This window comes from Pelodiscus sinensis, chromosome 10, assembly GCF_052426305.1.
Source record: "Pelodiscus sinensis isolate ZL-2025 chromosome 10, ASM5242630v1, whole genome shotgun sequence".
NCBI classification, from domain to species: Eukaryota; Metazoa; Chordata; order Testudines; family Trionychidae; genus Pelodiscus; species Pelodiscus sinensis.
The window spans coordinates 27163362-27285257 of NC_143061.1; the positions used below are offsets into that span (position 1 = coordinate 27163362).

The window sequence follows — 121896 nt, forward strand, 5'->3', positions numbered from 1 at the left end:
TGGAAGATTTTAATAGATGGTGCTGTTCTTTGTTTACATATTTGTATTGCAAATGTGCTAGCTGCTATATAAACACATTCAAGATCATAAACTCTGCTCTGAACAGCTTTCATATATTGCATAGGAACCTTAAAATTTTCCAAGACAGAGGGTTTGTTTCTTCACTTTTATTTGCAAAATCTGTAGGGGTATGACTACACTGCCAAGGTTTATTGAGGAAACTAATGTTGACACACAAAAGTCACACAAAAAAAGTACCCGAAGTGTGTTCATACCTGCTCCCTCTGTCAACAGATTGTGACCACATCTTTGACTCCACTATAGACAGCAGGAGCAATGCACTGTGGGTATGCATCCCACAGTGCTTGACGACACTATTTGTCACTAAGTGGTGTGGGACCATAATACAGAGCATGGGGTACCTTGGAACTGTGCAAAATGTCCTATCAGGCACCGCTTTATTCAGGTGCTTCCCACTGTAAGTCAATAGGCTTTGATGCTATTGATGATTTTACCCCAAAATCAACATAACTGTAGTTTCAGAGGAGTAGCCATGTTCATCTATAACTTTAAAAACAAGCTGTCCTGTGGCATTTTAGAGGCTATCAAATTTATTAGTGTATGAGCTTTGGGTAGTAAAACCCACTTCATCAGATGAGTTGGAATAGAAATTACAGAATCCAGGGTATATATAACAACAAAAGAAGTTACCTGTCAATTGTAGGACTGGAAGCTAATTAAGGTAGACATGTCTCATTCATAGCATTTGATGTGGAGATGTGAATTTTAAAGACTGGGAAATTTCTTTTGTAGTGAGTTAGCCACTTAAAATTTTTATTCTAGCCTAAGTAGAGTATTGAACTTGTAAATGTACTCCAGTTCAGCTGTCTCCTTCTGTAATTAGGTGATAAAATTCTTCTGTAGAAAAGTGGCTACTTCTTAATCCATTATTAAACATCCAGGGACCTTAAAATGTTATTAACCATGTATTAGGGTAGTGCCTAAGGCCCAGCCCCCTTGTGTCTTAACAGTCCAAATAGGCCAAACACCTGGTAGGGGAAGGTCAAACTACTCAAGCAAAGTGAACTGTGTGCAGCAAACGGCAGATTAGTTTTGTTTGTGGAGTGGGTTTAGTTATATACAGATCAGTTATATGGAAAGCAAGGAGCACAGGGGAACAAGGTGGACAGGGCAGGGAAGGAGAGGTCAGTGTGGAATGAAACTGAGGTGTAGACACCAATGGGCGGGGGGCAGGGATAGAATTAGAGTGAACAGCTAATCAATGCAGGGCAGGGAAAGTGCTCCCCAAACTAGAACATTTCTCTGAATGTCCCAAGGTCCCTGCTTTGGCTGGTTCTAGTCCTACAGTCTAGATTCTCCAACTGTCTGCACTCTGCAGTTCTCTTCCGGATTGTAGTGCTCCCGTAGAGCCACAAGCTGGAATCCAGACACCCACATATGATATTTCTCCATTAAGTAACTTCATGCACTGACTTCTAGCTAGCCAGAATGAAACTCTTGAACAGAACGTAACATTCAACCTGCACAAATTTAAGACTTGTTTTCTGTGAGACTTAAAGCTAAAGAGATAATATGCTAATCTTCCTCCAGAGATTCAAATAGAGAGAGGTTCAGGTGTCTCCATGGCTTTCCCCAGACCTTGCACCACAGCAGATATGGGCAATAGAAATAATAAGCAATTGGGGGTCAGGACATCACCTTTCCCACTGGCCCTCCAACACTCTAGGGAGGAAACCAATATAGCGTGGGGCCTGCATTACTTATCTATGACCCTCCCATCTTTTATAGTGAAATCTCCCTTAAGGGATGGCTTGGGTGTAGTCACAGTAAGATAGGGGTGGGCAAGAGAGCCTCCATGAGTCAGATCCAGCCTGCCAAGCTGGTTGATCAGGCCCACGGTTGCCCTGCCGCTACCCCGATCCTAAGCCAATCAAGACCTGGGAACAGGGGAGTGCACAAAGTCTCCTTCCTTCACCAGGGGTGTGAAGTGCCTAGCCCTAGAGTGAACTGCCTGCCATTAAAAACAGTTGGCAAGTCACTGTAAGCACTGTGAGCCCCTTGCAGGATGGGGGGAGTGTGCAGTCTTGACCTGATTGGCCTGAGGGGCAGGGAAAGCGTGCAAAGTCTCCTCCTGCAGCCGTGGGCATACAGTGGCTAGAGGGAACTGCCAGCTGTTCAAAACAGCTGGTGGTTCTCTCTTGGGCTCTGTCTAGACTACGGGGAAGATGCGAAAGAGGATATGCAAATTCCCAGGGAAATTCTTCTTCTGATCTCACATTAGAAAGCGGAGCTTTTGAAAGTGAAAAGTAGTCTAGACGCATTTTTTTTTCAGCAACACTCCCCTCCCCTTTTTCAAAAAGCTGCTTCTACTCAAAAAAATTAGGTTTATGCAGCTTTTCGAAAAAGGTTACGCTTCGCTTTCGAAAATTAGATCCTTGTGAAGGGGTAGGCCCCTCCCTGTCCTGGGGCCCCATTCTCTTAGTCCTTGTCCCGGACCTTCCGGCCACGTTCTCACCGTTAGCGCAGCCATGAACCCTTTCTCTTTCCACATTCCCCCGCTCGGGGTTTGAGGGGGACCTGGGCCCGCCCTTTCTCCAAGTCCCAACCCAGGGCCCTAAGGTTCAGATGCTCCTTCCAGATGCCTCCCATCTGGCTGACGGGACTAACACCCCATCCTCCTTGGCCTCGGTGGTCCACCTTGGCCCCGATGCCCTTCCCTGGCCCCGGTCTTCCCTTCTTATGCCCGCAGTTCCTCCTCCTGCGCCTGCGTTGGCGTCCCCTGCCCGGCTCCCTGCCCTGTCCCCCATATCTTCACCCGACCTGCCTCTCCTTGCGCCTGCGTCGGTGTTGCCGTGCCTGGCACCTGAGACGCATACGCAGCCTGAGCACGGGCTGCTGCTTGCCAGATCTGCTCTGGCTGTCGGCTTTTCTTGCGCGGCAGCCAAGGGAGGGAACGACTTGCCCCGCTCCCGCTGGAGGTCTAGTGGCGGTGCCATGCTTTGTTCCGCGACTCCGTCACAATCCTCTTTTGAATCTTCCCTGTAGTCTAGACGAGCCCTAGGCATTAGGGGGACTGGAGCAAAATCTTCACGTGCTCTCCCACCCCAAGGCCAATCAGGCTCTGTGGGCAGGGGAGCACATAAGAAAATAAGAACACCCCAATCTGGGACAATTCCTCTGATTTGTCACCTAAAAACAATGGCTCAGGTTTGGGAATCTCCCCAATATCCTCAGCCATGAAGACTGAAGCAAATAATTAATTTAGCTTCTCCACAATGACTTTATCATCTTTGAGTGCTCCTTTAGCATCTCAATTGTCCAAGAGCCCCACTGGTTGTTTAGCAGGCATCCTGCACTCAAAAAAAAATTTTACTATTAGTTTTTGAGTTTTTGGCTAGCTGTTCTTCAAACTCCTTTTTGGCTTTTCTTATTATCTTTTTACACTTAATTTGACAAAGTTTATTCTCCTATTTTCCTCACTAGGATTTGACTTCCGCTTTTTAAAAGATGTCTTTTTATCTTTTCTTTTATCTTTTTATCTTTTCTGCTTCTTTTACTTGGTGTGACAGGGCACCTGCCCTGCACTGGGCCTTTAAGCCCCAGGCTCAGGCCCCGAGCCTGAGGGAAGCTGGAAGACCAGCTGAGATGGTTAGGCTAATGAGCACAGCTGCCAGCTATAAAAGAAGAGGCCCAGTTGCTGGAAGGGGGGAGTGCAGGGCTGACGGCAGAGGCAGCAAGAGCTCCTGGGAGGGAGACAGCTGCAGGAGACGGACTGGAGAGGGGAGCTCTCCCTCAGCAGTTGCCGGGGACTCCAGGAGAGGCTTGGAGGAAGGCAGAGGCGAGTTGGTGTCACCTGGAGACTACCTGCCGAGGGGACGCCGGCTGGGAGATTGCAGCCAGCTGGGCAAGGCCAGGTAGGAAGTGGCACAGGGCAGGAGCGGGAGGCGCCCCTCTTGGCCCGAGAGCCTCGGTGTTTCGGCTAGTTAGCCCCACCGAGGGAGTGACCCTATACCCGGTTGCTCACAGGGCCCTGGGCCGGGACCCGGTGGAGCAGGGTGGGCCCGGGTCCCCCTACCGGGGGGTGCCCAGCTACGACGAGAATCTGTTTGTGGACTCGGCCTGTTTAAAGGGCCAGTATAAACTGCTGTATAGCCGATGATGAGCAACCCATACAGACTGTAACTTGCCCTGAGATGGGCCATGTGAAGACAGTCAGGGGGCACTGAGGCTACTGGGGGGGGGGGGTGTGCCCTGTGACACTTGGGTTGTTAAGCCACAGTGACACTTACTGTGTTTTTTTTTATTTGAGGTATACATTTAAGTTGGGCCTCTATTATGATGTCTTTGTAAAATTTCCATGCAGCTTGCAGGGATTTTACTTTTGTAGCTGTACCTTTTAACATGAAGTGTCCTAGCCCCACTCTTTGCAAAAATTATTACCCACTCCTCCAGTAAGAGGTGTTCTTGAAGCATAGCTGACTTGGAACCATAGCTGCTAAGTAGGTAGAAAGAGTTTTCTCTGGTTTCTCTCCACTTCCCTTTCCAGACCTGGGTAGCTCCCAGGAGACTGCAAATTTCTGGACAGATAGAAAGTGATCATCAGACTCGCCTCTGTGAGTATCAGCAGAAATCAGATGTCAAACAAATCAGTAAGTGATGAGGACAAAGATGTGACCCTACTTCAGAGATAGGATTGCATAAGCATACACTACTTGTGTGTGTTCACAAACCTGGTACTAACAAATGGGCATGACCCATAAATGCCACATGCTTGGTATAGTTTGTATGGGAAGGAGCTTTGTTTGACACAGCAAGAGACCTGTGTTCCTAACTCCTCTTTTCTAGAACCCTGGCAGAGATGCATTTATAAATCAGCAAGATGAGGTTCTACTGCACCCTTTGAAGTCAGGCAATGTACAAACAAACAATTAATTAGTGTGAATGTGATGAAAGAAAACTAAATTTAGACTCTGCACCAGCCAATAAGTCTGACAATAACCTAATTTTCTAGAAATGATGCCTCAGGAAATGTCTGTGTGTAGCTAGGGAAAGAAAAAGTTCAAAAATTTTTAAAAATTCCCTAACCCTGTTTGTCTGCTACTTCCCTCTGACAGATGAAAGACTCCATTGGTTGTTTCATAGAGCTGCACTTTCCTTGCCAGGAAAGAAAAACAATACAATGTGATGTACACGTTTGTTACCAATTACAACTAAGCAACACAATTCGTATTTTGAATATCTTATAAAAAGCTAAGCCAAAAAGTGAAAAGAATGTTAAAGCAAATTCCAGTAGTGAATACACATGAGAAAAGATTGATCTTCTCACAGTCATATGAACCTATCCTAGCTCTGCCACTATCCTGCTTTGTGACCTTAAGCAAGTCACATTATCTCTCCATTCCTATTTCTCTTCCCAGTCTTTTGACCTTTCTCTTCCCAGTCTTTTGACCTATCTATTTAGACCAGGAATGGGCAATCCTTTTTGAACGGATGCCATTTCACAAATCTCTCAAGTGGATCTGGGCTGCCCTGGAAGGGGTGGATCCTTGGGTGAAAGGGGAAGGGCCAAGACACTTCCTGTGCTCCCCACCCACAGACCCTGATTGGCTGGGGGTGGGGGAGCACGTGAAGTTTGCCTCCTGACCCCACCATGCAAGGAGCGCACGGTGTTTTGAACAGCTGGTGGTTCCCTCTAGGCACCATGAGCCTATGGCCACAGAGTAGACTTTGCATGCTCTGCTCGCCCCCAGGCTGAGGGCAGGGGAGTGCACGAAGTCTTTGCCTCTCTTCCCCCACCATGCAAAGGGCCGCCTAGAGAGAACCACCAGCTGTTTTGAACAGCTGGCAGTTCACTCTAGGCACTGCAAGTCCCTGGTGGGGGAGGAGACTTCATGGGCTCCCCTGTCCCCAGGTCTTGATTGGCCTGGAGGTAGGGGAGCAGCAGGGTGGCTGTGAGCCAGATTAACCAGATCTGGCCCATGGAGGCTCTCTTGCCCACCCCGTCTTACTGTGACCACACCCAAGTCATCACTTAAGGGATGTCACTAAAGACATATAAAACTGTATGTAAGTCACATTTGGGGCATTATATTCCTGGTGTATTTTGCCACAGATAAGTGTGTTCTTTGCTGCTTAATTTAATTAAATGCATGTTTAAAACCAACCTTTTTTATTACTCGGCTACTGTGAGAAATGTGTTCATTTATGAGGGTTACAATGTGATATAAGGAGGAGGAAGACAAAACAGCCCTGCATCTGTTTAAAAGAAGAGTGGTTATGACAGTCATAAAAGTCGAAGGGCCAAATTCTGCTTAGCATATGGTCACTTTTGTTAAGGGTCTCAGGCTATTGCATACTTCTGTTTTCTAGGACTTAAATTCAGCTATCAGAATTTGCTGTAAATGGATTTAGATTTTTATATTTAAAGAGGAGGGAATAAATTAAAAAATCCACTTCCCTATTTTTTATTTTTTTTTGTCATGTATGTAGTACACCTCAAGATTTCTGGTGACTGCCAATACTAGCTGTGTAAGATTTCTGGGAGCACCAGCTTATGTGAATTGGAGTGCTCATGTTTTAGATGACTAATAACATACTTGCACTTCTCTGATGCTGCCTGAAAAAAGGGGGGAAGCACTTGTAATCTGGTGTTAATGAGCCGCATAGAGTATATATTGGGCATTTAATGAAAAGTAGAGTATAGCCAGCATAGCTGACATACAATAACTTCCTATGAATAGATGTTTGCATTTTAAAATTAATTTGCTTTAGCCATGCTCTCTGCTGTAACAGGATTGCTCTCCAGAACTATTTTTACTAGAATATAAGACTCTGGATGGCAAATTATATGCTTTTGTGTTCAAATACCTGCAGAGAGTTAATTTAAAATGAACTTTTTGAGAGCATTTGTGGCATTCCTGCAGAATGTGTTCCTTTTGTGACTGGTCCACTCAAAGGTCCTACCAAGAGCTGTTGGCAGATCATTACATCTTGAGCTCATCTGTTAAACATTTGTGTTCTGGTGATGAAGGCAGTTCTAACATGTTCAGCCTTGATCCCCCATTTCTAGCAGTTATAACAAACATACAACCTTGCTTTCAGATTTTAAGTAGCATAAATAACAGCTGTGGAAAATTCCATCGAATAATTTTTATAAATGGTGGAAAAAAATTGAGCAAATCCTGAGCTATTTGTGGACATTTCCCAAACAGGAAGGGAAGTTAATAAGTACTTCTAAACAATTATTCCTATGCTGTGGGACAAATCTCCATTAAGTACTTTTCAAGCACTCTCTTCCCTCTCTCACTGAATATCTATTAATCCCTCTCTGTCCTAAAGGGTACAATATATTCTTCTCTTGGTGTACTGGGATTTACTCATCCAACTGCAATTAACATGAAGCACTATATTATTTTAAACTGACTGAAAGATACATGAATAAAATGTTTATTTTCCCCAACAAATCAATAGGATTAGTTGCATGGACTATGAAGCACAGTGCAAGCAAAAGAGTAAGTAACAGTATTTGACCTTTTCAAAAATATGTTCTGATATTTATAAATATCTTTGCAAAATTGATCACACATTCATATTTGACAGTCTTAAAATGGATGTGATAGAGAAATGCTGGATCCCTCATCAAGCTTTCTGCTGTTATGAGGAACTTGAATGATAGACTCATACAGGGCCTAATACTGTTTTCTGTAATTCCAGTGAAAGTATGGAATAGATCCTGCACAGCTTCAAAAACTCCACCTAGCTTATCTCAGTGCTGGTTTGAGGACATGTTTTGTAGTGATCATTGTGGCCATATGTGGCTCTTCAGTCAAAGAGCTGTTTTATAACTGATCAAAACTGTCATTCAAATGGCAAGTGTAGAGAAGAACATGCCAACATGGAAGATGAAAGTATCAAGATGATGACAAATAATAAAACTAGTAACATTTTGTCATTGACTCAAGGGAAGAGATTTGCTTGAAAAACAAAGAATAGTCTGGAAGTTTTATTCAAAGCCTTTAATAAAGTCTCAAGTGCTCTTATAAAAACAGAAAAGAAAAAGGAAATAAATAAGCTGATATATGTACTACAGTATTATACATTCCCCCATCATAGCATCACATTTCCCCATACAACACAAAGATATGGGCACACAAGGCATCCCTTACTTCCCTTGCTCTGACCCAGACACAGCTAACAGCAGCTCACTTTGTGCATGTCTTCACAGCAGGGCTAAAGCCCATATAAGCTACACAACTTGAGCTATGTCAATTGTGTAGCTTAAGTCAAAATAGCTTATTTTGGCTTTTGGTGCTGTCTACATGGCAGGAAGTCAAAGAAGAGCACTCTTCCTCCAACTTCCCTTACTCCTCGTAAAATGAGGGTTACAGGAGTCAGAGTAAGAAGCCCTCCAGCTTGACATTATTTCAGGCCCATACGCAGGAATTTTGTGGGGGAGGGTGCTTTTTTTTGTAAGTGTGGACCACAAGATTTTAAATATAAGGAGTTCAAAATAGTCATGCAATGAGTGTGCATAAGAGAGGTTATACCATCTCATCGAGGGATCTTGAAAGGTCATCAAGTCCAATCCCCTGCCTTCACATCAGGACCAAGTACCATCCCTGACAGATTTTCCCCAGATCCCTAAATGCCCCCTCTCAAGGACTGAAGTCACAACCATGGATTTAGCAAGCCAATACTCAAACCACTGAGCTACCCCTCCCCGCAATGAAAAATTTGAGTAGAAACAGTGATTGATAAAATGATTTTTTTTATAACATACTAAAAATGTATACAGTAATAAAGATTTTATAGAAATTACCTTCTGGGACCTTGCTATAATATTGTAAGTGGAAAAACAATATTCCAAAATATTCCAGTCTTTGTTACAGTGAAATTATGGCTTGTAGCTATTATATGCATGATTAGCTATTTTATCTTGGTGACTTTCGTTGCCAATTTAAGATAATGTGGCTTATGTCTCCATGGATATGTCTACACTACCACCATAGTTCGAACTAGAGTGGTTAATGTAGGCAACCGAAGTTGCAAATGAAGCCCGGGATTTAAATATCCCGGGCTTCATTTGCATCTTACCGGGCGCCACCATTTTTAAAGCCCCGGTAGTTCGGACTCCGTGCCCGCGGCTACACGTGGCACGGAGTAGGTAGTTCGAATTAGGCTCTCTAATCCAAACTACCGTTACTCCTCATGGAACGAGGTGTACCGGTAGTTCGGATTAGAGAGCCTAATCTGAACTACCGGGGCTTTAAAAATGGCGGCGCCTGGTAAGATGCAAATGAAGCCCGGGATATTTAAATCCCGGGCTTCATTTGCAACTTCGGTTGCCTACATTAACCACCCTAGTTCGAACTAGGGTGGTAGTGTAGACATACCCCATGACAGTGTTTAGAGCTGATTGGAGCTCTGGGGTAGGATAATCAGTGTGGAAGTTCTGTAAGCTCATTGCTATTCATTTCTTTTGTTTGTAAGCAGCCAACTGGAAACTACTAACCCACTTCATCTGTTTTCCCCAAACTGGGACCAATCAGCATTGCCTGACATAGCGTGCAAAGTTCTCTTTGACCTATTAGCTCTATTCAGGAAGAGAATTTTCCTGTACTTGTTTCTTGTGAAAGATAAACCCTTCTTGTGAAAATACAACCCTTAGGGTGTGTCTACACTGCAGGGCCTAATTCTAAATTAGCTATGCAAATTGAGCTACGTCACTTGCGTATCTTATTTTGAAATAAATAGGGAGCATCTACATAGCACTTATTTCAAAATAGAGCACTTTTCCTCCAAATTCCCTTAGTATGTCTACACAGTAAAGTTATTTCGAAATAACAGCCCTTATGTTGAAATAACTTTCCTAGTGTCTACACAGCCAAACCGTTATTTCGAAATAGTAGAGCGCTTATTTCAAATTTGGTAAACCTCATTCTATGAGGAATAACACCAAATCTGAAATAGCTATTTCAAAATAAGTGCTGTATAGACACTTATTTCAAAATAGGGGGCCTCCAGCCTTCTCAGGGAGCCCTGGTGGCCACTCCAGCCTCAACCAAGAACACTCCACTCCCTCTCCCTCTTCCCGGAGCCCTTAAAGGGGTAGACTCTGGCCACTGTGCCTGTGCCAGCTCCAAGCCTGCCAGCCCAGAGCCAGCAGTCACTGCCCCAACCCAGTGGCCTCAAAACATGAGCCAGCAAGCCAGTGCCAGCCAGCCCTCCACCACTCCCCAGGAGCAGTCTTCCAGCTTCCAGGAGCCTGCCAGAATCCAGAAAAGGTGGGCACCTTCCTTGTCCAGGGTGGAGATCATGGGGTGGAGATCATGGACCTTATTCAGATTTGGGAAGGATGCCCCCAACGTCCATGATCTCTGCACTAGACAGAGTAACGCGACCATCTATGGCAGGATAGCTGCCAGCCTGGCTACCAAAGGCCACATGCAAACCCAGGAGCGGGTTTGCATGAAAATCAAGTTGGTCCGGCGAGATCCCCACCCCTGATATTCCCCTCCCCCTTCTTCCCCTTGCTTCCCCCTTCCAGCTCCCTCCTCCCAGGTTTCCTGCTCCCCTCTCCCACCTCCTTTCCCCAGTCTCACCAGAGTTTCATTCCTTCCCCCTCAGTTTTGTTAAATAAAGAGAGTTTGTGTTCATGAAAATACATATATTTTATTTGATATCAGGAAGGGGGGTTTGGGAGGGGTAAATGGAAGGACATGAGGGAGGAATGAGGCATAAGCCCCCAGTGGGACAGACCAGGGAGGCTCTTAGTGCTCCTCAGGGTGGAAGCTCTCCCGCAGGGCCTCCTGGATACTGACAGCTCTCCAATGGACCTCCCGGATGACAGCCTTCAGAAAGTGCAGCCAGGCTCGCAGCAACGTGTCCAAGAGAAGCACCAGAGTGCTCAGGGGCAGCGCTGGCTCCATGTTGCAGGGTGCTGTAGTGTCCCGAGTAAGGACAATCAGAGCACGCAGAGACAAAATGCTTTGCTGTCCCTCATCGATATACGCAAGCAGCGAAACCTGAGAACTGGCTGTCTGGGGGGTTCCTTTAAGCACAGACCTCAGATAGCCTCAGGCAGCAGCCCCATACAGTAAGTCCTGACCTGGTGCCCAGCCAGAACTGGTTCTGGCCAGCCTTAAATGTGATTCAGCATCCACTCAGTGTGGATGTGCTATTTTGAAATAGCAAAATGCTATTTCAAAATGAATTTTGTGTGTAGATGCGTCATTTCGAAATAACTATTTCAAAATAAGCTATTTCAAAATTACACTGTAGTGTAGACATACCCTTATTCATCATACAATGAGGGTTACGGAAGTTGGAGTAAGAAGTCCTCCAGCTTGACAGTATTTTGACACTATTTTGAAAAAAAATGATTTTGGAATAGTGCTAGTTATTTTGAAATAGTGTTTCAGTTTAGACGTACCCTTAGACTCATAAGAGGGAGGTTCATGTGGTGGTTCTAGGGGTGTGTGCAAGATGGAAATATACAGTTGGCATGTTTGATACAGACATTTTCACTAGGAAGTGAATTGAGACCACCGTCTCATTCCACAAAAGTGCATGACTGAACAACCATCAGGTCATAATGACTTTTTTCCATTTGATCTTGCCTCTAGCTAAGTAATTAAACCATGAAACTCCATAGCTCAATGCTGGTTTTATCCCCATCACTATTTTTAAATGAATATTCTGCAGCATTTCATAGTGAGAGGAATTCGAAAAATCATCAAGACATGTAAAAAAAAATATTAGGGAGAAAGTCATAGTTTTCCTCATTAAAATGTCTGCCACTCTGGTTACAAAGCTATTTTTAAATAATTTGCTATAATAAAGTTGGTATCACTTTCAAGTGTGAAAATACTTCTGCTAAGTAAGGGTGGGCCCTGGAAAAGTTTGGAGTGCAGTAGCACTTGTTTTCTTTATTAAAATTTGACCAAATTAAAATACACACTTTCATGTCCGAGTGAAATATACTCAAAATGACTAGAAGAAAATGCAAAACATGAAGAAAATTTAAATTTGGAAAAATTTTGATTCAAATTTTGAAAAAAAAAAAACCTCATAGATTTCTTAGGTTCAAATCAACGTACTCTCCCCTTTCAGGCTTGGGGGCTAAACAGGTTTGGCTGTGAGGGAAAAGCTGGCATGCGGTTCATCTGGGGTAGAGGGGGAAGGGAGCTGGGGTGTGGCTCAGCTGGGCTGTGAGTGGGGCAGGAAACCAGCACGTGTTGGGCAAAGGGGGACAGGAACTGGCACATGGCTCATTTGGGCTGAGGGGGAGGCAGGGAGCCAGCAAGCGGCTCCGTGGGGCTGCTTCAGGGAGTCAGTGTGCGGCTCACCTGAGCTGTGGGGGTAGGGCAGGGAGCCAGTGCACAGCTCAGCCGGGCTACGAGGGATGGAAGGATTAGAGCAGGCATACAGCTTATCTGGGTGGGAGCCAGTGTGTGGCTCAGCTGGGATGGGAAGGGTCCAGAAGCTGGCATGCGACTCAGATGGGCCAGCTTGGGGGACCGTGGAGGGGGTGCATTCGCACCCTTCGCGCACCTCCTCCCCCCGAGTAAAGGCCCATATTTTGACATTATGTCAAAATAACTGCTTGTAGTGTAGACGGGGACTGTGTTATTTTAGCCGTGTCTTTTAGGCAAGTCATTGCCTGTAACAGAGTGTTCAGTCAGTGTCAAAAACAGGGTTTGTTTATAAACTGGTTTTCTCTTGTTTGTCTGCTCGCACTTCATTTGTCTTGGTGAAATTGTCAGATATCTTGATATTTTCTGATTTCCTTAATAAGATTTTGCTTTTGTCTGTGATTCCTGAGTATTAGTGAGGTGCAGAGTTCCCTGTAAGCAGCGTCCATGCAGCAACATAGTAAGCACCATGCAAGTGCTCAGGGACCCGCTCCATGTAGGACTGTGCTTAGGGACCCGCTCCATGTAGGTACTTACGTTGTGTCAAATTCTGCTTGCAAAGAGTGCAGAGGAGGGCTACACAATTGAGGAAAACAGTTTGAAAACCTGATCTATGAGGAAGTTTTAAAAAATGGGCACGTTTAATATGTTGGAAGAAGGAGACTACCGGTACGTGGGAATCTCATACCAGTCTTCAGATAAGTGAATGGCTGTTCCAAAGATGATCCATTGTTATCCATATCCACTGAAAGAAGGACAAGTAATAGGCTTAATCAATATCAAGGGAGATATAGGTTGGATATTAGGACAAATTTTCCAGCTATAAGAGTAGTTAAATTCTGGAATAGGCTTCAAGAGAGGCTGTGGGATTCCAGTCATTGGGTGGTTTTAAGAATAAATGAAACAAACACCTTTCAGAGAAAGTATAGATGTATTTGGCTCTGCCTCCTTGCAGGGGCTTGGATTAAACAACCTCTCAAATCCAACCCTACGTTTCTATGATATCTGTTTGACATCTCTTCATCTAGCCTCTTTTATAAGACTTGTAGAAATTGTTGCCAAACACAAATCACAGGTTCTTCTTCTTCTCTTCACCATGTTTTGTTTGTTATGGGGACACCCTTTTCTAGTGAATACATCTTCATATGATGGTACTAATAGTTTCATATTTGATTCTATGTTGTCTTTCTGTCTCTCTATGGCATTTATCCTCTTAATGAGACCAAACACCTCATGTATGTAAACCCAGGACTGGTTGCTTGCCTGTCAGTACCACCACAAAATCTTGTTTTGTCATTTTTCTCTATTTTAAGTATTAATATGCACTGTCCCAAGAGTGAAATTTTTCCTCCGTTATAGTCTTCACAGACGCTTCTGATTCTGCTGCATTTGTGTTTTTTACTACTCTATTTATTACACTTGCTTGCACCCAAGTGTCAATCTTGTGTGTCACAGAAGTGTCATTTGTTTACATTTTAATTAGCCAATATTTTGATTTTAGACTTTCATTATTGTGCTTAATGACAGCTCTTCTTCACCCGTGGAATCTATTTTTGCACTTCATACATGCACTTTCCAGCTTTCTCTACATATTTTGTTGCATAATGTTTGGGTTTATTACAGGTTGTACATATTTTTCCAAATGCTGGGCATTTTCTACACTCATGCTGCTTGCCACATCCTTGGCATTGTGTCCTGCTTTCTGTTTCTCTTGCCAATTTAATTTCCATGAATTTTTCCCTTGCTGCTTTATGTACTCAGTCAAGTGGGTTTCTCTAAGACTTTTATTTGTTTTTTGGTTGGGTTTGCTGCTTAGCATAAACACATTGCCTTTTCTAGTATCAAAGCCACCTCCTTCAGTAACTGTTCATGATCATTTTTATTGGTATACTCCAGTCTTTAATTAGAGAGTCTTTTATTGTTCCATGTTCACAGGACTGACTTGTCAGTCTTTGACAATCTACTCTGTGGTTTCCCCTTCATTCTGTGTTCTCATCCTGAACATGTGGAGCAGGGGTGGAACTTGGAGAAAGGGTGGAATGGAGCAGGGCAGGGGCAGAGCAGATCTGGGAAGAGGAATGGCAGGGTGGGGATTTGGGAGAAGGGGTAGAGTGGGAGCAGGGCCTGGGGCAGAGAGGGGTCTAGCCGAATCCCCTTTCCCCTGCTAAAAAGGAAGCCTAGGACCTATGGACAATACAGCTTACAGGAGCTTGGACTATTGTGTGTCACAGGCAAAGTATAAGAGGGGTTGAGGTGTACCAGTGCATAAGGCTCTTACATGGCAGGGGATACACCCAGATAATCCTGGCAAGTGACCTTCACCACACACTGCAGAGGAAAGCAAAACAAAAACAAAACCCCGAGGTCACTGCTAATCTGATCTGGGATAAAATTCCTTCCCAGCCTCATATATGGGATTCAGTGAGAACTGTGCATGTGAACAAAAACAGCCAGTAAGCATTTGAGAGAAAAAATGCTTAGTGCCATGGCAAAGACCATCCTACCCAGTGTTCCTTCAAAAGCTGTGACCACCCCATATTGTTTTAGAGGAAGGTGATTTTAAAAATGCCAGAATACACAGGATTGAAGGAATGGCGGTGAGGGGGAAAATCCCTTCTTTACCCGTGTTGGTAGCTGCCTGAACTCCCTGAAGGATGTGCTTTTACAAGCATAAGACATAAACTCCTAGGCTGTTGTGCCCTGGCTACCTACCATCACAAGTTACCTTGTCATGAAATCGCACTCATGAATTTGTCCTTTTCTCCTCAAAACTAGTTAATGTGTTTGCCATCACAGTTGACTATGGACCCTGTGGACATGTACTGTAAGTTCCCTAGTGCATATTAATGTAGTCCTGTTTCAAACAGTATTCCATTAAGGTGCACAATGAGACTTTTAGCACACACCAGCATGGTCCACACTGGTCATGGGCTAGCGTGCACCAGAATTCACATCCCTCTAGTGAGGACTACTCCTGTGTGGACACGTCTTCAGAACATGGAACCAAACTTGTATTGAAAACAACAGTCAAGGAATTGTTTGCATTTATTTATACTGTTAGCTTTTTAGGCCCTTGCAAATAGTTATCTGTCCTTTATTTTGGTAGTCAGCCTTTAAATCCCGACTCACCTGAATATTCCTTACCTGTGCAAAAAAATTCCAATAGGACTACTTATGCGATGAAGGATTTGCAAGATAAGACTCTGTGTGTATTCTTTGTATCATTGATTGGTCTGTCTCTTCCAGTAGTGGAAGTAAACACCAGTTATTACCACTACTGGAGGGGGAGGACACAACACCAGAGGGGGGGACTCGTGACCTCCTTACATGAGCCCCCCCACATGATTCCACTGCACCTCCAGCTGCAAACCCTTGCACACTCTTCTCCTCCCCTTTCTTCCCCATCCCACGTTACTCAGTGGGGGTCGGTTTCTTGGGGTGGTACAACAGCCAGAGAAGCTGCTAGCAATTCTATTCCTTTCTCTGGTGCCCCTCCCAGCAGAGAAAGGAGCAGAACTCCCAGTCCCACCCCTGCCCATCCATGGATCTGTCCTGTTTATGTATATGGTTAGGGGGTGCTTTGGCAGCTCCTCTGGTTGCCATAGCGTTTCTGCCCCTCCAACTCCCGACTTGTATGCAGAGATGTGACAGCTAGTGGAAAGGTTGGGAAAGACTGGCAGGGAGTCTTTCCTGTACCTGCTAAAAATAACTTACTGATATGGTGTACCAGACTCTTACAGGCCCTCTTGTACCACTGATCTCCTACCCTCTTCTCCCTCCTTCATGTTGTGAGTTAAACTGAAGTTGCCTTTTTTGAAAATACAGTCTTCAGTCATGCTTAAGCATCTCTGTGCAAGGGCATCAATGATGACATTAATATTGCTCTAGGAGTAATTCTTGTTAGTTAACTGCTGCCTCAGAATAATAATAAGAGTACCTTGAGCTTATTGGGCAAAAATAGTGGAAATTTTATAATTCATTACATTTCTCCTTTTAGAAAAAGTGGATAATTAAGGCAAGATTTTACCTTTCCCCGCAGGAATAGAGAAATGCCAGCCATGTATCTAACTCCAGAGCTGTATCCTACTGTCTTGGAGCAGATGGCTCAAGGAGACCTCACATAATATGCTGCTACCTGCTTCTCTGAGCAGAACTGTACATGCCTAGCTAGAGCCTGCTGCTATCCATCATGCAGGAGAAGTACAGGGAGGAGAAAGGTTGAAAAGAAAGATAAGGATTTTAGTTTTCATCATGTTAAATTGGAATGGGAGTTAATCAACGAAGAGCTGTTGAAGAAAGAGCCAGAGATTCAGATGGGAACAGACTTAGAATGTCCCATTGAGAAGTACTATATAGAGACGATAGCCACCAATGTGAGAATAGAGGCGGTCACCCAGAAATAGAATGTAGATGGAGAAGAGGAGAAAACTAGAGAGTATTGGTTGAGAGTCGGAAGAGAGAGTGAAGAAGAAAGCACCACAGAGATGCTGAAAGATCACATGGAGTGGTTAGAGGAAAATCACGAGAGCACAGAGTCATCAAAGTAAAGAAGAAGAGGGTCATTAAGTTTGTCAAAAGTAGCATACAAAGTCATAGGGGATGAGGCTAAAGAAGAGGTGTCAGACTGTGGAACTAGTAGTGAGCAATTTTGCTTGCTATTTTTATCTTTTTTCCCCCTTTGTTCGTGACTTACCTGTGAATAGATCATGTTTTTTTTTTACAAACCTGTTAGTTATCTGAAATTGCTCAGTGAATAATTTTTATGAATACCTTTAAGCTGTGACTTGCCTGTGAGTAGTAGTCAATATTCAGTAGATGATGTGATGTTCCAGTTTAGCTATTAGACATTCATGACCAGCAACATGATATCATTGGGATACGATGATCTAACACTAATAAACTGCTTCTGCATGAAACAAAATGTAAGTTTACAGAGAAATTTATTTAGTTCCTTGTTTAATGAGTCTCTGATTTGACTCTTTGCAAGTATTGATACAAACAAAACTTTGTCTGTATGAAAGCAGTTAATAGAGACTAAAACATTATTCAAAGAGGCTAAATTGAAATTCAGTGTCTGATTCAGTGAACTTTTGTGAACCGAGTTTTGCACTCTTCATTCAGCTCTGGTGTTCATGTTGGCAAATGCTGCTTCACTGGAAGTTTGGCAACTAGATTGCATGGGATTCAAAGGAAAGAGCTGAAGTGGTAGAAAACAAGATACCAACATTAAAACAGAGAGGAAATGGAGCTGTAAAGTGTAGTCATGAATTATAGTCACTATACAGACAAGATCTTGGAGTAGTTTAGTGATGACTCACTTTTCGGAAATTATAGCTAAATCTTATTTTCCAGGATTAGAAAATAAATTACTAAAATAATAAAGTAGATGACTTTTTAAAGATGAATTGATCAAGATAAAACTGATCTCTTTGAGCAACATTTATGTGCTTTATGCCTTTATGTACATTATGTCTTTTTTTAAACTGCATCTTAGATAAACCCATATGGTCGACCTATTATAGAAGATACTTCCTAGCTGAACCCATGTAACAACATATTCCTTTTTATTTAACCTGATTAGTCTCTGAACTACTCTCTGGAAAAGCAGCATTTCTTTTTCAGTCTGATTAGATTAATGCAATAGATGCTATCAAACCTAATATTTACTGGCTGCTTTTTATGTTGAGATGTTCCAGTACTCAGTTACTCATGAAGAGCACTTACCAGCAGCCAGCTCTTTTCCACGGGAGAAATAAATATCTGCTCTCTCAGGTTACTATTGGCAGTCATAATTATGCCAAGTATAATAGGAATCAGTGTGTGTTGTTTTAACAAACGTGTATTCTGAACGATCAGTGGTCTAGTTCTTGAGCTGCGCTAACCTTTACAGGGCAGTCTAATGCCCATCTTTGCATTTCCCTGAATCTGCTGCTATTCTATAAGAGCCAGTGCCCCTGTGTTGTATTAGAACAACCTGCTGATGATTCTAATTTATACTGGGCACAGAGGGCTGAAAATGTAGCTTTGGATTGGCATAGTTCTGGAGTGTTGATCTATCTTATCTTGCAAATAGTCTTATCTGAAGATCAGCATGTTTCTGGGGTCATGCCTCCTTTTCTCTGCCATTATCTGACAATCCTGTTGCTAACCTTGCAGGGTTATCCTGGAGTCTTCAGAAATAAAAGATTAATCTTTAATTAAAAATCATGTCATACAATGAAACTGCTAGAAATCCAAAACTGGCAGCCCTATGTATGTATGTATATTCAGTGACAGCAGAGATGGCAATTGGCATGAGAACCCCTGGGTCTGCTTTATGCTACTGGAACATGAGTCTTCCGCTGCAGCGATTCTGCCTATGCCAGTTATTAATGTCACAGCTGGACTATACTAGAGGTGCCAGGCAGAGCAGCTGCCCATGCAAAAACTCTGTCTTCAGTCATGCTTAGAGAACTGAAGAGTTGATTACTTCTGAGAACTGAAGAGATGATTTTTATACATTTAAAATATTCTCTATTTTAAACATTTATTTTTACACATATTAAAAATGTCTCCATAATTTAAGTCTTAGAGGGGTAGTCATGTTAGTCTGTATCAGTAAATATGAAGAGTCCTGTGGCACCTTAGTGACTAACCAATCTGTTAGGGTATAAGCTTTAATGGGTAAAACACACTTCATCAGATAAATTGGAGTGGAGTTTACAGAGGAATGAGTATATATAAGAAAGGGGATACTTGTGTAAATGAGGCTAATCAAATCAAGGTGGAAGTGGCTCATTCACAGCAGTTGATCTGGATATCAAGAGAGAGGAAATTGCCTTTGTAGCGTATTAATCAGTTAAAATCCTTATTCAATCCTAAATTAATAGCATTAGCCTCATTTACATAAGTACCCTCTTTCTTCTGTTTTCCTCATATATACCCATGCCTCTATAAACTCTGCTCCAATTCATCAGATGAAGAGGGATTTATCCATGAAATCTTGTGCCCTGTTAAATCTGTTAATCTTTAAGGTGCCACAGGATTTCTTTGTGTTTCTGTAATTTAAAACACATCACAGTCCTTTGCAAATGACTTAATACAGAATTAACTCTTGATTGTGCTAAAATAAACTTGTTTTCTTTAGTATTCAATATAATCATATTAACTATACATTCCAAACTAATTTTGTTACAATTTAGTGTCAGCTAATTTCCACTTATTATAATGTTTCCTATAACAATAATGTATGAAAAACTTAAAAAACAACAAATAATCTAGTAGCGCCTTAAAGACTAACAAAACATGTACATGAAACAAAAGATAGAACTATGTAGCACTTTAAAGACTAACAAGATGGTTTATTAGATGATGAGCTTTTGTGGGCCAGACCCACTTCCTCAGATCAAGTGGTTCTGGCCTACGAAAGCTCATCACCTAATAAACCATCTTGTTAGTCTTTAAAGTGCTACATAGTTCCGTCTTTTGTTTCAGCTACACCAGACTAACACGGCTGCATCTCTATCACTATGAAACATATACATGGTATCATGAGCTTTTGTGGGCTCAACCCACTTCTTTAGATGACTGAAGTATTAGAAGTCCAGATCCAAGAATAAACAAAGAAAGGCGGGGAGGGGACAGGAGGAAAAAAAGGAGAAAAAAAGGAGGGGGAAAAAAGAGAGACAGTGAGTGGATGGTTCAAGCTGTTACAAGAGGCTGATAAGAACAATTAGCACCTCCATTGTTTGGTTGACTGGATAAATAATTAGGATGTGAAAGGTAGTGTGGGAGCAGTCTCCACATATCCTTATTGATGGAGGAAGGTAATGTTCATCCTCAGTAAAGGGATCAGGATATAACCTTATTAAATAGTCTTCATTCTTTTTCCTCTCTATCAAATTGATTACCGTAAATCTCTAACTAACACTTATGAGCAGTTACTTGCAGGAGAAGTCACACTGACTTCATTGGCAATACTTCTGCAAATAAAATGACCATGTAGTATTAAAAGAAACAGTTTAACATGCCCTTAAATCAGTAGTCTCCAAACTTTTTACATCATGATAGAGATGCAGCTGTGTTAGTCTGGTCTAGACTACAGAGTTTTGTCGACAAAAGTGGACTTTTGTCGACAAAACTATACCTGCGTCTACACTACCACTGAGTTCTGTCGACATAACGTCGACAGAACTCAGCAGTTTTGTCGACGCTGGTAAACCTCATTTTACGAGGCATAACGCCTTCTGTCGACAGAGTTCTGTCGACAGAAGGTGTTATTGCATGTAAACTGTCCTTGCGTCTACACTGCCATGTCGACAAAGCAGCTTGCTTTGTCGACAGAACTGAATGTAGTGTAGACACTCTTTGTCGACAGAAGCTTTGTCGACAGTATCTGTCGACAAAACTCTGTAGTCTAGACGTACCCTTAGTCTTTAAAGTGCTACATAGTTCTGTCTTTTGTTTTTACATCATGTTCCCTCTAACCCTTGTATTCATTCCCACCTCGTAAGAGCCACAGTAAGGAGTGGGACAGAAGCTGGAGCCAGAGCCATGGCCAGGATCCAGAGGCTGAGGCTGGGACCACATCTGGGGGCAGGTCTGGGACCTGGAGCCAGAGCCTGAGGCTGAGTATGGGGACATCAAAAGGGCTGGATGAGGGTGTGGAGATGCAGTCAGAGCCAGCAAAAGCTGCAAGTGGGTAGAGCCAGGGGCCAAAGCTAGGGGTGGGGGTGGGGCTGGGGCTGGGATGAAGCTCCCTCTACACCACCCTTAGGGGCGGGGCTGGCCTGGCCCAGCACTGTCACATCTCCCAAATATTCCTCCATGCACCTTAGGGGTCTGCTCCATATTATGGGGACCTCTGCTGTAAAATGTATCTTTTGCCAGGGAAATTTGCATAAAGGTCATCTGCAACAAAGGCCTGACACTTCCCTTGCTCAGTCTCAGGAGCAAGGCCCAAAGACCATGTGCAAAACATGCTGAGATGCAGGGTGAAAGGAAAGTGGGAGTTATTTTTATTAAAGGGCAAATTCATTTCACAATCATTGAGAGGCTGTATTTAATGTAAATGGAGGTCCTATCAAAGGGTTCGGTATTGATTTTGTTGCAAATCACTTCTTAGGTGTCAGTGATGAAGGCAGAATCTAAGACTGATTATTCTCAGTGCTTCCTGCTGATTCTGACAATGCAACCTGACAGGGCATTTCTCATAAGCCTGTGAGCAATTTTACCTGACCAAGGTGAAAAAGAAACAAAAATTCCTCCACATTTCATCACAATAGTTAATCAGTCTGCTTCAGACAGAAGTTGCTCAGGTGCTGTGATGAAGGGGAGCAGTGTGAGAACTTGAATAAAATAAAACAGAAAAGTCCAGTTGAGCTTAGCCTGTCCTGTAAATAACTGGCAAAGCCTTTGCTGGTCAACATGCTATTCTATATGTGAGCTTCATAATTCAAAGCAATCAAAAGCAGCAGTTCCCAAATACTGTTCTATGGACCACTGACTGTCTGTGACGATGCTCTAGTTCATTATGTTCTTTTTTAAAAAGCATGGTAGCTTGGGGAAGCAGCTGGAAACAATCAGTGGGAGTCAGCCTAGCTCTAATTGCTACAAAGAAGTTGAACAGATAAGAATGTAACCTTAGTTGGAAGGGCATGCAGTTGCGGTAGTCCATGGCATCTCTCCATTATGCTGTGGCCCATGCTGTGAAAGTGTTTGGCAACCTCTGATCAAAATTAGGCTCATGAGATCAGCTTCAGCAAATCTTAATGTGTGCTTCTTGACAATTGATTATGAGGGTTGTGTGAAATGTTCAAATACAAAAGTAGGCAATGCTCTGTTTGTTTTCAAATATAATGTCCCCGCTCCCCCTCAGCTTAGCTATGGCTGGTAAGTCTTTTGAGAGATCTTGAACTGAGTGTCAAGTGAACTCCCCGCTGGTTTCAGTGACTTGTTCTACAAAATTATTACATTCTGAAATGGATTAGAGGAAGAATCAGGCAAAACAGAGTGGGGTTTTGTCTATTTATTTATTTTAAGCTATGTTGTTCAATCAAACATGAAAAACAATGCAAAACAAAGGACGTTTGAACCCAGGAAGAGATGAAAACAACATTTTGACTCACCCGCAGACCAGGACTGCCAGTTTGTCTATGACTTGCTGCAGGCCAGCCCCCACAGAGAGCAGGGAAGCAATACCACTGAGCCCCACTCTGCCCCTAGCCAAGGCCTTGGCTGTGGGTCTTGTCTGTGACTCCAGGCCTGCTCTCAGCTTCAGCCTGGACTCCCCCAACAGAGAATGGGGAGGAAGGGCCAACCAGCCCAACTCTGCCCCTAGCTCCTTTATGGCCTCCAGCTGCAGCTCCTGCCTTCTGATCCTGCTCCTGGCTGCAGCTCCCAGTCCCACTCCCTGCCCTCAATGTGGCTCCACTCCTAGACCTGGCCCTGGCCAGCCTCTGAGGGTGCAGAGGGAGCTCCACTCAGCTCTGGCCCCAGCCCCTACACCAACAGATACCGCCACAACTTCAGCTCCATGGCCTGGCTCCAGGCCATAGCCCAGCCTCAGGCTGTCATGCCAGCTACCAGGGGACATGGACAGATCACATTATGAGTAAGGTGGGAACAGGACATAAAAAGTGTGGGGCCAGCTGCACAACACAGTAAAACCAGATGAGCTAAACAATTTAATTAACTACACCTAATGAAAATCACTAATTCTACAGCTAGGTCTCTCTCTCCCTAACAGAGCCAGAGATGTGGTGCTGTTCATACATGAAGTTAGGAAATTCCATACCTGAGTGGCATGCTATTCACAGAACCTGGAGATGAAGAATCAGGTCAGGATTCTTTGCAGTCCAAAGCAAGGCCCTTCATTTTCAGTTCTAAACAGCCAGCACTGGTTCTTGCTCCAGCAACTAACTGAAAGTTGTGTTTCTTTATACTCTTAGGGTGTGTCTACACTACAAAGTTAATTCAAACTAACAGACGTTAGTTCGAATTAACTTTGATAGGCGCTACACACGCGAACCGCTAGTTCGAACTTAATTCGAACTAGCGGAGCGCTTAATTCGAACTAGGTAAACCTCATTCCACGAGGACTAACGCCTAGTTCGAATTAACTAGTTCGAATTAAGGGCTGTGTAGCCACTTAATTCGAACTAGCGGGAGGTTAGCCCTCCCCAGCTTTCCCTGGTGGCCACTCTGGGCACCACCAGGGAAACTCTATTGCCCCCCTCCCGGCCCCGGAGCCCTTAAAGGGGCACGGGCTGGCTACGGTGCCCGTGCCAGGTGCAAGCCTGCCAGCACCCAGCCAGCAGACCTTGCACCTGGCACAGCTCGAGCCAGCCACTCGCTGCCACCCAGCCCTCTGCCTCTTCCAGGGACCAGGCTGGTGGCTCCCAGGAGCCTGCCAAGGTCCGCAAGAGGCGGGCGCCCGCCTGGTCTAGTGCAGACATCGTGGACCTCATCCACGACCTCCGCACTAGGCACAGGAAGGTGGCCGTCTAGCGCAGGATAGCTGCCAGCTTGGCCACCCAGGAGCAGGTTTGCATGAAAATCAAGGTGGTCCACTGAGACCCCCGACCCTGAGCCCTGAGCTTAGAATGGCTGTACTGGATCAGACCAAATGTCCATCTAGCCCAGTAGCCTGTCTGTCAACAGCGGCCAACACTAGGTACCCTGGAGGGGATGGACGGAGGACAATGACCAAGCCATTTGTCTCGTGCCATCCATCTCCAGCCTTCCACAAACAGAGGCCAGGGACACCATTTCTACCCCCTGGCTAATACCACTCCATGGACCCAACCTTTATGACTTTATCTCACTTCTCTTTAAACTCTGTTCTAGTTCTAGCCTTCACAGCCTCCTGCAGCAAGGAGTTCCACAGGTTGACTATTTGCTTTGTGAAGAAGAACTTTCTGTTGTTAGTTTGAAGCCTGCTACCCATTCATTTCATTTGGTGTCCTTTAGTCCTTCTATTATGGGAACTAATGAAGAACTTTTCTTTATGCACCCTCTCCACACCACTCATGCTTTTATAGACCTCTATCATATCCCCCCTCAGTCTCCTCTTTTCTAAGCTGAAAAGTCCCAGTCTCTTTAGCCTCTCTTCACATGGGACCTGTTCCAAACTCCTAATCATTTTAGTTGCCCTTTTCTGAACCCTTTCCAAGGCCAAAATATCTTTTTTGCGGTGAGGAGACCACATCTGTACACAGTACTGAAGATATGGTGTACCATAGTTTTATACTTCCCCCTCTTCCTTCTTCCCCTGGGTTCCCCCTTCCAGCTCCCTCCTCCCAAGTTTCCCTCTCTCCTCTCCCACCCTCTCTCTTCCCTTCTCCCAACTCCTTTTCTCAGTTTCCCCAGAGGTTAATCCCCCCTCCCCAGTTTTGTTAAATAAAGAGAGTTTCTATTTTTGAACACACATGTCCTTTATATTTTACATCAGGAAGGGGGGCTAGGGAGGGGTAAGTGGAAGGAGGTGAGGGAGGAATGGGGTACGAGCCTCTGATGGGGAGGACTGGGGTGGCTCTGCGGGCTCCTCAGGGTGGAAGCTCTCCTGCAGGGCCTTCTTGATCCTGACACCCTCCCGATTGACCCCCCCCGGATAGCAGCCTGTGGCAAGTGCAGCTGGGCTGATGGCCAAGTGCTGTGATGTGCCAAGTGTGGGCACTCAGGGCACTCCAAGACAGGACTGCTTTTCTGTCCCTCATTGAGTTAGACAAGCAAGCGGGGAACCCTGGGAACTGTCTGTCCAGGGTGGGGGTCGGGTCCCTTTAAGCACAGCCCTTGGCTAGCCTGAGGCAGCAGCTCCACACTCTAAGTCCTAACCTGATGCCCTGCCGGCACTGCTTCCGGCCAGCCTTAACTTCGGTTCAGGGTCCACTGAATGTTGACATGCTATTTCGAATTGGCAAATGCTAATTCAAATTAGTTTTTAGGTCTAGATGCACTAATTTGAATTACCTTATTTCAAATTAACTAATTCAAATTAAGTTAGTTCGAATTAGTGCTGTAGTGTAGACATACCCCATCAGAGCCCTGGGTGGCACACTCCGGGCAGCACTAAGGTCTGGCTGTAGGGGAATGGCGCGGTACAGGCAGGGCTGAGGGCTCGCTGGCCCCAGTACCAGTCACTCCTGCCTGAGGTCCTCCCCCTTCAAGGTTCCTGCCACCACTAACTCCTTTTACTAACCACTAAAGCTTACTAACTCTGTTCCTTGAATCCTGCTGCAGAGTTGACCCACAGCTTCCCTGAGTTAGGAAGTGTGTAGTGCTCTCTAGCAAGTGGGAAAGTGAGTTTAGGAATGACGTCTGGGTCTCTTGTGTGACAAGATATACCACTGTGGTTAGTAAACAGGACCAACCAATCATTTTTGTTTAATTAAGGCCTTTAATAGACAATAGATAATCTTAATAATCTGTTCAAGGCAGGTTCCTTATTTAAGTAAGTGCTGTGATTATATCAGACTTTTTAGGAAAGCTTCCTAGTGCTTAACAAGTACTTCAATCCCTTTGATAAAATAACATCCTAATAACATTCAGACTTGACTCAAGACAGATTTTTCAGTAAGCTTGAAATCCTCAGTCATTAAATGATAAGGCTCGCAATAAGCTTGAATTTTCCCAATTTTGAGCTAAGAGGATCAATATGTTTGGAAGAAACCTAGCTATCCTGATTTGCAAAGCCCCTGGATGGCCTTTAATACTGTTGATCCACATTAGACTATCAGCACTGCCTACACAACTTTTATAGCTCTCCTCGCAGTACTCCTATAAACAAGTGCACTGATCAGGAAATAATAGCTTCACATGTATGGGATGTTTTGTTTTTGATATCTTATATAATGTGCTTTATTACGGGCAAGGAAAAACAGTGTTCCTTATAACTAGAGCATGCCTGCCAATTACAGGGCCCAGCCCTGCAGTCTTCACTCAAATGAGTAATCCCATTTACTTCCCCAGGATTATCACCACGTGTAAAGGTAGCAAGACAGTGCCTTGAATCCAAAGTTGAACAATCAAGTCATGAATTTTTTTTTTACTCTTCCTTTGCTTTCTATAACTATCTATAAGGCATGGTATTGTAATCTGTACTGTACCTTTGTATTGTGTCTGGTTCTGGCATTCATAAATCAGTCCCAACAGAAGTGATGTCCTCTCTGTTACTGACAGCAAGTCACACCTCTGAAAAGAAAGACTCCAGGGAATTGGAAAAAGGTACCTTTGTGGCAGCTGCACACATTTAACCCACTGTGATACTTTTTCGATATGCTCAATGAAATAATTTTTGCTGAGCAGAAATAGGAGATAAAGAATAATGCAATGGGAAAAGGAGAGAATGAAATGTCAAAGAGATGAAGGATAAAGGTAGAGACAAGACAGGAAAAAGGAAGGAAGGGAGATACGTAGAAGAAAAAAATATTAAAGAGAAAAGAGCAAATGGTGTAGAAGAAAATGATGGAGGATCAGTGAAAAGAGAAGAGAAAATGAAGGGGAAGGGTAAAGGTGACTCAGAAGAGGGGTGAAAACAGATAAGGAAGCCATACAGAAGGTGAATGAAAGGTCTACGTCTACACTGTAGCCTTCTCCGGAAAAGCTTATGCAAATGAAGCATGGAGTGGAATATCACCATGCTTCATTTGCATAATTAATTAGCAGCATTTTTGTGCAAGAGGCTTTTGTGCAAAACGGAGCTGTGTAGATGGCTCCTTCTGCGCAAAACCTCCCTCTTGCGCAAGAGCCATTCTTCCTGAAAAAATGAGGTATCAAAGATGATAAATAAAGTTTGCGGATGACACAAAGTTGGGAAGTATTGCCAATTCAGAAAAGGATCGGGATATCATACAGGAAGATCTGGATGATCTTGAAAAATTGGAGTGATAGAAATAGAATGAAATTTAATAGTGAGAAGTGTAAGGTTATGCATTAATAACAGGAATTTTAGTTATAAGCTGGGGACACATCAGTTGGAAGTAACGGAAGAAGAGAACAACCTCGGAGTCCTGGTTGATCACAGGATGACTATGAGCCGCCATTGTGACATGTCCGTGAAAAAGGGTAATACGGTCTTGGGATGCATTAGGCGAGGTATTTCCAGTAGAAATAAGGAGGTGTTAGTGCCGTTATACAAGGCATTGGTGAGACCTCATTTGGAATACAGTGTGCAGTTCTGGTCTCCCAAGTTTAAGAAGGATGAATTCAAACTGGAACAGGTACAAAGAAGGGCCACTAGGATGATACGAGAAATGGAAAACCTGTCTTATGAACGGAGACTCAAGGAGCTTGGCTTGTTTACATTAACCAACAGAAGGCTGAGGGGAGACATGATTGCTCTCTTTAAATATATTAGAGGGATAAATCCCAGAGAGGGAGAGGAATTATTTAAGCTTAATACCAATGTGGACACAAGAACAAATGGATATAAACTGGCTATTAGGAAGTTTAGACTCGAAATTAGATGAAAGTTTCTAACCATTAGAGGAATGAAGTCCTGGAACAGTCTTCCAAAGGAAGTAGTGGGGGCAAAATACCTATCTGGCTTCAAGATTAAGCTAGATGGATTTATGAAGGGGATGGTTTGATGGGATAACATGATTTTGGCAACTAATTGACCTTTCACTATCAGTGGTAAATAGGCCAATAGTGGGATGATAGGAGTTACTATAGAGAACTTTTTCCTGAGTGTCTGGCTGGTGAGTCTTGCCAACATGTTCAGGCTTCAGCTGATCGCCATATTTGGGGTCAGGAAGGAATTTTCCTCCAGGGTAGATTGGAAGAGGCCCTGGAAGTTTTTCGCCTTCCCCTTTAGCATGGGGCATGGATCACTTGCTAGAATATTCTCTGCATCTTGGGGTCCTTAAACCATTTGAGGACTTCAATATCTGAGATATAGGTGAGAGGATTATTCTAGGAGTGGGTGGGTCAGATTCTGTGGTCTGCATTGTGCAGGGGGTCAGACTAGATGATCATAATGGTCCCTTCTGACCTTAAAGTCTATGAGTCTATGATAGGTAAAGGCTCAGATACCTCCTATATCAGCTCTTGAGTATTCTATCTAGTGTGTATTTCATCAGGCCCTGGTGATGTGCAGACATCTAACTTTTATAAGTGATTTTTAATTTGTTCTTGTTTTTATTTTATCTTCTCAACCTATCCCCTTCCCACAATCATTCACTATTGTAGGCATTACTTCATCATCAGACTTCTTGGTGAAGACCAAAACAGAAATCATTAAGCATCTCTGCCATTTCCAAGTTTCCTGTTATTTTTTCTCCCTTCTCACAAATCAATGGGCCTACCCTGTCCTTGGTCTTCCTCTTGCTTCTAATATATTTATAGAAATTCTTCTTGTTTCCCTTTGTCTGTAGCTAGTTTGAGAAAATTTTGTGCCTTTTCCTTTCTAGTCTTGCCCCTGCATACCTGTATTGTTTGCTTATATTCATCATTTGTAATTTGTCTTAGTTTCCACTTTTTATGACTCCTTCTTTATTTGTAGCTCATGCATGGTTTAACCAACTTGAAAATGTTTATATGCAGAGACCAATCTGTTTAGGACAGTCATAAATGAGAAATCATTGAATGGAAAAGCATTTATATCTTCAGTTTTTTGGATCAGGAGTGCTGATAACTCTGCTGAAGTCAAAGGAGAAACCTAAGTGTATAGTCAGAGTTTCTGGGCTAGTCTACACTATATCCACATGGTATCCCCTGCTAGCATAATTATGCCATCTAAATTAGAGGTGGGATCCGTGTTAGTGGGAAAGTATCTCCCATAGACATAGCACAGTGGTGGATGGTTGGTACAACTTATGGTCACTCTGGAGGGTGGCTTTTACACACTCCTGAGGAATGTACATTGACTTAAGTGGCAGTATAGACAAGCTCCCTCAGAAGAGTCAGGTCCCATGTATAGCTCAGGCAGCTGGTAGCCATTTCTCAGTGCACAACAAGGGAGAAACTGTTTGTTTTTTTTAACTTTTCATTTCAGGTTAGAGATTGATTAAATGCGAAATGGATACTGGAAAAGCTGGCATTTTGCCTATCAATAATAATAAACTCATGAAGAAATATAATACTTGTCCTTTTCCTGGCATCCTGGAAAGGACAAAGTGTTAATGCAGGTTTCATTTTTTATGTTACCAATCTAACACTGTAAGAAGTGTTATAATTAAAATGTATTTTATTCTAGACTATAGAAAATTGATCCTTCAGGCAATATAATACTTAAATGTAACAAAGGCTGTAACTGAGCAGGCCTTTTTTTAGAAACCCCTCTGCACACCCCGAATGGGAAGGGGCTAGAAAAGGTGCCCCAACATAAGCTGTCTGACACATTCTGACTGGATGGCGTCTTCCAGTGGGCTCATTCAACTCCATGGTAGAAATAAGAGACATAAGACAATGAATTTCAGCACCTGAAATATCCACACCTTTATGGACTCTCAGCACAGTAAAATCCCAGAAAGAAGAACTGCCATAATTGCCAGAAAACTGACAAGACTCAGCATAGACATTGCAGATCTTAGCAAAATCCACCAAGCCAATGAGGGTCAATTAAAAGAGGATGGAGGTAGCTACGCCTTCTTTTAGAAAGGAAAGCCACCTGAAGAGAGGTGAATTCAAAGGATTCACTTTGCCATAAAAAATAGTCCTGATGTACACTAATGTAAATGAAAAGAGAATCAAGCCCTATAAATGTGATATTACATTTATATGCATTCAGTTATTGAGATTTTAACCATATTTTTACAAATGCTTTTAAGTCTTTACTGAATTGATTCACAACAAGAAGTTGTATCATGAGCTTTCATGGGCAAAACCCACCTCTTCAGATGAGCACTCTGAAATTAGCAAAACTGTGTATTCTAAGGTTAACAAATTGAATCATTTAAATTTAAAATTTAAAATAAAATAATTTCAGACACACATTAGCTCTATAATTCCACAAGTAGATAATTCCACAATCATATTTAACACATCTCCTCACCTCAGCTGTGTCTAGACTGCATCCCTTTTCCGTAAAAGGGATGCAAATTAGACACATCGCAATTGCAAATGAAGCGGGGATTTAAATCCCCCCGCTTCATTTGCATAAAAATGGCTGACGCTTTTTTCCGGCTCGGAGCTTTGCCGAAAAAAGCACCAGTCTAAACGCGGATCTTTCGGAAAATAAAGCCTTTTCCGAAAGATCCCTTAGGGTATGTCTACACTACAAAGTTAGTTCGAACTAACGGACGTTAGTTCGAACTAACTTTAATAGGTGCTACACTAGCGCTCCGCTAGTTCGAATTTGAATCGAACTAGGGGAGCGCTTAGTTCGAACTAGGTAAACCTCATTTTACGAGGACTAACGCCTAGTTCGAACTAGCTAGTTCGAACTAAGGGCTGTGTAGCCCTTTAGTTCGAACTAGTGGGAGGCTAGCCCTTCCCAGGTTCCCCCTGGTGGCCTCTCTGGGCACAACCAGGAAAACTCTTCTCCTCTCCCCCAGCCCCGGGCCCTTAAAGGGGTAGACTCTGGCCAGACGGCACTGGAGTCAGCCAGCCCTGCCAGGAGTCTCTGCCCCGAACCAGTGGCCCCACCATGAGCCAGGCAGCCAGTGGGAGTGACATGTCCCCTGCCCAGTCCCCCAGCACCCAGGGGCCAGCCAGGGGCCGTAGACGGCGCGCGGCCTCCTGGACTAGTGCGGAGGTCATGGACCTCATTGAGGTTTGGGGGCAGGCCCCCAACGTCCATGATCTCCGCACTAGGAGGAGGAATGCGGCCGTCTATGGCCGCATAGCAGCCGCCATGGCCACCAGGGGACACAGGCGCACCCAGGAGCAGGTGCGCATTAAAATTAAAAAGCTGCGCCAGGCGTACGCCAGGGCCACCAGGGGTGGCGCCACAGCAGGGGCTGCCACCTGCCCCTACTTCTCTGCCCTCAACCGACTCTTGGGGGGCAGGGCGGTCCGTGCCAGCCTGGGGGACAGCGAGCCGGGACTGGAGGGCCCTGACCCGGGCACACCGGAGGGGCCACCGCAGGATGTCCCAGCACCGGAGTCGGCAGGGTCGTCCAGGGAGACCGTACCGGGTAAGTAGTTTGAATTAAGTAGTTCGGGGGGGGAGGTGGCAGGGAGACCAGGGACCGCGCGCGTGGGCCATGCCTTCCACGGATCACGCAGACACCTGTACACGTGCGAGCACGTGCCATGCCACCCTTGGGCAGGTGGCTCCAGCTGCGTGACACCCAGGGGCCATTGCCCAATAGGCACATGCTTGTGCAAAGAGACGTGACATGCTCCCGACCCCGGGGCAGGACCCAGCAGGATGATTTCCCTTCACATGTCCCCTCTACACGGAGGCAGGGGACATCTCCCCTTTCCCCCCACCGCCCCGGCCACACTATACATGGCACAGGGACATGGGTGCGGTCTTGGGGCAGCTTCCAGTCCCGGGGAGAGCCAGACATCCTGACCATGGCCTCTGTACAAGCACAGCGGCTGTGACGGTGCAGGACATGGTCACCCTCACGTTGCGGAGTTGGGGAGGGGGCTGGGCATCATCCTCTGCGTCCCCAGGGAGAACTGACCCCTTCTCTTCTTTCTCTACAGCTGCACCAGCTGCTCGTGCAGGGCGCACCACCCCGCCTGGGACATGCTCCCGCACCCGCGGCCTGCTCCGGACTGCCAGCACGGAGCAGGAATACTGGGACCTGCACCTTGGGGCCCTGCAAGCCGTGCACCGCACACTGCGGTCATGGATGCAGGAAGACCTGCAGGTCCGCCACGAGCTGCTGTCTGAGGTCCGAGGGTTGAGCACCAACCTGCAGCTCCTGCTGCAGAGCATGGTGCCCCGTGCTGATCCTGCACCAGCTGTCCCCCCAACTGCTGTCCCTCCTCCCACTCCTGCTCCCCCTCCCACCTCTCCCTCCTCAACCCCCACAACCTCTTCCTCAATGTCCACACCCCCCACCTCAACCTCCGCACCCTCCACCCCATCGCCCCGGGGACGCCGAGGCCCCCTCCCTCGCTGTACTGGGAGGCGGTCGGCCCGGCGAGACCCCCACCCCTGATCCTTCAGTTTCCCCACCCCCTCCTTTCCCTTGCTTCCCCCTTTCAGCTCCCTCCTCCCAGTTTTCCCCCTCCCCTCTCCCAGCCTCTCTCTTCCCCTCTCCCACCTCCTTTTCCCAGTTTCCCCGACTTTTGTTAAATAAACAGAGTTTCTATTTTTGAACACATGTGTCCTTTATTTTGTACATCAATAAGAAGGGGGGCTAGGGAAGGGTAAGTGGAAGGAGGTGAGGGAGGAATGGGGCACGAGCCCCCAATGGGGAGGACTGGGCTGGCTCTGCGGGTTCTGGGGGTGGAAGCTCTCCTGCAGCCCCCCGATTGTCCCCTCTCCCCAGATGGCAGCATGCGGCAAGTGCAGCCGGTCTGATGGCCGAGTGGTGTGATGTGCCCAGTGTGGGTACTTCGGGCACTCCAAGCCAGGACTGGTTTGTAAGCGGGGCACCCCTGAGAACTGTGTGTCCGGGGTGGGGGTCGGGACCCTTTAAGCGCAGCCCTCGGCTAGCCTGAGACAGCATCTCCACGCTCTAAGTCCTCCTCTGATGCCCTGCCAGCACTGCTTCCGGCCATCCTTAAGCCCTGTTCAGAGTCCACTCAATGTGGACTTGCTAGTTCGAATTAGCAAAACGCTAGTTCGAACTAGTTTTTAGTTCTAGATGCGTTAGTTCGAACTAGCTTAGTTCGAATTAACTAATTCGAACTAAGTTAGTTCGAACTAGCGCTGTAGTGTAGACGTACCCTTATTCCTCTTAAAATAAGGAATTACGGGATCTTTCGGAAAAGGCTTTATTTTCCGAAAGATCCGTGTCTAGACTGGAGCTTTTTTCCGGCAAAGATCCAAGATGGAAAAAAGCGGCAGCCATTTTTATGCAAATGAAGCGGGGGGATTTAAATCCCCGCTTCATTTGCAATTGCAATGTGTCTAATTTACATCCCTTTTACGGAAAAGGGATGCAGTCTACACACAGCCCTCCTGTCTTTATGTTGAATGGGAGAGCACAATTTTACAACCCCAGTTAAGGAAGATATAAGGCCAAATTCTGTCTACAATAAATCTCATGTGATTGGATGGGTTATTATACATTTGCATTGGTAAAATAGTGGGCATAATCCTGCAATTTGCTGGGCATGCTGAACCCAATCCAATAAATCCTTAACTTTTCTGAGGCAAAATCCCATAAATTCCAATTGTATACAGGCCCTCAGGATTCTCCTCACTATATTTGGCTTTTTCATCATAGAAAAATTAATGAGGAAGGAGATTTTTCCCACATGTATTTTACCTAAAATTTTCACTGTGGATGGAAAATTTAGTAACATGACTTTTTGGATGTGATGTTAGAGGGCAAGCCTTTGTAAAAACAGTAGGTTAATATAGTGCCTGGCAATGTTCCCTCTAAACTGTGGGGTAGCACAGATTCACAGGTGATTAATCAGCCACCCCCTTTCCACACACACCCCACACCTCAGTCAGAGGCTCAGGGCTCAGAGTTGACTGACTGGGTGAAGATGATTAATCACCTGTGAAACTGTGCTGCTGAACAGTTTAGAGGAAGCACTGGTGGCAATCCAAAATCCCAGATTCCTTATTTTAGCCCTATATTTAGTAACATCAATGCTCTTTTTATACCTCCATTTCAAGCCACCAGAATGTACTCTTAACCTTACTGCTTAGGAAACTAGCTGACCCTCACGTAGGTATCACGTAGGTAGGCCTGGCAAATTCTCATGATTTTTTTTTGGGGGGGGGGGTTACAATAAAGGATGTTGTGGCACAGAGGGGAGGACATATAGGGACTGGCTAATCACTGACAATTCCCATTGATTTCCAATCATCTGTGCTGGGAACTTAGGTCTACCACAGCTCGGTGCAAAAACTGAGTATGATTCAGTTGGTGAGGGTAGAAGTTGGAGTGAGGTAAGGGGAGCCTGAAGCTTACCACCCATTGTGGTAAAACAACTTATTCTAGTGCTCACAGGGCAATGAAATTGTTAAAGATGTGGAAAGGACCAAATGTATACAGGGGAGAAAGCAAGTGAGAACAGTAAATCTCCTCTTGATTCTGAGGGGTAAGGAGAAGATGCTTTAAAACAACCATCTTTGTCTTCAGAACCTCACTCCATTTCCTGCAGATAAGCATTTCATCTGTTGTGTCTTAAGAGTTAAATGAAAGGCACTGAAAACTCAATTGATAATTTAAATTAAAAGTTAATTAAGCAAGAAACAAATGAGGGATCTGGCCTTGAGTCAGTTCTTATGTTAATAATGTTCATTATGTTTTGTTTCTGTTTCAATCAAGAAAGATGTTGTGTGTTACAGAAATGCACTTTGAATAGGGAACTTGCAGTGATTGTTTTTCAACATTATAAATGGATGAATCTACATGGATTAGACAATTGAATTAGATGAATCATTTTAATATCCCTTCAAAACTATTTTAGAAATCCCATATTAACAATAAAACACATACAAGAAAAGAGAGAATTATTAGAGAAATCTCCCAAAAGTCTTTATGCACCCAGGCATTTGAGGCTTAATGTCAACCCTAACACTGGTGCTAGATTATCTTAAACCACCCAAGCTGAGTGCATTATTACATAAATTATTATCACAGTATTGAGCAAACAGAATCTATTTTCTCCTTCTATTACTATTTTTCCATATTTGCATTAGTCTGATATATGTTTTTTTCTGGTAAATAACTTCACCCAATATACTTTGTATAAAATGTTTCTCTTGTGACAAAAACAATAATAATAAAATACTTCTTAGAGTATAATTATGATACCTTGCTAAATCCATGAAGCTGTGTCTTAGAAGCTGAAAAATGCATAGATTAAAATATTTTGCTCTGTAATATATCCCTGCATAGGTAGAGAACCTCACCCTTTGATTTCTTTCATCTGAAGAAAATGATTTACACTCCATCAAATAGACTAACTGCTGCAAAGGCATAGACTACATAGCCATCAAAACTTGACAGCTTTATGCTCATTAAACTAAAATGATGTCAAATTTTCTGCCATATAAAATAAGCTCCCTATGGCATTTTTTAAAAATAATCTTTCTGCTTGCACATTGAAAAGTGCTTAATCAAAATAAGGCTACCGCATAAACAAAAATGGAATACATGAATGATAAAAACATCAGTTTTTATAAAAACACGGCAGAGGCCTGAAACATGTTTTACACTTTAAATCTTCAAAAATCCGTGAAAACTCAGTCCACCAAAAAAGCCTGACATGAAACCAACAATATGAACAAGAAACGAGATGTGGGTGGTGCTTTCAAAAGGAACTGTGAATTCATCAGGGACCTGACACAGAGGAAAGCTATGATTATCAAATAAACATGGTGTGCAGGGGGAGTAGGAGATTGCTACTAAATAGATAGACTAAATAGCTTGGATGCATAAAGAAAAATATCTCTAAAATGTCAATTAACATAATCATTTATGGCATGTTTAACTGAAAATCAGTCTGTGGGAGAATGGATGACTCAAGAGACTAATGGATATGGTGCTTTTTGACCGTCTGTATCACCAAGTCAGAGCTGACCAGATTAATACTGCCTGACCATCACCCTTGTTACCTTGTGATGACCGTTCATTTACATGCATAAAATCAAAGGAGGTGGTAGTCCTAATTTAGTACGTCATGGATTGCTGCCCTATGACAATCAGTATTACAGGTTAGGTTTGATGGCAGAAAAGACAAGGCTCAGCCTTACAGGTTGTTCTGTCAGCAACAGCTTGAATAACATGAAGCTAATACAACCTGCAAACGTGAAGAAGCTAATACAACCATTACAGGTATTGCATTCAAGGACTCCACTCTTCAGTCAGTTACTTGTTTATCTTTGCTTTAACAAGAAGTGACATGGAACATCGGAATCAAGAGGTTCTTGGGCCACTGGCAATGACGGTTGGAGTCCAAGTATCAGTAGTACTTTGACTGCCAGACCCTAAAATCTTGCCTCTTGAAAGCCATCAGGAGAGACATTTTAATCCATATTAATTGACTTTACTCTATGCGCATTTGTTGTAGCAATATTGGTCTCAGGATATTAGAGAGACAAGTTAAGTTAATAATGTCTTTTATTGGACCAACTTCTGTTGGTGTAAGGGAGAGAAACTTTCAAATTTACACAGTGGTCTCTCTCTCCAACAGAAGTTAGACCAATAAAAGTCATGACCCTCACCCACCTTGTCTCTCTAATTGACTCTGCTGTTATTTATGTTGATTGCATGTGTGCCAAGAGCAAAGGATGGACACCTGATCGATAAAATCTCAGCTGCTCTAGTACCCTGGAAGGAGAAATGTGGTCTTCTGTGAGAGGCTGGAGTGGATCCAAAGCATTTAGGGCTTCAAAGTCAAAACAAGCATCTTGAATTGTACATAGAAGTAGTACACATTACAGAGCATGGGTCTAAGTAAGCAAAAATATGAACTTTTAATAAAGCTCGTGTTCATGCGTTTCCAAGCCTTATTATAACTGAAAACTAGATATGAAATGCATGTCTCAAATCAAAAGTAAAAAAGGAAACTGAACTGAAAATCAACAAAACAAAACAACAGGAAAACCAATGTAAGAAGACAGCTTAGTTAAAAAAAATTGCCTGAAATAAGACAATGTCAGCACTTTATAACATACGACTAATTAAAATATTCAGACACTCTGTCAGTATGTTATTGCAGAAAAATATGATCAAATAGAAGTAGAAATATCTAGAGTAAATGCAAGAGTATCAAAAAAATCCTTTCAACTAATCATTTTGGTCTAGTATGCAGATCCTTTTTCTGCTTGCCTTAAAGGTTAAAGAGTCTTCATAACTGAAACCATGGTTGGATGTTCATGTGGGGTAAATTGACTTTAATGGAGCTGCATTGATTTACACCAGCTGAGAATCATGTCTGCATATCCTATCATGTATTTTTCTCAAGCATTCATTTATTCCGAATAAAAATGTAGTTGTGCCAATCCCTTGTGTGCTAACCTATAATGGAGGTGTTAAAATGTAAGTATGAAGCATAGATATGAGTAAGAGGGGAGTGAAATAACTTATTTTTAGGTTACAAATGTTATCACAATATTTTATTTCCAATAAATTTATGCACAGAGATTTTTAAAAATATTTGAAATGCAAGATGATGCAAGGGAAAAGCATAATCTATGCATGTGTTATTAAAAAGTAATGCAGTAGGGAATCTGTGCAATTTATGCTTGATTAATCTCTTATTCACCATGCTTTCTGTGCACTGAGACTAAGGCTGCTTATTTAAACAATCCTATTTTCATTGGAGAGTGGTAGAGCTATATTGAGAGTATACCTAATTTACTCATAAACTAATATCAAATGTCCTTTCACTGGAAACACTACATGGGCCAAATGTAACCTTGGCATAATTCCATTACTCTGCTGAGTTATTCTGTAAATGGAGCATCACCAACAATTTAAGGCCAAACTTTTCAAACATGATAGTGGTAAAATTAAGCTCCAAAATCCATAGTTAGGCATTCTGCAATGTGATTTGTCCTTTTCATATTTGTTCATTTTTTTTAATTGTATCCTTTGGTATATATGGTTGTGACTGCTTTCTTCCACTATTTGATCTGAGGAAGTGGGTCTGGCCCACGAAAGCTCATCATCTAATAAACCATCTTGTTAGTCTTTAAAGTGCTACATTGTCCTGCATTTTGCTTCCTGCCATTGATAGTTTGCAAGAAGACTGCTGCAATTTGTGTAATTTGTGTACTCTCAGTGGCAGAATAAGGACTTTGGGCACACAAAAGGGATGACCTAAACATGGATTTAAGAATCTAACTTGAAGGCCAAATTGTGTGTCTTAGATTTTCAGGATCTGTCTAAGTGTGGCAAAAATACAGGGCCCAATACTGTCCCATGGAAAACACAGCCAAAATGTTCTTTGGGCTAAATTTTGGCATCAGTTATGCCAGTATAGACCTGGAACAACTCTATTGACTTTACATGGTGTAGCTTCAGATGTACACTAGTGTAATTTAGAGCATCTTTTGGTCCAGTCATAATTTCTTTCTTATCTTCCACCTTGCTTGAGCAGGGGATGTTGTTTGCTACTGGCCCATATCAATACCAGATGCTTGCCTGTGCGAACAGCTCAAGTGCAATTTAATTAATGGAATTATAATGGCATAAAATCAGTGCAGTGGAGAATGCTTAATGGTCCCTGTGACGGATGGTAATGTGATAGTGCTGGCCTTGCACCAACAATAACATAAATGATCATACATGAAAAGCAACACTTGGCCCCAGGACATCTAGTAACATTCCTGTCAGATCTCTACTGTAAGATAAGTAGGGGGAATTTTAAAAAAATCTATCTTTGAAGATGTCTGAATTTTTCCACAGACCTTTTGGCCTGCCTTTAGATCTTATTCTCTCTTTCTCTGCCGTCTTCATCTTTCTGAGAGGAGCATTGAGAGGCTTCTATCCAGCCTGATGGAAACAACATATTTATATCAAGGCTCTTAATATATTCTTATTATACTTCTGTCATGAGGTATCCACTTTGTTGGCTTAGAGCCTAGACTCTCCAGTCCATTTATTAATTTGAGTCTCAGAATCTAAAGATCAAATGAGTTGGACTTGTCACCAGGTTTGAAGAATTGTCTCCTGAGTAAGTTAGTCTTGCTAAAAAAGGTCTACAACAGTCTCATTAAATTATCCTCAAAACTTACCAGAAAGTAAAAAAAAAAAAAAACATTTCTGACTACTCCAAATATAGCCAACTACAGTGTATTTCTGAACCTGCCTGTAGATTGGTGGTGGTTTTTTTTTTTTTCAGATGATCCTGTGATAAATATAGTTTTACCTGTCTGATTGTTTTTATTTCAGGAAAGGAAGCATTGCCAATTACCATCACTGGGAAAGCCCCACTTATAGCATCAAAAGAGATAAACAGGATTTCAGGTGCAATAGATACGTTCACAAACGTTGCTATCATGTGACCACTTTTGTTATGAAGTGATGTTGTGTTGTTCATGCAGAGATCCAAGTCACTTGATCCCAGCAGTGAAAGTAACTTAAAATTTCTTACAGGTAATAGGCTTATTACAAACCCGGGTCTCTGCCTGCACTTTAAATAGCTCCCTGCTGGCTTTTGCTGCAGCTCAGCCAGCTCTTACCAGAGCTGCACAACTGAGCACACCTGCTTACTTTCACCTGTGCTTGTTCCTAAGTGTGGGATTTTCAGAACCACTCAGCACCTTCCTCTCTCCGAAATGACACTTCTTCGGGTTGGCCGTCAGGTTTGCCCTCCTGAGCGCCTCCAACACTGCTGTGACATGCTCCAGGTGCTGTTCCCACGATCTACTAAAGATGACGATATCGTCTATGTACGCAGCTGCGTACTCATAGTGCTCCCGTAATATATGGTCCATTAGTCTCTGAAAGGTGGCGGCCGCCCCGTGTAGGCCGAATGGCATATTTATAAATTGGTACAACCTGAAAGGCGTGGCAAACGCCGTTTTCTTTTGCGCCTCGGGGGACAAAGGAATCTGCCAATACCCCTTTGTCAGATCTATCGTTGATAGGTATTGGGCCTTCCCCACTCGGTTGAGTAGCTCGTCTACGCGGGGCATGGGGTATGCGTCGAACCGGGAGATGGCATTTACTTTTCGGAAGTCTATACAGAACCTGGTTGTGCCGTCCGATTTTGGGACTAATACTATCGGGCTCCGCCACTCGCTGCGGGACTCCTGAATTACCCCCCATTCCAGCATAGCTTGCAGCTCCCTCTTTACTGTGTCCCACATCTTTCGGGGTACCGGCCGTAGGTGGTCCCGCACTGTCTTCCCTGCCTCGGTTACGATCTCGTGGTACACTTCCCGCGTCTGCCCTGGGCGACTGGTTAGAGTTTCTTGGAACTGTTGCAGCACTGCTTTCACCTGGTCTCGTTGGATCTGCGACAACCCCTCCCCAATCTGGGCCTGGCTTACGGCTACCTCGGGTTCGCCCCAGGGCCCGAACTCGATATCCTGGGGTCGTGGGTCAATTAAAAGCGCCTCCCGGGGGTTCCACTTTTTTAGTAGGTTTATGTGGTAGATCTGTGTCTCTTTCCGGTTGCTGTTAATTAATATTTCGTAATCCACCGGGCCGACTTGTCTTATTACTTTAAAGGGCCCTTGCCATCTAGCCATCAGTTTAGAGTCGCCCTTCGGGAGCAGAAGGAGGACCGAGTCGCCCGGTGCGAACGCTCTTACCTGGGTCTTCTGGTTATAGTGGGCCTGTTGTCTCTCTTGGGCTTTTTTTAGGTTTTCTTGGGCCCACTCTGCCAGCCCGCGGAGGTTCTTCCTTAATTTGCCCACGTACTGGGCTACTCCCAAGGTTGGCGATCTCTGTTCCTCCCAGCCTTCTTTCACTAGATCTAAGATCCCTCGTGGTCGTCGCCCATACAGTAGCTCGAAGGGCGAGAAGCCTAGCGAGGCCTGGGGGACTTCGCGTACTGCGAACATCAGTGCTGGTAACAACTGGTCCCAGTCCCGCGGGTCCTCCTTGACAAATTTGCGTAACATCTCCTTCAAGGTGCGGTTGAATCTCTCGACGAGACCGTCCGTCTGTGGGTGGTACACAGACGTCCGTAGTTTCCGTACCTGTAGGACTTTACATAGTTCTGTCATTATTTTTGATGTTAGATTTGTCCCTTGGTCGGTCAGCAACTCTTTGGGGAGGCCTACCCGGGAGAACAGCCTCATCAGCTCTTCGGCTATCGTTCCAGCAGTGGCTCGCCTTAGCGGGAGGGCCTCGGGGAATCGGGTTGCGTAGTCTATGATTACTAATATATATATACGTAACCCCTGCTCAATTTCTCCAGGGGTCCCACCAAGTCCAGTGCAATGCGTTCAAAGGGCGTTCCCACGATGGGGAGGGATATCAGGGGGGCCGGGGGTACTCTCGCGGTTGAAGTCTGCTGGCACTGGGGGCACGAGGCGCAGTAATTCTTTATGTCTTGATACACCCCGGGCCAGTAGAACCTCTGGAGCACCCGGTGCTGTGTCTTTTCGGCCCCAAGGTGCCCGGCCCAGGTGTGGTCATGGGCAAGTTCTAGTACCTTCCTGCGATAGGGCTTTGGTACGAGCAGCTGACGTCGTTCCTCCCTCCCCCTCTCAGCTGGCGCGACCCGAAATAGGCGGTCACCTTGGACCTCAAACCGAGGGCCCTGCCCTCCTTGGCCTTCACCCCCGGTCTCCCCTACCTGGGTCCACGCGTGTTGTAAGGTCGGGTCTTCTCTTTGTAGTGCGAGGAAGTCGCCCTCCCTGGGGTCTAGGCGGAGCGTCTCTGACCAAGCCTCGTTCGAGGTCTCCTCTCCCGGCGCCGGATCGCTCACCTCTTCGCCGTGGGCCGCGAACCTAGGACTTCTGTACCTGCTCCTTCCTATGCCCTGGGGTCCCTGCCCCCAGCTGATCAGTAGGTGTCCTAGGCCAGGCCAATCTCGGCCTAATAGCGCTGGACATGCTAGGTGGTGGGCTACCGCGACCGTGCACCAGTCTCTTATCCTCCCGTCATCGATCTCCACTTTGGCTGTCACATAGGGGTGGATATCCCCATGGACGCACTTCATATATACATTGGGCCCGCGGGGTGCTCGCGGCCCCACGAGGCTGGCTCTCACTATCGTCTGCCCGCACCCCGAGTCTAGCACCGCCCTCACCCGGTGTCCATTAACCCTTATTTCATGCATCATTTGTTGCCGCCCCCGTTCGCTCCCTGTTACCTTTCGCGCTGGGCCTTGCCCGAAGGTACAGTCCATAAGAGGGCAGTGCTTAAAGTGCCCTTCCTGCCCACACTGGTAGCAGGCTCCTTTTGCTCCCCCCTCAGGTTGTGGCCCCTTCTCGGGGGTCGGGGTTGGCCCGTCGGGGTCTGCGCCTCGTCCTTCCGGGCGGCTCCATCGGGGCGCCAGTCCGCGCCCTACCGTCTGACCCGTCGTGGCACGGTACCCCTGGCTCCCTGTAGGCTTACTCCCGCCTCTTATGGGGGTGGGGCCTTCTGCGTGGGGGTCTCGCGTTGTGTTCCGGGAGCGGGGGGGTCTCGCTTCCTTCCGCGGCCAGGAAGCGCTCCATCAGGGTGATAGCCTCCTCTAGGGTCTCCGGGAGGTGCCATCTCACCCATCGCTGTCCTTCTGTCGGGAGGATCTTCACATACTGCTCTAGGATCACCATCTCCACTACCTGAGCTCCTGATTTGTTCTCTGTCTCCAACCAGCGCATCCCGGCCTCTCTCACTCTCTGCGCTACTGCTCTCGGGTGTTCCCCTGGGCTGTACCGGGACTCTCGGAACCGCTGGCGATGGGATTCGGGGGATACCCCCATCTGGTCCAGGATTGCCTCTTTTACCTTGTAATAACAGAGGGCGTCCCTTGCCGACATACCCCGGTACGCCAGTTGCGCGGCTCCTGATAGGTACGGTGCTAACAGGGTTGCCCAATGTTCTTGGGGCCATTTTGCGGCTATCGCCACCCGCTCGAAGGTCACTAAGAAGGCTTCTGGGTCATCCTCGGGTCCCAACTTTGTTAGTCTGATGGGGAGCTGACGGCCTACCGCCTCCTCGTCGGCCCCGACTGGCGGTGCCCCGCTGCTGGCCGCGGTGGTCGCCGCCTGTTGCTCCCGAAGTTTATCTAGGAACTGCTGCAACGCTTTCGTCTGCTGCTGTTGCCATTGCTTCTGGTTGTCCACCAGCCAGTCCACCACCTTGTTTAGATCCATTTCTACTGGGGAAATTAGCGGTTTGCCACACAAACAGGCAGAAGCAAAAACGGGATGAGCAAAAAAAAAAAAAAAAAATGGGGGGCTCTGCCCCCTCCCTTTTTTTCCTTTTTTTTTTTGTGTCCCCCCCCCCAACCGGGGTTCAGGTCATGCCCACGTTCTCCACCACGTGTCACCAAGTGTCCCCAAGTCTCGGGCAGCCACCCCAAGTTCAGGGTGCTCCCTAAGTTTCACACTCGACCGCCTGCTAGCGGCCCCTGTCGTACCTGCTGCCGGCCCGCGTTCCGACAGACCGAGGGGGCCGGGAAGGGGGCTCGGGCCCTCCCACACTCCGAGCCCCGACCCAGGGCCCTGAGACAGGGACGGTAGTCCCTGGATAGTGGAGGGGGACGAGTTCCCCCAAACCCTCCACTCGCGGGGACCACGGCCCCGCCCTGGGTCGCTTCTTCCCGGCTCAGCCCCGGGGTTTTCCCCAGCTGGGGAATAAGCTTACCCTGGGTCTCTGCCCCCGCCGAGGATTCGCGCCTCGAAGTCCCTCGGAGTCCTCCCGTCCCGGTGCGGGGTTGTCCTTCGCCTCGTTCCTCCCCCTCCGGCTGAGTCTCTCTTCCTTTTGAATTCCCCGCTGCCCTCGAAAGGAGGCCCCGCCCCCGACGTCTGCGTCCTTTAGCCCCGCCTCCCTGGCGTGCCCAGTGACGTCCTCCGGCCGCGCCAGAACGTCCTGGCGCCCGCTGGGTGGCCCTTCTTCAGCTCGGCCCCCCCGAGCCTCACTCCGCTGGGGCTCCCCTGATCCCTGCGCTCCCGGTGAGCCAAGCCCCGTCCCGGAGCCCGGCCCCGCGTACGGCGCCATGGGGATGGCCTCTGCTTCGCTCCCCCCGGATCTGGGCTCCGTGCGGGGAAGCGCAGAAGCGGCGCCTGCCCCGTCCCAGCGGGGGAGCGCAAAAGCGGTGCCTGCCCCGCTACGGCGGGGAAGCGCATAAGCGGCGCCCGTCCCGCTACAGCGGGGAAGCGCAGCCGCTGCGCCTGCCCCGTCACAGATGTGAGTCCACATAAGAAAGAATTCAACCACTCATATATTGTAGGAGTTTGTGAAGGAGACAGCTGGGCTCCACATTGTTTTGGTTTGTTCCTTGTTTGATCTTGCTTTCTGGTAACATATTTTGATGTGTCAAAGGCAGTACTCCTCTAGGAAGAAAGAAGGAAAACTGAAAGCCTACATGTGAAATTCTGAATATTAAATAAAGATAAGTGTGTCAATCAAAAACATTAGGAGAACATAATTATTTTGGTTTCCATCTTGCTGTTCGTATTTTGGGATTGGTAACTGTATCTTCTAAAAGCTTATAGGCAGTTAAAATAGATGATAGAGGAGATTTTCAAAGCAGATGGGGCGCTTAGAAGCACAAGACTTTCATTTTGTGCTCCCTCTCCCTGTATTTAGGTTAAAATCTTTAAAGGTTTCTTTAAAGACTTTTAAAATGATCTTTTGCCTATTTGAATACAGAACATTACTTAATTGTAACATGCTTCACTCGGAAAGCCCGCTTAATGTGCAATCTCCTAGTGATCTGAAAAAGAAAGTTACACTTACTAGCAATAAATTCTGCCACTTAATAGGGATGCTTTTCAGTGATCCTTGGATCATTTGTGGTTCATTCACTTGATGGCTCAGTTTACTTTTCTAACATGTAATATATTCCTTCCCTAATGGATACATACAAAGGTGTATTAATTGCTTCTGTAATGTGGTACCTGTTCCTTGCTGTTAGTCTTACTTATCATAGAATCATAAAATACTAGAACTGGAAGGGACGTAATCAAATCTAGTCTCCTGCCTTCAGGGCAGGACCAAGTACCATCTAGATTAACCGTGATAGATGTTTGTTTATCCTGTTCTTAAATATCTCCAGTGATGGAGATTCCACAATTTCCCTAGCCAATTTATTCCAGTGCTTAACAACCCTGACAGTTCAGAATTTCCCCCCAATGTCCAATCTAAGCCTCCCATGCTGCAATTTTAGCCCATTGCTTCTTGTCCTATCATTAGAGGTTAAAGAGAATATTTTCCCCTCCTTCCTGTGACACCCTTTTAGATACTTGAAAGCAGCTACCATGTCCCCTCTCAATCATCTCTTTTCGAAACTAAACAAACCCAGTTCTTTCAGTTTTCCCTTGTATGTCGTGTTTGTTGCGCTTCTCTGGACCCCCTCCAATTTCTGCACATCTTTACTGAAATATGATGCCCAGAATTGGACACATACTCCAGTTGAGGCCTAATCAGCACAAAGTTGAATGGAAGAATTACTTCTCAGGTCTTGCCCACAACATTCCTGTTAAGTTAATGCATCCTAGAATGATGTTTGCTTTTTTTGCAACAGTGTTTGTGGTCCAGTATGACCCCTAGATCCCTTTTCTGCACTACTCCTTCTCAGGCAGTCATTTCCCAATCACCATACATTGAGGCTATGTCTACATTATAGACTCTTGCACAAACAATATACAAATGAGGCAAAACGTGGAATCTCACCATGCCTCATTTGCATAATTAATTAGGCTCCGTTTTTGCGCAAGAGGCTTTTGTGCAAGAGCTGTTCTTCCGATTTTTTTCAAGAAGAACGGCTCTTGTGCAAGAGGAGGTTTTTGCGCAAGAGGCCTTTGCCTCTTTAATTATGCAAATGAGGCATGGCAATATTCCATGCTTTGCCTCAATTGCATATGTTTTGAGCAAACTGGGGGCAGTATAGACATATCCCTACTGTATAACCATTGTGAGGCCACTGACACCAAGCAGACAGCAGGAGAAGTCTAGTAATATAATGTCTCTGCAGTTCCCCTTACGAGCAGCACTGTTATTTATGAATACTATGTATTGCTAATTGGAAAGTCTCATAACGGGTCTAAAAGCCACCCACAGAAGTGTCCTGATTAAGAGGATTCTAATGTGTAACTAAAATCACATGTGGTGGGTTTTTGTTTGCAAATACAAACTAGCATCAAGTCAAGTGCATACGTTATGTTGTCTTCTATATATCCCTCATGAACATCCTGTTAAATAAGCTTCCAAACTAAATTGAACAGATTTTGAAGTTCATAAAAGTTTGGTTAACTTTTTTTCTTCCCTCAAGACTTCCATATTATATTGGAATGAAATAGCAGAAGTTCCCAAGTAGCACAAGGAATGTTATCCTTTTGTTACTTCCAAGCCGACATCTCAAAACACTGTTTTCATAATTGTACCATAATTGAACCCTCAGTATGTGAGTATGGTTCACGTAAGTTTCATATAAGAACCTGAACTATTGGGTGTCTTTGTATTCCAGTTCTCTGAAAAAGTTTGAGCTTCACCTCTCATTGCTGTCAATGAGTCAAGTCTGCATGACCTTATTAAAGATTCACTTAATCCTCTCTCAGGCAGACTACTTTTGAAATCTATGGAAATTTATCTAAGTATCTCATGAATTCAAATTATATATACAAATCAGACACCTGGTGCTTTTCCATACATTTTTTCCTCTAGTTACTGGGACCCTAAGCAGTCAAAGGCTGAACATCATTACAGACTTTGCAAAGAAGTAACTTTCAGCTGCGGTATTTTTTAGATCAGAAGTTATTGAATGAGAATCTGCACCTGCACTGGAACTGGTCTCCTCGTTAGAAAACTCATCTAGAAACTGAAAATTCTGTCACCAAAACGCACGTGCATTAAGGAAACACAGTAGATTCATAGATTTTAAAGCCAGAAGGGAATAAAACTAGCAGTAGAATGTCACCAAGTACTTTCTGCATCAACCAATCATTAATTCATTTCATAATAGACTGAAGTGTGCTCTGAGGTGCATCTACATTGGACCTGTAGCTCAAAATAAAGTACGCAATTTAAGCTACACAAATTGTGTAGCTTCTTTCAAGTCAATTTCGAAATAGCTAATTTTCTAATTTGACGCTGTCTGCACAGGGCCAAATTTCAAAATAACCCACTATTCCAAAACATCCCCAACTCCCCATGGAATGAGGTTTACAGGAAAGTCAGAATAACAAGTCCATTATATTTTGAAATAATGGGCTTGCTGTCAAGACATGAGATAGCTTTTTTGGGATACCTCTTGTATCCTGAAATATCATTGCAGTGTAGATGTAGCCCCTGGGAGACTAACATAGGAGAATCTCCTTGTCTCAACTACTTTATACCATTTAAATGTATACCATACTTGGAAATTAAAAAGGTATCATTTGAGCTAGATGTGCTTGAGGAAATTTGTAAGAAATCAGGCTGTATGCAGTACCTGGATCATTTTTTGTGCTTACTTTGTCCTATTTTCTGGCTAGAGAGTTAATAGATTACAGTACTGAACATTGTATAATTCTTTTTAATTTTCAGTGTGTAGGACAATTCTGTGCTGGTATATAGCTATATAGTCTTGAAGAATGAGGTCATGTTTTGGCTCACATAATATGCCTACAGAGAATAACTACTTTTTCCAATTAAGACAATGAATCTTTTTAATAAGAAAAAGGAATTCTCTCTTCTTACATTAAACAAACTATAGCTCTTATTGAATCTGGCTTTAATAGTGACTGTAATAAAATTCATAGACCAAGGTTGGCTGGGAACAGGTGTCAGAAAAATATGTTCTTATTATATGACATTTTTTTCATTTTGCATTAAGATTGAATATCCCTAAAGTCAGGCCTCATTGCCCAAACAAACAGCCTTCTGTCTTGTCTGAGATCTCAAAATCCACTATTATTGAAAAAAGTATTATAGTTACCCTGTGTTTATTCAGATTTATCACTTGTATTTGTGTCATTTCATAAAACTGCTTTACTCAGATTTATGGGGGATTGCTTTTTCTTATCTGAAATGTAATAATTTTCTTATGATTAAACTCTGCAGTCAGAACTTTTTATTTCTGAAAAATGTAACTTTATTGGGCTTTACCAGGTGATTCTATTACACATTCTCTTTGACAATACAAGAAGTTAGTTCCTGGGAAAATGCTTATTGTTAGTTGTGATACATTTGCATTAGAAGCTACATATGTCACCAGTAACAGTGTGTTGTATGTGTCCATCCCACTGTACAGTACTAGGTTCTTAAATCATACAACCATTATAGCTGAGTGCCTGAGTCTCTTTGACTGAAATAATTACTCTAGTGCAGTTACTGCCTACAGGTTATGTACGTAAATAAATACATGGAACTGTAGGAGGTGTGCTGTTTTACTCAAAAAGTACAAAGCTGTCATATTTTTCTATATTTGAATTTAATTTCTGACTATTTCTCTGAATAGGGATGGATCACTGAATCCATGCCTCTCATTGTTTATGTTGAGATGAAATAGCTGCCTTTTTCATCTTGCTCTGCATAAACAGATTGTATTTATTTTTAAAAAATTAAATGAAAAGCCATAGATAAACCAGAGTATATATTATTAGATCAAAAATAAATTACATTTAGAGAATGTGATTTAGATTGCAAAGTCAAGCACTCAAAAGTTAGGATGTATCAGATTTGTGGTTTCTTATGCAATCTTAATTCTGCTCTTTTGTGTGTCTGAGCTGTACACTGAATGAGGCAGGGATACTATGAAAAATAAGTGATCATGTATATAGAAACTATGTCATAATACATAAATACAAAGGGATAGAATTAAGAGTGTACAGTTAGCCATAAACTTCAATGTTTTATTTTTTTTACACAATTTCCTAGGATTTTTAATCAAGGAAAAAGATGTTTTTGTTGTTTATGTTTGGTTTGGTTTGGTTTGATGTGGTTTGGTTGGGTTTTTTTTTTTGCTCTTTGCAAGTGTAAAAATGCCTTCATCATCAGCAGGACTTGGACCCTGAACCTGGACCACAGCTTGTTATCTCTCTCTGCTATAGAACTAACAGTATCAACCAGTAGCAGAAAAAGACTGTTTCCCATATGGGCACGGGACCACAGATACCCGGATTGGTTGTGGAAGTGAGGCCTAAGCCGAAGCCCAGCAGCCAGCCTCCTCACACTCTGCCTGTTCCCTACGTTTATGACTACAATACAGAGTTTTTTTGGAAAAATGGCTATTTTGCCGAAAAAACTTAAAATTACGTCCACACTGCAATCACGTTGTTTTGGGAGGAAAAAAAAAATCAAAAGAACAGAGGGTTTTTTCCGGCAGCGGTAAACCTCTTTCTATGAGGAAGAACACCTCTTCTGAAAGAGCTCTTTGGGAAGAGAGTTTGTTTGTTTGTTGTTTTTTTTAAAGAAGAGGCCTTCAGCCTTCAGGATATAGCACAGGTGCCCTGGTGGCCACCCCATCCAAAGTAATCACAACTCTATAGTTCTTGTCTCCTGGCCCCTCTTAAAGCTGCAGGCACCCTGGGACAAGCCTTGTAGCAGGAAGCCAGCCCTGGAGCAGCACCCTGACCGCACCGCACGACTTTCCCTGCCATAATCTTGCTGACCCATGGCACAGCCACCCGAGACCTCCCTGACCCTCCCAGGAAGCCATAACAGGGCTAATATAATATGGAGATAGGAGATGGAGACAGGGGCAGATGACAGTTTTGCAGGGCCCCCGACAGTGTAATTCCACAGGGCCCCCTCTTTGCCATGGCACATGCGCAGCGGCACCACGTGCATGTGCAGCAGCACCACAGCCCATGCACAGGGCTTTCTGAAGCACAGGGCAGCCGCCCTGTTCGCCCTGCCCTATATCCATCCCTGTATGGAGATACACCTATCTCATAGAGCTGGAAGGCACCTTGAGAGATCATCAAGTCCAGTCCCCTGCCCTCACAGCAGGACCAACTACCATCCCTGACAGATTTGCCAGATTTGCCCCAGGTCCCTAAATGGCCCCCTCAAGGGCTGAACTCACAACCCTGGGTTTAGTAGGCCAATGCTCAAACCACTGAGCTATCCCTCCTCTCAGAGTACTAAGCGGCTGGCACCCTCATGGTCTGGAGTGGAGATCCTGTCCCTCCTCAAGCTGTGGGGCAAAGAGGAGACACTACAGGCTCTCTGCTTCAAACACCGCAATGCGGAAATTTATGGCCAAGTGGAGCGGGGACATCCACCCTGGACCTTAGAACAGGTCCGGAGTAAGGTGAAGAAGCTTTGCCAGGAACCACTTTCTCAATGAGCTTTGGCAGTGTGGATGCTCTCTTTCAGAAGAAGTTTTTTCAGAAGATCTCTTCTGGAAAAGCTTCTTCCAAAAGAAGTCTGCAGTCTAGACACAGCCTAAGAATTGGAGATCTCCTGCTGGATGTGGGGCACTAAGGAGCAAAAGAGATTTATGATAGGAAGCTCAGCTTGTCTTCCTATCACCCAGCAGGAAAGGGGTGGAGAAGGATGTTCTGTCCAATGTAATGTCCCCAAAGCTGGGCATGGCCCTTTATAGTTGTATGCGAGGTCCAGCATTATTAGGAAACTCCCTTCACACTCCCTCCACACACACTGCTATAGCCGCTTGGCAGCTCCCGGGCATTCCCAGTACAGTGTTGCTGCTGCTGCTTTGGGATAACCTCAGCTCAGCCTTAGAACATTCAGGTTTAGCTGTTGTTTTGACAGGCTGAGGAATGAAAGAGAAAGGTTGGTTTCAGCAGTTTGTATCATTGCAAAAGCTGTATGGAGTGTCATGGGGGCAAAGACAAGATACTTCCGTAGCCTGAGGATTTTCCCTCTGCTGAATATCAAAGACCTGTTGCAAACAAAGGATAATGTGAGTGCTTCTCAAAGAAAAGGTCTCTATTAGGAAGTATTGGGCATTCTAAATACTGGACTAGCTACCAGGTTCTCCATCACAAATATGTGTTTTGCACCCAAATATAACTCTGGAATGCAGCCTTGCATTCATTTCACTCTGAATACAACTGAAGGGACTGGATGTTGCTGCTGCCACCCCTCCAGAAAACCCCCTCCAAAACAACCCCCCCCCCCCAAACAAAAAACAAAAAAAACCCCTGGAGTAAGAACTTCTGAGGACCATGGAAATCAGGATGAGACTCTTTGATGAGAGTAATCACTGCCTTGAAGAAGGATGTTTGCAAATACAATAAAGAGAATGTATTGCAAACCTTGAGCAAGTGAGAACCTCTGAGCAAAACATATAGCTGAAAGGTAGTAGGCTGTGAAAAGAGTTTTTTCTAATGCACACAAAGGCGCCGCCTGGTGAGGGATAATAGGAAAGTACACCTGGCTTTTTGCCATTCTTCAGAGCAACTTCTTCCTGTGCTTCAGACTTCATGAATAGCAACCCCTTTGATGAAACACACACTTTAAATAAAATCTTTGGCCCCATTGCTCTTTTTTTTAATTCTAGACGAGGAAAAAAATCATTGGCTCTCTGCTACTCTTTTGTTGCCTTTCTCCCCCTTTCTAGTTCCAGCCTAGTCATGCTTGACATCAGCAGAGTTAACTGACCCTTTTCCTGTCAATCAAAATTAATTAGTAACCCCTTCCTTATAAAACAAGTTCCATGGACTGAAAAATATTCTCTTAATGCATGCACAAAGGTTCTTTCAGGAAGGTGTTGAGGGATTCTGTTATTTGAGGATGCACAGTTTTTAGAGATGTAAAACACAACTATAAAGTATATGTCAGCTGGTTATCTTTTTCAGTCCAAAATAATTTTTAATACCTTTTCAAATTACCAGAGGCAAAAATAAAGCTTAAACTTATTGGATTTTCTTTTAATTTTAGGCTGTTCATTACAGAATCTGTAAAATAAAATCAACCTAACTTACAATGTCACCTAATTTTTCCTGGTTTTTCTTTTGTTTGTTTCCATTTTTACCTTTTATTGTTGGCTCTTTTATTTTATTTTAAAACTTAAAAGTGAGCTTAGCAGAGTAAGTACATTTCAGGGAAAAATTTCCACACACACAAAATTTTGATTTGTCCCCCTTTTTTCCCCAATGACCTCTACTAAAGATTTTTTCAAACAGTACAAATTGAGTTTCGTTTTTAAAATATCAGTGAATCCAGCTAGTGTTGTGTGCAGAAACAGAGGGGGTAAAAGTGCTCACTGGGTAAATGCCTCAACAGGTAGTCACAGCAAAGTGGAGAGTCATTTCTACAAGTCGTGCCAAATAATTGCCAATTAAACCTTTATACCCAGACCCCTAGTCAGGCCCTGATGGTTTTTTCCCTGACAAAGATTGACTTTAATTAGGAGTCCTTATGATGGAACCATGCTGCTAAGGATTCTGCCACCTGGAACTCCCACTGTGTTTTCCTGTTCCAAGGTTGGGCAGGAACCATGGTACAGAAAGCCTCCGTGCCTTCATCTAGTTTATCCCTTCCATGTACACTGAGCCCATATGCAGAAGAGGCTTCCATATGTTTGCAGGGAAGAGACAAATTGCTATAGAACTGGCAGTCATCTTCTCCACGCCTTGAATTTTGGACCAGATCTGCAGGTTGGTGCTACTCTGTTCACATGTCAGTGATTTTGTCCTTGAATACCAAAGCTATCCCTCACTTTTATGAATAGCCCATAGTCAATGTTTTAATTTCTGGAAAAGAAGGCACCTCTCTCCAGGCTTCACTGAAAATATATTCATAATGAATATCAATTTTCCTTCAGGAAATAGGTCACAACGAGAGAGAGTGTTCTCTAAAATGAGGGTGAGCTCATATGAGCCTGACATGAGGGTGAAGAGCTCACATATTGTAGCAAGCAAAGATGCGTGCATCCCAAATTCTTTGTGTACAGAATTTGGTTCCTAGAGTTTTTCATCTTTCACAGTGTCCCTGGATTTTAAACCCACTTGTTGTAAATCCTAGGCTATGTCTACACTGGCGGCTTCTTGCGCAAGAACTCTTGTGCAAGAAAACGTCCACGCTGCCATGTGGGAGATGTGCTTTTGCGCAAGAGCATCCATGACAGTATGGACGCTCTCTTGCGCAAGAAAGCTCTGATGGCCATTTTAGCCATAGGGCTTTCTTGTGCAAGAAATCCCTGCAGAGCGTCCACACTGCCCTCTTGCGCAAGAGCTCCTGCGCAAGAGGGCTTACACCTGTTAAAAAACAGCATAACTCTTGCGCAAGAAGCCCTCTCTTACCACGCCATAGTATAAATTTCCTTGTGCAAGAGCAGGCAGGCAGTGGGGACACTCTGCGGATTCTTGTGCAAGAATGGCTGTACTTGTGCAAGAAGCCACGAGTGTAGACATAGCCCTAGTGTTTAATTCCTATCTGTACTGATTCGGCATTCCTTGGTAGTTAACAGGTCAAAAGATTGTGAGGGGAATAAATTAAAAGAGAAATGAAGTGCCAAAATCTAGAGGTAACAGAGGACAAGTGGCTATATGACAGTGAAATGAACAAAGAGGATTGTATACATGTGGGTTTTTTTTAATTATTATTTTATTACTAGCAAAGACGGTGCTGCCTTACAGTTGCTGGTTTCAAGCAGGGTCACAGCAAGGTCACCAAAGCAGATGACTTTTTCTGTTGTTTTGATTGCTCACAAAAGAAGTAATTGTTCCTTTCAAACAGTTTGGGTCATTCAGTTACCCTCCCACTGCTGCATTCCACTCCATTTTCTATGCTGTGTCAGAATGCAGCACCATACCTGTAAAGTGCTGATGTCCAGACAAGCCTCCTAGATTACTCAGCAGCTGAGGTGATTTTTGTCCTGTATGCCACATATGTTCAGCAGTAGCTAAATTAGGGAAATTTTTAAGACTATAATATTTTAATATAGTAATAATAGTAATATAAGAACAAGATAGTACTGTACTTTATATTATTATTTATTATTTTCACTCCCAAAACACCTACAGATCCCTAAGGATCTTAGTGCGCTTGGTGCTGAACAAACACAGGATAAAAATGGTCCCTCCTCCAAAGTCCTTACAAGATAATTATATAAGACAAAAAACCAAAAAACAAAGATGGATACAAATAAACAAAGGACGTTAAGGAAACAATGAGACAACATGAAAGACCAAAATAGTTCTGTACTGTGTTTAGATATGAACTTTCTAATAGAACTGTATGAAATGCAGTGCAGTAAAATGAAAAATATTCAAAAAATCCTACTTCTTGAGTTAGAGAGTTTGGAGGTTGTTTGTTTATTTGTTTGTTTGTGTTGAAAGATAATGTGTCCAGGAAGGCCGGCAGACGTCATTAGGGTTCTGTCTCTTTAAAGCAGAGGTTTTAGTTAGGTTGCTGTCCGTGAACAATAATAATGCATTATTTTTAAAAGGGTTCAGGCTCTGATCCAAGCAATGTCAGGGTAGATGGGAGTGACGCCCATGTAGTTAATCTGATTTACACTGCTATTATGGATATCAGACTAAAGCTCTTTGTCTCAGTGCAGTTTTTGTAATGTTTCCCTCCCAATGGACCAAATTGCTAATTTATTAACTGTTAGCCTGGAGAATCAAGAAATGGGAGGAAAATTAGGGGTGCAGACTGTTCACAGAAGCGATATTGATGAAGCCACATTTTCAGAGAAGGATTTCTTCCATGTGTCACTTCTTGGGAAATAGATGAGTACGGTGTATCCCCCAAGACCCAAAAGCAGCAACAAGAGGGAGGATCAGAAAGGTACTGAGGAGGAGTTAATGCCCATGAGGTGGATATAATGGGAAGGTGGAAACTGCATTGAAAAGCACAATTTAGGAATGTACCCAATATAAAGGAGGGAAACCATTTCACCTGAATCTCAGGTACCTGGCAAGCAAAGCATTTTCTATAGTTGCACCATGTGTACAAGACTGCTACTGCCATAGCTTTTTCTCTTATTCTTGTTATCTCTGTGTCCCCGTGAGATATCAAATGAGCAGCAGCAGCCAGGACGGATTGCATGTGAGGCGTGCGTGCAGTACCAGGGTAGACTCATCAGAAGATTGGTTGCTTCTCTATAGTAAAGCTGCAACTAACCTGAAGGAGAAGCAGTTATTGTGAGGAGGTATGTGGAAGGCCTCTCCAAAGGTTGCCAGTGCCTCACTTACCAGGCCTCTGAGGGTATGTCTACACTACAGCACTAATTCGAACTAACTTAATTTGAATTAGTTAATTCGAACTAAGCTAATTCGAACTAGTGCATCTAGACCTAAAAACTAGTTTGAATTAGCATTTTGCTAATTCGAACTAGCATGTCCACACTGAGTGGACCCTGAACCGGAGTTAAGGATGGCTGGAAGCAGTGCCGGCAGGGCATCAGATTAGGACTTAGAGCGTGGAGCTGCTGTCTCAGGCTAACTGAGGGCTGTGCTTAAAGGGACCCGACCCCCACCCCGGACAGACAGTTCTCAGGGGTTCCCCGTTCACTTGTCTAACTCAATGAGGGACAGCAAAGCAGTCCTGGCTTGGAGTGCCCTGAATGCCCACACTCGGCACATCACAGCACTCAGCCATCAGCCCGGCTGCACTTGCCACAGGCTGCCATCCGGGAGAGGGGTCAATCGGGGGGCTGCAGGAGAGCTTCCACCCCGAGGAGCCCGCAGAGCCAGCCCAGTCCTCCCCATCGGGGGCTCGTACCCCATTCCTCCCTCATCTCCTTCCACTTTCCCCTCCCTAGCCCCCCTTCCTGATGTACAAAATAAAGAAAACGTGTGTTCAAAAATAGAAACTCTCTTTATTGAACAGAACTCGGAGAGACTGGGAAAAGGAGGTGTGAGAGGGGAGGGCAACTAAAATGATGAGGGGTTTGGAACAGGTCCCATATGAAGAGAGGCTAACGAGACTGGGACTTCTCAGCTTAGAAAAGAGGAGACTGAGGGGGGATATGATAGAGGTCTATAAAAGCATGAGTGGTGTGGAGAGGGTGCATAAAGAAAAGTTCTTCAGTAGTTCCCATAATAGAAGGACTAGAGGACACCAAATGAAATGGATGGGGTAGCAGGCTTCAAACTAATAACAGAAAGTTCTTCTTCACAAAGCAAATAGTCAACCTGTGGAACTCCTTGCTGCAGGAGGCTGTGAAGGCTAGAACTAGAACAGAGTTTAAAAAGAAGTGAGATAAAGTCATTGAGGTTGGGTCCATGGAGTGCTATTATCCAGGGGGTAGAAATGGTGTCCCTGGCCTCTGTTTGTGGAAGGCTGCAGATGGATGGCACGACACAAATGGCTTGGTCATTGTCTTCGGTCCATCCCCTCCAGGGTACCTAACATTGGCTGCTATCGGCAGACAGGCTACTGGGCTAGATGGACCTTTGGTCTGACCCAGTACGGCCATTCTAAGCTCAGGGCTCAGGGTCGGGGGTCCCACCTTGATTTTCATGTAAACCTGCTCCTGGGTGGCCAGGCTGGCAGCTATCCTGCCCTAGACAGCCACTTTCCTGTGCCTAGTGTGGAGGTCGTGGATGAGGTCCACGATGTTTGCACTAGACCAGGCGGATGCCCGCCTCTTGCGGACCTAGGCAGGCTCCCGGGAGCCGCCAGCCTGGTTCCAGGAAGAGGCGGAGGGCTGGGTGGCAGCGGGTGGCTGGCTCGTGCCGTGCCAGGTGCAGGGTCTGCTGGCTGGGTGCTGGCAGGCTTGCACCTGGCACGGGCACAGTAGCCAGCCCATGCCCCTTTAAGGGCTCCGGGGCCGGGAGGGGGGCAGAAGAGTTTCCCTGGTGGTGCCCAGAGTGGCCACCAGGGCAATCTGGGAAGGGCTAGCCTCCCACTAGTTCGAATTAAGTGGCTACACAGCCCTTAATTCGAACTAGTTAATTCGATCTAGGCGTTAGTCCTCGTGGAATGAGGTTTATCTAATTTGAATTAAGTGCTCCACTAGTTCGAATTAAGTTCGAACTAGTGGTTTGCTTGTGTAGCGCCTATCAAAGTTAATTCGAACTAACGTCTGTTAGTTCGAATTAACTTTGTAGTGTAGATATACCCTGAGCTAGTAGGTGCTCAGCGGAAGTGGTGTTGTGAGCTTCCCAACAGTACTGCCCCGACTACTCAACCATTCCACCTTCTAGAATCTTCTGTGCTTCTCTATTGGCTAGAATTCAGGCTAATCTCCCACGCTGAACCACCGACTCTGCTCACTTATTGTGCCTTAGTGTCACTTCTTGGAGGACATGCTTCCCTAAACCCAAAGGACTTTCTCCCTACCATCCACCCAGAGTCAAGTTCCTCTCCTCCCTATTCCTTCCCTTTCCCAATGACTGACCCCAGAATCACCCACATCGCTGCTTCTTCTTGCTGTCATCCCTTCTGTTTATCCTGCTACTGCTGATGTTTCCTAAGCAGCAACACTATTGATCTCTACGCTTACATAGCCTAAATTGAATCATACCTACCTCACAGCCATCTTGTCTGACGTCAAGCTAAAAAACTGCTGGCACTTACTTTATTGGCATTCTCATTTTCTGACTTGTGCAGGTGCCCAGAAAAGAAAATTCACCTCACAACTGTATTCACCATCACAACACACTGGTGGACTATTTGTCAAACCCGCCCTATTTGTGGCATTATGGACCTGGCTCAGAGCTCAAGTCAGTTGCAAATAGAAGTATCTATCCATGGGTGAAATTATGACATTTCTATTCCAATGAGTAGAACTTTACTCCTATTGGTTTCAATAGGCCCATATGTGACGTTATATACTATTCAATGTAAATTAAAGATCCTGCAGTCTAATCCAATGTGAATAAAGGGTTGCTGAATTAAGAGCAATTATTTAACTTAAATAAAGTTACTCCTGAGTTATATTGCTGTCATTTCTTTTGTTCAGTAGCCACGCTTTTTCTAACAGTCACCTCTTTCTTATGCAACAATACTATGCAAACCACAGAGGGAAAATAATTAAATTGAATAAAAGCCACCTTTGTATTAGAAGTCGCCCTTGATTTAAATCTTCAGGGGCAAGTTATTGGATTTAACGGAAGCTGCAGCTTCTAAACATTTTATATATTCTATAAGGATGCCTGTACTCAGCAGACCAAGAATAATCACTTATTATGACAGACATTTTTAAAGAAAGCTTAAATACGTACACTTTTTAAACCTATTAAGCCTACAGCTAAGAATTTGTCTATATGAGCAGTTCTCAAACTGTGGGCCAGAACCCCAAAGTGGGTCACAATCCTGTTTGAATGGGATCACCAGGGCTGGCTTAGACTTGCTAAAGCCCAAACTGAAGTAGAAGCCCTATTGCCTGGGGCCAAAGTCTAAGGGCTTCAGTTCGGTGATGTGGCTTAGGTTATAGGCTCCCCATTTGGGACAGAGCCCATGGGCTGTGCCTTTTCTCTTACCTTCCCCAGCATGGTGGGTGTAAGGGTTTGGCTTGTCCCTCCCTCCTCTCCCCCCCCCACACATAGGGCAGCAGTGCTTGGGTGGACTCAGGCTTTGCTCCACCCTCCTGGGATTGTGTAGTAATTTTTGTTGGCAGAAGTGGGTCAAGGTGCAGTGACATTTGAGGACCCCTGCTCTACCTCCTATTAATGTGCAAACTAGATTGCCATGATGTTTATACATAACATGCAGCTGTATCCATAGATCACCTCCTAAAATGAAATGCATTCACTTTTCATAGCATAATAACCCCAGGAGTCTTGAGAGACAACGAGAAACAGAATGGTAAGTCAGTGACAAGACCCACAGTAATGACTGAAAATAAGATGTGCGTCCCTCCCTAAAAACTCATGCATTTTAATAACTTATTTGTTGACTGTGTTTTATAGATGAATGATTGATGAACATTTGATTTTCTCTACACATGTTCTTGAAATGCTCTGTGGCCAGTAGAAATCCTATGGCGTGTTAAGTGCTGCTGACCCTTTAAAGAGAGGCATTGTTCTGCAGTTTTGTTTGAAATCAGGCCATGGATGAGATTTCCATGTGTAATATATTGCCTCTCTGAGACTGTCTGTTAAAGCCAACAGTTTACACTATTAAAAAAGGGTGTGTATAAATAATGCAGAGACCACAGCCTCCGTAACCTTGGGAGTCTTGTATGTGCTACATTAGGCATTATCGCTCATATTCTGAGTGAAGATGTAATGCTTTTATATTCCAGGTATGTGTTTATATGTATAAATATGAGTTATTGTGATTGTTATAACTGGATTAATCACAATAAGGCTAAGAGCATTGAAAGACAGATGCATGCTATGTTATCTGTGCTATTCTTTCCATCTTTATATTTGTATAATTCAGTGGTTCAGCAAACATGAGAAAACAATTGTAAATTAGCCTGCTGGTATTCTGCATTGTCTAGTCATGGATTCTGCACATATCTGATACTTTATAGGTCTGCACAATCCTGCAGTATCTGTTACCAATGAGCATAGAGGACTTGATTCCTGTTGCAGCACTGATTTTATTACAATCGTGAGCATCCATTGCTGGAAAGCAGAGTTACCTACCCTCACACCTCAGTCACTATGCTGCAGGGTGTAAAGCTGTGGCCTTGATGCAAATGATCTCTGTTCATTCTAAACCAGCATCTAGTGCTTCTTTCAAGAGTCGACATCTCCCCAAACTACAGGGCAGCTGCAACATAAGTAATCTTAATAAGGCAAATTGGAATTTATAAACTACCAAGTAATATCTCACAATGTGGCACATTTATAAGGAAAGGGATAAAGAACTTGCAATTAGGGAGGTTAAGTAATGCAGGCCGTAAATTAAATAAATTCAATTAAATAAACAGTAAATGTCTTAAGAAACCTACAGAAACAGCATTGCTGTTTCAGCTCAGTCTGAATCCACAACACACTAAATGATAGCTTAGTAGCAGGTGAATTTGCCACCTTCTTGCTAGTAGATTTTTGCAGCCCATGGAGACCTTCATCTAGGGTTTCTCTATGCCATACTATGTCACAGAATGTTAGCAGTCCCTTCAGAGGTGAGTGAGGACTGATGGTTCCAACACATAGGCTGTGTCCAGACTCAGGGGTTTTTTCGAAAAAAGTAGCCTTTTTTCGAAAAAATTTCACCTGCGTCTAGACTGCAGCCGCGTTCTTTTGAAATTAAATCGAAAGAATGCGGCTTTTCTTTCGACGGTGGTAAACCTAATTCCACGAGGAAGAACGCCTTCTTTCGAAAGTGCTCTTTCGAAAGAAGGCGTTCTTGAAAGCAAACAGGCTTTTTAGAAAGAGAGCATCCAGACTCACTGGGTGCTTTCTTTCGAAAAAGCGGCTTGCTTTTTCGAAATTCCGCGTGCAGTCTAGATGCTCTCTTTCGAAAGCGGCTCTTTCGAAAGTATCTTTCGAAAGAGCCTCTTTCGAAAGAGGCTTGCAGTCTAGACATAGCCATAGTGTGACTGTCAGTCCAGCTTTTTCTTTTGGGTGTCTCCAATTCAGAGCTTGTCCTCAGATGGATTCCAAAGCTCCTTCTTCAGTGTTAGCAAAAAACATGACTCTTTCTGAGAGTCTTTACCATTGTTCTTTTGCAGGGTGTCAGACTCATGTTGAATTAGCATAAATAAGTGGAAAAGAAAATGCTGTTCTGTTTCAGAAAGCCATGGAATGATCCTGACTGGAGGAAGTGGTTCACTGTATTTCAAATTGCAATAAAGCTGAAATAAGTGTGGCAAGGTGCATATCAGATCTTTTAATTTATTGAGTGAGGTGAGTGAGGCTGAATTTACTTATACATTGTTTGCCTCTGCTGAGGAAGAGGATTAAAAAATACCTTCACTTGGTTCTAAAATGTGTGATGAGCATTTCATTCCAAACAGGAATATAATTCATAAATAGGAGTGCATTTACCATAGGGTCCAATATCTGGAGAGAGTGTGAAGGCCCTATATGAACAAACAAAACCATGTGACTTTGCTTTCAGCAAAGAAATACACATAATACATTGTTTGGTAGGTGAAATTGACATTGATAGCTGAGCAATCCCCTGGAAAAGCCTTCAAATCTACTGTAAATGGACATCGTGGGAGCATGATGCAAGAAGTAGCAAAGAACAATTTTCCAAGAGAAAAAGGGAAGTTCCATCAAGAAGGCTTCTTAAGAACATGGAGGTCTCTTAGCAGAAATGTGAAAAGAAGAACAGTGCAGATGAAATTTGCCCAGCCAGCAGGGGCATGTGCAGAGAATGAAAGCATAGCTCCTATTTCTTATTATTTTATTGTGATCAGCCAAAAACCCTGGCTGTTTTAATTACAGATATTGTTTCTACGTGCTCTCAGACAATATGGCAGTAAAGACCCTTGAATGGCTGCATAGAAATAGTTGCTATTGCAGCATTTTAAGGGAGTGCTGGAAGTTGTTAACCATGCTCAGTAATTGTTTTGAAGCTGATGTAGAAGCTTCATTGAGGGCAAGCTTTCCTCCATGTACACACATATCTCCACTCAGTAGTGAGTGATGTTAGGGGTAAAAACTAGCAGCCCTGCCCTGCAGGGAGAATCTAGAGTTGCCATGGGGTAACCCAGACTGAATCTCAGTGCAGTTGCCTGTAATTTTAAAGAGGTCGCAGTGACTGAGAGAGGGACCACACCATAAAGGAGGAATCCCAGACTGGAGATCAGAAGTCATATACAGGCCCATATGCAGGAATTTCTATGTGGGGTGTGTTTTTTTTTATAAATGTGGACTGCAAGGGCATGAAATGCAGCCTCCATAGTCCCCCAAGTAAGCAGGGAAATCAGCCCCAGCCTTACCCTGGCCAGCCAGAATATGCAGGAGGGAGGCATGGGCAGTGTGCCACTCCTGCCTTCCCCTGGCTGGCTGGAGCATGTTTACTTAGGGGACTACGGGGTGGTGCTTTTGCATCCTTTACACCCCACCTGCATACGGGCCTGCTATATCATTAAACCAAAGACAGCAAGTGAGCTTAACAGCTACAGTCATTGTCAATTTGTTCTCTTTCTTACTTGAAGGTTAATATGTGCCCACTATTGGGAATGCTGAAAAACTGGTTATGTACAGTGTCATACAGAATGTTGTATTTAATTGTCAGTGTAATGTCTCAAGAGCCTATATTAAAGCAGAAGATCTCCATTTTCAGAAGTCCCTGTATTTTTAGTAAAGTACATGTAGACACAAACACACACGCACAGGCTTTGCTTACACTGTAGGGTTTTTGCACAAGAAGCTTTTTGCAGAAGAGATCTTCCACAAAATCTTCTTGTGCAAAAGCACGTCCACACCTAAAAAGCACATTGCAAAAGTGATGTGCTTTTGCACAAGAGAGCGTCCACACAGCATGGACGCTCCTGCTCAAGAAAGCTCGGATTGACATTAATAGAATGGCCATCAGAGTAGCTGTGCTTTTTTGAATAGGCTTTTTTTGTGCAAGAAACCCCTGCGGAACATCCACACCTGCCTTTTTGTGCAAGAGCTGTAGCGTGAAAAGGAGTTATTCTTTGTCGAAAGAGGAATAACTCTGCTGGCAAAAGTCCTCTGTCCTTTCGATGTACTGGTTTTGTTTGTTTGTTTGTATGTTTTCTTTGGTTGGTTGGTTGGTTGGCTTTTGCACAAAAATGCACTTTAGGTGTGGACACTGACGGTTTTTATGCAAAAAAGGTCATTTTTGCGCAAAAACCTTGTAGTGTAGGCATAGCCACAGAGTCTAGTACCTGTGTCACCTTCATCATTTTAAAGGAAAATACATTTCTAATTAGGCTGCATTGTAACTGCTGTGTTTTAACACATTTTGTTTGTTTTGTTTTGTGGGTTTTTTTTAATTATCAACTGTGTGTGCAACCGTCTTAATGTCCTGGAAATACTGACAATGAATCCTATTACAATTTCCACTTTTAGTATTGAGAGGCTTCCTACAGAAAATCCAGCTGTAGTCTCTTTCAAGGATAGAAATTCATGGTCTATGCAAAGACTTTGTCAGAGAAGAGAATGCCGTAGCACAGAATTGATAAGTAAATTGACCTATCTACCCTCTGTGTAGGTTAAAAAAGAATGAAGTACATTGAGAGTAGGTCAGCTGAAATAAAAATGACAGCACATACTGTGATGCCTCTTTCCTGTCTCCTGACAGTAATCACAAACAGGGTTGGCCTGTTAATCTCAAGATTTAGGGAACTGTGGTTGGCTTAAAGTAGATTCCAGATAGAAGCATTGTCATTTGTAAATCAACTTTTAAGGAAAGGAGCCATAGATGTACATTGGAGCAGCCCAGCCGCAACAGTCGACTAACAGTGGAGCTAGGAAAGAGCGGCCGTATTGCACAACGGGGACAAAGGAGAGCAGAGAAAGAGAGAGAGGAAGAACACAACAGAGGAGGCATAGAAAGGAAGGGGGGGGGAAGACACACGTAACTTTTGAAGCACAGGAGAGGAGGCCGAGAGTAAACAAGAGAAGGCTAGATTACCTAACATGCAGTAGGCAGATGGAGAGTGAAATGGTGGGGGTGAGGGAAGAAGAGCAAAAAGTGGCCACCCCAGTTAATAGCCAGCACAGAGCGTAGATACTTCTATACCACAAAACAACACTACAGGTAGACTGAGGAAGCGGGAGGTAACCCACAATGGGGGGGAGAGAAGGGGAACGAAAGCAGTCCAAGTACAACGGGCACGAGGACAACAGGGAGAGAAGGAGGAAAGGGAGAAGAGGGTCAAAAGGCAGGAAAGGCAGATCGAAAGGCTAAGAGGCACAACTCAGGGCAGAAAACAGGGGCACCTATCCTCTATAACCAACCGTCACTAAGGGCAAAAGAGGGAGGGAAGACATGTTATACCTCCCAACGGCCATTAGGGGGCAGCACAGGGGGTGAGGGCCATTGTTCTGACCAGGTAGGTCAGAAAAGTTGCAATCCTCTACTATGAGAAAGGCAAGGTGTATAGGAGCACATCTAGAGTTGAGCTGACAGCTTGGGGGTGTGGACTGTGGTGTTTATTAGCCACTTTTTGCAGCTTTCTGAACCTCGGGGTTCCAGCTCAGATCGAAGGAGCAACTTAGAATATGTCTACACTCCTTATGGTGGTATAACAAGTATATTCTCTGCATTCACCTCCTGGCATGGGTATTAAAAGCAGTATAGATGGAGAAAGCGCTACATGCCCCAAATGTGCCTGACATATTTTTAGCAGTGTAGTGTTCTGCTCTTCACTGCGGTGGATAGCCCACATAACCAATGTTACACTACTAGTGCAGATAAGGCTTTAGAGCAACCTCAAGTTTGTTCTATGTTGTTATAATCCTCAAGGGGTTGTTCAGTATCAGCTCACTGGACAGCAGCAATACTCCTTCCTTCTGGCCCTGCCCTCCTACCACGAGCAGTTCATCAAATGGCCAAGTAATCCATCTTTTCATTTGTTTTGCACTGCTGGAGCAATACAAAGCCTGAGGAAGAGAGGCCAAGATCAAGCCCTCACTGGCATAAATCACAAGTGAAATGACCGTGGGGTGGTTCAGTCACATTTTAGTGCTAATCTATAGCAGCCTTAAACAATCATAGGATTAAGCAAAGACTTTCTGCCGTGCTATGGATACACCCAAAGCCAGCACTTAAATAGCAGCACGGTTGCTGGTAAGAGCGGAGAGGCAGAATTCTGCAAAAAAAGTTGCTTTCTACCTGCCTGCCAGCATAATGCCAGCCTCTTGCCAAAACCGTCAATTTATCAGTGTGATCAGCATCTTATAGTTACTAAATGTAAAATACCTATCAAAAGGTACACAATGTGCTGACTTGCCTGCATATAGTCAAAAGACAGTGTTCATTCAGTACTGGATGCTCTTTGGATCTGAATCTTTTTCTATGGACTAAAAGTTAATGGACCCCCTCCCCAAACTGATGTTGATCCATAACAAAGCTAACGCGCAACTTGCCAGTTTGTGCTGCTGATTGCTATATGTCTGTAACAACCTTTTGTTAGTGTTGTCAGAGTGTGAGTGTGTGTGTGTGTGTGTGTGTGTGTATAGTTACACATACATATATACAGCTGGAGTGAGAATAAAAAAAGGAAAAGAGGACTCACATTTCCATTTCAACCTTTATAAAAGGTTTTTGCAGCTTTTCTCTTTTCCATGCTCACAATGTTGAAAATATAGTAAGAATAAAAGCAGCTCTCCAGCTTGTGATGCACAGCTGTGGAACAGCCCTGGGCTTTCAGGGATGACATTTATGGCTGACATCAGGTCTGAGTATTTGCATTGGATTTTAGTGTCAGCATTGGAGGTGGGGCTTAGAAAGGATTCTGTTTTCTGTTTCTCATCTAGCGAAGAGGCAGCTCTGCCTGGAAAGATACTAATTTCCCCCCATTCTGCTATCCTGCTTGGATCTGACTCCTCCCTCCTGCAGCTCTGTACAGTGAAGGCTGAATCCAAGAGCTTCTCATTCTTTACTATGTTTCTTCCTGAACCAGTAGGTCTTGAGTATACCTGCCTTCATTTCAACTGAACTCTCGAGTAAAGCATATTGTCTGCTATCTGTCAATAGCGATATTTTATTAACTTAATCATCCTCTTGCACTGGGAAGGATTATAAAGAACCAGCTCAAACTCCAAAGTGTTTTAAGGAGGAATTGCTTTTTTGTCATCATCGTCTGCTCTTTGGTACTTGTGTTAATGTTTCCCTTGATGGAGCCTGCTTTGTGCATATGAATTATCCTGGAGGTAGAGGAGACACACAGCTGAATGTATCCCGATCAAGTGTCAAAAAGGACAACAAAGAGGAAACTTGCTATGTGGAGCGGTTATGATTCATCTGATGAAAACTTGCAGAGCCGGTGAGAAGGCAAAATAAAATCCCTAACAACCATGTCAGTAACACCTAGTCTTTTCCCCCTGAATGGGACCAGTCTCTCTACTGAAAATCATGGCATTATGGATATACCCAAAGGACAAAGAACTTTGAATATCTTTCTTTTTTGCTTGACGTTTATAATTATACTCATTACTCTGCTGGGCAGCATTTATTCACTGGTTTCCTTACTGAAAATTCAAAACAAAACCACACTTTCAATGATTGTGACTTCTTTGTCTGTGGATGATTTGATAAGTGTAGTGCCAGTGACTATCTTTATGTTCATGCAGTGGTCAAATGAGACGCTCCCCCAGCCTCTATGCACCACATCAGCCCTGCTTTATCTATTTCAGGGCATTTCTAGCAATCTGAAAGGTACTCTTATAGTTTCTTACAACTTCTACGCGATCAATAAAACTGTGATGTGGACTCAGTGGATCTCCAAGCGGCCAGTGAGCATGATATGGGCCATTCTCACGATCTGGATTGTCAGCTTGCTGGTGTGCATTTTGCCTCTCTGTGGTTGGGGCACCTATGTCCCCACCTCCTGGGGTTGCCTCACTGACTGGACCAGTTCCTATGTCCTGTTTTTATTCATTGTCTACTCACTGTGCTTCTGCCTTCTCACCGTGCTTTCTGTCCCTTTGACTTACCAGCTGCTGTGCTCAGATGAGCAACAGCATCTTTATGTCGATTACCAGGAAATCACCCGAGGCTATTTCACCCCTGGGACGCCCCCAGTCTGTAGCACCACCCCATCCCTTTCTCTCGAGGACCCTGTGGATAAAACCCTGAAGCATTTCCGAAGTGCCTGTCCCAGCTCGGAGATAGTATTCAGGCAAAGCCCAGCTGAGAGCTGTGGGCTGGACCCCCATTGCACAAACAGTGCACAGAGCAGGAGCTGCACTGTGGAGTTTGCTCAGAAACGATTCTCACTGATTCTTGCACTGACAAAAGTCATTCTCTGGCTTCCGATGATGGTAAAAAGTCAGAATTCTTTGTATCTTTTAATGATTTATTTACATACAGAGTGAGTTTGTGTGGCATTAATTGAAACAGAGATGCATGCTAGTCATCCAGCAATTATGAACAGTGTAAACCAGACCCATAGAAGTCATTTCAAACAGAGCTCTGTGTGTGTATGTATTTATCTAGCTTTCATCAGGATTGATACAAAATCAGTGCACTGTAAAAATGAAAAGCCAGATTCATCATTGTTATTCCAGTTTTATATCAGTGTTACTCCAATGAACCCAGCGTAGAGCTAGACTAATGGTATGAGTAAATCAGGTTCAAGGTTTTGTGTTTCAAGCAATCTGGGAAGCATGAGGCTGATTCTCTGATATCTGTGAGTTTACTAAGGCAGTTTTTTTCCCCTCTAGCCTCATGGTTCTGAGTCACGCCCTTTGCCAGTCATTGCTGAATAAGAAACTGAAGCTTGTCTAAGATGTGATGATGAATATTTATGTCTTTGTAATTATTGAAGCATTATTACATTTTGTTGCAATATATGGAAAGGATAAATATAACAAAGGATAACAAGTGAGCTAGGCATATTGACATGTTGGGAATTGTTCAGTATCGTCCTTGACCTATGGATGTGTTTGGACTCAGCCTCTCAGCTTCTTTCCATAAAGAATAAGAATTTATAATGTGTGTGAAGCCCAATCTTGGTTGGTACTGAGTGCTCTCAAACCCCATTGACTTTGAGAGAGGAGCATACTCAGCACCTCACCGGATTGGCTTAGTCATCCCTAAGAATTGCTTGGAATCGGAGCTGCTTCTTTGGCAGATTTCATATATCAATATTTATCATTTCCTTTGCAGCATAAGGTATTCTGAAAAATACAGGAACAGACAGGGAGAGGGACTGTATGAGCACATTTGTCTTCTAGCATCTGTCAAAGCCACAAAGCTAAGCAGGAAATGAATGAAAATCTGTGACCTCTATTTCTGTCACATTAACAACGGGATGTTTTTGTTATTCCTGGAAATACAGTGTGTGACTGAAGTGATTTAATTTCTGCCTTTCAGATACAGATGGCTGTCCAGCACATAGTTGGTTTTCAAAGCCTTTCCTTTGAGACTTTCAGTTTTCTGCTGACTTTACTAGCTACCACGGTCACCCCTGTGTTTGTTTTATCAGAACGCTGGATCCACCTGCCTTGTGGTTGTATCATTAACTGCAGAAGAAATGCATATACCATTTCTTCAGAAGAAAGGAAAAGTAAGTGCAGAAGGTTGAAGGATGGGATATTGTCTCAAGTGATGTTCCATATAGCAACAGACTGTTAGAATAAATTTTATAGTAGATTGCATAGATAGTTGTCTGTAACAGTCACAATACTCCACTCCCATAGCACATTTCATCTGAGGATCTGAAAGATTTTCATAATCATTAATTTAAAAAAGCCTTGCAACATCCCTGTGAAATGGGTAGAGAGCATTATTAGTCCAGTTTACCGCCAGGGAAATTGAGGCACACAGACAGTAATTGACTGCCCAAGGCCACACAGTGAGTCATTGTCAACCCTTTTAAAAGAAACTAGGAGTTCAAACTCTGACACCTTCATTAGTCTCTGGACAACATTCCCTCCCTAAAAATACACCTGCCAAAATATGGCATGCATTAATAAAGTACATTGACTGTGCTAAGTATATTTTAAAGCAAGGCAAAAATACATCTGAATTCTGAGTGACTTCATGTCCCTGAATTACAGGAATTTTGTCAATGAGAGAAAAGGCCATTCAGGTCCTACTACCCACATATCCATCAACCAGCCACTGAGAGGCTGTGGGTGTTGACAGGACAACAAAGGCTGTGATTCTATGGGGAGCCAAGTGCCCTGAACTCCCATTGGCTTCATTTGGAGTTAAGGGTGCTTGTTAAACCTCCCATTTCCCCCATGTTTGTTCACATATTTCAGACACTTCCCTTTTTCCACATGTGAGATTGAAGGTTTTCAATTCCCAAGAATAATCTTCCAGATCTTCCCCCCACCCCTGCCAGTGTTTAACCCTGCTGGGCCTCCATGGAGAGCTCACTGAAAGGATCCAGCTCAGCATTTACCACATGCAACAGAGGCTCTGGCACTGCTCTCAATGAGCCTTCTTTGGCTGTCCCTTCTTTCCAGTCTGTCCATCTTCCCATCTCTGCTGCTCACATATCTTACTCCACTAAAGATGCAGCTGTGCTTGGCAGGCAGCTTCCATCAGCGAGCACGCATGAGAGTGCAGAAGTACGGAGAACATTCCCACTCCCCCTCTGTCTACATCATGGGTATGTCTACACTACCCTGCTAGTTCGAACTAGCGGGGTAATGTAGGCATACCGCACTTGCAAATGAAGCCCGGGATTTGAATTTCCCGGGCTTCATTTGCATAAGCGGGGAGCCGCCATTTTTAAAACGCCGCTGGTTCGAACCCCGTGCAGCGCGGCTACACGGGGCTTGAACTAGGTAGTTCGGAATAGGAATCCTAGTCTGTAGACATACTCCATCATATTCCCCTCCCTGTCCAGAGCCCCAGAAGTTATGCAGAGATAGTGTTCCATGGCTCTTCCAGTCTGCAGTAATTAAATGGTAGGACATGTATACACTATCGGCAGATTTCTCTAATTGTGTTGGCCATTTGATGCCTCAAGCAGTGGGACAAGACATCTCATTGTTTGACCCCATATATTTAAAATATGTACTGCAATATCTCCACAGCCACTGAAAGAAAAAATTGTATTTCCTGACCCTTATACCAGTTGCTAGTGCAAAGGTAACTTGAAGTATTGAAGATTATAGTATGTTAACAAATAAGAACACAGTATAGAAATGAGTTCAAATCAACTTCTGATTAACAAAAGTCTGTGTATGATGACATACCTGTACCCTAGTGATTGGTTCAGAGCTGTTATGGAATCACAGCTGTAAACACACTTAAAAGTTTTTAAATAAATATCATCTTATAAATAGGAATCCTAGTTTTCTGTGATGAATAACCACAGAAATGTAAGGATTTTTATGATCAAGGTGAAACATTGAACTTTAGTTTCCCAAGCCATAAAATGCAATGGAACTCCATTTATCCACTCTGACCAGGGGCAGATCAGTCTATAATTCAGAAAATTCACTGAATGAGCAAAGAACATCAGCCTTAGGCTGTCAACCTTGCGTGGGGCCATCAGCCAGAGTCACCTGGGGTTGTCAGTCCTGATTTGATTAATACTGAGAGCTGGATAATGGAGGCTTGAATAAAGTGTTCTGCTGAGCATGGTTTTTTTTCCCCTCATAATGTAAAAACTAAAAATTCTTTGTGAAAATGCAAATTCTGGGGCAAACAGATTTCTAGGATCCCTAATTATAAAGAATTAAATATGAAGAGAGAAAATTGATATTTTTAATAAAACTTCATTGTTCTTGTGGTGGTCTTCAAATATGTAAGTACAAGATAGGGAAACTGCTGATATGTCTATGAATATATCTCTGAGTTCTTTTAATACTAGGAATCACTCTTCAGGTTTGTGGCTAAAGTCCTTCCATTAGAATTTCCTGATGTTTATATGTAATTTTGTAGCTTTTAGTTCCTTGTGTAGTATCTTTGGGTGTGTCTAGACTACATGCCTCCTTCGACGGAGGCATGTAGATTAGCCAGATCGGAAGAGGGAAATGAAGCCGCGATTAAAATAATCGCGGCTTCATTTAAATTTAAATGGCTGCCCCGATCTGCCGATCAGCTGTTTGTCGGCAGATCGGGGGAGTCTGGACGCGATGCCCCGACAAAGAAGCCTTTCTTCATCGACACAGGTAAGCCTCGTGAAACCAGGCTTACCTGTGTCGATGAAGAAAGGCTTCTTTGTCGGGGCATCGCGTCCAGACTCCCCCGATCTGCCGACAAACAGCTGATCGGCAGATCGGGGCAGCCATTTAAATTTAAATGAAGCCGCGATTATTTTAATCGCGGCTTCATTTCCCTCTTCCGATCTGGCTAATCTACATGCCTCCGTCGAAGGAGGCATGTAGTCTAGACACACCCTTTGATTTCCCCCACACTTATCTGAATAGTAGAAAGAAGTTTTGAATTAATAAGGCTAAAATGAAAATATAATTTCCCACTGTTTTTCTAAGAGAAGTGCTGGTTATTAAAATATGTAATGATGCTTAAATATCTAGTAATATCCACTCAAGGGTCTCTGATTATAGTACACTTGATATAATCATGCACATACATGTGTGTATATGCATATGTGCCTGATTTCATGGGACAGCTTAAAACTGATTAAACATCTTGCAAAAATAATAATTATAGAAAATTAAGGAATAAAAATGTGCTAAAAGAAATTAATTTATCTGTACCTGTTAAATCTCTATAAATCTATACTAAATGTGTTATATTAAGGGAAACTAACACAAAGAAGGGAGTGGAATTTAAGTCTTTGTCAGTATTATCATGGAAAATAACATTAATAGAAAAAATGGTCACTTCCATTATCTTTAATTTAGGATTCATAGTGATGCAATTACATTCACATACAATAATTACAATAGTTTTCTGTAGTAGCCCTTCAGCAGAGATAACTACTTGCACATGTAGGGCCTGATCCATAGAAAATTAAAGTCAGTAGAAAGACACTCATTGACATCAATTTGTTTAGAATTATACTGTTGTTCCCTATACACACCCATTGACGGGTTCACTCCTGATTCTCATCAGAGTAAATGAGAAGAGAACAAGTTCCATGATCTACATAAAAGCACCTTTTGAGTGAACTTTTTGGCTGAAATTCTTTCTGATTTGGAGGCTTCCTTCAAATCCAAACCAACTTTTAACTCCTTTTACAAGCAGAGTGAGTGCAATTCACCAAGAAAAGATTCATTCTAGATACAGCTTTGCTCTGAATCTAATATAATATCAACAGAGCTTAGCTTATGATGATAATAAAGAAACAATTATATAGTTAAATAAATAGAAAATGTTTTGTTTTAGGGTGTTCATGCTAAAGGCTATTCAAGGTTTTTAACAGAGTAATTGAGTTTGTGATTTCACAGTTAATGTCTGTTAAAAATAGAATCTATAGGCTGATTAAGGTACTTCTTTATAAATGGTTCTCTGTATTTTGTTTCTTAAAATATTCTTATGTAGATTTTATAGGAAGATGCTTTCATGATTTGATAACAGACACACCTTTAATTACTGTATCAAGTAGTATGAAAAGGGGAACATCAGGGGGAAGAAATGGAGGGGATTTATGGTAGAGGAGAGAAGTAATTAGGAGGATATGTGAAGGTACAGCACTCTTACCTTATTTCCTAAACTACTATATCAGCTAAAATAAATAGCCAGAGTGCTGATATTAGCATGTAATTCTATATACAGACATATATATATATATATATATATATATATATATATATATATATATCGCTTTATGAAGGTAAGATGATTATAGAATTAATTCACATACATGATTGTTTTCTAATGTCAAAATCTATTTTTCTTATTTGCCTGTTGGCACTGAAGAACAGTTCTGATTGATTCTCAGAAGAACTTAGGGAGGTTGTGGAATTACTGCAGGTTTTTAAGAACAGGTTTGACAAACACCTTCAGGCATTGTCTAGATATTGCTTAGCTCTACCTCAGTGCAGGGGACTCGACTCGATGACCTATTGAGATCCTTTCCAATCCCACTTTTCTTTTATTTAAAGTATATTTTTCTGAAAGCATGCTATGTTATCTTTTTTGATTTTGGAGAATTTTTCATTAGCTGAAACTGAGATATATTGCAAAATGAGCCATAATATGGGTATTTACTTCTAGTATGACTTTGATAAGGCTTTGTAAATTCTGTTATTTCAAAATGATGGGCAAAACTATTCCCATTTTCTGACACAGCCACCTTCAGAACATAGAAATTCTACCATGCTTTGACAAAGGAATGAATAAGCTAATTATCCAAGTGCCTATAATGAATAAGCTAATTACCTGAGTATATAATGCTAGGGTTAGTGTTTAATTTTCCATAATAATTCATACATTATGGGTAGCAAAAATTTTATTGTTAAAAGTAACCAACTTGTACTTTAGTTTTAAATTTACAGGCAAAATTAGGCATTTTACATTTTCTACTTGTCCTTCTTGTATGCAAATTTTTTATATTTTAATCACAGAAGCTTTTCCCTTTCTGTTTAGCAAAAAGGAGGGGGTTTGAATTCAATCTGTCATTTCAACAAGGTTATGGAATCTACAAAATATCCCATGAAAACCAAAACCACCTCCATGATGATGATGATGATGATAACTCTATATCATATCACAACCTGATGAACTATGACTGTGACAACACAAAAGAATCTCAGAAAGATAGCAGCAAAATCCTTAAATCAGCCAAAATTGAGTTCAGCACCATACCCATAGAGGATAGCTCCATGTTTAAAGATTTCAACAAGGGCAAAAGCATGGAGACAGAACAAGAACTTGGCAAGGACAAAAGCATGGAGTATCTTCTTTCTGACAAAATGGGGCCCTTTAAAAGAGAGGAGGTCAGAAACTTTGACAAATCCACATTTTTTGAAGCACAGGAAAGAAGACTGTCTCATGAGGAGAGCCGCAAACCGGAACTCTCAGATTGGGAATGGTGCAGGAGCAAATCTGAAAGGACCCCTCGTCAGGTAAAGTACGGTTTTATTCTTTATTACATTTTTCTTCTTTTGAAGAGTTTTTAAAAATAGTGTCTTGTTTAAAAAGCTTAAAATACATTTATAATTTTGTTGAAAAATTCCCTTCAGCTCAATCATTTGTAATAATAATACGAAATGGGTTCTAATTCTAAACATTTTAAAGACATATTTTGGCAGCTTCTTCTCACCTCCCATCTATTTTCTAACTTTTCTCTGAGAATCGTGTTCCATATACACCAGTAATCCTGGATTTCCCTTATGTAAATTACAGCATGTGTTGAGGTGATACACTATAATGAACTGTTCAGGGTGAAAGGTTTTAAATTATTTTAATCTTTCACAGAGACAAATACTTCTATTAAACAAAGGATCACCTTTTCAAAACCAGTTTTTAAATGTGTCAACATCTTTTTGTGCCTAAATTTTGGATGGGAAAAAAGTGTAAGCATGAAATATGAATATACAGAAATACAGGAGTGAAGAATGTCTGTGCAGAAATTGGTGTGCCTAATTTTAGCTGTTCAGTGAAGGCCTCTAAAAACTGACCCACAAGTTCAAATCTCAGCTGATTCACCTCTGATGTGTTAACTCTCTATAAAGGGAAGCAAAACTAAACATATTTCAAATCTCTAAAATAAGTGTTCATACATTTAATTCACAATTAAACAACATACAGAAGCTTTTTTTAATGGTTTAAGCTTTTGCATGTGTAGCTTTCCCTATGAGACTCTTCTGTGTGTAAGAATGGCTGCATTAAACATATAAGGCAAAATTATGGCCCATGCTATATGCTTGCACTGGTGAGTAAAGGACATAAGGAGCCTACTTCTTCTTCTGACCTTGCTATCCATATTGAGAATAGAAGCACAGAGGAAAAGCAGCTGCCATCAGTCTCCTCCCACTCTGGTGGGCAGGGAGTGGGTGGAGCCTTGAATCCCCCTCCCTCAACACACCAGAGGGCAGCTGTGCTGGCACAGAGAGGGATGTAAGTTGTACTGGGAAAGGGGCTGGCACATATTACTTCCCTTATGCAGCAAGAGAGCAGCAGGATCTAATTGACTCTGACACTAGTTGCTCTTACTTAGAGCAGACTGTCAGATTGGAATCTAGCTCATGATGTGTATTTTATCAGAAAACCCAAATGAAATATGATATATCCTTTGAGCAACATGCCAGGCATTTATTTATTCATACAACTGAGTGAAGTGCAGTTGGTTGTGGATTTCAATATGGGTATTAAGATTACTGTTCTTTCTGACCTGGAAGATTGCAAGTCTTAGTAGGATTATCTCTTTGTGTGCTTTATAATTTGGACAGTTACCAACAACAAGCAGTCATCAGGAACTGGTTAGTATCTAGAGCACTGTGGTTCAAGATAAACTCTTTATATGTGTCATTTTTAGTTTAATTATCTGTTTATGAAAATGTAAACTGGTCTCCTATTGCCCTATAGATATAGGGCCTGATTTTGCTCTCACATTCAGTTTACATTGGTTTAATTTCATTGACTTTAATGCAGTTAATTATGGCTGAGAGTAGAGTAAGAGGAGCATAGGATGTAAAACTGGACTGGTCCTGATCCTGCAAGCTGATCTGACTCATGCCTGCAGAGAGTCCCACTGAAGTCATTCTACTTTCTGCATGGTGGCTGGGATCTGTCCACATGGATCAATTTGCATAACTGAGGCCTACATGCTCCCTCTTCCACATGCCCATCTCCCATTTGTGTACTCTCTGCCATACTGATAACACCAAAAACTGTTACATAAAATGAATACAGAACTCTATAACATGGTGACGTTTTGCTCTGGGAACTTCATTTCCGATGCCACTACACATTCTTGGGTTACTTACAACTCACAGCTGTATCTACAATGCAAACAATAGTGAGCAATTGTTGTGACTCAATCCTGTCTCCCCCCAACTGTCCAGTATACAGTCCAGAGACTCTTCACATGTTGAGCTGTGGAAAACATCCCTGGATAGATTTTAGGAGGCATAAAGCGTAATGCATGTGGTGGTGTTGCACAGCACCATGATCTACCTATAGATACATCTTCTCTTGCTCAGAGTGTAATCTGCACAGTGATTTTGGCCTGCCCTAAATAATGCCAACAATGATATTTTATGCACCCATTTTCAAGTGACCCCGCCCCCAGAGTTTCTTGGAGGGGATCATTGCCTACCTTGTTTTCTGGCTGATAATCATTACTGTAAATTGGTCCCAAGATACCTTTTAAATATCAGTTTTGCCTACTCTCTTTAAGATGTCACCTAGCTCCTTCGGTTAGATTCTGGAGGATGTGATCTAGAGATGAGATGGTCAAGAAAGAGCATATGTAAAGGAAGGTAGTGCAAAAAAAAAATACAGAGCTTTCTTCATTACTGAATGATTGATTAATTTGATCCGTTATTTTATTTGATTGAAACCTCAGAGATCAGATCCCTTGGTTGTGTAAATAACAAAATTTCTGACCTTTATTCTGATTGCATTTGACACTAAGGAGTGCATAATTAGTTCCTTGGCCATAGGAAAAACACCATTTAATAAAGGTAGTCTCCTACTGGCTTTTCTACTGGATTGTAACACTGAAGAAAAACAAGAATCTCGCCCCTTAAATTAACACTCAAACTATTATACATACAATGGAAGATTAGAATGCTGAAGATAGATGGTTAAAATTTAAAAAGCTTTGTACAGTATCGGTGACATTACTGGGCTATGAGAATTATTACAGGACCATTGCCCTCCAGAGGTCACACAAATATAACAATCAGTTGCCTTTCTCAGGGATAAGAACTAGTGGAAGTTCCTGGAACACATTTCCATGGGAGGTGATAGGATTTAATTATCCCACTGCCATAAAGTGGGGGGAAAGGTTAATAAACTTCCTGGGAAGAGGAAAAAAAGTCCCTGCCACACCACAGAGGGAATATCTAAACTGTCTACATGTGGAAGGAGGAGATGACAGCTAGGACTGAATAAGAAAGCAGGCCTTTAAAAAAGACAGGATTAGGTCTTGAGTGTGGTCATAGCTCCCAAAGAAGAATATGCCTTTCCTATGAGACTGCCTATAGGCGCCAGTGCTCAACAGTATGGTAGTTGAGACACTGATCTTGAACTGTTTGGGACTCCTGCTCCCATTTGTGTCCCATTCCCTGCAGAATGGGGGATATGATCTGAGTTTTCCAAAGGGCAGGATCTAACTGAGCACCATATTTGGGATCAAGAAGAAATTCTCCCTCGAGTTAGCTTGGCAGAGACACTGGAGGTTTTCACCTTCCTCTGCAGTGTGGAGCACAAGCTCTCTTACTGGCTTGAACTAGAGGAAATGGTGGATTCTCTATAGCATGGAAGTTTTTAAACCAAGACTTGAGGACTTCATTAACTCAGCCAGAACTTGTGGGCATATTACAAGAGTATGTGGGTAAAGTTCCCTGCTTGTGAGGTGCAAGATGATCATGATAGTCCCTTCTGGCCTTTAATCTAAGACCATGTCTACACTCAAGGGAAAGGTTGAATCAAGATATGCAACTCCAGCTAAGTTAATTACAAAGTTGGAGTCAACGTATCTAGATTTGAGTTTCCTCAGCATCTCCACAGAAGGAGGCCAATGGGCACAAATGTTCCTGTTGGCTTCCCTTATTCCTTGTAGGAGCAGCAGTACTGGCCACAAACAAGGTCACTCTCCGAGTTTGATTTAGCAGGTCTTTACTATACCCACTAAACTGAACTCTGGAAGATCAATCGTGCTACTGTTGATCTTCCCCAGAGTGAAGACATGGCCTAAAGGTCTGAATCAAAGGCTTTCATTACAACCTTGCATAAGACCTACAACTGGGAGGATGTGTCATTGTTTGTTTGAATCCTGAAGTCTCCAAAAACCCTGCTAGAGCTGCCATAGTGGGCTCAAGTTATATTAATGGGGGAACACATTTGGAGTTGGATGACTCCTACCTGTTCATAAAATTTCACAGAAGCCAATGGCAGTCTCCCAGATTAAAGTTAATTAAAAACTCAAGATCTGATCCTGTACCACTGAAGTCAATGGGGATTTTGGCATTGTCAGTGGTGACAGGATGTGGAGGCGGGGGGAAGGAGGAGTAGAGACATTAGAATTTGGTAAATCAGGGTCATTTTATATCCAAATGTAAACATCAGACTTGTTTGTACAAACTACAAATGGAATAAGAACAGGAATCTTGGTTTGAATAAAATGGACCATTTGAATATGTCGGGTTTACACTCCCTTTTGTTGAAATGCAAGTGTCTGATCACTCACAGCCTGCAGTGATGAACAGCTCTGTGCAAAAAGTAAATGAGAGTTCAGCAGTTTTAATGTATTGGCCTTTGCTTTACCCTCACACATCCTGGATAATCTAGCTGACAGTCAGATTGTGTGGTAGGTTTATCACTAACTCTGACTGCCCTTACGGTAGCCTCCAGTCACTCTTTCAACAAGAACTCCTCTGCTGTGTTTTTGGCTGTCCTTTCCAATTGCTCGTCTGATGACTTCTTTATAGCTAAAGCTAGCATTTCTTTGTGAAGCAGTTAGCAGTGACTGTATCTGACTGGCTTCCTTTGCCCTGAAGACTGTTTGTCACTTCTTGGACAGATTTACCACTGGCCATTGCCCAGAATCCCAATTTGTGCTTTTTCTGTCATTTTCCAAATTATACCACAGTATGTGGTTGTTAGGCTATCGTGCTTCTAAGGTCTAAAGTTCAAGATACTAATTACAGGATCTCTTTGTTTCTGACATTCAGCTCTAACTTGCAGATCTCCACAATGCTGACATTTGCCCCGCTAGGGAGATGGGCAAGACACAGAGATTCTCACAAGGATTAAAAGCAGAATCAAACTGCTGGGATCTTGGGCAGACTTGGTAGAATTGTACATGATCATGTTATTAATCATGTAGGGTATGTCTACACTTGCAGTTATTCTGGGCTTGTCAATTTCAAAAATGGCGCCTGGCCGGGAAGATGCAAATCAAGCGCGAGATTTTTAAATCCCAGGCTGGATTTGCAATTCTGAATGCCTACATTTGCAGCCCTATTTTGAATTAGGCTGCAAGTGTAGACATACCCGTAGATTGATTAATGTTTGCAAAGTCTTTGAAAAAGAAAAGTGCAGTATAAGTGCTAAACAATATTGTGCCAGGTCATCAACTAGTGTAAATCTGAACATAACTCCATTGATTTCAGTTGGGTGGGATCAGCTCTCAGATCTGTAAAGAAGGATTTTAATAACTTAGTACAAGGGACTTGTGGTTAAAAGTGAATCTTAAATATTGTTGCAACCAACTAAATGAACATATATTTGTATGTGTTGAATTCCCAAATAGCAAAGGACATGGGATACTCAGCTCAAAAACTAGTTTTGGGCTAACTTTCCAAAAACTAAATATCCAATAGTCTATGGGTTATACCAGCTGGAGCAATGGACCAGACCCATAAGCATTTGGGTAGGGGTTACCTAGTTTTAAATGTTTTATTTTTAAGTATCATTTTCCAAAGGTTCTGAAAACCAATCATTGTAAAATTTTCAAAATTGCTAAATGTTATTTGGCAAAGGGAAAGGAAACAACTTATCTGAGCATCTCCTGACTAGCTTTGTCGTACCAATTAGTTCCTGGTAATCAGGGCCAGATTAAGGTGATGAAGGGCCTAAAGCTAATGGGAGGGAAGGGCCTAAGTATGAATTACATATTGCAAAAAATTATGAAGCCATCTCTCTTTCTCTATCTCTATCTATCTAATCATAAAATTAACAATTATTTTGCTCTCACTACATTCAAACAATTTTTCCCTAGCTTTAGCTGTGGCAAAGTCATGAATGATGGATGCTATGCTTTCCTTCTCTCAGGCCTCCTTCCTCCTACTTAGTGGAGTGTTCATCTGTGAAGATAAACATTGTGACATTCCCCATCCTGCTCACCTTTCAACCTTGTGCTTCTACCTTTAGCTCTCCTCCTGTCCTATAGTGCAAAGCCAAGCCTTGCGGCAGGTGTTTCCCCCACCATATCTCACTCTGACTGAACTAGCTTTCATTATGTAAAAGAGAACAACTCAGGTGCAATATCCACTGAAGTACTAGAGTAATAGTGGGAAAATTACTTTGGGTAGCATTGTATTTCAGGTTTTCTTGCTCTAAAAACTGACTCCCAGTGTTGCACTGGCTGACCACAATGAATTACTATTTTCACATTGAACCTAAATATTATTAGCTGGATGATACCCAGACTGTGTAATAAATCTTCAGTGACTCATCACATTAGCTGAAACAAAATACAGGACTATTTTAATTGTATCCTTTGGTATATATGGTTGTGACTATTTTCTTCCACTATTTGATCTGAGGAAGTGGGTCTGGCCCACGAAAGCTCATCACCTAATAAACCATCTTGTTAGTCTTTAAAGTGCTACATAGTCCTGTATTTTGTTTCAGCTACACCAGACTGACACGGCTACATTTCATCACATTAGGTCATTCTGTCACTAAACTCTTCCACAATTAGAATCATAGTTTAGAATTGTAGGACTGGAAGGGGCCTCAAGAGGTCACTAATCTGATTCCCTGCACTCATGGCATAGGTATGACCCATGTCTGCCCAGTAGGGCCTAAACAGTAGGAGGACCTAAGGCTATATAGCTTATTCGTTGAATGGTTAATCTGACTCTGTTGGTATCAGTGATGTCTGCGTAATGGGATTTTGGAGCATTCTGGAGATCAGGTATTGACAGAAAATCAACAGATCTGGTTGGCTTTATTTTCCTCTTATAGAAGGAAAGTTGCAAATTTAAAATTAGAGTGAACAAAACCAGAAAATGTATCGAAGGGGACCAATAATTTAATGTAAATGTTATGTTTGTTTATTATATAGAATGTTTTAATAATCTGGAAATGTAAGTACAGTACACTTTGATCAGCATAGATCAACACACGTTTAGCTTTATACTGGCTATCTTATGTGCAGGAAGTCCACTGCAACTAGTCAACATGCTTTCATGTTAGCACGGAGCATGGTCTGCCATGTTGCTTCTTGTCTGAGAGTGGAAGGCAACATATTTTCACCATTTATCTAGAGCATGTGCTCCCAGCATAAGTGCCATTATCAGACAAGAATACTGTCAGTTCTGTCATTGTTTTCCTTACTGCCAGGTCAATGCTGCAGTGCTAGTTTCAAGGTCTGGATAAAAGATGAAAGAAAGGCTACATAGGAAAGAGAGGAAAGTGGGTGTATGCTCAGCCACATGCTCATGTTACTTAGAACAAAATAGCTTTAAGTCCACGTTGTTAAATGGCAACTCTCAGGAGCCATTAAAAAGCACTATTTTAATGCAGCATAGAAATCAAGAATGCACTTCTCTCACCCAGCTAACCTCCTTTTCCTAGTCTACTTTTTAAGGAAGCCATTAACTAATTTACTACCTTCCTTCTTCACCCAACTAGTTGCTATGAGCCAGGTCTAGTTGTTACGTAACTGCTCTTTAACAACACAGAAATAAATGGTTACTGCAAAGGAGCAGGGTAAAAGTGTTCTGTTTTCATTCCCAGAAACTAGGGACTTTATCTACAGAATATCCTTCTCCTTCATTTAAAAAAAATGTTTTCCTATAATAAAGGTTCAAAACTCTATTGTAACCTCTTTTGTTTGGGACTCCGTGCTGATCATGTACTTCAGTATATTTTATATGGGCTCCCATCAAAATTAACATAGAGTAGAATAGAGATGAGTGTTCAAATCCCTTCACAGATAGTTGTTTCACTCTACCTTTGAGAGTTGACCCACACACTGCTGTACCAGTTTGGGGTCTCATATATAGTATTTTTGTCAGAAACTAGTCCACATGTAAGACCAAACTCCTCTCTGTTGTAGCTCATTTTCTCTTCAGTGAAATTACCTCTGGTATTAATTTGATGGGTCCATTTTACCAATCCATTGCAACAGCTTAATATTGCTGTAACTCCTATTACTTGTCACACTTATGTTTGCTGCATACTTTGATTGTTTGCATGTTTTCTATGCCACTACAACTATGGGTTGAGCTTCAACAACTCTCTTTACTGCAGGTGCAGGCTACTATCTCTTTAGGCCCTACCCTATGATATTTGTTACAAGTACAGGTTGAACATCTCTAGTACAGGACTCTCTAGTCCAGCAACATCTGTTATCTGGCATCTTTGGGGATCCTGTGGATGCTCCAATGTTGGAGCACTCATAGGGTAAGCGAGTCCAGCAGGACCAGGGATGTTGCCAAGCCAGAGAGAGAGACTGGCAGCTGGGAGCAGAGCCCCAGGGCCAGATGCCAGTGGTCATTGGCTGGGATTGTCCAGCACCTGGGGGCCAGAAGATGGAGCGTGGCCAGGGCTGGAGGCTTACAGCTGGGGCCAGGGCTTGGCAGCCAGGAGTAGTGTCGGAAGGCTTGGGCTGACAGCTGGGAGAGGAGCCCAGCAGCCAGAACTGAAGCCCAGTGGCCAGGAGCAGAGCACATCCAGGGATGGTTGGTAGCCAGTGACCAGAAGTGGTGTCCTGTAGATAAGAGTAAGGCCAGTGACTGGAGCTGGGAACAGGGGACTGCGGGGGAGGGGAAGCAGAGCCCAGCAGCTAGAAATGCAACCAGGAGACCAGAAGCTGGGAGTCAGCAGCAGAGAGGCATTGACCTTCCCTGGTCCAACAAGTTCCCTTGTTTGGGACCAGTTATGTCCTGAGGGTAGCAGGTCCTGGAGGTCCAACAGAAGTTATGACACAAATAGCCTTAGTGAAGTCAAATAGTCCTAGTTTTCATGTGAAATTGCTGGCTTGAGCCCCTACTTGCTGTGTGGAAGTAAGCAAGTCTGAGGGTATGTCTACACTACAAAGTTAATTCAAAATAACAACCGTTATTTCAAATTAACTTAAATAGCGTCTACACATGCAAACCGCTATTTTGAATTAAATTCAAAATAGCGGAGGGCTTATTTCGAACTTGGTAAACCTCATTCTACAAGGAGTAACGCCAAATTTGAAATAGCTAATTCGAATTAAGTGCTGTGTAGACACTTAATTCGAAATAGGGGGCCTCCAGCCTTTCCTAGTTTCCCCTGGTGGCCTCTCTGGGCCAAATGAGGAAAACTCCTCTCCTCTCCCCCAGACCTGGGGCCCTTAAAGAGGTAGAGTCTGGCCACTGGGCACGTGAGAGAGCCAGGCCTGCCAGCAGCTGCAGCCCCTCACCCAGTGGCCGCCCAATGGCAGCCAGTGGCAGCCAGCCGTCCCTCACCCAGTCCCCAGCACCCAGGGGCCAGCCAGGGGCCATAGACGGCGCACACCCGCCTGGACTGGTGTGGAGATCATGGATCTCATTGAGGTGTGGGGGGAGGCCCCCAATGTCCATGATCTCCACACCATTCAGAGGAATGCCGCCTTCTGTGGTTGCTTAGCGGCCACCATGGCCTGCAAGGGGGACAGGCGCACCCAGGAGCTGGTGTGCCTGGAAGTTAAGGAGCTCAGGCAGGTGTATGCCAGGGCCACCAGGGGTACCACCGCAGCAGGGGCTGCCACCTGCCCTTCACCAAATCCTGGGGGGCGGGGCAGTCCGCACCAGCCCGGGGGGCAGCAAGCTGGAAGCTGAGGGCCCTGACTCGGGTACAGCAGAGGGGCCACCACCAGCTGGCCGGGAACCGGAGTCGTCAGGGTCGTCCGGGGAGGCCATACCAGGTAAGTGCCAGCACTGTCCCCTACCTGGGGGGGAGGCAGGGAGGGAGACCAGGGACCATGTGCATGGGCCATGCCTCCCACGGATCACGCAACCACCTGTGCACATGTGGGCACATGCCATGCCACCCTTAGGCACATGCCCGCAGCTGCGTGCCGCACAGGGGTCATGGCCTAATAGCCACACGTGTGTGAAGAGACCCGACACGCTCCCGACCGGGGCAGGACACAGCAGGATGCCCTCCCTTCACACACCCCCTCTACACAAGGGCAGGGGATATCTGCCCCCCCCCCCCACTCCCCATCCCAGCCGCACTATACACAGCACAGGGGAAGGGGCGCGGTCTCGGGGCAGCTCCCACTCCCGGGCAGAGTTGGACATGCTGACCATGGCCTCTGTGCAAGCACATCAGCTCTGAGGGTGCAGGGCACGGTCCCCCCCCATCTCGCGGGAGTAGGGCTGGGCATCATCCACTGTGTCCCCAGGAAGAACTGACCACTTCTCTTCTTTCTCTACAGACGCACCAGCTACTCATGCAGGGCACACCACCCCGCCTGGGACATGCTCCCGCACCCGTGGCCTCAGCAGGACCAGCACCATGCACCAGTGGTACCGATAGCAGCACCTGCGAGCCCAAACCCGAATCATGGAGCAGCGGGCGCAGGACAACCAGGAGTTCCAGCAGGAACTGCTTGCCCAGGGTCGTGCCATCTGTCACCATCTACAGGCCCTGGTGCAGAGCATGCAGCCCAATGCTGGTCCTGCACCTGCTGCCCCCCCAGATACTGTTCCTCCTCCCACTCCTGCCCCCCCACCTCTTTCTCCTCAACTTCCACACCCTCCTCCTCAACCTCCACACCCCCCACCTCAACCTCCGCACCCTCCTCTCCATCCCCCCGGGGACACCAAGGCCCCCTCCCCTGTGGTGCTGGGAGGCAGTTGGTCCAGTGAGACCCCCACCTCTGAGTACTGAGCTTCCCCTCCCCCTTCTTTCCCTTGCTTCCCCCTTCCAGCTCCCTCCTCCAAGTTTTGCCCCTTCTCTCTCCCACCCTTTCTCCTACCCTCTCCCGCTGCCCTTCCCAATTTCCCCAGAGTTTCATCCCCCCCCCCAGTTTTGTTAAATAAACAGTTCGTATTTTTGAGACAAAAGTGTATTTTATTTGACATCAGGAAGGGGGGGCTAGAGAAGGGTAAATGGAAGGACGAGAGGGAGGAATGGGGCACAAGCCCCCAGTGAAGCAGACTGGGGAGACTGTTAGTGCTCCTCAGGGTGGAAGCTCTCACGCAGGGCCCCCTGGATTCTGACAGCCCCTCGATGGTCCTCCCAGATGGCAGCCTGCAGACAGTGCATCCAGGCTGCTGACAATGTGTCCACAAGATGCAGCAGAGTCCCCAGGGGCAGGTCTGGTTCCATGTGGCAGAGTTCTGTCGTGTCCCGAGTGAAGGCAAGCAGAGCACTCCGAGACATAAATGCTTTGCTGTCCTTCAGCAAGGTAGACCAGCAAGCAGAGAAACCTGAGAACTGTCTGTCCGGGATGGGGGATAGGGTACCTTTAAGCACAGACCTTGGATAGCCTGAGGCAGCAGACTCACACACTAAGTCCAACCCTGATGCCCTGCCGGCACTAGTTCTGGCCAGCCTTACCTTCAATTCAGGGTCCACTTAATGTGGACATGCTATTTCGAATTAGAAAAATGCTATTTCGAATTAGTTTTTATGTACAGATGCGTTATTTTGAATTAGCTTATTTCAAATTAACTAATTCGAAATAAGTTAATTCAAAATAGCGCTGTAGTATAGACATACCCTGAGAGAGTAGGGAATGAAAGTGCCTGACAGAATACAAAGATCTTCTTTTTTCATTTCTAAGCCTTCCATTTCTAAGGCTTCCAGAACACACAGATTCAACTAGAAGTAAACTCACTGCTATTTTTTTTTTTAATCAAAAGTGTAATATGCTCCCATTTTTCAGTCAAGGCTACTCTTTCTCTTAATGGTGTCTGACTCGGGTATATTGGGAATTACATTTTGCAGGTTGCCTGACTTACTGTGAATTTTTGTTATACGATCATATAGATGCAGAGTTCCTATTGAAACTGATGGGAGCTGACCATCTAAATCCTTAGGCAGCTTTGAAAATCTCAGTGGAATTGTGTTTTCTCTGATAGATGGATGTTTTAAAGCAATACTTTTTAAGGATATGTCTACACAGCAGTGTTATTTCAGAATAACATCAGTTATTCCGAAATAATGTATTGTGTGTCTACACAGCAAGCCTGTTATTTCAAAATAAATTTGAAATAATGGGCTTTTTACTCTGACTTCTATAAACCTCATTGTATGAGGAGTAAAAAGTCGGAGAAAGAGTGCTCTGTTTCATAATAAGTGCTCTGTAGATGTGCCCAAATTCAAAATAAGCTATTGTGACAAAATAAGCCACACAATCAGCATAGCTCAAGTTGCATTGCTTGTTTCAAGTTTAACCCTGCTGTGTAAACATAGTCCTAAGTGTTTATTTTGACCACATCCATGTTTGTTTGTGCAAACATTTGGGGAATGGCTGTTTTCCCTCCAAACACTTGGATATGTACGTGAAGAAGACTTTTTCACTCTTTGTTACTCATCGCTCATTTTCTTGCTTTGAAATTTTCTCCTAGCCAATCAAGGAGCAAAAACAATATCATATTAAGAGCCTATGTTTACACTAACTTATTCCTGATTAAGAACCGGACCAGATCTAGAACTGTTAGAATTCATGGCACTAAATCACAACAGTTACTTTACAAACTAAATTTAAAAATTAAGGTTAGGAAGCACTTGTCATTTTGTTTAGTAATCACTTGATAGGGTTTGTGAAACCATGGAATGTCAGAGGCTTTGGGAGGCTGAATACAAAGTCCAGTATACACAAGATCAGCTCCTCAGCTGGTATAAATGGAACATTTTAACAAGGCTAACCCACTTGGTCTAAATAGCCTTGATAGCTCTATGCTGAGAATGAAGTAGTTAGCTTTTGCAAGGCAAAATGCAGATGTTGGAATGCAAAGGAAAGCTAATGAAGGATTTCTAGCTTTACCAAAATGTAAGATATGGGGCACAAACACATAGGTCTAGTCTACACTATTCCAGACATGTTGGTTTAATATACACAACTTGAGCCATGCAAAATGCACAGCTGTAGCTGGCTTAGCTTCAGCTGAGCTATGGCTGCATCCACACAGCAGGAAGCTAATGGAAGCATGTGCTCCCATCACCTTCCCTTACTCCTGGCAGAATGAGGAGTACTGGATGCCAGTGGGGGCCCCCTCAAGTCTACATTAGGCCCTCTAAAACTGAATGATAGAAAATCGACCTCTGGAGAGTTGATCTTCTTACTAGTGTAGACATGCCCTTTGAGTGGGAGATCCAGATCCAAGTAGCAGTGATGGGAAGGGATAAAGAGCTGTAGCCTCAACCTGGCTGGGGAGGATTCCTGGTGTTATAGTGGCTATAATGTGTCCTCTCCGCAGAGAGAGGCTGAGAGGAGCTGTGTAGCAGCAGATACTTTGCCATGATCTTACTCTGACCTTTATCCTGCATGCTGGCAAGTAAGGAGCCACTGAAGTTTTTCATTCCATATTGCACAGGAGATGTGAGCCTACTGTATTTCCTTCCTACCCCCCACTTGCACATCAGAACAGGACCACTTTGGGAGCTATGGAAAAGGAGCAGAATTTGCCCCCAAGAGGAACAGTGTCAAAATAATCTTTAAACACCTTCATATTTTTAATAGATTAGGGTAAAATAGACTTAGGGCAGCAAACATCTCTTGCTGTAGAGTGTAGAGCACCTAAACCTGGCAGCAATGCAATCTTTGAACCTGCACCTACACTTTTTCTGTATTATTTGTTTAGCATATGGATATGTGCAACAGGATAGTCTCATCTGTTTGTAAAGGATCCAGCACCGTGTTTGGGCCATATAAATAGCAGTAATGCAATATTCACTGGCTCTTTTTGGACTAATCAGTACCAGGTGGCATAGCCAGTCCCCTGAGAGGCAGGCAGAGGAGGACTCTAAATTAGATCTTCTGCCTGTCTGGGGCTGAGACCTGCAGGCAGTTCTATTCACAGATTTCCCTGTCAGGAGAATTTAGCCACAAATTACCTTTTTAAAAATTAATTTTCTATTCAGTCTCAATAGAGAGAAATAGAAAAATTTCCTTGGACTTTCTTCTATTTTCTGTAAATGCCATATTTATATAGAGCTCCATTTCTGGAAACAACCTGTTCTGAAAGGCCCATTATCTGAGTGGGATGACTTGTGGAGCAAGGAACTATGCAGGATGAGTGAGGAGTCAGAATGCAACACACTGTGAGGAAGAAATGAGTGGAAGCGATCAGCACAGTACCATATTTTAGCAAATATACCCCGCACCTGAATATACCCCATGGTTTTTGCTGTTTCAATAAAAAAAACCATGTATACCCCGTGCACGAGTATAACCCGTGGGGTATGTTTACGGTGTGGGGTAGCCAGCCACTCATGGCCCCAGTTCCTGTGCAGCCTCCAGACAGGGGAGCGATCCAGCCGGGTGCCCTCCCCTGCCTGCAGTCGCTGCCACATGCCAGCCCCGCCGCGCGCTGGCTTGTTGCTCATGGGCCGGGGCATGGCTCAGGGCAGCAGGGCAGGTGCCGGCCCAGAAGCAGCAAGCGAGTGTGAAGCGGGGCCAACATGTGGCAGTGGTGGCTGCAGGCAGGGGAGGGAGCCTGGCTGGATCATGCATGAGCAACAAGCACCATACCCCGGCCCCTGTATGGTACACCGGTGCACTGGTGAACGGGTCCAGGGGGCTGTGAGGAGGTGCGGGGAGGTTGCAAGCGAGATACAAAGGAGGCTGTCGGGAGGTGGGGGGTTGTGGTGATCCACAGCGTGGGCCACCCGCCAACCGGGAGAGGGCTCTGGGCTCCTTCCTGGTACTTTCTGTTAAAAAAAAAAAAAAAAAAAAGTATAACCCGCACACCTGAATACCCCGGGGGGGGAGGTGCGGGGTTTGTAATAAGGAATATAACTCGCAGGTTATATTCGCTAAAAGACGGTAAATTAAATGCTAAACTGATTAATGGGAACATGCATGTCTTTTAATATTAGGTCATATTTTATTTACCTTAGATTGACGTGTCTACTTCTCATCTATTTATATACTCTGACACCTCTCTGTCCCCTTCTCCCTTTCTCCTCAAGTTCCTTCCTTGCTGCTCTATCACCTTCTAATAGATTTGCTTGAGTGTCTTGTTGCCACAAAAGCTATGTTTCTGCTTCTGTTTTAACTATGGTAAAATATTAACACAAAAATAAAGCTTCTGTATGTTTTTCTGCAGAGCAAGCAAGTCTTAGCAGAGAAGATGTAGGAGAGGCAGAATTAACAGGTGCAGTGTGTTACAACTAAATCACAGTGTAGAAGAAACAAAGATATTGAGGGATATTTTGCTTCTCCCATTAATGTTAATAGAAGTCAAGTAGCTAAATCCATACACAGTTCATTGAAAATGACCCCTTTCTGTCCTCTAAAACTGCCTAGTGCATTTTCTTCCAGATGTATTCCAACACCTTGTCTGTTCAAAGCTCACGTTGGTGGTTATATGAAGTATTCCCACAGTATGTCTATACTTGCTCCCTAGTTCAAAATAGGGATGCAAATATAGCTGACCGAAATTGCTAAGGAAGCAGGGATTTAAATATCCCGTGCTTCATTAGCATAATCTCGCCCATGCGCTATTCCGCTTGCCAGCTGATTCGAACCAGGAAGTGTACTCCGGGACGCATTAGTTCGACTCAAACCCCTTGGTTCAAACTAATGTTACTCCTCATTTTTTGTACTCCTAGTACTTCCTAGTCAGTTTTATTCACAGATTTGCCTGTCAGGAGAATTTAACCACAAATTACCTTTTTAATTTTCTATTCAGTCACAAGAGAGAGAAATAGAAAAATGTCCTTGGACTTTCTTCTATTTTCTTTAAATGCCTCATTTTTTGAGTAGTGACATTAATTCGAACCAAGGGGTTCAAACTAGGGAGCAAGTGTAGATGTACCTAAGTCACTAGATATCTCCAGTCTCATACATTTTAAAATCTTCCTTTTTGACAGGAAAATAATTCATTTTCTGAGACATCTTTCCCTCATCAAGATTACAGATATTGGGAAAGGTGTTAATCTGCACTGCCAGATTTGCTGTCTAAAAACACTATAGGGAAAGTGCACTGAGATACGCGCCAGGAAGTCTGATCTAACCTCAGTGACACTACCGGTACAGCTGGGTATAGCACCTCGATCTCTGACGTGATAGAACCAAGCTGGGAGTTGGAATAGATGACCTCCTGAGGTCTCTTCCAACCCCAATCTTCTATGATTATCCATTCAGCTACCCTGCATCTCAGAATGAATGTGCTTAATCTATGAGATTGTATATAATTGTCTATAATCATTGTCCTACTGCTACCCATCAGACACACTCTCTCCCAAAGACTGGAATAAAACCCATGACTCCTGATCACCAGTAAATTCTATTGTCTAGCAAATAGTTTTGTAATCCACTAGTCAAGTTCGTGCTTGAGACCCTCCCTACAAAGTACTCCACCCTAAGGAATGACAATTGCTCCTTTATCTTGGCTAGTAAAGATCTGTGTTGGAGAGCTCCGAGTATGGCATTCAAATCCAGCTGATGACCTGTGTGAGGGAATTCTTATTTCTGTACATAATGGAATTTAGCTTTCTGGGGGTTTTTTTTAGAGCTGGTTTACCTAATTTACACAGTGGGGTGACAACCTTAAAAATTAATTTTATAATTACACGCCATTATCTATCATTACGTATGGTACAGCTGTTAAGAACATTTCAGCCCTTTTGTCACATTTTGTGTCATACTGGTTGGAAGGTTGGGAGTTAGACTGCCTGACCTTGTTCTAAAAACACTGGGGGAAAGAAGAGAGGGGAAGCAAAAATGAAAAATAAATAGTGCTAAAAAGTAAAACTGGCGTAAGAGAATAAATGCATTAATCCAATAGTGGGAACAATATACAGTAGTTGGGGTAGTGGTAGGCATTTGAAGGTCACAGATTTCCAGAGGCTCTGGGGGATACCGAGAGCCATTCAAACTGTAAACCCTGTGTATAATAGAAACCTCTTCAAGCAGGGAGTACGGCAGCACCCATGAAGATTTCTGAACTGCCTAGGTAGCTCTTAGTGCAAACCTTTTCAAAATTAGGGGATGGGAGGGGGAATTTGGAAGATGGTGAATGACAGTCTCTGACCAAAAAACAACCAAAATCCAAATTTTGCCTTTCTTGGTCAAGCACAACTCCCATGCTGTGAATTCTAACTTTGTCTCAGTAAAAGGTTCATCCCAAAGCTCTCACAGTTAGAACTGAAATCACTTACTTTATGCTTGGTCAGAGTTTGGCAAAATTCTAGTAGTACTTCATGTGGACTTAACTTGTAAAGTGACTGAGCATTCTTCAGAGTACTTCACTCCTTCCCAATGCAGCTAATTCAGGCAAAGGAGAGGGGTAGAGTCTCAGACAGTGCATAATGCTCACCTATCTGAAGTAATTCAAGGAACTAGGAAAGGCATGAATAATCCTCTTTTAAAACTGTCTCCTCACTTTATTTCCTGATTCATTCTTCATTATCCAGTAATGCATGTGAAAGGAGACCCATTTGTCCTTTTTTTTTTTTGGTTGCTGTTTTAACACCCATAAAGAAATTTAAAGAGCACTAATCATTTTCATTTAATGTTTTCAGGGAATAGACGCTGACAGACACCTAGGCTGTGTCTAGACTACATGGCTCCATCGACGGAGCAATATAGATTAGGGTTGTAGGAAAAGGGAAATGAAGCAGCGATTTAAATAATTGCTGCTTCATTTCCCTTTGCCCAATAAACAAATCTACATGGCTCCATCGACAGAGAAATGTAGTCTAGACATACCCCTATTGTGGTAGCATGTGGTACTGCTAGAGAATACGTTGGAGCCTTGGATGTAAGAATCTGAATAGTCTGTTGCCTGATTGTCTTTTCACTTTAAAGTGATGAATCGAAAATTACTCCACTAAAGACAATGAGAGTTACTCCAGTATAAAACTGGTGTGAGAGGGTAATGAAGCCCTCTGTCTTACATACTTAAACCTAACTCTTACGTATTGGAAATGAAAAATGATCAAAACAAAAAAGGCTTAGGAAAATTGTATTTGTCACTTGTTCTTTCGCAGCTGCAATTAAAAGAAATATCTTCATGTTATGAAATATTTTCCCACTTCTCCTAGAAAATATGGTAGGTTGAACAGTGGGTGCCAATGTGATCATACATCACTTTTGCGTCCAGCTAGGTGCCTTTAGGTAGCAGAAATCTCTCAGAACCCCTGAGAATCTAATATATTACTTTATAGGCTTTACTGATTTTTCACTTGACTTGATATCTCATCTACTGCCTGCCTCAAGCAAACTCTTTCAAGACGCACTTACATATCTAGGCCTCATTTATATACAATGCAAACAGAAGGAACGAAAGGATTTGTAGTTTATTTTGCTTAGCAGAGCTAACTGTTATTTCAGCTCACCTGTTTATAGCTTAAGATGTTTCAACACTTATTCAAGGTAATAAATACAGAATTAGATAGTGATCTATATATAGAATGATAAAGGAGTACTATAGAACAGGAGAAGAATAATTTTTAGTGCTCAGAGATATTGAACCAACAGTAAACCTTGTGTATACAGTATTGGAAACTACTTCAAACCGGGGTGTGTGGCAGAACCTCTAGTTCCAACACCTTTGGAATCACAGGACTGGAAGGGACCACAAGAGGTCATTAGGTCCGGTCACCTGCTCTCATGGCAGGTCTAAGTATTATCTAGACATTTGCTGACAGGTGTTTATCTAACTTGATCTTAATCTCCAGTGATGGAGATTCTGCAACCTCCCTAAGCAATTTATTCCAGTGCTTAACCACCCTGACAGTTAGGACATTTTTCTTATTATCCAACCTAAATTACTGTTACTGCAACTAAAGCCCATTGATTCTTATCCTGTGCTCAGACTCCCTCCTCCTTATAACAGCCTGTTAAGCACTAGAAAACTATTACCATCATGTCCCCTCTAAATCTTCTCTTCCCCATACTACAAAAAACACAATTTTTTCAATCGTGTCTCATGTTTTCTAGATCTTTATTTGTTCTTCTCTGAACTCTCTCCAATTTGTCTGCATCTTTCATAAATGGGGTGCCCAGAATGGGACACAGTATTCCAGTTGAACTCTCAAGCCTCTCTCTTCCTTTCACTTGCACATTTCATTCGATTGTCAAGAAGGGTACTGACAAATGCAAATCCCAGCAGAGAAGCCAAAGATGTGAATGGAGCTGGAGACAGTACTTAGCATATTCCTAGACAATATTTACACAAAGACGCTCTCTTTCCCCCTCTTAGGCTTCTCTGTGTTGCTACTGTCAGTGCAGTTCAAATGGAAGCCCCGGTGCAGACTGCATATCAGTGTCATAACCAACATGTACTAACTCTGCTCTGAGTAGACTAAGACACGGTCATTAAATCACCAACAGCCACTGGCAGCATTTTTACAGGAAAGTTCCTCCATCAATAGAATTCATGGAATTGCACAAGGCATAGTAACAATGAAAAATTTTAGGGGGCTGGGAAGCTGCATGTAGCCAAGGCTCTAGAGATATTCCATTCAGGTCAGGTCTCAATCCCATTGGCTCAATAAAAAACAGGACTAGGTAGCACTTCAAAGACTAACAAGATCGTTTATTAGGTGATGAGCTTTCATGGGCCAGACCCACTTCCTCAGATCAAATTGTGGAAGAAAATAGGATGACCATATATACCAAAAGGATACAATAAAAAAAGTGAACACATATAGAAAGGACAAATCAAATTTCAGAACAGAGGGAGGATGAGGGTGAGGGGAGGTAAATGTCTGTGAGCTAATGATATTAGAGGTGATAATTGGGGAAGCTATCTTTGTAATGGGTAAGGTAATTAGTGTCTTTATCCAAGAAATTAAGGAACCACCTGATAAGTGTCTTATACAAGAAACAGAAAAACATCAAGAACCTAGAGATTCTCATCTCAAGACAAACATCCACATCGACTAACACCTTACAAGACTTTTGTTCCACCAGACAAGAAATCTACTATACACACTTCTATCCCCTACAACATAGAAAAGACAATAAACTTTCTAAACTGCTCCACAGCACAAGCTACAACAGCAACTACCTCAACCCACCGGATAATATTGTTAACCTCTCCAGCTACAAATTCAACCCAGCAGAAGAGTCTGTCTTATCCCGGGATCTCTCTTTCTGCCCCACCTCCCACACAAACTGAATTCAATTTTGTGGTGACCTTGAGGAGTTCTTTCACCACCTCCGCCTACAAGAATATTTCCAAACTATCAATGAACATCAGTCTGACCAACCAGATCCCCGCTATCAACGCCAAAGGAAAAATAATTCTATATGGACTCCCCCTGATGGTCGGAATTACAATCTGGATTTCTATATACAAAGCTTCCACAACAATGCACAGACTGATATTATTCACAAACGACAACAAGTGACACACAATCTCAGCCGCGCTGAACACTATGCTATCCAGAGTCTCAAAAACAACCCGGACATTATAATCAAACCAGCTGACAAAGGTGGTGCTGTGGTCATCATGAATAAGTCCGACTATAACCAGGAGGCAACCAGACAACTCTCCAACACCACATTTTACAAACCTCTCTCCTCTGATCCTACCTCAGAATACCAAAAGAAACTACACTGTCTCCTTAAAGACCTCCCAACATCTACTCGGGACCAAATCTACACAGAATCACCTTCTGAACCCCGATCAGGATTGTTCTATCTGCTTCCCAAAATCCATAAACCGGGACACCCCGGACGTCCCATCATCTCAGGTATCAGCACGCTCACTACTGGATTATCCAGCTATGTAGACTTTCTTCTCAAACCCTACACAACCAACACTCCCAGCTATCTCTGAGATACTACTGACTTCCTGAGAAAACTAAAAAACACTGATAACCTCCCTGATAACACCATCCTTGCTACCATGGATGTAGAAGCTCTATACATCAACATCCCACGTGAAGATGGATTACAAGCAATTAGAAACACTATGCCAGAGATCACCACTGCCAATCTGGCAGCAGACCTATGTAACTTTGTTCTCACCCACAATTATTTACATTTTGAGGACAACTTATACCTCCAGATCAGTGGCACAGCCATGGGTACCCGCATGGCCCCACAGTATGCTAACATCTTTATGGCTGACTTAGAACAACATTTCCTCAGATCCCGTCCCTTTTTACCCTTTCTCTACTTACGCTACATCGATGACATCTTTATGATCTGGACCCACAGCCAAGAAACACTGGAGACATTGCATAGAGATTTTAACAATCTACACCCCACCATCAATCTCAGCCTGGACCATTCTACACAAGAGATCCACTTCCTGGATATCACAGTACAAATCACCAACGGTAAATTAGACACCGCTCTCTACAGAAAACCCACTGACTCATACAGTTACCTTCATGCCTCCAGCTCCCATCCAGAACACACCATACGATTCATCGTCTATGGCCAAGCCCTTTGATACAACCGCATCTGCTCTAATCCTGCTGACAGAGACCAGAAACTTCAGGATCTCTACCAAGCATTTATAAACCTCAATTACTCACCTGGAGAAATAAAAAACAAATTGAAAGAGCCAGACGAATACCCAGAAACCATCTACTTCAAGACAGACCCAAGAAAACCAACAATAGAACACCACTTGTCATCACCTATAGCCCTCAACTTAAACCTGTCCTACACATTATCAATAAACTACAACCTATACTAGAACAGGATACTACACTCCGAGAGGCTCTGGGAGACAGATCCATAGTCTCCTATAGACAACCACCTAACCTCAGGATGATTCTTACCAACAACCACAGGACATACCACACTAATACCAACCCTGAAAATTTTCCTTGCAACAAACCCCATTGCCAGCTTTGTCCACATATTTACTCTACTGACACCATTATTGGACCTAACCAATTGAGTTATAAGATCAAGAACACATATTTCTGCTCATCCAGAAATATAATTTGTCATCATATGCCAACAGTGTCTATCTGCTATGTACATTGGACAAACGTCTCAGACGCTTCGTCAAAGAATCTATGCACACTGTCTGATATCCATTTTGTATCAGAAAGAAAAAACAGTTTCTTGCCATTTCAACCAGAAAGGGCATTGTCTCAATGACTTGATTACCTGCATCCTGCTTCAAAGGCATTTTAACACCAGACTTGAAAGAGAAACCTCTGAACTGTCATTCATGCTTAAATTTGACACTTTAAGCCGGGGTCTCAACAAAGATGCTAATTACCTTACCCATTTCAAAGATAGCTTCCCCAATTATTACCTCTAATATCATTAGCTCACAGACATTTACCTCCTTCCCCCCTCCATCTCCTCTCTGTTCTGAAATTTGATTTGTCCTTTTTATATGTGTTCACTTTTTTGCATTGTATCCCTTTGGTATATATGGTTGTGCCTATTTTCTTCCACAATTTGATCTGAGGAAGTGGGTCTGGCCCACGAAAGCTCATCACCTAATAAACCATCTTGTTAGTCTTTAAAGTGCTACATAGTCCTGTTTTTTGTTTCAGCTAGACTAGACTAACACAGCTACATCTCTATTACTATTGGCTTAATAGTGTGAGGCAACCTGTCTTGCATTGTTGCTGCTTATTCTGTAGTTCTTTGGTGAGGAAATAAATATTCAGAGTTGTCAGTCAAGAAGCTTCTTTTTTATGAACACTATATTCACACAAAACACAGAAAAAAAGCGTAAACCATCAAGATATGGTAAAATCAAGATAGACCTTATCCTTCCACAGCTATGTTTGAAGAACATCCATGAAAGTCAATTCTATGCCAATTCACTACTGATATTAGAGAGCCTGTTCTGAGTAAACAGACAATTCCATGAACAAGATCACTATCGCTCTGATGAAATGATCTAGGCTCCTCCGACACTATGGGTAAGCCAGCACTTCGAGTCGGGAATGTGATTCTTAGCTCAAGGAGACATACTCAGGCTAGCTCTCATCTAGCTACGGCACTAAAAATAGAGTATTGCCGTGGCAACTAAAGTGCCGGAAAGAGCTAGCCACCCCAAGGACTTGGCTATGATTTTGGATGGGTACACACTCAGAGCAGCTGCACACTCATGATTTTGCACATTTGATTGGGTTGTGATAGTTGGTTTATTATTGGATTTACCAAAAATACCAAATAGCAGATGCCCAAAAGACATGAATAATGATCACATTCTCAATTGCTCATCTGAAAAAAATTATGCACATAGATCAAAATGAACAATCCTGAGCTCCCCATTATTTCCTACAGATGCTGTAGCAGGTAAAAAGGGTTTTCAGAATAAAAGTCTGATGAAAACTAGATATAAAACCAAATCCCACTAGGCAAGTCTATTTCTTTATTAAGTGGATTCTGTAATGATGTCATGAACATGATTTTGTATCCTGAACAATCAGGTATTCAGCCAGCAGAAGACCTATTTAAATGTAATCTATGTGGGCTACAAAGATCCATACTGTAGCACCATATTGGTTGTATATAATAAGTTTAGCATAAGCAGTGTGTAGTGACAGAGAATCTTGTATTCTGCAGGACATCGTCAATTATAAAACGTAAAGAAACTGAGGCCCATGATAAATGGCTCTCATAAAATTTCAGAGCAAGAAAAAAATGTAGTCATTTGAATAATGTGAAGATGGTCAAGTAATTGTATCTTGCTTTTTGTTGAAGAGAATGAAAGAAAACTCAGTTAAAACTTGGTGAATACAAAATTTATCTAAATAAAAGACTGGATAAACATAGTCTTGTATTTGATATAAATCTTTAATTAAAATGTAGATGTGAAGACTGCTGTTGATCAACTGCAAGAGTCATCTGCAAATACCAGGCCTGATTCTCTAATATCTGTTTCACACATAGCTGCTCTAGATTTGGTGTGTACACCTTCTGTATATGGAGATCCAGCTGTGCAGCATCTATTCTGTACTTCTAAATGGTTGATAGTTTGGGCGGGGGGGAGTGCCTATGGCATTCTTGAGCTTGCCTGCTCCCTGGGTAGTAGTGACCATTGGTGGCTAGTTTACATTACTGCAGTGGCTCTCAGTCTTTCCAGATTGTAGTATTCCTGATTTGTTTTCACTTCATTTAAAAACTAATTACTTACAAAATCAGACATAAAAATACAAAAGTGTCATAGCACATTATCACTAAACAATTCTTACTTTTCTCATTTTTATCATATAGATCTAAAATCAATTGAATGTAAATATTGTATTTACATTTCCAGGTATAGAACATAGAGCATTATAAACAAGTCATTGAATGAAATTTTACCTTGTACTGACTTCACTAATGCTTTTAATGTAGCATGTTGCAAAACTAGGCAAATATCTAGGTGGGAGATATTGGAAGACCTCTGCATATCCTTGCTCACTGTTAAGGAGTACTAGCTGCTGAGCTTATTACCGTCTCTTACAAACAACAGAATATAAAAAGTATATGTGTCAATCTTATATTTGTATAGCTTTTATTTTCAATGTTGTCTCTTGCTTCTTTTTATATGAATTTGTTCCAAGTACAGATCTGGACAGATTGTCATTCTCCTGCCCAATCACTGGTTTCGAAGTCACTTGGGGTGACCTCATCTCTTCCTTTCACTGCTAGACTCGAAATTTATCACAGTCAGCCTTCCAAAGGCCAAATTACTGCACTAATAAATGTTATTGCAGTTAATTTTTATTTTTAGAGGATTTGAAAACAGTCTCTTTTAAAGTAAACAGAGAAAACATTGTCCATGAAAAGGAACAAGGAAAGCATCAGTGGAGACATTCTAAAAATATGGTTCAGCTATCCTCTGCATTAGTTTAAAAGTATTAAGCACTCAGACTCCTTAAAGGTTTGCTCAGTTTTAATGCTATTTTGCCATGGATGGGGGAGAGACAGACAGGGCACTGGCCTACAAGATCAGAGTTCTATTCCTGGTTTTGCTTATGGGTGACTTTGGGTATGGTGCATCTTTGTGTGCCTTGGTTTTTCCATCTGTAAAATGGGGATAAGAATAGCTACCTTTGTAACGTATTCTGACATCTTGGGATTAAAAATGATGTATAGCTTTAATTATTGAGGAGCAGATGCTTTGGGTTTCACTATGAACTTAAAGGAGAAGGATTTCACCCTTTGTATTTAAGTTAATAGCTAGGGGTTGTTGTTTTTTTTGTTGTTGTTCCAAATTTATTTTTAGCACTCTGACCAGGTATAGTAGCTGTCTAGATCCCAAATGGGGCAAGAGGAGAGGGTTAGAAAGCCCTGGAGTTCCAGACCAGCAAGATAACAGTTAACCTGCAGGTCTAGGAAACAACTGTATACAAGGAGGTACAGGTCAACAATAGTTGTTGAAAGTGAGGAAGCAATTTGGGATGGCAGGTCAACTGAAGCTCTGCTTCTGACAAGGTCCCAAGGCTTCTAGGGACTTGCCTGCACAAGGTTGCTAAGAACATTAATCTGAATAAATTAGGAGTGTGAATTTAAAGTGGATTACTTATATCACATGAAGTGTCTACGTGGTTGTTTTTATTCAGAATTAAAGTGGCATTAAATTCAATTAAGCCTAATTTACTTCCACAGTTAAAAGATTTTGAGTTTGCTTGTAGCATGCCTAAGGTCTTTCCTTGAAGGACGGAGAAGGAACAGCAAGGGAGTGTTCCTAACAAGTGTGCTTCCAAGCCTAGCTTTATTTTTTGTTCTGAGGAATAAAAGGAGCTCTACGAAGCTGTTTTCTAGCATCTTGCTATTCCCAAATTACTTAATGCTGGTCAAAGGTGAAAATCTTCCAATGTTATTTTGACTGCATCTCTCTGCAGGCTAGCTGCAAACTTTATTCTGTATGGCTGTGAAGAGGGAGAGGAAGTGGTCTTGGGGGAAACAAATCCCAGGGGCTACTTAGATATGGGTATGTCTATACTATAAAGTTAATTCGAACTAACATCCGTTAGTTCGAATTAACTTTGATAGGAGCTACATATACAAACCGCTAGTTCGAACTTAATTTGAACTAGCGGAGCACTTAATTCGAACTAGGTAAACCTCATTCTATGAGGACTAACGCCTAGTTCGAATTAAGTAGTTCGAATTAAGAGCTGTGTGGCCACTTAATTCGAACTAGTGGGAGGCTAGCCCTTCCCAGCTTTCCCTGGTGGCCACTCTGGGCACCACCAGGGAAACTCTTCTGCCCCCCTCCCGGCCCTGGAGCCCTTAAAGGGGCACGGTCTGGCTATGGTGCCCGTGCCAGGTGCAAGCCTGCCAGCACTCAGCAAGAAGACCCTGCACTTGGCAAGGCATGAGCCAGCCACCCGCTGCTACCCAGCCCTCCGCCTCTTCCCTGGACCAGGCTGGCGGCTTCCAGGAGCCTGCCCGGGGCTGCAAGAGGCGGGTGCCCGCCTGGTCTAGTGCGGAGATCGTGGACCTCATCCACAACGTCCGCACTAGGCACAGGAAAGTGGCCGTCTAGGGCAGGATAGCTGCCAGCCTGGCCACCCAGGAGCAGGTTTGCATGAAAATCAGGGTGGTCCAGTGAGACCCCCGACCCTGAGCCCTGAGCTTAGAATGGCCGAACTGGGTCAGACCAAAGGTCCATCTAGCCCAGTAGCCTGTCTGCCAACAGCGGCCAACACTAGGGACCCTGGAGGGAATGGATCGAAACAATGACCATTTGTCTCGTGCCATCCATCTCCAGCCTTCCACAAACAGAGGCCAGGGACACCATTTCTACTCTCTAGCTAATACCACTCCATGGACCCAACCTCCATGACTTTATCTCACTTCTCTTTAAACTCTGTTCCAGTTCTAGCCTTCACAGCCTCCTGCAGCAAGGAGTTCCATAGGTTGACTATTTGCTTTGTCAAGAAGAACTTTCTTTTATTAGTTTGAAGCCTGCTACCCATTCATTTCATTTGGTGTCCTCTAGTCCTTCTATTATGGGAACTAATGAAGAACTTTTCTTTATGCACCCTTTCCACACCACTCATGCTTTTATAGACTTCTATCTTATCCCTCCTCCGTCTCCTCTTTTGTAAGCTGAAAAGTCCCAGTCTTTTTAGCCTCTCTTCATATAGGCCCTGTTCCAAACCCCTGATCATTTTAGTTGCCCTCCCCTCTCCCACCCTCTCTCTTCCGCTCTCCCACCTCCTTTTCCCAGTCTCCCCAGAGGTTAATCCCCCCCCCCCCCCGAGTTTTGTTAAATAAAGAGAGTTTCTATTTTTGAACACACATGTCCTTTATTTTGTACATCAGGAAGGGGCTAGGGAGGGGTAAGTGGAAGGAGGTGAGGGAGGAATGGGGTACGAGCCCCCGATGGGGAGGACTGGGGTGGCTCCTTGGGGTGGAAGCTCTCCTGCAGCCCCCCAATTAACCCCCCCCCCCAGATGGCAGCCTGCGGCAAGCGCAGCCGGGCTGATGGCCGAGTGCTGTGATGTGCCGAGTGTGGGCATTCAGGGCACTTCAAGCCAGGACTGCTCTGCTGTCCCTCATCAAGTTAGACAAGCGAGCGGGGAACCCCTGAGAACTGTCTGTCCGGGGTGGCGGTCGGGTCCCTTTAAGAACAGCCCTCAGCTAGCTTGAGACAGCAACTCCACGCTCTAAGTCCTAACCTGATGCCCTGCCGGCACTGCTTCCGGCCAGCCTTAACCCCGGTTCAGGGTCCACTCAATGTGGACATGCTAGTTCGAATTAGCAAAATGCTAATTCGAACTAGTTTTTAGTTCTAGATGCACTAATTCAAATTAGCTTAATTCGAATTAAGTTAGTTCGAATTAGTGCTGTAGTGTAGACATACCCTATGAGACTAGGGTGTTAAAGATCAGGGGAGATTACAAGAAATGGCTCAAAGGTGGCCTTCTCCAGAGGAGAATGTTGGCTTGTAATGTGATAGAAGAGTTTCTCCTCAATACTCTATTGTAGCTAAAGTCAGTGAAAAAAATCTTTAGAAAACAATTGGTCCTGTAGCACCTGAAAGACTAACAAATATATATATATGGTATCTTAAGCTTTAGTGGGCATAATCCACTTCTTCAGATGAAGTCGGTGGAGTGACTGAAGACTTCCATTTGTGTAACTGAGGGTATGTCTACACTACCCCGCTAGTTCGAACTAGGGGGGGGTAATGTAGTCATCCGCAGTTGCAAATGAAGCCCGGGATTTGAATTTCCCGGACTTCATTTGCATGAAGCCGGCCGGCGCCATTTTTAAATGCCAGCTAGTTCGGACCCCGTGCCGCGCGGCTACACACGGCATGGACTAGCTAGTTCGGATTAGGCAGCACGGGGTCCGAACTAGCCGGTATTTAAAAATGGCGCCGGCCGGCTTCATGCAAATGAAGCCCCGGAAATTCAAATCCCGGGCTTCATTTGCAACTGCAGATGACTACATTACCCCCGCTAGTTCGAACTAGCGGGGTAGTGTAGACATACCCTGAGCTCTTAGTGTAGTTCTACATGAAACCTGTTGCAGCCACTTCTAAAGAGTCCCTGTCAGGATCAACCTGGTTTCATTGTATGATTCTCAAGTCAGAAACAGGTCTTCATACCCAAGCTGATAAACTGGAACAACTATGGTACAGAGCACTCCCACCTCTCTTGAGTTGAGAAACTTCATTCTTACAGTGCTCCTGCTTTATGTAGGAATAACAAACACTGGACTGGCAAACTGTGATGTGATCTCTGAGTGTGAAGTAATGTTCTTGGTTCCCCAATGTTCACACTTGTGAGAATAAATATTTATGGTAGATGTGCAAAGGTCCTCAGAATGGGGATGATAAATACAGTCCATCGATGCACAATACCTAATGAGGATAAAATAGAATTTCATTCTTATGCTGAATATTTTTGCCTTTACAAACAGTAGAAGAAATTAAAATATTAAAGAAATTGCCATTTCCGGCCTTTATGGTTGTGGAGAAAAAGCTTAACCACCTGAACCTAAAGACTCCCAAACCAGAAAAGAAATAAAAAGAATCCAGAATGTATTTTTTTTAATCTCAATTTCTTATGCAAACATCATAATTGGGAGAGACAGCGGTATAATTCATGAATTTTGAATGCTTGGGGCTGGGCCAGTAATACAGCTGCAGTCATTTTCTCTCTCTAATTCAAATGAGTCAGAAATTATTTGAACCATTGTTCAAGCACTGTTTTGTTGCAGAATGCCTTTTCTCTGTCTTTAGCACAAGGCAGATACTAAGACAAGTATTATCTGGCTAAAAATACACTCTTGGAGCAGATCTGACTTTATTTTCCAGATAGAGTTATCTATAAGGACAGAGAATGGAGATGGATTTTTTCTTTGTTACTATGATGTTCCTGCTAGCAAATCTTTCCTAAAATGCTTCCTAGTAGGAGCTAAGCATGTACTTAAATGACTGCACAGAGTACAAGCCAGTGGAGTTTCAGAGCCTCTGAGTTCAAGTTCCTCATGCACAAGCACAGGTCAGTTGTGTTCGGTACAGAATATACATAGGGAAATATCCCTGCAGAAATTAAGGTATAATATATACTTTTTTGCATCATTTTCTGGGCTCCCTCTAATGAAATAAATACTTCGTCTCCTCCTAATCTACACTTACAAACAAAAATATTTTGCACATGAAATATAATTCCCACAAGAAGCCCAATACATAACTGATTATAGTGAGAACTAGTTGAGGAGTACTACACTACATGCTTCACTATGAAAGCCCAATCCTGCAAGAGGCTCAGCAACACCTACTTAAATTGATTGGAATTAAGGGCGTACAGACTCTTTTTAGGCTGTGATTGACACTTTGCAGGAATTAGCCGTTTCAACATCTCTTAATTATACACTTGCAAGTTAAAAACACTTCATTACTCTTTCATGGGTGCAAAACCAACATTTCTTGCAAAGGAAAAATACTGAACAGATTTATTATGGGTCCAATCCATCAGGTTTTATTCAGGCAAAATTTCTATTGAGTTTGGACTGCAGAGAGACTTCAAGATTAGGCTTCATAAACAGAGATTCATTATAAAAAGGGTTATAGTTCACCCTTCAGGATGCACTCAAACAATTTGAGACTCAAGGATTTCTATTGCAGCTGTTCCTCTTCTGAGTATTCCCATTGATTTCAATGAAATTACTCATAAGTCAGGGAGCAGAACTCACCATTTCATATTAGCTTCACTGTAGATGAGCTATACACTTCCCACAGCATGCCTGCTTTCTCTCTTGGTTTCCTTTGTATATGAAATCTTATGGATAAGACCTGGCCCTGCACTGTGATCTGCTTAACACAGGAATAAGAGGAAGCCATCAAGCAGTGAGTTATGCCTCCCTATTTCTTGTGGTGAATCTGAACCAGTCCTAGACTATTGGAGTTAGAGCATCTCTAATTTACAGCAACAGTTGAACATATTGGCAGACCACAGCTGCACCCCTTTCTTACACCTTCTACCATGGCTTCTTGGCCACGTGGGTGTAGGGAGCTGTCTATGCCTTTCTTTACCATCTGAGAGCTCCACAACATGGGGCAATTCTCAGCTGGTGAGCAAAGATCAGGTTCTGCCTGAGGCAGCACAAAGTAGATTCTCTCTCCTTTTCTAGCTATCTCACTCTGTGGCTGTCTCTAGACTGGCATGATTTTGCAGAAATACTTTTAACGGAAAAGTTTTTCCGTTAAAAGTATTTCCGCAAAAGAGCATCTAGATTGGCATGGATGCTTTTGCGCAAAAGCATCCGTGCCCAGTATAGACGCACTTTTGTGCAAGAAAGCTCCGATGGCCGTTTTAGCCATCGGGCTTTCTTGTGAAAAAAATTAAGGTGCCTGTCTACACTGGCCCTCTTGCGCAAGTATTCTTGTGCAAGAGGGCTTATCCCTGAGCGGGAGCGTCAAAGTATTTGAGCAAGAAGCACTGAATTCTTGCATTAGAATGTCAGTGTTCTTGTGCAAATTCAAGTGGCCAGTGTAGACAGCTGGCAAGTTTTTGCACAAAAGCAGCCGCTTTTGCGCAAAATCTTGCCAGTCTAGATGCACACATGTGAACAGAGGAGGTGGGGGCCATACCTGCCTTATATAGGGAGGAGTATTTTCAATTCTTCACAAAAATAATAGACTACACTGTATGACTTACCTTCACAATCAAGGATTTGCTGCAGTGATGCTGCAGAGATTTCTTTTTTCAGAATTATTGCCACAATAGCATGTGAGGTATGAATACAGCTGTTATTTATTCTGTTGTAACGTTTCGTTTCTTGTTAAAAATGAATGTACTGGTATCTGTAGTCCTCCAGTGAAAATGCTGCCCTAGATTCTGACAAGGTTGCCTACAGATATTCCAGACAGGAATTCATACAGATGAAAAGCCCTGTGATGAGACATGATGGAAATGCATACTGTTCACAAAGTAAAAACAGAAAATAAAAGGCATGATTCTACATGCGCACTGTGTGCCAGGAACAACAAGGGATGTTAATGTTACTTGTGCTGATGGAATTGGGCCCAAAATCTTTAATTTCTACTAAATTGAATGTTTCTGTCGTGGCATCACAGAGGCAGAAATAATACATTTAAACAGCTTTGAAATAGTAACAATATTTTTAAAATTAAAGTACTTACATTTTAGTGGAAAACAAACTTGACTGCTGTAAAGTGCATGGTGTATACTGCTAGTCAAATTGTTCTTTGTAAAGTAAGGACCAGATCCATCACTGAGTTACTCAGACAGCCCCAATTTACAGCTCTTGTGGGATTCTACACTGTATGTACCTCATGCTCAAAGGCCTGAGCATCCTTTGCTTCCCTCAGCCAGAGTGGGCATTGAAAGTGATGAGAAGCTTTAGAAAGAACTACTTGTTGCCACACAGGACTAGATCTTCTAAAATAAATTCCATTGGCCTAAAGAGTTATAATAAAAAAATAGACTGGTAGTCACAACATTTTGTTAAGTACACAGGCAGTTTAGGCTTTTTTGGCCTGTCTCTATTATTTTATAACAACTTATCGTAGAACCAACAGTGTTAGACCTAAAGAAATTTCAAGCAATATTCTAAATTTTACTCTAGCAGATTATGCTACTGTGATAGGAAACTAATATGCTACTAGACTTTATATATACCATGGATATCAAAAAACATTTTCACTAGAAAGAGCTTTTTTATTTTTAATAATTCCCTGATGCATTCAAGTGGTGTAGGCTTACTGCTCCTTAGTTAAAGAACCTTTAAAATTATGCTTTTAAAAGAGGAGGTATAGTATATAGCAGAGGAGTCTGAATTTAAAATTCATTTAGAAATCCTACTCTTTAAGGCTGTGTCTACACTGGCAAGTTATTCCGGAAAATCAGCCGCTTTTCCGGAAAAACTTGCCAGCTGTCTACACTGGCCGCTTTAATTTCCGGAAGAGCACTGACGATCTAATGTAAAATCATCAGTGCTTTTCCGGAAAAACTATGCTGCTCCTGTTCAGGCAAAAGTCTTTTTCTGGAAAACTGTTCCGGAAAAGGACCAGTGTAGACAGCACAGCAGTTTTTTCTGCAAAAAAGCCCCGATCGCGAAAATGATGATCGGGGCTTTTTTGCGGAAAAGCGTGTCTAGATTGGCCACGGATGCTTTTCCGGAAAAAGTGCTTTTCCGGAAAAGCATCCTGCCAATCTAGATGTGCTTTTCCGGAAATGCTTTTAACGGAAAAGTTTTCCGTTAAAAGCATTTCCGGAAAATCATGCCAGTGTAGACGTAGCCATAGTGTATTGTTTCAGTTTAATGAGAGAGGGGAAGGAATGCTGAAAGAGACAAAAGGATGCAGTATTCCTCCAAAAACATTTTAGGATTGTGAAGAGAGCCATTGCAGATTGTTCAAAAAAAAGAACAGTGGATTATTTTCTACTTTAATTTATTAAGAATGAATCATATCTTATTACAGTTGTAGATACCATTGTTCCACTCAGATAACACACTGAGGGTGGTAAATGAACCTGACTAGACTAAGTGGACATCCATCACTGAGTTACTCAGACAGCTTTCTGCATTAAAAGATTTATAATCAAAACATAAAAATATACATTTCAGGTTTACTAAGCTATAGAAGGCAAAATTAATAGAGTGCACCAAAATCAGGCTTGTTTTGGAACAGAAGTCAATCTACAAATGCTGTACTTAATATTAGAATATTAATATTAGAATAGTTAGAGATGCTGAAGTAGAAATAATGGACTCATAATAGACATTTGAAATACCACCAACAGCTGGACAATAAGACACACTATTTAATGTTATGTCCTTGTAGGCAAATAATACTTTATTTTATAAAAATAATTAAGTTTATTAGAAACAAAGATCATTCTTTGCTTTTATTTATAAGAGCTTACATCCAAAGTAACTCCACAGAACTCAGTGGAGTTACTCCACATTTACATAGGTGTAGACAAGATCTGTATTTGGTCTTCTCTCTTGCAGGATTAACAAAGTTCTTCCTTGTCCATGTCCATTCTTCCTACATTAAATATGACATGTGAGATATAATTCCCCCTTAGGCTATTTCATTCATGCATGAAATTTGTAACACAAGCAAACCAGCCTACATTAGAGATGTGAATCCACAATAAACTTGAACCTTTGGCTCACATTGTTCACTGCATTTTCAGTTACTAACAAGTCTACACGAATGAGTGTCATATCTTGTTTACATTACTGAGATCTAAACAGAGGATGAATGTGCTAATTCAGCAGGTTAATCCGGTACTAAATTCTGCAAGTGTTCAAGGAAGGTCACTTGCTTAAAGAGTTTTATCTGTGGCTAGCCAGGAAACTGCAATCATTTCATGTGACCTTTCAATTCTCCTTCATGGTCCTGTTCCTTCCAGGCAAGACTACAGTAATACATTCTACACTTGCTGACCAAGTTTCAGTAGTGTAGAGCACAGAGGCACTGCTCCTTAATGTGGTCAGTTAGTATGAACATGAAATACCTATGTTCAAATCTCCTAATGCAATAACAAGAGTTGCTTTGATATGTATATTGGGAGTGATGGGGAGAGAGAGAGCCTGGAATGCTCTGGCATGTAGAATTGTGGAATCATAAAATACTAGAACTAGAAGGGACCTCAAGAAGTCATCAAGTCCATTCCCCTGCTCTCATAGCAGGACTTAGCACCTTCTAGATAATCCCTGACAGATGTCTGTCTAACCTGCTCTTAAATATGGAGATTCCACAACCTTCCTAGGCAATTTATTCTAGTGCTTAACCACTCTAACAGGAAGTTTTTCCTCGTGACCAATCTAAACCTCCCTTGCTGAAATTGCGTTTTGTCCTATCATCAGAGATTAAAGAGAATAATTTTTTCCTCTCTTCCTTGTGACACCCATTTAAGTACTTAAAAGCTGCTATCATGTCCTCTCTCAGTCTTCTCTTTTCCAGACTAAACAAACTTAGTTATTTCAGTCTTCCCTCATAGGTCATGTTTTATAGACCTTTAATTATTTTTTGTTGTTCTACTCTGGACCCTCTCCAATTTCTCCATATCTTTCCTGATCTGTGTCCAGAACTCATCACAATACTTCAGTTAAGGCCTAATCAGTGCAGAGTAGAGGAGAAGAATTACATCTCGTGTCTTGCTCACAACACTCCTGTTAATTCATTCCAGAATCATGTTTGCTTTTTTTGCAACAGTGTTTTTGGTCCACTATGACCCCTAATTCCCTTTTCTGCAGTACTCTTTCCTAGACAGTCATTTCCTGTTTTCAACATGTGAAACCGATTGTTCCTCTCTAACACTACGTCTAGTATACAGGCTTCTTTTGGAAGAAGCTTTTTTCAGAAGCTTTCTGCCAAAAAAAACTTCTTCCAAAAGAGAGTGTCCACACTGCAAAAGTGCATCAAAAAAGCGATCTGCTTTTTCGAAAGAGAGCGTGCAGGCTGAATGGACGCTCTCTTGCATGTAAGCTGTGATTGCAATGGACAGAATGGCACCAGGGCACCTGTGCTTTTCCCTCTTGCCTCTTCTTCCAAAAAAACCTCTCTCTTCCCAGTCCACACATGCCTTTTTGTGAAAGAGCTCTTTTGCAAAAAGGCTTCTTCCTCAGAGAATGAGGCTTACCAATGCTGGAAAAAAACCTCTGCTCTTTTGATTTTCTTGCAGAAGAATGCAATCGCAGTGTGGACATTCCTCAAGTTTTGTCAGAAAAACAGCTGTTTTTCCAAAAAACTCTGTAGTGTAGACATACCCTAAGAGGAGTACTTTGCACTTGTCCTTATTGAACCTTTTTACCTCAGACCATGTCTCCAGTTGTCCAGATTATTTGAATTATGACCCTATCCTACAAAGCACTTGAAAACCCTCCCAGTTTGGTATAATCTTCAACTTTATAAGTGTACTCTATGCCATCGTCTAAATCATTAATGAAAATATTGACCAGAACAAGTTCCAAAACTGATCCTGTGGAACCCCACTTGTTATGATCTTCCAGCATGAATGTACCTCATTGACAGCTACTCTCTGAAAACAGTGGTCCAACCAGTTATGCACCAACCTTATAACAACCCCCATCTACATTGTACTTCTTTGGTTTATTGATAAGAACATGCAAGACTGTATTAAATGCTTTCCTAAAGTCTAGGTATACCATGTCTACTGTGTACCCGTTACCTATAAGGCTTGTTGTTCTATCAAAGAAAGCTATTAGGTTGGTTTGATGTGATATGTTCTTGACAAATCCATGCTGCCTGTTACTTATCACCTTGTTATCTTTCAGATATTTGCAGATGGATTCCTTAATTATTTGCTCCATTATCTTTCCTGGCACTGAAGTTAAGCTAAGCAGTCTGTAGTTTCCTGAGTTGTCCTTATTTCCCCTTTTATAGATGGGCACTATATTTGCCCTTTTCCAGTCTTCTGGAATCTCTCCTGTCTTCCATGGCTTTTCAAAGATGATGGCTAATGGCTCAGATACTTCCTCAATCAACTCACTGAATATTCTAGAATGAATTTCATCAGGTCCTGGTGACTTGAAGACATCTAACTTTTCTAAGTAATTTTTAACCTATTTTTTCCTATTTTAACTTTAGAACCTACCCAGTTTTCACTGGTATTCAATATGTTAGGCGTCCAATCACCACCAACTTTCTTGGTGAAAATCGTCACAATGAAGTTGTTAAGCATCTCTGCCATTTCCAAGTTTCTATTATTGTTTTTCCCTCTTCATTGAGCAATGTCATACCCTGTCCTTGGTTTTCCTTTTGCTTCTAATATATTTGTAAAAAATTTTTTATTACCCTTTGGCTGCGACTAGACTGGCCACTTGAATTTCCACAAGAACACTGACGATCTAATGTAAGATTGTCAGTGTTCTTCCTCAAATACTATGCTGCTCCCGTTCGGGAAAAAGCCCTCTTGCGCAAATGTATTTGCGCAAGAGGGACAGCTAAAAACTGTTTTGCGCAAAAAAGCCCCGATGGCGAAAATGGCGATCGGGGCTTTCTTGAGCAAAACCACATCTAGATCCTTGCCCACAGACAACCCACCAACCTGAAGCATATTCTCACCAGCAACTACACACCGCACCATAATAACTCGAACTCAGGAACCAATCCTTGCAACAAACCTCGGTGCCAACTCTGCCCACATATATACACCAGCAACACCATCACAGGACCTAACCAGATCAGCCATACTGTGTCTGGTACATTCTCCTGCACATCCACCAACGTAATATATGCCATCATGTGCCAACAATGCCCCACTGCTATATACATCGGCCAAACAGGACAGTCCCTACGTAAAAGAATCAATGGACACAAATCTGATATTAGGAATGGCAACATACAAAAACCTGTAGGGGAACACTTCAGTCTTCCTGGACACACAATTGCAGATCTAAAAGTAGCCATCCTGCAGCAAAAAAACTTCAGGACCAGACTTCAAAGAGAAACTGCTGAGCTACAGTTCATCTTTAAGTTTGACACAATCAACTCTGGATTAAACAAAGACTGTGAATGGCTTGCTAACTACAAAAGCAGCTTCTGTTCTCTTGGAATTCACACCTCCAGATCAGCTGCTAGAAGTGGGCCTCATCCTCCTTGATTGGATCCACCTGGTCATCTCCAGCCTGATCCTGGCCTGCATATTTATTCCTGCCTCTGGAAATTTCCACTACCTGCATCTGACGAAGTGGGTCTTTGCCCACGAAAGCTTATGCTCCTACATTTCAGTTAGTCTATAAGGTGCCACAGGACTCCTCGTCGCTTTCACATCTAGATTGGCACAGATGCTTTTCCGCAAAAAGTGCTTTTACGCAAAAGCGTCCGTGCCAATCTAGACACTCTTTTCTGCAAATGCTTTTAACAGAAAAACTTTTCTGTTAAAAGCATTTGCAGAAAATCATGCCAGTCTAGACGTAGCCTTTATGTCTCTAGCTAGACTGAGCTCATTTTGTGCCTTCACCTTCCTAATTTTGTCCCTATACTTGTTTTATTTGTTTATATTCATCCTTTGTACTTTGACCTAGTTTTCAGTTTTTATAAGAGTCCTTTTTTATTTTTAGATGATTCAAGATCTCCAGGGTAAGCCAGAGTGGTGTCTTGCCATACTTCCTATCTTTTCTGCACAGTGGAATGGTGTGCTCTTGCACCTTTAATAATTTCCCTTTGAAAAATTGCCAACTGTCTTCAATTGCTTTTCCTCTTCATCTTACTCCCATGGATCTCACCTGTCAGTTCCCAGGGTATACTAAAGTCAGCCTTCTTGAAATTTGTTGTATTTATTTTGCTGCTCTACCTTCTACCACTTCTTAGAATTATGAACTCTATCATTTCATTATCACGTTCACCCAAGCTGCCTTCCGCTTTCAAGTTAAAAACCAGAGCTAGTCAAGAATTTTTCTATGTTTGGTTGAAAAAAAATGACAATCTGTTAAAACTGAAACTTCATGAGAGGGTTAGTTTTGATAAATTTCCTGTTTTGAAAAAACTGTGAAAAAAGTTTTGAAACTCAAAACATCCCACTTCAACATTTTGAAATAAATTCTGGATTTTGGATCACAGCAGCTTTTCATTTTGAAATTTGAGTGACTTATAATCAACATCAAAACTAAGCGTTTCAAAATGATCAAAATGAAATATTTCAATTAACACAAACCAAATTTAAAGTTTCTTCACTTCACAACATTTTTGAGATTTTAACATTTCATCCCATTTTGGAAGGGGAAATAGGTTTGAAATCTCAAAAATGTTCCTAGGATAAGAGAAGCATTTTCTTCCCTGCTCTTTAGTAAACGTTATGGGACTATGAGTCCGGTCTATTAACTTTATTTAGTATTAGGTTGATTTGGGTTTTTATCATAATATTTTGCATTATTGAACATGTTTGTTTAGTTAGTATTTGCTCTGTTAAGGGAGGTGGAGGAAAGGTTATTGCCCATTTAAGAAGCAATTTGTGAGTTTGTTTTAAATTCTGTGTCTGTTATGGCTATAATGGCTAAGAAAATTAACAGTATTTATTGACCATCAATACAGGGCTAAATTATGATGTAACTATTGAAATTATATAGTTTACTGAACAACCAGAAAAGTATAAAATTGGCATAAACATGTAGCTACTTAAGATTGTTTTTGAGTAAGGGATCAACATCCAACTATGCAGAAAGAGCAGTAAGAACTATGGAAGCAGCAATGATTCATTCTGTTCAAGAAAGAATTCACTCTGATTGTCTCGGATATACTCTGTCTTTTAGACATCCAGTTTTATAAAGCTGAATTATCTAAAACTAGAATCTAATTTTGTGCTTAATAGGTGCTAGAATGTTCAGCCCTTATTGATCTTGCTTTTCCATACACTCCAGATGTCCTTCACAGCCTAAGTGAGTTTTTTAGACAGTACTCCAGACTCTGAACCAGATTAGCTGCCAGAAATACAGACACTAATTGACCCTTGAACAGAGAACTTCAAATGGTGCAGGGACAGCATGAAGAAAGCAGCGAGATCCAAGGCTGAAAATTGAGTCCTAGGTCTTATCACTTATTTGAAATTAATTTCTGAATTACTTCACTCTCTGCTCAACTATCCTCTACTGCTGGCTCCAAGGCACACCATTCCTCCATTCGGTATGAATTCAGTTTTACACTGTGAATTGAATCTGGCTTTTACACACTTAGGCTACGTCTACACTGCAGAGCTATTTCGGGAGACCTCTGGTATCCCAAAATAACTACTCGGTGTCTTCAGAGCAAGCCTGTTATATCGAAATATAACAGGATCACTATTCTGATGTACCTGTAAATCTCATTGCACAAGAGTTAAGGGATGTTTTGGAATAGTGATTTATTTCTAAATTACCTTGAAATAAGCTATCCAATTTGCCTAGCAAAAATTGAATAGCTTATTTCGAGATAAGGGTGCTGTGTAGACACACCCTTATAGACAGAACTAGAAACTGGACCCAGAAACAGAACATCAACTGACTCTTAAACTGGGACAATTCTTGATCATTCTTTTTCTCTGGCAAACCTGTTAAAAAGACAAATATTATTTTTATTTCCTTCCAGCAGGGCAGGCCAATTTCTAGGAGGGAAATCACCTTCTTTTCAGGCTACTTGCTTTGACCAAACACCGGAATCAGCCTGACTCTAGTAAGATTCTCTTGCACAATAGGATTCCACTTTTCTTTTCAAGTGCAGCCTTTTCATATCTGTGTTAAGGATTCATGCAACTTGTTTAGCAGCATGACAGTCCTGTAAAGCTCCTGACTCATTCTACCAAGTTCCATCACAAGATCTTTTTCTTAATAACCAGCCAATAATTGCCTTCCTTATCCTCTAAAGAGCAAATTTACCTTTCACATCAATGGGCTAAACTGCTTTGATACTAAAGATTTGCTCAATGTGACTATTAAATAGATGAAAATCGGGGCCAGTCAAAATAGAGGAACCCTCTTTCAGTTCCCAAGTATCCCAGTTCCTCTGGTATCCCGGAAAAACTCTGCCACATCCAAAGAATGCGTCTGCTTTTCTGAATTTTTTTTTGGAAGAGCAAACACATTTTTTTGGCATGCTTGTAAACCTCATTTCATGAGGAAGGAGGAATGTGCTGAAAAAAGGTTTTTTTCTGTGTAGATGGGCCAAATGTCAGAAAAGCCTCTTCAGACAAAAGAAGCGGAAAAAGGTACTCAAATTGTGTACCTTTTTCTGGAAGAACACCACAGTGATACATGATATATATATTCTCTTCTAGTTAGCTTTTGGAAAGAATGTAGCCCCTCTTCTAGCATGTGCTGAGAGAGTGTTCCCTTAACTCAAGCAAGCAATGAAGGTCTGTATTTTTTGGAACTGAGGAACTAGAGTTCTATTCTGAGCAAAATTCTGCTGACCTTAGATCCTTTCCATCCAGCCCCTTGTTAAAGTCCTCCCCTGGGAAGAGTTAGAGGCCAAGTATTCCTGCTCCCACTCCTCCTGCCTTATAAACTTGTACCAGGGCTTTACAAAGGTGCTGGTATCTTTTTTTTTCTGTCCATTTTCTCTGTTTTTTCACTGTGCCTGGTTTACTGTTTGGCTTTTTTTCCCTATTTGTCATCTTTTTTTCTTTTCTGTTTAGTGCCAGTCCCCTTTTGGCTACTTCTTTTCCTCTTCCTTCCTCCTCAGGTTACCTTCATTCCCCTCCTCATTCCCAGTTTACCACAAAGATAGGACTACTGCATTGGCATGGAGAGAGAGGAAGGGGTCCAGAGAAGACAAACCTTGGCTGTTGCATTGCTTCTTGAACTTTCAGCCCTGTGTACAGCAGCTGCTCCTGTAGCCAGCTACATTAGACACATACCATGTACAGAGAGGAAAGCTGGGTGACTTTCAAAGAACTACCTGAGGCCTTACCTGCAGACCCCTGCAACTGGAAGGTGTAGTTTCCAGCACAAGTAGAAAGACTTGCACTAATTGTGATTGAGTTACCATGCTAAAAATAGAGGTGTAGCTATTCTGGCAAGTAAGATGAGCCATTCTGAATACAATCCAGTCCAGACACTAGGTATGTACTCAGGATGACTAGCTCCTCCCACTGCTTGTGTTGCGATCGCTTTACTTCCATTTTTAGGTTGCTAGCTCAACACTGATGGAGGTATATCTGCTTGGGCTAGAAGTTAAACCTTAATGCAGACATACCTAAAGTGTCAGGGGAGTGAGGAGAATTTGGGCTCTGCAGCTTTCCAGTGATCTCCTCTGCACTCTATCCCTCCTCCTAACTATTCTCCTTCCAGGGTTGCCCACCACAAAGTTGGTTGGTATTCTGCTCCTTTCCACATCTGCTCTCGGGTACAGCTCCTCCTGCCTTAGAATAAGGCTAATTAGAGATGCTGACCCCATGCCCTCTGGGGACACTCAAGGCCCAAACTTTAGCAGATCTGTGACAGAGCATGGGCAACTCTCCAATCCCTCTGTGCCTTACAGCTCTGCCGTCTGTGGTTTTTGCAAGGATTGCAACTACTGCTGCGAGACCTTCCAGCCTGGCCAATGCCAAGGATTGCAGGGGAGACCTCCAGACTTAAGAGTGAGTTTTCACAGTTTGAGCTATAGTCCCAGGTTCTGTAAAGACCCAGGTTCTGTAATAGATGATCCTTCTCTATGGATCAGGCACAGAGGAAGACACAAAATATGCAGTTGAACCCCAGGGGGTTATGTTCCGACCATCCATATAGAAGTGCTCAAATTCTTCTAGTCCTTTTCACACAGATCCTTTCAATAACTCTTTGAAATGCCTTTTTTGCGAGGGATGTAACTTGTGGAGAGACTTTTCTCTGTATAAAATCAAATGCAAATGCTAAGACTTCCTAGCTGCAGCATTAGGCATAGTTCAGGGCTACAGTAGAGTTCACTTTCAAATGAGTTTAATGTTGTGACTGTTCCTTTGGGCGTGGGGAGGAAATGTGGATTTCAATCCTTTAAAATTCTGTCTTGCTCTGGTCACAGAACAGGGTTTGTAACTGTACAACTACTCTAAAGCACGGTAATTGCTAGCAGGGTTCTAACATAATTTCTCCGTACCCATGTTGCATCTGTTATAAATCTGTGCTATGAAGTGCTAGTTGGCATAGTTTATCTAGTACCCTTCTCACCATCCCTTCCCATTTTCTGTCTCCCCCCTTCCCACCATATCACTGGTAATACTGGTTTGGGAAACTGAGAAAAATCTCCTATTGTGAACTGTGCTTAAATGTGTTCATAGCTAGCACAGTCCTGATCCGCATGTGGACCAGGCTTTCATGAAATCCGAATACTATAGAAATCTAATCATGAAGTCACTTTGTGTCCAAGCACATAACAGAATCAGTCACTTTTATGCTAATAACCTTGCCTTTTAGATTAAAATGCATCAGAAAAAGCCTTGTTCACTTTGAAGCACCTATTGTTTTCGCCCTTAAAAAAAAAATCCTACTGTTGATTTAAATACCAGGATTCTAAAGTGTTCTTAGAGCAAATGTACAGCAGTGAAAGCAGGCTAATAAACTAGGCATAATTGGCTTATTTATAATAGATTCTGACTTCAAAAATGAACATTAAATAATGGCAATTCTGTTTCTTTCCAGCGCTCAGGTGGGGCCTTAGCTATTCCATTATGTGCATTTCAAGGGACTGTATCTCTCCATGCACCCACGGGGAAAACTCTCTCCTTATCTACCTATGAGGTAAGCACTGAAGGGCAAAAAATAACACCCACATCAAAGAAAATTGAAGTATATCGATCCAAGAGTGTTGGTCATGAGCCAAACCCTGAGGACTCTCCTACCACACTTGCAGACACAAATGTTAAAATTCATTTGGAAGTGCTTGAAATTTGCGACAATGAAGAGGCCATGGATACTGTATCAATCATCAGTAATATCAGCCAGTCCTCCACCCAGGTCAGGTCCCCATCCTTGCGTTATTCTCGGAAAGAAAACAGGTTTGTTTCTTGTGATTTAGGAGAAACTGCTTCCTACTCTCTTTTTATACCATCAAACAATCCTGACAGCGATATTAACATATCAATTCCAGATACCGTTGAAGCTCATAGGCAGAATAGTAAAAAGCAGCATATGGAAAGAGATGGTTATCAGGAAGAAATACAATTGTTAAATAAAGCATACAGAAAAAGGGAAGAAGATGGCAACAGCAATTAAAAGACACTTAGTGTAGTAAATCTGATTTGACTGACACGCCTCCTCTGACTCAACTGATCTATCAAACACAATGACTTTTCTCTTCTGTAACATAATTTTATTTTGGTTTGGCTATGCCAATAAGCAGGTTTTTAAAAATGTATGGATGGGAAACATCAGACAATTAATTGCTTTTATAGTGTTGATTGCAGAATTATAACACTGGTGATTGTTCTTGTGTTTTGGTTTTGTTACTATAATTTCTAAAACTTTTTCTGAATAGATGCTTAGAAATTGCTTTGGTTGCTTGTTAGTACTGGGAAATCTACCTATGGAAACTTGAGAAAACTGAATTATCAAACCATTCACATCCAAGGAAAGATTCTTAAGGTTTTTGACCTTTTGTCACAATTCTGCTATGAGTCCAGTGCCTGAAGTATTGATCAGAAAAAAATAGCTAACGCCAGAAGATGAATATAGGATTTGGTTAAATACAGGATTAAAAGAGGCCTCAGTGCTTTTCAGTTTCCACTGTTGTGTACACAATTCCTACGTACCACATAAATAATTAACTGTTATAATATCAACATTGAATCCGGGTAGCTGGAATGTAAGCATGCACATTCTGTAAATATGGTAACGTATTTCCACAAAGTTCTAACTGCTCAACATTCCTTTCACAAGTGTATTAATGTTCAGTTTACTAATCCCATGGAATCTAAGGAACCCCCTTGCTGCCTCCACCATCTCTCCCCATGTAAGAAAAAGAAACTTTCCAATCTTACAGGTGTCCATACTTGATTCAAACAAAAGTCATGTTGGCAACATACCAGGAGACACATCATCATGCTTCATTTGCATCAAATTCAGTGGCCTTAATCTTTAAAGGTTACCAAGGCCAGAGTCACACCCATGCAAGTAATCACATAGACAGTGTAAGTGACATGCACCCCACCTCTTCAGAGGCTGCCAGGGAGGGTGTGATGCATGGAACAACCCTCAGAGATGCCCTAACTTGCACCTGTGTTACAATAGTCCTTACAGGCCATTGCAGGGTTACACTATGACTGAGGTAAAAGTCTGTCCCAGCTACACATCCTCCTTCAAGGGCTATGTTATCTCTTTCCTCCACGGCCTGCCCAAAAAGGCTGAGAAGGAGGAGCCTGCTGCAGAGCTGATAGAACCAGAAGGGTGGGATTACACTTGTTCTTTGACACTGTTGTATCAATCTAGCAAAGGCCTGTAGAAAAATGATGCATCAAGCTCTTGGGTTTAGCTGAAAGAGAGTTGGGAGGGTACATTTGCACAGTATATGTGATGCCCTAATACTTTGTAGAGTTATAATGATCCCACATTTTTCAGAAGTGAAGTCTAGAGAAGACCTAAAATTCTAAGAGTTGGGGAAAATGAGCCGAAACTCTTTCAGACTGTCATTAGAGACCATAAAGAAGTAAAACAAACCCCAGACCTACTTCATTTTTCTTTGCAGTTAACCCACAGTATGGAGGTGTGAACAGCAATGACCTGGTTCCTCTCTCATTTACACCAGTGTAAAGCAGAAATAATGCCATTGAAATAATGGGGGTTGCACTGGTGTTTATCTGAAGAGAATCAGGCCCAAAGCAGTATATAAACTGATGAAGAAAGACCATGCTGGGCTAGGAGTTGTGGTTTAATGTGCTACCTTTTCATACTGAAATGGAGGGTGGCAGTGCTTTTTTTTGGGTAAAAAAAAAAAAAGTGCCGGTACTCCAGAGGAAAAGTTGTTGAGCTCTGACTGGAGGTGCTGGTACTGCGTACCGGGCTGTACTGTCACAAAAAAAGCACTGGAGGGTGATAACACTCCAGTTGCGTCTTCATTTCAGATTTAACTAGAAACAAGATTGTAAGAACAATCCATTCTAAGCTCTATTCCATAAATGTATTTACTTATAAATTAGAAACTGGCACCCTGCCATTTTTTCAGTTCCTGCTTGCTGCTGTTTTGCACAGAAAGCAGCCAGTAGGAGGGCAGTGTAGGAACACAAAGCTTGGTACAATATGACCTTCTCATTCAATTCCAGTCTCAAACACCAACTCACAGGATTATAAACATATCTTGCTGGATACAACAAGAAGACACAACATGCTTTAAATTTGGAATGTTTGGCTCAAAAATGAGGCAGCAGCCTTTCTCATGGCCTTTTTCAGCAAAGGAAAAAATCCCAACTATGTTTATACATATGCTTTTCTCAGTGCAGTGATGTATTAATCTATAGACAACATCACTCCAGGCCCAGGACAAGAGGAAATGAGGGGTGAAATCCAGATACCAAGGCTACGTCTACACTTCAAATTTTTTGTGCAAAAACTCACTACAAGCGAATTTTTGCACAAGAAAAAGTACAGTAGATCGTCAGAAGTCAGGGCTTTTTGTGCAAGAGTTATTCCTCTTTCTTTGAGGAATATGCCTTTTTGCGCAAGAAAAGGCAGGTGTGGACGGATATCAGAAAAAGCACAGGTGCTCTGATGACCATTCTGTGAATGGCCATCAGAGCTTTCTTGCGCAAGAGCATCCATGGCAGTGTGGACACTCTCTTGCACAAAAGCACATCTCTTGTGCAAAAGCACAGGGCAGTGTGGACACACTCTTGTGCAAGAACTTTTTGCGGAAGAGCTCTTCCACAAAAAGTTCTTGCGCAAGAAGTCTGCGGTGTAGAGGTAGCCCAAGATTGAAGTGTTATATAGAGATGGAGTCCTTTTAAAGTAGCTCCACTTTCCTTCTGCTTTGACTTGGTGGTTTGTTTTGCTACTGCCCACTGACTGCAATCTGATTACTTGAATGTGTATCCAACGTGTGCCTGAATGTATTTTAAAGTTTTAATTCCCAAATTCAGCACCAATACCCTAGATAGCATACAGATTGCAGTAACACACACTGAGGAGTAGGCTAGAGGCAGGCCTGACAACAAAGGGGGCAAATGGAACAACTGCCCTGGAACGTGGCGATTCAAAAGGGCCCAGGGAGCCCAGCCACTGCCACTATTACTGCAGCAGCAGATGCACCCAGAGTCACAAGCCCTTTAAATTGCTCCTGGAGCACTGTGTGGCACTCCGGCAGCTCATAGAACTGGCTGTGAGATGTGGGGGTGGGGGGGCACTCCAGGCAATACTGTGGGGAGCGGTTGCACCCTGGTCTGGGCAGTGCTGGAAGCTAGCTGCCTGCAGCCTTGCCCCTTCCAGCCTGCTCCCCATCTTGCTTAGGGTCCTGGCAAGACTGTCAACTCCCCTGGCTAGAGGGACAACATTTTCCCCCCAGGGTAGCAAAAAGGGTGACTCCATCATTACCTTTTAGTCTTCTTTGTTGATTGGTTTGTTTTCACCTCCTCCCTGCCCATCCCAAAGAGAGACCAGTATTGTGTGTAGGAAGAATATTAACTGATGGTGTGTTAGCATCTAATTGTGTTTAGAAGGGATTACCATGCAATCTAGATGCATCCCTCAATTTACCTAATTGTAAAGTACTGTCTTACTGGTCTATAATAAATAAATTTTCTTTAGTGATGATTCTGTAAATAATTTGGTAATGTATTAACTGTCTATTTTATGTTTTGTTTTAAAACAATTAAACAACTGGAACAGTGTGAACACCCATGACTTCATTATTCAACAGACACAAGCCCTTTGCAGACTAGAAAACTTGCTTCATTTTCTCTTGGTTCATGTAGTAGGACTGGTCTACGCTACTAAGTTAGGTTGTTGAAGGCTGTCTTGCTTACACCTCATTGCACACGTCTATGTTTCCCACCAGTGTAAGTGCCATGTTTCAGTGACCCAGTAAAATCACCTTCCTGAATAGCACTGAGCAGTGGTTAAGGAAGTGAGGATGATGCAGCATAAGTGTAGACAGTGTTACTTATGTCAACCCTAACAGTCTCCAGCAGGTGTTCCACAATGCCCAACACTGACTATTCTGGCCACAGCTCTGAACTCCTCTGCTCAGAAGGTTATGGACACTAAAAGGCCTCCCTTCCCCTTTACTGCCCCAACATATTTTCAAAATGCCTAGTCTGATTGTCTAGCTTGATGAGCACCTAGCATCTATTGTTCTGTGTAACTGCCGCACTGACACCCACTCCAGTTACACTCTGGCCTTTGGCTTGAAGTAGATGGGATCTCTTAGGTCTGCGGAGAGAAGAGGCTGTCCAGAAACAGCTAGAGACTAGCATCCATGAGCAGATTGCACAGGAAGTGCAGAGAAGATGTACAATGGGCCAGGAGCAGGACTACATGCAAGCAAAGAAATGGCAGCAGGCATAGCAGAAGCCCAGGGAGGTGAATAGTCAATCCAGGCCAAGCTGCAGACATGCTGTTTTTTTACTAAGAACAGTGAGGATGAGATGGAGGATCAAGAGTACGAAGATGGGAGACAAATGACTGGGAGATCCTGGTATGCCATGAGCCGGGACCTGTTTCAGACTTTAGTGCAATCTAGTCAGTCCTGACAGGCAAGCAAAGGTGAGCCTGCTGCAGGGGAAGGAACCTCAGACGAGTGTGTGATTGTATTTCCCTTACAACAATGCATATACTAATGCCCCCCTCACACACACACTCAATAGGACACAGCTGACTTTGCATTAATTTACTCATACTAGCATAGACAGCGACATCACGAGAGGTAGAGTCGTTACCTTCTTTTCATGCCTCTGTGGAGTTAGGCAGGGGAGGCTACGAGGAGCATTTTGTTTATGTTCCCTCTAATCAGAGTGGCAGTACAGTCCTGCAGCTGCTCAATGAGCCCCACCCAGCCAGGGGCTCAGGGCTCCACACTGGAGCTGCCTGGCTGGGGAGGGGCACTTTTCCCTCAACTACAGCAGCAGCTCCCTGCTAGGGACAGAGCAGCGAGTCTCTCCCAGCTGGTAGGGAAGGGACATGTCCCGTAGGGTATGTCTACACTACCCTCCTAGTTCGAACTAGCGGGGTAATGTATGCATACCGCACTTGCTAATGAAGCCCGGGATTTGAATTTCCCGGGCTTCATTAGCATAAGCGGGGAGCTGCCATTTTTAAATCCCCGCTGCTTCGAACCCCGTGCAGCGCGGCTACACGGGGCTCGAACTAGGTAGTTCGGACTAGGGTGCCTATTCCGAACTACCGGTACACCTCGTTTCACGAGGAGTAATGGTAGTTTGGAATAGGAACCTAGTCCAAACTACCTAGTTCGAGCCCCGTGTAGCCGCGCTGCACGGGGTTCGAAGCAGCGGGGATTTAAAAATGGCGGCTCCTCGCTTATGCTAATGAAGCCCGGGAAATTCAAATCCCGGGCTTCATTAGCAAGTGCGGTATGCATACATTACCCCGCTAGTTCGAACTAGCGGGGTAGTGTAGACATACCCTAATTGACTGAGAGGGACGCGCTGCTCTATCCTCTGCAGAAAGCTGCTACTGTAGCTGAAGGAGAAGTGCCTCTTCCCTAGCCAGGCAG

The 121896-nt window shown here is 43.0% G+C and overlaps 1 protein-coding gene across 1 annotated transcript; it reads left to right on the forward strand.

Moving 5' to 3' along the window:
* The first annotated feature begins 56768 nt into the window (after positions 1 to 56768).
* On the forward strand, positions 56769 to 121273 carry GPR149 (G protein-coupled receptor 149). The gene is made up of 4 exons (XM_006123484.5): positions 56769 to 66765; positions 67820 to 68012; positions 72962 to 73440; positions 115881 to 121273. Exons 1-4 carry the CDS (start codon positions 65800 to 65802, stop codon positions 116451 to 116453), a joined length of 2211 nt encoding a protein of 736 aa, XP_006123546.3. The 5' UTR covers positions 56769 to 65799; the 3' UTR covers positions 116454 to 121273.
* Positions 121274 to 121896: the final 623 nt, after the last annotated feature.

What these genes read in the sequence shown, in the direction of transcription:
- GPR149 (XM_006123484.5), top strand. Translation starts at nt 65,800, where the DNA reads ATGTCAGTAACACCTAGTCTTTTCCCCCTGAATGGGACCAGTCTCTCT. An exon ending in TTCTTCAGAAGAAAGGAAAA is followed by an intron (nt 68,013 to 72,961) that starts GTAAGTGCAGAA and finishes CTTTCTGTTTAG; the next exon opens with CAAAAAGGAGGGGGTTTGAA. An exon ending in CTGAAAGGACCCCTCGTCAG is followed by an intron (nt 73,441 to 115,880) that starts GTAAAGTACGGT and finishes GTTTCTTTCCAG; the next exon opens with CGCTCAGGTGGGGCCTTAGC.